The sequence below is a fragment of the Antechinus flavipes genome, chromosome 3 (assembly GCF_016432865.1).
Source record: "Antechinus flavipes isolate AdamAnt ecotype Samford, QLD, Australia chromosome 3, AdamAnt_v2, whole genome shotgun sequence".
Taxonomy (NCBI): Eukaryota; Metazoa; Chordata; class Mammalia; order Dasyuromorphia; family Dasyuridae; genus Antechinus; species Antechinus flavipes.
The window spans coordinates 422,769,247-422,913,425 of record NC_067400.1 but is presented as its reverse complement, the minus strand read 5'-3'; the positions used below and the strand labels follow the sequence as shown (position 1 = coordinate 422,913,425).

Genomic DNA, 144,179 nt, shown 5'->3' with positions numbered 1-144,179 from the left:
CTGATGATATGCTTTGGTGAGTAATACAGGATATTAACACAAGTGTGTGTTACATAGTAGATGCTTAATAAATGGTTGCTGGATAGCAACCAACAACAAACAAAAAATTTGAATGACTCTGGTTCAGTTGTCCAGTTGGGTCATATTTTAATGGAGCATTTAGCCTACTAAGTCCTTCTATCCTTCACTATCTCTTGAAGTATATTCATATTCGTGTTCATTGACTGGTTCTTGACTATTCAGAGAAAAAGTTAATGTCCTGTACTATTTCCTATGCACCACCCTCTCCAATCAATAACAATATTATAATGTCTAAGTTTTGAAATGGATATTTCAAAATTTTCCAAATAATTAATCTGAGAATCTCCTCAAAGTTTCCAAAATGACATCTGACTTGTTTGCAGATATCATCTTAGCAGTTAATATTTAAAATACTCATAATTTGGTTAGTGTAAAAACATCAAGAAAGATGTTATAATTCCATGAGAATAATAATTTACATTCACAAAATATCATTCAACTGGAATTTCAGTTAACTTTTTCTTCCTGTATAATCTCTGAGCAAATGTGATGAAATCTAAGAATATTTTGTCTTTTGATCAACTTTTCCTGCTGTACTTTTCAATGCTTTGAATAAAATTTTTACATATCACAACCACTAATTTCCCTTTTACAAATCATTGGTGATAGTAGATGACATTTTATATATTTCATTAGAGTTTTTATATATACCACTTCATCCAATCCTCATAATAGCTTCTTTTACAATTGGAAACTCAAGTGGCCACATGCGAGGCACTTTACAAATATTATCTGATTTGATCCTTATAGTAACCCTGGGAATTAGATAACATTATGTTTCTCATTTTACAGCTGAGGCAACTGAGACATACAGAGGTTGTTACTTTCCCAGGATTACAAAGCACATAAGTGTCTGAGATCAGATTTGAATTCATATTCCTGACTTCAGGCCCTTTTTTCTAGCGACTATGTCACTCCTTTCCTCAATTTTTCCATCTCTAATTAAAGCATTAGTTGTACTAATATAGCATGTTCTCTTTCTTTCCTTGCTTCCTTCTTTTAAAAGTCTCACCAATAACTAGTTTTTTCCCTTTTCTAGAAGCAACTTGTGACCTGAGGCTATATAAAAGTCATTCTGAAAGACCAAAGATGCTCATTTGGAGTAACATTTGGAGATATTTTAAAGAAATGACTGCCTTTTCCTAGTGTGGTCATTTAAAAGGGAGAGTTTTGAACATTGCCTTCCATAAAATTGTAGTTTCAAGTTTCCCAGGCCCTTTCCCCTAAATCTTAAAAATCAAAATATGAAGTATCAGATTCTATTAAATCTAATTCATTAAAACTTTTTTCTTAAAAAAAAAAACGAGAAGCTTTATTTTTAAAAGAACTAGAAACTATAGTGAAACTATTAGGTTTATATCAGTTATCAGTCTAAATACAATCAAAAACTAATCTAACAACAAACAAAAAATTTGAATGACTCTGGTTCAGTTGTCCAGTTGGGTCATATTTTAATGGAGCATTTAGCCTACTAAGAACTTCTATCCTTCACTATCTCTTGAAGTATATTCATATTCGTGTTCATTGACTGGTTCTTGACTATTCAGAGAAAAAGTTAATGTCCTGTACTATTTCCTATGCACCACCCTCTCCAATCAATAACAATATTATAATGTCTAAGTTAGCTTTAATTTATAACATTTATTAAATTTCAGGACTTAAGCAAAGAAAACAAGATGACACAGTGAATGGAGCACTGGACCTTTAATCAGGAAAAACTGAGTTCAAATCTAGCCTCAGGTATTCATTTGATATATATCTTGGCTAGTCATTTAACTTCTGTCTGCCTCAGTTTCTTATTTGTAAATTAAGGATAATCATAGCATAGTTGTTGTGAAAATAAAATGAGGTCATATTTTAGAGCCCTTTGCAAAGTTTAAAGCACTATATAAATGCTAATAATTATTATTATGATATAATAGATGTAATGCTAATAATAAATATGACAATGACATTATTATTATTACATTAAGATAGCCTACTTGTAAGTTTCATATAGCAACTTGTAGTAACTGTTAAGCTTTTCAAATCCTACAAAGCACATGGGAAAAGTGCTTTAAATAAAATTTTATAGCCTCTTGCAATTTTTTTTTTCATATGTATACTTGTCTTTCCATCACAGACTTACCTGGTCATTTCTTTGGAGTATTTTTTGGTTGATTCAAATCAGGGTCTGCATCTCCAGAGTATTCATAGCAACACATTTTCCTCATCGAGTTGTTCTTGGAGTAATTGGTGGTAAATATGATCACTTTTCTTAATTCTTGTCATTTGAAAGTCTTAGCCTCATTTTTTGGCTATATGTTATCAGATTTTTGCTGGGACTAAAAGGGGAATATTTGGAATTTATGTTTCTTTCTTTAAACTACTGTTGCTGATCATGTGTAATATGATATCATAGAATATGAAGAAGTAAGAAATACATTTTTGATTTTCTAATTTAAACACTTGTACAAACTATCGCTTTAACTTAGGTTTTTAATGTTTGGACTTAGGGTAGAATTAAATATGGCTACCTGAACGCAGTCCCTATCATTCAGGGATGGAGTCATCTGTGCACACTCATCCATGTGTGGATGGGTTTCATTGAGCAGGTGCCCATTATTTCAGAAACTGCAGTTTGTCATGTAGCTCCAAAGAGTTAAAGATAACATTCTGTGCTCTTCAAATCCTCAGTAATTTAATGACATATGTTATTTGAGATAAAATTTATCTTTGCTGTGGAATACTAGAAAGGACAACCTTGGAGTCAGGAATATTTGGAATCAAATCCTGCCTCTGATACATGTTATGGGCAAGTAACTTACCTTTTTGCATTCTATGAAACACTCTAAGATTGTAAGTAACAGATAAGGGATCAGTCTGTATCAAGAGAAGCAGAATGGCATAGAAGATTGTATGCTAGACTGAGGGCCAGAGAAACCCGGCTTTGAATTCCGCCTCACTTCCTCTCTGAAAAGTGTCCTTTACTTGCCAGAAAGACCTGTGTAAAACCTGCCCTCTTACACTTGCAAAAGCATGTATCTATGTAATCATATATAAATCAATTAATCTATCACAGCTTTGATTTACCCATCTGTAAAACAGAGATAATATATAATAACAGCATCTATCTCATAGATTGTTGTAAGACTCCAATGAGATAATAATACATGAAGTGCTCTGTAAATCTTGCAGGGGTCCTCAAACTTTTTAAATAAGGGGCCAGTTCACTGTCCCTCAGACTGCTGGAGGGCCGGACTATAGTAAAAACAAAAACTTTGTTTTGTGGGCCTTTAAATAAAGAAACTTCATAGCCCTGGGTGAGGGGGATAATCGTCTTCAGCTGCTGCATCTGGCCTGCGGCCGTAGTTTGAGGACCCCTGCTAAAGCATTAGATAAACATCAGCATCTAAATTGTTCCATGAACAGAGCACTGGACTTGGAACCCGAAAGACTCATCTTCCTTAGTTCAAATCCAGCCTTAGAGATTTACTAGCTATGTGTCCCTAGACAAGTTACCTAACCCTGTTTCCCCCAATTTCTTCACCTGTAAAAGGAAATGGAGAAAGAAATAGTAAACCACTCTCTACCAAAAAAATTACTCTCTGAACATCCAAATGTGGTCAAAGAGTCAGACACATCTCAGCACTTATTAATATCATCATCATTGGAGAATTTTTATACTTAAAGTTTTCTAAAGTGATGAAAGCATAGATATAGACCCCCCCAAAATTATTTGTCAGTACAAATTAAGTGCTCTGCTTACAGTGAGAGGCTTGTTGGCTTTGAGGGAATAAAAAATCTGGGTTAATATTGATGGTTAGAGTTCCAGAAAGGCAAACATATTGTTGGGCTTAGAAATTGTGATGGCTATTATTTAGGAAATAGGTTTGGGAATAATTAGGAGACATTCTCAAAGGCCATAAATCATAGACTAATAAACTATTATAACTGGAAGGGACCTGAGAAATCAACTGGTTTAACCTCTTCACTTTTGCAGATTGAAAAAACATGCATAGAATGATGAACTGTAGGAAAAACTACTTCTTTCTTAAAAGCAACCATGGAATGAACTGCATGTTAGGAAGGGACTTTAGTGAGCATCTAGTCCAAGCCCTTCATTGTGCAGATATGGGAATTGGGACTCCAAGAGGTTGAGTAATTTTCCCAGGGTCAAAGAACTAATAAATGGCAGAGCTTGTACTTAACCCTACTCGTCCAATACAATTTTATTCAAAAAGCATTTATTAGTGCCTACTATGCACAAGACATTTTGCTGGTCATTTAGTCATTTAAGTCATGTGACTCATAACCCCCTTTGGGTTTTTCTTGGCAAAGATGCTGGGGTAATTTGCCACTTCCTTCTCCAGTTCATTTTACAGATGATGAAACTAAGGAAAAACAGTTAAGTGACTTGCCCAGGATCACACAGCAATTACATATCTGAGGCAATATTTGGATTCATGAACATAAATGTCTTCCTCATTCCAGGCCTTTATCTAATGCACCATCTAGCTATCCCACTGCACTAGGTGATGAAGAATCCAAAAGCAAAAAAATGAAAAATTGTCTCTCTCTTCAGGAGGGTTTAGATTTTACTATAAGAATACAGTACACTTTTTGGTTAAGTTTAGTAATTGTTCCACAAGGACATACCATTTTTCCAAAAACATTATTTCTGGTTAAGTTTTTGGATCCCCGGTACTTAATAGAGTGCCAGGCACATGGTAGGTGCTTAATAGATATTTTTGACTAAGAAGAAAGTAAACTCATTTAAAATTCTGTGTTTGATTTGTAGATATGCTTGTTGTGGCAGTAGCATTTGAACATACAACTAGAATCCAAACAGCAAGTTTGGGAACATATATCAAGACCAATATTTTTCTGTTTCTTTTTGCCCTTGGCTTTTCCCTTTTCCTTAAACTTCTTGATATTGATCTCCTGTGGTCTGTCCCCAAAGCCAAGAAATAGTGTGCCAATCCAGACTGGATCCATATTGATACAACTCCATTTGCTGGCCTGGTGAGAAACCTGGGGTTTCTCTTTGGATTGGGTTTTGCAATCAATTTCGAAATGTTCTTTCTGAGCTGTAGAGGGAAGGACAGTTACAAGCTGAATTTCAAATTGCTTTGCATGATGACTTCAATAACCCTCCTGCAGCTATACAACTATGTTAAGATCCCAACACATGCTGAATATTTGTTTTACGTCTTATCTTTCTGTAAAAGTGCATCCATTCCGTTGGCTGTGGTTGCTGTGATTCCTTACTGCATATATGTGTTAATGAGGCCAAGGGGAAAGAAGATTAATTAGATATATTGGGATAAGGGGGAAGAGTTATGTGCCCTTCACACAGAAGTCTCTTGACCTTCCTATAGAATCACAATTATAAACTTGAATGATCAGCTGTCTAGTTTTATTTTACAGATGAGGAAATTGAGAACTAAGGAGGTTAAGTGACTTTTCAGGATCATCCAGCTATTCAGAGGCAAAGCCAGAATCTAAAGCCAATTCTAACTCCTAGTCTGGGGATGTACTCATATATCTACTCATAATTCCATGTTTTGTTGTCTTTTGTTCTTTCAAAATGGAGGGAACTACTTTCCTTTGAAGACATTTTGATAGTAGTTAAATCAGTTACATCTTAAATGAACTTAAACTGTTGAATTCTGATTGATCCATACATTGACATTATTCTGAGTAGGTTACCCACTCTTATATGTTTATATAAAACAGTGACAGATATGCAAACATTTTTGGGGAAAGGAAAAGCATGAGGGGTAGATGTCATAGTCTTTATCTCTTCTCAATAGTACATGTCATAATTCTGCAGAGTACTAGGCATCTTTATAATAAATATGAAATCAACTTACTTTTTGGAAGTGTTGCTTTCCAAAAGGCTTCTTTCCAAAGGTTTTTGAAGTATTTTATCATAGAGTTATTGACTACAAGACCTTGGAAATTAGATAGGAATTCAATATTTTTATCTCATTCTAACAAAAGACAGGTGAATTATATTCTTCAAGGTTTCACCTCAGTTCAATGGAACCAAAAATAATTCTAGCTGAGGCTACATTAATCTTTATTCCGCACTATGATCAAAATCTACATTAATCTTTATTCTGCACTATGATCAAAATCTAAATACTATGAAACTGATCATTAACAATTTTGTATGCTTTCCTAAGAATTTCCAATTTTTTTTTTAATCAATACTTATGAACCTTGAGATGATTAACTCTTTTGTCTCCATCCAACTCATCCTGCTCTCAGGACAATTGTTCAGAGTTAGCTCTGATGTATAAAAATGCCACATTCTGCTCATTTTAATGACCTAATTAATGAATTATTTAAAATGATGACAAATTAATCATGAACATTTTTGATGGTAACATATCAAATAGATGTTGTGTCAGTTGAGAACAACATCACTACAGAATGGTGAAGATGACCAATTAAGGTTATTACTGATTCTCCTGCAAGTATATTTCAAATGCCAATGCCTTTCAAGGATCTATGTAATAGATTTACTTTTCAAAGACAGCAAAACCTAGGTGATTAACAACCAAAGCAAGAAGGGATTGTAGATGTCTAATTAAAAGGATACTTAGAAAATGACAGAGAGAGAGAGAGTGAATTCTAGCCTACTCATTTGCTTTTATTTTTCAAATGAGGAAAGTAAGACCCGAGAAAATTAACTTGCTCAAAGTCACACAGTAATAAGTGGAAGAGACAGGATCTTTTTTTTTTGTTTAATGTTTATGTACTTTTAGATATATACATCTCTCTCTCTCTTTTTTAAAATAACTTTTTATTGACAGAACCCATGCCAAGATAATTTTTTACAACACTATCCCTTGCATTCACTTCTGTTTTGATTTTTCCCCTCCCTCCCTCCACCCCCTCCCCCAAATGGCAAGCAGTCCTATACATGTTAAATAGGTTACAGTATATCCTAGATACAATATATGTGTGCAGAACTGAACAGTTCTCTTGTTGAACAGGGAGAATTGGATTCAGAAGGTATAAATAACCTGGGAAGAAAAACAAAAATGCAAGCAGTTTACACTCATTTCCCAGTGTTCTTTCTTTGGGTGTAGTTGCTTCTGTCTATCCTTGATCAATTGAAACTGAATTAGATCTCTTTATCGAAGAGATCCAGGAAGAGACAGGATCCTAACACAGATCATCTAACTTTAAATTCAGCATAATTCCCTTTGTACTATATAGTTTTTGTTTTGAGGTCATTTTTCATAAAAAAAAAAGTCTGAGAATTGCAATTCCCATTGTGACAGCTAGTTAGTTTGCTAGCTCTATCTATCCTAATCCTGTGTATATGTGAAGTCATTTTCAAAGATGGAAAGACATTTGTCTTATTGCACCACCTTTGGCAACGAATCCTGTAAAGGTCATTTAACATTCAGGACTGTGCCTGAGCAAAGGAAGCGTGGGTAGATAATAGTACTTTTTTTCAGTATTTAATTTGTAGCCTGAAGAGTTTCTAAATGAGGTCAGTGATGAACTGAGTCTCCAGCTTCTTCAGAAGAGGTGCTGATTTTTGCATTTGCAACCACAGGATCATAATCAGTCCTGTTCACTTATAAGTTTCTCCACCTATAAGTTCTCTCACTTTAAATGTTGTTTTTCAGACTAAATAGTATTAAAAGGGCTTAAATTGATAGCTTACTTTCTACATCAAGTTATAGAATCACGGGGTCACACAAGCTCACTGATCTAGACCAGAAAGGCACTTCAGAATCCATCTTGTTCAATCTTCTCATTTAATAGCTCAGGAAAGTGAAGACACTTACTTGTACAAAGTTATACAGGTAATAAGTGTCAGAGATGGGAGATCCTCTGTCTCCAGAGTTAATATTCTTCCTTTACATAATGCTGCTGTCTATTCAGTCTTTAACAGCTCCAACCCCTAGCCACAGTTTTAGTCCCCCAAATGGTTGTCACTGTTTGATACAGTTGGCACTGTCTGGAGTGACCCAGATGATAACAAGCTTTCTCTGCTACTGAAACTGCCTAAGCATCTGAGAAACTGCTCTTTACACTCTTGGAGAAAACTTCTGTTTTCAAGGATAATGGGAAAGACTCAGCTCATTCCAATTTAGCTGTCAGAGGTAAGCTGAATTTAGCTGACTTGCCTTACCTCTAACTTAAATATAAATATTCAAAATTTATCTCTGTACAGATGAAGAATATTAAAATGATGAGCCTTCAGGAGAAGATAACCTAGGCAAGTTACTTGAGATTCTGTCCAATTAATTATAAATCTTTAAAATAAACACAAAGAAAGGTGCTAATCTAAAGCAAGGAGAATGAAGACTCTTCTTTTTGAGGGGTAGGTTGCTTCAGAAGAATTAAAAGGTGTTAAACAGGAGCCTTTTTGATACATCAAAACACAAAAGTAATGACATTTATAAGCTGTCCAATGAAGCACTGCATTATTGGAGTTCTTGTGCCTTAAATTACAAAAGTTAATTTTTATGAAATCACAGCAACTGGATCTTCAATGTTTCTAAGTGACACGACCCAGGTTTTGTTCTGAGGGGTCTTGATATATGAATTAAAATGGATGATGATAACAATATTTAGTAGTTTGAAATACAAGTATGTCCTCAGATTTCTGAACAAATGAAATTATATATGTAAAATTTGCAAACCTCAAAATAATATATAAACATGATAATGATAATGTCATACAATTCCTTAAAAGAAATTCAAAGTATATTGATGTAATACTCCCTCATCTCCTTGTCCTTTTCATTTGAGCTAGATTGGAGGTAGCATCTTACTTTTCACAGATGAAGAGTCTAAGCAAAACTTACCCCAAGTGAGTGAACCGCATAGGACCTGAGTCGCCCTAGCTGAGTTCTTTTTTTTTTTTTTTTTTTTTTCCAGACCTTGAAGTGCCATTTTTCTAGATGAATTATCTGAGACTATCTTGGTGCTGAAAATGATAGTTACTTTTGACAAAGTACATCCTACCCAGAAGAGATGTTTAAGTTGTTGAGGGATACTTACACATGTCATTTACTTATGTGGTAGCTGTCATTAGTGGTTTCTTGTGCTAGAAGTATGAGACTGATTGCAGAAAATTGCTAACTGAAAGTGTATAAAATCATCAGCAGCTTCAAGAAGGACCTGTCAGACTCAAAAACATCATAAGATCAAATTTTAAGAACTGAAAGTCCCCAAGTTTCTGCTCTGTCACATAAAATTGCAGTTTATGTCAGCTTAGGGAAAGGGTTGGTCAAAAATGGGGACTAATTACTATACTTGTCTTTGCTACATATGATGGCGATCCCAGCTGTGACTTCTGGTAATGCAGAAGAGACTGTTCTAAAAGGGCAGAGACAATTACCTTCTATTCTGAAGGGGGAATTTTCTGAACTTTTTACTGAAACAGCACTGTTTGGGTCTTTCATATAGGATATCTGAGATGGAAGGGCATTTTTCTTTGGCTCAAAATGTGTCATCTTTTTCCCCATCAAAAACTTGAATAAGATTTTCTGAAACACACTATTGAAAAGAGAATAAAGCATGAATGGCAGAGTCACTCTGCTTCAAGACATAACTAAAAGCTTTGGGGCTGTTTGTGAAGATGCAAAGATGTCCAGAAAATGGGCTTGCCAAAGGGAGCATCAATTTTGGCTGTACAATCTATCCATTTATATTGTTGGCTGACAGAAAAGAGGAAGTGAATTACTTGCTACGAATATTCTGTCACCATCTCTACATAGAAAGTAGAGAGTGAATCAAACAAAATAACTGAGATAGATAACTATGGCTATCCATGATGGAAATGCAAACATTTGCATCTTAAACCTTCTGGTTCATACTTGTGGCTGTTTGTGTACAGAGAATCAACATTTTCCCAAATCCAAACTTACATAGTCTCATATTGCCTACAAAATCATACTATAATCCTAGTAACTTACAGATTTTAAAGCAGGTTGACCTTTAAAGAAACCTCATTTTCCTCTCCATACATATAGCTCTCTTTTATACTTGCCCCTTCAGCACTTCTCCAATAGGGACAACCTATACTTTGATCTTTCTCTCCATCCACAATTCTGTTACTCTGCCTTCTAACAAATCAAGAAATACTGGCAGAATGAACGCTATTTTCATGTTCTAATCATTTTGTAATTTTATTTAATTTCTACTAAGCTTTCCTTTGTGAAAGAAAGGTTACTGTATTATCATAGTCCAAATTCATTAGGACCTTTGGTAATCAATTTACCCTAGCCAAGAAGATCTGTCCAAATTAAATTACATTTTCAAAGCAGCTTTATTATTTTCTTATATCTCCTACAATTCAAAGTATGACGACAAAATTAAACATTGTCTGGTAGATAACCTTAGATAAGAGATTTTAAATAGAAATATTGGTGTACAATTTATATAAGAATTGTATGTAAATAATGTTTTTTGAAAACATTTGTTTGTAAATAAATCATTTTATTAACTATTTTAATACCCTCATCCCACTCTCAATCTTTTTCAGCTATCATAGCTTAAACTAGGTCAAGGAACTGAATCTTTGATTCAAACTCAGGAAATCTATATTTAGTGGACACTGACAGATAGAATAACTTTAACAGATAGAAACAACTGAGCTTAGCACTTCGTAAGAATAATTGGAAAAAGTATGAAACTGTATCCTTTCTCCAAATCTCCTCTTAAACCTGGGTCTTCTCCTTTTCCCAGAAAAGATTCTTGAACTTACAGAGTTTCCCTTTATCATCTGAATTTATTTTTAAAAGATGATTTTAGAACAAATTCATGATACTTGCCTTGGACTCCTTTTGTTCAGCTTGTTCTCATTAAATTCATTAGTTAGCTTTTATAACTATGTATCTGGACTGCTTATTTTTAGACAAAAGTAAGCTTTAGCCCAAACCTTGTCTTGTTCCAGATACCATAAATTCCAAATCAGTAAATTCAAATTTAATGACACAATATTGCATGCCATTTGATGTGCTCTGCCTTATTAGTAGGGTTTCTGAGGATGCTACAATATTGGCTTCCACACAAATTATCCAGTGTTAATGCCACAGAAAGAATCAACAACCTCAGGGAACATGAATTCATATATAAATTTATAGATAAAGCTAATGCTTAAAACTACATGAAGACTTTTGAGACATGCTATATAATGAGTTAGTTATAATAGGAAACCCATGGCTCAGAGCCCAGAAAGAAGTCAGAGCTAGTCCCAAGAGAACCAGGTAGAGAATTAATTTTACAAATTAGTTTGGGCTTGGAATCAGGAAGACTCATCTTAATGAGTGTAAATCTTGCCTCATATACTTAATAGTTTCGTGACACTGGGTAAGTCACTTAACCTTCTTTGCCTCAGTTTCCTCATTTGTAAAATGAATTGTAGAAGTGGTAAACACCACCAGTATTTTAAAAAATACAGTATATTTATTATTTTTCTCCCAGATACAGAAAAATTTTAGCTTTTGTTTTTACAATATTTTGAGTTTCAAATTTTTCTTTCTCCCTCCTTCCCTTCTCTCCTCTGTCCCAAAGAAGGTAGGGCAGTTTGATCTAGTTTATATATGTGCTATCATGTAAAACATATTTCCATATAGTCACAGTTATGAAAGAAAAAATCAAAAGGGGAAAAAACACAGGAAAAAATAAAGTAAATGAAAAAAATATACTGTGATCTGCATTCAGTCTATTAGTTTTTTATCTAGGTATGGACAGAATTTTTCATAATTCCCTCAGAGTTGTCTTGGAGCATTGTATTGCTGAGAATAATTATTTCATTTACAGCTAATCATCTTATAATATTGCTATTATTTTGTACATAGTACAATTCACTTTGCATCAGGTCATGGTTTTTCCAGGTTTTCTGAGAGCATCCTGATCATCATTTCTTATTTTAAACTTTTCAATAGTATTTTATTTTTCCAATTACGTGTAAAAATAGTTTTTGACATTTGTTTTTGTAAGATTCTGAGTTCCAATTTTTTTTCTCCTTTCCTTTCTTACCTTTAACCTCCCCCAAATAGCAAGCGATCTGATAGAGGTTATACATTGTACAATTATTTAAACCATATTTCCATATTAGTCATGTTGTAAAAGAAAAATCAGAAAAGGTAAAAACCATGAGAGAAAAAAACAAACAAAAAAGAGTGAAAATAGTATGCTTTAAACCATATTCAGTCTTCATAATTCTCCCTCTGGATGCAGATGATATTTTCTATCCCAAGTCTATTGGAATTGTTTTGGATCATTGCATTACTGCAACTCATCATTTCATATAGCACAATAGTATACTATTGCAATTACATGTAACAATTTATTCAATCATTCCCCAACTAATGGATATCCCCTCAATTTCTGATTCTTTGCCCCCAATAAAAGTGCTGCTATAAATATTTTTTGTACATATAGGTCCTTTTTCTCTTTATTTTTTATCTCTTCTGAGATAAAGGTTTTATCGCCCTTTGGCCATAGTTCTGGAATCAGTTGAGTTCACCAATAATGCATCAATGTCTCATTTTCCCTACAACTCCTCCAACTTTTCTCACTTTCCCTTTCTGTTCTTTTATCCAATCCAATGGGTAGGATAGTATCTCAGAATTTTTTCATTTTGCATTTCTCCAAATCATTATTGAGTTAGAGTAATTTTTTTTTCTATATGGCTAAAGGTAGCTATGATTATTTCTTCTGAAAACGGTTCTTACCTTTTGATCACTTATCAACTGAAAATGGCTCTTTTGCAAATTTGACTCAAGTTCTCTAAAAGTTTGAGAAATGAAAGCTTTATCAGAGAAACTTGCTTCAAATTTTTTCATAATTACCCTTGCTGTCTTTCCCCTGTTTATTCTTCACTCTCTCCTTTCACCCTGTCCCTCTTAAAAAAGTTTTGCTTCTGACTAACCCCTCCCCCTATCAGTCTTCCCTTCCACCAAACACCCCCATCCCATTTTTCTCCTACTATTCAGTAGGATAACATAGATTTCTATAACCAACTGAGCCACATCAGTATTTTTGCCAGGAAAACCCCAAATGGGGTCATGGACAAAGCCAAAACAAAAGGTTACTTAGATCTAGTGAGGCAAAGCAGCCCAAGATACATAGAGTTGTTCAAATAGGATTTGAACCCAGCTCTCATTCATTCAGTCATTAAGCATTTATTAAGTTCCAAGTATATATCAGGCACTGAACTAAGTGCTGAGGATTTAAACAGAAGCCAAAGATATTCTCAGATAATATACAGTCTTGTGGGAAACGCAACATGCAAACAACTGAATATGGACAAGGTATATAAAAAAGAATTGAAGGTGATCGATTGAGGAAAGGCTCTTACTGCTATACTATAGTTTCTTATTGCATCCATCTACCCTTGTCATTATTGTTCCCCAGTTAAATTCTCCTTTCTTCTAAAAGCTTCTGTTCTGCATGATTTTTGTAGAAGCCCCCTTAGCTTGCTCTAAGAAGAGATAATATATGGTACTGGGGAGAAATGTAGATAAATGCTCACTGAAATAGTTTCAGGTAAAATAGAAAGTTGTAAGATAGAGGCTTCTAATTTATTTTTGTGCAATGCATCTCTTTGGCAGTTTAATGAAGTCTATGGGACCCCTTCCCACAATAATATTTTAAGTATGTAAAATAAAATACAAAGGACTACTAGGAAAGCAATTTTTATTGAAATAATCTAAATTTTCTTTTAACTTCAAAGATGTGGTTAAGAACCCTTATTTTAGGGCTTCATGTTTTTTGCTTTCACACCTAGGTCCTAGTTAATAAACCATTTAGGAATGACTCTTGCAAGTCTTATTTCCTTCACTGTTTTTTTTTCCTATACTTTAAAAGCTGAAAGAATACAATTTAGAGTTTGGGGTTATTTTTAAAGTTGTTAGTTATTATTACTATTCCCCATGCAAGACCATATATATTTTAAAAAGAATATTCCATTATTGCCTTAATAAATTATTTGGGACTTACGGGAGCTCCCACAGAGTCTACAACTGCTTATAAACCTTATGCACTGATTTTTTAAACATATTGCAACAATTTGTATTTGTTCTTTATCTAAGGAAAAATTGGTACATGGAGATGTTAGGGTTTTCTTGAGACATTCCAGTTCCAAATAAATTGCCAAAAAAAAAAAAAAAAAAAAAAAAAAGGCAACAAAAACTCTACCATATATCATCCTATGACATATAATGTCCTTGTGGTCTTTATCACATTTATAGTTTTTTTTTTTTTTTATCTTTACTGTTTAGCTAATCCTAGACACCTTTTCTCAGGAAATTAGGCTTAAATGATTATTTTGGGGGAGAGGAACTGGGAGGGGGGGACTCAGAAGCTGTTTTGTACAATCTTTTCCTTTTATTGTTGTGCCACAGTTCCCTGTGCTTATCCTGCCTTAGTTTCCCTAAATTGTCCTGCCTCAGTTTCCCTAAATTGTCCTGCCTCAGTTTCCCTGGATTATTCTGCCTGAATCCCCCTGGTTGCAACCTCCCTTCCTGACCATTAGGACTAAGATAATTAGGAGCATAATGGCCACTCTGACATTCCAAAAGCGTCATAAAACTCCAGATGTCCTATCTCAGATACCTAATTGGTATCCTCTACCTTTAAATTCCAAACTTCCTGGCTCTAGTTGGACACCTCTTTTACTCCCAATTTGTAAGAATTTATGGTCCTATCCCCAACCTGTCAGAAGCAGATTAATGGTTGGGTCTATTTCTTGGAAATTTTCGTTCTCAGTGTTCTGACTCCACCCCTGCTTTTGTCTACCCTGATCGCTTAAAGCCTTGTATATAAAAATGATTAGAATCTCCTTCCTTGCTGATGCTTAAGCTGCTGCTGAAGATGTTGCTGCAGAATGCTTTGAGACATCAGCCTTGGGACCAAAATGGATCCTTTAACCCTAGACAATCTCTCCCTCTCAAAAATCCAAATAAAATATTAAAAACTCTCTAATCTCTACCTTGCCACAGTTTCTCTGGCATTATATTATGAGTAAAATAGGAAGTTGAGGCCCCATGAGATTAAGTGACTGGACCAATTTATCTGGGTCCACTGTAGAGATGCTTTGAAGTAATATATATAAAATCAATTCCTCTGAATACGGAGCTTGGGCTCTTTCTACTAGACCACAGAATCTATCCTTGTACTGTGTATAACTTCTCAGTTCTTCCTATTGTTGTGCCACAATTCTTTTTTATTGTCCTTCCTCAATTTCCCTGAATTGTTCTGCCTTAGTTCCTAAGTGTTCTGGTCAATATTGCAGCAGCACCCCTCCCTCTTAATTATCAGAATATTTGATAAGGATAAAAGATCTTATGTTTTAGAATATCAAGAAATACCAAGCTATCAGAATATCAGATACTGTTTTATCAGATGTCTCTCCCCATCTCCAAGGTGCCTCCCCCCATTATGTTCCCCTCATCTTTGGTGGCTCAACCCACCTGTCAGAGTCCCATTCCCACTTCAGCACCCTGACTCGGCCCCTGCCTCGATCTAACCCCTGAGTCTGAGCCATGTGTATATAGGTCATTGAGAATTCATATTGTTCGCTGGATTCTTCAAGACGATAGTGTCATTCAGGATCCATTTGGTCCCAGTTACTAAAGAGGAAAAAGAAAAACCTTGTCTATTTTAGGAATGGCAGAAAATGTTTTTCCTTGAGAAGCAGCCTGCTAGTAGGATTAAAGGGAAAGAACAGTAAAATTCAAACTTAGCCTGGGGTGGACAATAAATCTCTAGAGATAAGAAAGATGCTAATTGCTATCAGAAGAACACTCAGGCAGAAGGAAAAAAAAAAAAAAAAAAAAACTTGTTTTAAAAAAAGCTGTATTTAGTTTGGTTCAGAGTTTGTTACTGATATTATAACATTATAAGTTTTAAATCCAGCTCTGCTAGACACATGGGCTTTATGGAATCATTTAGTTATTCAGTGTATTGTGAATCTTAAAAGTTTTGAAGGAAAGGAAAATGCAGATCATTTATGAAGGATTGATTTGTTGGAGCAATTAAAGGTGTGCATGATTTTAGGAAGTAAGAGAAAGTATTAGGAAGATATTTGGGAATGGAAAGAAGAGGTAGGGGAGGGAGAAACTGGAGAGGATCCTTCTACAAAGATGAAAATTAAACCACCCCCACCTCCACCCCCACCACTGCTTTCTGCTACTTTAGCAATGGAGCTTGTTTAAGGCATGTAGTTGAGGGAAAGAGAAGAGTTAGGTAGGAAAAGAAAGAGGAAAGTTTTTAATGGAGGGATTTCTGTGTGGGGTACATCGAGTGGGACACAGGAGGGAATCTTTTGTCCAGTGCAGTCTAGCTCATCTTCCCTCCCCCCTGCCCCTTTGGAGGTGAAGTGGGGGGAAAGGTGGCCACATGGAATTTCCTCCCCCCCCCCCCCCCCCAACTAAGTGTGTTCCAGTCACTTTCTTGCAGAGGCTTACAAGACAAGCCCACTTTTAAGTTAATTGACTGAATATTTGTTTCTTCGATACATAAAGATTTCCTTGATTAAGGAATATGATCATAAATGTGATCTATAATTTGGTAGGATTATTTCTAAAAGTTTAATTGATAATTTAAGAATCTTTCAGATTCTTTTATGTGGAATTGGATATTCTATATAAGTTTTACTTGACTGTATTGATTGTATCCTGAGATTATGACCATCATTTAAAGGGCTTCTGAAAATAATAGTTTTTTTTCTTTGTCCTTTTGAAAATTTTGCTGTTATAGACAATATACAATTTGAGATATTTGTGTATTGGGTATTTTAAAAGCAAACTGATTTGTATGTATAATGTTCACTTATGAAACATCTACTTAAATATGAAAGATAACTTGTGAACTTACTGAGACAAATTCTTATTGTTATGGTTATGGTAAATATCTGAAACTTTGGTTAATGAGATTTGTTATTGGAAGTAAAATTTCTTGGGCTTATAGTTAATGCTGTTTGGGAGTTTTAAAGCTCCACCCTCTGACAGTTAGTAGGACAATTAACTGGAAAAATGAATTATAGCTATTTTATCCTGTATATGCTGAAAGTTGAGTTTTAACTGTTTATGTTATGGTGTGTCCCTGCATTTTTTTCCTCCTGTGACTGATGTCTATGATCAGAGCCCTGGTCAATAGAAACTGCTAATGCAATTCAATTATGTCATACCTTACTATTTCCAATCTGTTTATATGTCATACCTTGTTGTTTCCAATCTGGTTGTATGTAATCATTATATCCTAAATACTTGGGCTAAATAAGTATTTAGCCTGATCATCTATCTCTCACTGGATATTGTGTGTATGATATTCAAGTGGTTTTTTAAAAAGATTTCTAACTAATGACAGGACAATTAGCACAGTGACCTAACTGCTATAGCTGACAGCCATTTGCCTGTCCTGTTAAGCAAACTCATCTCTTCACATAGGAAGCTGCTGGCTCTTCACATTTTACAGCAGTCTGGTGAACCAAGTCTTTCTATTTCAGATTGTTCTAACCTTTATTTGTTAGATTTGTGTTTTTTTGTTGTTCTAGATCTTGATAAAATTATAGATTATTGAATCACTTCTGGGACATGGACCCATGAAGCTTTGCTATCAGGCAGTATGGCCACATCCATCCCCATCCCTGGACTGAGCATCTCCACCCATCCTCAGCATGAAGCAGTTTTTGAGAGATCATTGTCCCTGCTTCTAGTGTACTTTGGACTGATATGGGGAATTTGGGAACCCTGACTGGGTCATCTGTTACTGTGTGTTTAAGATTTGGTATGGAAATTGTTAAAACTGTGTAACTATTGCTGCTATGTTTGAAGAATTTTTAGGAAAGTTATTGTACTGGTCTGTTGTGTATAAAAATTTTGATCATTCTTGGGACTTATATGTGGAATGATTATTTGATAATTCCTTTCTGTGAGAGAAAAAAAAAAGGGAAGAAGAGATAGGAAATTGGGGAAACTGAGTGCATTTTTCTCAAAATACCTGAAAGAATGGGAATCCTATTCACTTTGCCTTAGGCACTTCTGCGCCACCCCCTATCTCATTAGTTCAGATTGAGTTGGAAATCATTTAAACAGAACTTTTCGTTTTTTACTCCTTGCTTAAATTTACTGAACTATGATTTGCTGGTTATGCTTTAACTTTGAAATCCCTTATTCTGCTGGAATTGCCCTGGCAGACTCAGTTTGGGAGATTATTTTTTAGAAACAATCAGAAATCAGACACCTGTCTTGGGACTGGCAGTCTCTCTGATCTCTTTCTCTACTCCTGTTACCCCAGTTCCTTAATTAGTATTTCCGCATTCTCAAAGGACCTTGTAGTTTGGTATCAGGCCCCTAATAGTTAGAGGTAGCCTGCCTTGGTCTAACTGTGCATAATCTGCTCAGAAATCTGGATCCAAATAGCAGCTCCTGTTCTATCGAGAGGGGACAGGTGGAGCTACTCCAGGCCCCACTTTTTCCCCCCTTTGGAATCCCTGACAGACTTGGGGTGCCCGCTTAGGATGGGCAGCAGGACTGTCTAGACCACTGCTACTCTCTATATAAGCAGAGGCTGAGTTAAAAGCACACATGACAACAGACCTAACTCACAGTGAACTGTTCATCTCAAACTGGATTCTCTGCCTGAGATGTCCCAATTGCAAAGGACCTGACATGGTAGCAACAGGGAGCTTTTGTGTTGCTGATTAACTCTGGGGTTATCAGAGAGAGACTTGTCCTTGCCATAAGTCCTTGCATTTTTCTAGTTTTATTTTGGTTTATTTGCTTTACATAAAGTTGGTCAAAATTATGGTTCTAAGACCTATCTAGAGAAGGTAATTCAATGATTTGAATATTCAGAAGAGAGAGAGCCACAGTTCTCTTTTATTGTCCTGACTCAGTTTCCTTAATTATCCTGACTCAGTTTCCCTAATTGTTCTGCTTCAGTTTATAATTGTTCTGCTTAGTCCTGCAAAACAACCCCTCCTTCTTAATCAGAATATTTGATAAAGATAAAAGATCTACATTTTAGAATATCAGAATGCCTCTCCCCATCCCAAGTTATCAGAATATCAGATACTGCTCTCAGCATCCTGACTCCACCCCTGCCTCCGGCTACCCTCTGTATCTGAGCCATGTGTATATATGTCATTGAAAACTCACATTGTTTACAGGATACTTGGAGACAATAGTCTCATTCAGCCTTGGGACCAAACCATGGATCCATTTGGTCCCAGTAAATCTCTCCCTTTCAAATAAAATATTAAATACTCTCTAATCTCTATCTTGCCTCAGTTTCTCCAGCATTATACTATGTATTTCTTCTTCTATTCTGTCTCAGTAACTCAGGTCATGCTCTTTTAGAGCTCAGTCAATTAAAATCATAAAACTAAAGTAAGCACAGAAACATATAGTATTCTATTAAAGGGAACATACCTTTAAGGGAGCTATGGGTGATATTCATGAAAGCCCACAAGATGGATTAAAATTGCAAATGATATCTTATTAGTTATATTCACATTGTGTGGTCTTTGAGCAGAAGAAGAACAAGAAGGAGGAGGAGGAGAAAAAGGAGGAGGAAGAGGATTAGGAGGAGGAGGAGCAGGAGGAGGAGGAAGAGGAGGAGAAGGAAGAGGAGGAAGAAGATGAGGAGAAGAAAGAGAAGGAGGAGGAAGAGGAGGAGGAAAAAGAGGAGGAGGAGGAAGAGGAGGGAGAAAGAAGAGGGAGAGAAGGAAGAGGAGGAGGAGGAAGAGGAGGAGAAGGAGGAAAAGAAAAAAAGGAGAAGTTTATTTTTCCAAAAATATGAAGATCATATCTGGAGGTCAGGGAATCATCAAGTAGATAAAACTAAAATATTGTATCATTCCCTTTATCCCCTTATTTCAGGGATTTTATTAATAATGACTAAATAGGTCCTCACTTCTGCAAATCTGGCCCATGATCAAATTCTTATTTCAATATTACCACACTTAGCTTGTAAAAATTTCACATTTAAATGAATATTTTGGTTTTCGACTTCCATGATATTTCATAAAAGAGACTTTGGCGTCCTTTTCATTTTGAGCATCTATCCTTTTCATTTTGTGCCCAACAAATCTTTATTATCAGTCAACAAGGTAGCATTGATTTGTTTTTTTAACCCTATTACCTTTCCAAGTAATTGTATGCTTATATTATAGAGCTTTGGAAATGCCTTCCTTTTGGTATCTAGTTATTCTGGCTTGTCTGTCTATGCCTGAGAAATGAGCTGCTGCTGAATTTTGGTGTCTCCTTCAGAAAGGAGGAAGCTGTTAACTGCAAATCCACCAGCTGGATAGACTTTTCATTCCTTTTCAAATTTTTTTCATTTATTGTCCATTTATTGTTCTGGGTCTGATTTATTGGGTTGAACCCTACATTTGGGGTGCTACAGGCCCATTGTATGTATCCTTTGATTACCCCTTATGGAGATTAGGAGCCAACAACTTTCTAATGAATATATTACTATGCTATGCTGGCCAGTGCTAATTAGAGGATGATCATGTGCATTGCCTTATTTACATTTCATTCATTTAGATTAATTGGACATTTAATTGAGGACAATGTGAAAGAAATTTGAATTGTATTTAGAGGAGGTTTAAGGTACTGTCATGCATATTCACATAGTAGGTGCTGGTGAAAGCATTCATTAGATAATTTTCAATATTTGGTAAATTAGGAAAAATGAGTGTGAGCACAGTTTATTTTGTAGTATGCATGTATTTTAATTTCTAAGTATACTTAGAAATATTGACCAAGTTTATAATTTATCATCTCTCCCAGCTCTCTCATCACTCTTGTAACTATATGGAATGTAGGTGAGTTCTGCATTTCCAGGAAATATTGTCTAATACTTCAAGGAGTGCTCGAACCAGTTCAAATCAGTTTAAGTTTAAAAGTGTGTGCTATGTCTACTTCCCTACCCCAACCCCAAGAGAATCAATTATTAAACATTTATCAGAATATCCCTAAATATAGCTAAGAGAAAATTAGAAACATAGGCCAGGTGATAATTTTTTTGAGGATTTTCTGATAGGCAGAGTCTATAATGGGAAAATTCAGGTTCACACAACATCTAAGCGAAAAAGGAATATCAGAGGGTATCTAATCCAACCTAAACCTAACCAAAAACGCATTCTACAACATACTTCTCAAGTGGTCATCCATACACTCTTTCCTTGAAGAACTCAAATCAGGGAGCCCACTACTTGCTTGAGGCAATTCATCCTATTTTCATATAGCTATAATTCCTATAAAACTTTTCCCTAAATCAAATATAAATTTTCCTCTTTGCAACTTCACTCATTGTTCTTAATTCTGCCCTGCAGGGCCAAATAGAACTAATCTATTTCCTCTTCACCTCACATTCCAAACACTTGAAATTATTGTGTCTTTCCTCAGCTAAACCCCTCAAGTGTTAACCAATACCTGTATGATCACAATTATGGTTGCTCTCCTTTGAATATTCTACAATTTTTCAAATACTAGTAGAATTAATATTTAATTTTTTAAAATTTTCTCTTGTCTTGCTTCTTATGTCTTATTCTTATTAATACTTTAACCCCTTTGCTCATATGTCTCTAGCTTAAATCATTTTCTTGTTTCTCTTTTTTGGGGAGTAAGTTGGCTAGGGTAAGGTTGTAAAAGTATACATTATAATATGATTTTTTTCATATGATATCATAATATATTATATTTATATATTCATATATCTATTACCATTTTGTACAAATGTTAGTTTAATGAGTCTCTAAATCCTTGGCAAACCAATGAAAAATTTAATGAAAAGATTCTTAATTTATGTATTTTATTCCTTTACTATAGTGAAAGAAAGCATAGGAAATTATGAGATGATTTGGTAATACTTTTAATTTTATATGCATATGTGTCCAACCAAAGTCAAAGCAGGATTATTTTATTTTCCATATTTTCATGCTTTTATTAAAAATGCCCATGTATCATGTGAATACTGTATTAAATATATTTTTTAAAAATAAGATGTAAAGTTTAACTTCTCTTATTTTCCTGCAAACAATTGTGCTTTTAACTTCTGGACAACTGGAATGCAAATGCTAATATAATTTTGCTATTTAGATACATTTTTTCAGATGAACTGAATGATAGTTGACATTGAAGGATAGCAGATTAGTGGGAATTTCTGTATATCTTAGGGCTGCTTTTGAAGGAATAAAGAAAAGGAGCAGGGATAAGATTTAATATGTCAAGGGCAAAAAATGAGCCTGATATATTGGGAGTGAAGATGAGTGGGAGAAACCATTGTCTAAATATGAGAAAGGAATTTCCTCCTATATTCTTTGCATCCTGAGAAGCACTTTGGTATGGCAAATTGAGCACTAGGCTTGGCAACAGAAAGATCTGGGTTTAATACTTTTTTCAGGCATTTACCTGCTGTGTGATACTGCTCAAATCACTTTGGGTTTTTGGGTCTCAGTTCCCACCCCCAGTTTTGTAAAATGTAGATAATAATTTTGATAGCTATTACAAAGTTGTTATAGGAGTTAAATAAGATAATGTATCTAAAATGCTAAGTAGATGTGAGCTATTATTATCTTGATATAATTTGCTGCCCTTTCATAGAGGGCCATTTAGTGTTGAAAAGGGCAAAGGTATAGAAAAAACTTTGAAACAACTGATATAAAATATAAGATACTGCCACTCTAATAGATGAATATTTTGATGCCTTAAAGTAGAAAAAAACTTAAGTAAAAATTACTAAAATATGTGTTTGAAAATTTGTTTTCAAATGGGATTTGAACAGTTTAGTCTTGAAAATAAGTTATGCCATAAATATAAAGACAGATCATCTCATAAAAGACGAAGGAAGACTTCATTTGTATGTCAACATTTTGATAGCTTAGAGAGGCCAGAGAAACAATTTTTTAAAATGAAAAACTTGCTATGAACAGACAGTTTCAAGGGCAGAAAATGACAACGGATTATGTTGAGAACTTAGATTTACATGGCATTATGGTCCTTTAGTTCTCTTTGCATAATATATTTTTAAGACTAAACATAATGAAAAATCATCAAGTATATGGAGATTCAAGGATATTTTCTTTTTTATAAAAAAAAAGAAAGAAAGTTGATTTTTGGGGAAAATTTGTAAATTGCTATTTTTAAAGTAAAAGATGAGTCATTGACAAGCAGGAAACTAATTTAAACCATTGAAAGATAATGGAAGTATAATCTGAGACTGTCAAGATTGAGGAAACAGCAGGAGGATAAAAAAAAAAATCCCACTAGCTTTTGCCACACAGACTACTAGCAGCAATGGTCAGTTGACAGTTTTGAACTATATGATTCCTGATTGACTGAAGAAAAATTTAATCTAATTAGACAAAAGGATCAGTCCTAAATATTGCTCTTCGGGGTCACCAAGAACTTAAGAAACTTTTTAGTGGTGCCAGTTCTTTGCTGACCTCTTCTGGTTTGAGAAGAAATAGCCAAAGTAGGAAAGACAGGTACTGCTGCTGATATTTTAAGAGCTGACTTATTTAAGAAATTTTTTAAGAACTGAGGAGCCTCATTTGTCTTTAGAATCAACTTGAGCTGTTTGTTATAAGTTCCATTTTGATTTAACAACATAACAATCTGGAGCAGACTGGCCAGGTTGCTCTACAGCACCCACAGACAGCAAGTTTGATTAACTTTGCAGTGCTCTGAGTTAAAGGGTATTGCAATTCAAATTAAGAAGTAGCATTTTCTTTCTTTTTAAAATTTATTTATTTATTTATTTTAAATACATATTGATTTATGAATCATGTTGGGAGAGAAAAATTAGAACAAAAGGGGGAAAAAACATGGGAGAGGAAAAAAAAACAGAAAAAAATAAATGAAGATAGCATGTATTAAATTACTTTCAATCTCCATAGTTCTTTTTCTGGATGCAGATGGCATTTTCTATCCAAAATCTGTTGGGATTGTCAGTGGTTCAGTGATCCACTGAGGAGAAATGTCTTTCATAGTTAATCATTGCACACTCTTGCTGTATTATGTACAATGTATTCCTGGTTCTGCTTGTTTTGCTTAATATCAGTTCCTGTAAATGTTTTCAGTCTTTCTAAAATCAGTTTGTTCATCATTTTTTATAGAACAATAATATTCCATTACCTTCATAAAGCACACCTTGGTCAGTCATTCCCCAACTGATGGCCATCTGCTCATTTTCCAATTCTTTGACGCACAAAGAACTGCTACAAACATTTTTGCATATGGGGGTCCTTCTCCCTCCTTTACGATTTACTTGGTATGCAGACCCAGTAGTGGCACTGCTGGGTCAAAGGGTATGAACAGTTTGATAATCCTTTGGGCATACTTCAAAATTGCTCTCCAGAATAATTGGATCATTTCACAACTCCACCAACAATGTATTAGTATCCCAGTTTTCCCACATCCCCTCTAATATTTGTCATTATCTTTTCCTGACATCTTAGCCAATCTGAGAGGTATGAGGTGCTACATAAGAATTGTTTTAATTTGCATTTACCTAATCAATAGTGATGTAGAGCATTTTTTCATATGATAATAGATGGTTTCGTGTCATCATCTGAAAATTGTTCATATCCTTTGACCATTTGTCAGTTGGGGAATGACTTGTATTTTTATAAATTTGACACAGTTCTTCATATATTTTAGAAATGAGGCCTTTATCAGAAACACTAGCTGTAAAATTTTTTCCCAGCTTTGTACTCCCCTTTTAATCTTGTTTCTGTTGATTTTGTTTGTGCAAAATCTTTTTAATTTAATGTAAAAAAGTTGTCCATTTTGCCTTTCATAATATTTTCTAGTTCTTCTTTGGTCAGAAATTCTTCCCTTGTCCAAAAATCTGTTAGGTAAATGATCCCTTGATCTACTAATTTGCTTATGGTATCATCCTTTATGCCCAAACCATGTATCTATTTTGACCTTATTTTGGTATGGAGTAGAAGTGGCATTTTTTAAAAGTAAGACTTCTTCTAAATTGAACATGCTTATAATTGCTAAATATATTTCATGCACAAAAGAGAAGAATTTGCCCTACTCCAAGGAAAGTACCAGCAGACAAGTAGCTAGTGGAAAAGAGGTTTCATGGTAAACAGTTGTTCCCAAATAGAACAGTCCATTGCTATAGGCTGCCCTGGACACATCTTTCTCTTCCTTCATGTGCTTCCCTGCCAGATTCTTTTTAATTGTATATCCACTCTTCTCCAAAAATACTGAGTGTACTGCTGAGAAAGAATGAACAATGTTTATGTGTACATTGTGCCGTATTATTCATGGGTTGGCTTTAATATATGAATATCTATGATATTATTAACTTTTTTGCCTAAGTAAATCATTTTATTTAGGTGCTAAAGTTTCATTATTGTGAATGACTAGCTTGTATAAATAGAAATACATTGGTGGATGCTTAATTGCTAAATGAGAAATAAGGGGGAGTGTATTTCCCATCAACTGGGAACTTTGAGAGAATTTGAGTATAATTCTATTCTTTGTGGACCTAGATCTCCAGTATGAGAGCAGAACAGAAAGACTAAGCCAATCCAAAAAGTTTCTAAATGTCCACATTCCCTCATGAGATTCCTACATGGGGATATAGAACATGTACCCATAGTCCTTTGTATTTTGGGTATTTATGCAGTATTTTCCCCACTCATTTACATTGACATGGGAAAAGAGATTCAAAAGCCTATTTACCAATCCAATCATGGTAACTCATCTATTCTAGAAAAAACACATATAACTTGGGAACAAGGTATAGCAACCTGCTAAAATGCTATCATCAAGGTCAGATGGAAGGCAGGAGGCAAGATCTGACCTTAAAATTGATTAGCCATAAACAGGAGAAAGAACTATCTCTAAGCCAGCCTCTCTCTAAGGCAAATAAGATGTATTTTTTTCCTAACAAATCCAGCCAAAGACTCCTTCCCACATTGATTCCATTCCAAATTAGAGAATATTTAGTTTAAATCAATAAAATAATTTTTTTCTTTTATGAAAGGTCACTTTCTCCTTATTGAACCTAAAATACTTTTTATCCCTCACTTTTATGATTTAATAAAATTATTCTCTAAATACTTGATACCACAGAAAACAGTGATATTGTTAGTTAAACGAAGATAACCCTTTAAATATAAATCGATCAGGAAGACAATATGAATGAAATTGATGATAAAGCATGCATCTATTTTTATATATGATAAAAGTCATCATTATCCCAAGTTCAATTGCCTTTCTTAAAAAAAAAAAAAAAAGGTAAAAGACTGAGTCAAGAGAGGTTAATCAAATCACCTTCCTTCAATAGAGAATACTTTGGAAATAATGCAAGATCTTTTTTTTTAAGGGATGACTTGAACATATTCACTTAATGCTGTTATGAGGCTCTTTTGACACAGGACCCAGTAACATTTTCTCAAGGCACAGGAAATACTCAAATGTTTGACTCAATCCTAAGACCTCCTTACATAGAGCAGAATCTTCCTGGGGTATTGCTTTTTTTGGGATTATACCATCGTGGGGGAAGGAATGTGGGATTCTGGAATGTCTTTGTTTTGCTAGTAGTGGTTAGACATGATTAAACCACAAGGATATGGAAAACAGAACTGATTAGAGGAAAGAATTTTAACTTGAGTAGTCTTCCAACAAAGCAGGAAGATGCAAAATTCCCTTAAAAGAGCTGGGGGATTGAGTCAGTCACCTAATGGACTTTTATTGAACTCCTATTATGTGTCAGGCTCAGTACTGAGGAATATGAAAAGAGAGAAAAGACAATTTAGAATCCAATGTGGAGACAAGCAAACAAGTATTGACAAACAAATGATATATGGGGAAAATAAGAAACATCTTGTAAAAGGAAGGAGCTAGAATTAAGAGGGGTTGGGAAAAGCTTCTTGTAGAAGATGGGATTTCAATTGTGATTTAAAGGAAGCCAGGGAAGCTAGTAGGCAGAGATGAGGAAGGAGAGCATTCCAAGCATGGAAACATTTAGAGAAAATCCCTGTAGCCAAGAGATAGAGGGGTCTTGTTTGAGGACCAGTAAGGAGGTGAGTGTCTCTGTATGGAAGAGTATTTGGTGGGAAGTAAAGTGTGAGAAGACTGAAAAGGAATTTGTCTTGGGGGTGCGGACTAAATTATGAAGGATTTTGAATTTGATTTGATTTTACAGGCAATTTGGGGTAGGATTAGGGTGGGTGATGACACTGTGGTTTAGGAAAATCACTTTTGTCACTGAATGGAGGATGAATCTAAGTGTGAGGTGATAAGAGTTAATATTATCTAAGGATCAAGAGGAAAATCTACAAATTCTTCTGTAGCACAAATTTGTGAAGTGGCTAGATTTCATTTTACATTGATCTGAGTTAGAAAATCTGCCAAATGACTGGCAATAGAACAATAAGTTAGTTACCCCCTGAAGTTCCATGCCATTGTAATGCCAGCTAGTTTATAATTACCTCCCCAGAGGCTAATTTGTACTCAAGTCTTGATAGTTGGTATACTTCCTAAAATGTCCCACTAATATACTCCTAAGGAGTAATTTGCATATTATAGGATGATATTTAGATTATACTTACATCACATAAATTTTTCTTTGAGATTTTGTAAGATCCACTAGAAGCAACTAAATCTAGTATACTTAATGTGTAATAATTTTAGCAACTCTGACAATGGTTATTATAACGTGTCTTATGACTTCTAGTCCCTAAGTGACTTAAAATGTTGTATTTACTATGAGTTCTCTTTAGATTGCAACTGAACAAGCAGCACTGAAAGTGAAACTATACTGTGACTGAGGAAACATTTTGACATTTTATAATCACTCAAATAATGGGGACTTGGGACCTATCTAATCCATCTGAGCTTGCATGTCCTAGCAGCCTAATATGAGAGAAGACTTTTTGACTTCCCTTGTCTCTTAGTGAATGATAGTATGTAATAGTCAATTATGGAACATTATAATCTCAAATGAAGTAAAATTCCTAGTAAATGTCTTACTTAAGACATTTTGAATTAGCAGGCTATGGCATGTTACCAATAGTGGATATGAATACATGAAATGTCTTAAAATACATTGTCAAGAACATATGACTATAAAAAGAGATGGTTTAGTTATGTAACTAGAAAAACAAAAGATAGAGACCCTAAGTTGGATAATAGTATTAAAGTAATTACAAGGAAATGTTCAGTACATTGGAATATACTCTATAGAAGATTTGAAAAAACAAATGGACAATCATCATACAGAATAAAAAGGCTAAGAAAGCTTGTGATTCAGTTCAATCTGATATGCATTTATTAAGTGCCCACTACGTGCTAGTGACTATGCTAGGCTTTGAGCATACAAAGACTAAAACAAGACATTTCCAGCTCTCAAGGGACATTTTGTCTACTCACTAGAAGCAGATGAAATCACAGAATCCAATGCAATTTTATCTCCTGGGGTGAAGGCTGAAGGTAATGTGTGGACTAGACTAATGGATTTTTCTTTCCTCTCTTTCTACCTTCCTTTCTTCCTCCCTCCCTCATTCCCTTCCTTTCTTTTTCTTTTTTCATGAATCTGCATTTTTTAATGAGTCATCTAAGATTGAGATTGAACAGAAAAAAGATAAGTATCTCAGGTCCAGTTTTAAGTACAAAAGCATCTCAGGTAGGTGAAGGGCTGTTGCCCACCTGGACAGCCTTCCAGAATCTGAACCAAGACATATTGACTTCACTTTCTACTCCAGTGATGATGTCTCAGTTTCTTGGAATTGGAATGTCAGTTAATCCTGGCACTCCTTTCCTGCTCCTTTTCCTCCTGCCCTCCTTCCCCATTCCCAGTCCAAACTTCATAGTACTTGCGGAGTATCAAATGCATAGAACCAAAAGCACCAGGTATACTATTGTCTTACCCTTGCAGAGAATGAGAGAAATTGTTTAATTATGAGAAAGCATTGAGCCTAATGGAATTAGTTAGTTACTATTATTCCTAAGGCATCTTTCACAGGACCTGTCCAGCTGTGTTTTAAAGGAACTCTATGGATGCTATATAGTGTCTCTTCATTTGAATCCTGTGTTGAGTTCACTTCTATATTCTCACAGGACTAGCTTCTTTTCTTTTTTATCATATATTGAGCTAAAGCACAATCTTCTATACAATTATCTTTTTAAAATTTTATTAAGCACCTACCATGTGTAAAGCCTTGGAGATATAAAAGTAGATATGATATAGCATCTACTCTCAATGAGCTAACAATTTAATAGAAGAAAAGATATCTGCACCAGAAATTGGGAAACAAGGATAAACATAAATGGAAAAGGGAGGTCTAGGAAAAGTACTATAAGAAATCTGGGGAGATAAAGAGAAAACTTTGTGGAGTTGGTAGAATCTGAATGGGGTTATGAGGGAAAGGAAGGAGATGGGGAGAGTGGGAGGTTGAAGTCTTGTATAGATAGAAGAGTGAAAGATATATGGAGGGCAGAAACTGGTCACTAGAGGTCTTTCAAATAACATTAGGCTAGGTCCTAAACATACTGTTGCATTCCAAAACTTTATTTGGAATTTAGAGGCTTGGCATTTGGAACACATTTCACTAAAGAAAAAATACTATAAATAATCTATGCCCACTCACTGAAGTCTATTTAGCCCATATGTCAATGAACTTTAAAACCAAGAACATGACCATGAGTTTGGCATTTGAAAGCAAGAGGCCAGTACAAGGACATAGGGGGTTTCCTTTTCCTTTTTAAATCATAAGAACTCCAGAAGACATTTTGAAATAGATGAGATTTCTTTTTCTTTTGATAACTCTACTTCATTTTTTTTTGCATCTCTTCTTCCATACAGTGTTCCTATACTCAAATTTGCCTGTCCAAATAGCCTACCCAAACCTGTTCTCTCCCCACCCCATTCTAAGAGCTCTATTATTCATAATTACTTAATTTATTTTCCTCTCAACCATAGCAGCAAATGTAGAGCCTGAAGAGACTTAATAAACCATTGAGTCCTACCGCATCCATCATTTTACAAATGAGAAAAGTGAGGTTTTAGGAACTTAGGTGACTTGCCCAAGATCACATAGATAATGAGCATGAATCAAGATTTGAACCCATGTTTCTAATTCTAGAGATAATAGTCTTTCCTTTGGACCATGCAGTTAGTGCTTCAATTTTCTCAAAGAAAGTAATCTTGTTTAGGTGTGGATGGGAAAGTACTCTGAATTTCAGCACATCAGTCCAAGTCTGATGGACTCCTGAATCTCCTAAGGATAACTACATCTTTGGTAAAGGAGACTTGGACAAACTGCTGATTAGTAGAATTTCATGTAATGTCATGTAGAAAAGGGAAAATATTCTGGCAGTGTGGAGGACACCAATTTTGGTCAGTCACCACATAGGCAGGCTGACCTTACACAGTAAGCTGACTCTGCTATAATTTTTCTAGGTTATTCCTACTTTTCACAGTTTCTTCCTTCCCTCCATTTCTTAAACCACAGATTCTCTAAAGGCATAAACTTTTTCAAATATCTTTCTATGTAGTGATAACAAAGCCTCCACTGAGGGTACACAGTTAGAGGTTGAGAAGCAATCATTCAGATAAATGCTATTTCTACACTTTAAATCTATAGGTTGGAGCCTTCATGATTGGAATATGTGTGTGTACATATGTGTGTATATACACATGCATACATATGTATGCATATATTTGCTATAACTTTTTTTTTCTTCATACCATTACAAGAGGTTTGATTGAAGGAGCTGGGAATATCTAGTTTTGAGAAGAGAAGAATGATTCCTTTTGTGTATGGGTTGGAACAGAAAGCCATTAAAATCTCTTCCAACTCTCAGATTTTGTGATTCATTGATCTTTGTACTTTCTTTTCAACAAACTTGTATGATAGTTGTTGAGAAACAACCTATATATCAGATGTACAAAGTTCTTGAAGAAAATCAACTAATGGGTGCTCCTGTGGTGACTAGTTTGTAATATACTCCTTTTTGGGCCATCAGTTCACTGTGAGTTCCTTTTTCTATCACCACACCTTGTGACACAACAGCTATGATATCTGAATTCTGAATGGTGGACAGGCGGTGGGCAATGACAATACATGTCCGTCCCTCTCTGGCTTTATCCAAGGCTGCTTGCACTGTCTGTGAACAAAAGAACAAAAGTTCAAGTGGAGGATCATGCACCATATGCCTTTTTGTAATCAGTATGTGACTCAATATCACAAAAGTTTGACTTTTTGTGAGTGCATTGTTATCAGCATCATCACTGGCATTTATATATATTATTTAAGTACAGTGGATAGAGTGATAGACTTAGAATCAGGAAAACTTCAGTTTAAATCTTTCCTCAGACACTTAGTAATTGTGTAACTCTGGGCAAGTCACTTAAACTCTCTGTTTTGCCTCAGTGTCCTCACCTATAAAAATGGGAATAATAATAATAGCACTTACTTCCCAGGGTTGTTGTGAAGATCCAAATTAATGTGGGAAACAGATATTGGTTATACTTCATTTAATGCTCACTACATACATATGTATGTTTATATAGCTTTATTGAATATGCATGTGTCTTTATATATATACATATGTATATATATCACTTTCTTTGCATTTTTATAAGTCAGGGTTCCCCTTTTCTGACATTACCTTGTGTTCAAAAAATAAAATGCAGAAAACAGATAGATTTGGAATGCAGATGGAAATAAATGGATATTTTTAGACATGGCCAAGAAGGACTTTGTTTTCTTGATTTTGCATATTTGTTACAAGGATTTTGTTTTCTTTATCAACAGTTGGAGTGGGGATGAGGGAAATAGAAGAAAGGGAGAGCACACAGATATCCATTAATTTAAAAATGTAATTTGAAAAAAAAACTTGTTCACTTCCTGACATTTCCTCACAGTAATAAATTTAAAATACTATATAGATTTTCAAACATTGCTAACACAAAAAATTTTTTAGTCAGACAATGTACATCTATATTAAGGAATTTTGGTGTGTTTTTTAATATGTTGAATGAGAGAGATAATGAATAGGCAGATTAATTTTTTAAAAAAGACTTGTTACCTAAAAAAAAAAAAAAAGAACCTAAAATAAAAAAGTTAAAATTATAGAAATTTTGGTTTATAATACTCATAGCCTTTGAAAATCTCCATTTTGGGTTCCTGAAAGAATTTTATAAATAATGGGAAAAATAATATTATTGCTACAAACATTCTCCACTGTTTCCTACAAAATCTAAAAGCAAAGACCTAGACCTAATAAAAATAAGACTGCTCATATGCCTTTAGAAATACATACCTTTTCACTTTCTGTATCTAAGGCAGAAGTTGCCTCATCTAATAACAATATCTTAGGATCTCGAAGGATAGCACGAGCTATAGCAATACGTTGCTTTTGACCTCGAGAGAGCTGGGAACCTTGAGCTCCAACATTAGTTTCATATTTCTGGGGAAAAAAAGTAAATGAAACAATAAGTTACCTCTGTTGCCATGCTCTATAGGTCCCTAGTTGACAATGGCTTCACCACATGGCATGGCCTTGTATACAATTGACATTTATTATGTCTCCATTTGTATATGTTGTCATCCCTATTAGTATGTAGGCCACATGCCAATCCCAACGTGGACTTTCAATTTTGTCTTTTTATCCCCATTGCTAAGTCCAATAGCTGGCACAAAGTAAGCAATTTATAAATACTTGATAATGATTGATTGATTGGCGATTCAGGTCATCTCTTACTTACAAGTCATTTAATCCCAAAACTTCATTTTATAATTTTTAATTATATTTTTAAATTTAATTTTCAGAGAAGTTTACTGATTTGATTAAGTTCACCAAAGTGTTGTTCAGTTGTTTCAGTCATGTTCGACTCTGTGACCTCGTTTTAGAGTTTTCTTGTCAAAAATACCAGTGTTTTGCCATTTCCTTCTCCAGCTCATTTTACAAATGAGGAAATGGAGGCAGAGTTAAGTGACTTGCCTAGGATCACACAACTTGTACATGTCTGTGGCCAGATTTGAATTCAGAAACATGCATCTAGGCTCATTTCTCTATCCACTGTGCTACCTACCTCCCCTAAGCAGATGGAGTCAATTTTCTATTTCACTAAGAAGAGCTATGACTCCTGAGCTCTTTCAGCTCCCTTTCTCTATTCTTCATAACTACTTAGCATGGTCACGCAGTTTCTCTTTCCAATAGTTTAGAAGAATATTTCTATTTCTTATTAATTCTACTACCCATGCCCTTGCTTGCCTTAATTCCTCCTATCTCTTTTAAGACCTTACTTAAGTAGTTATTCTCTTTTTCTGCCTTTCTTTCCATTTTTCTCTCTCTGTATTTCTGCATGTTTGTCTGTTTCTGTTTCTGTCTCTTCCTCTGCTTGTCTTTCTCTGTCTTTCTATCTCTGCCTATCTCTCTGTCTCTCTTTGTTTCTATCTATCTCATTGCCCCTGTCTTTCTCTGTCTCTTTTCCTGTCTCCATCTCTCTCTCTCTCTCTCTGTCTCTCTCTTTCTCTCTGTCATTACCTCTTTCTCTCTATCTCTGTCTGTCTCTTTGTCTCTGTCTCCATCTCTATGTTTCTCCCTCTCTACTGGTTCATTCCCAAATGCCTACAACATGTGCATGTCTTTAAAATCCCAATGTAACCCCCTTGGACCATTACTGAAACTTGAGGCTGTCATGGACCAGATTCAATAGTCTGGAGGTTTTTCAATGATGAATAATATCTTTGACTCATGTTTGACTCTATCCAAAGAGGTTCTTCCGGTAACATGAATTTTATTTGTTTTGTCCCCACCTATGAATTCTTCTGGGAATATCAGAATTTCACTCATGTCTAAAAGACCCTCAATTCCTATATGAGTACTCAGGCTAACAAAACATCAAATACAGAATATTTTATTTAACACAGTAGATTACTCCTCATTCCTAAGAACATAGACTATCAGGATTAGGATAATTCTCTTCCCCTTTCTGACTTAGTTTATGCCTTCCCCAAGTATATATATAGTGCTCTAGACTTGTTATATATTCTCTCATCTATATCTAGTACTGCCATTTTCAATTCTACCCTTCATTTTGACCTTCTGCTCCCACCACTGAAGTGAAATTGTTTTTTCAAAGGTCATAAATGACCCCCTAGTTACCAAGCCAATGGCTCCACTGTTCTTCACCAATTTCCAGGTTCCAACATTATTGATCACTTTTTTCTATTGAATTCAGAAGCATATTCTCCTCTTGGTTATTTCCTACTTCTATGACTGCTCATTATCTGTTTCCTTCTTTGGTTTCCCATTATTTTTTCATCCCCTTAATGTGACTATTTCTCTAAGGTCTATCCTTGATTGTCCTCTGCTTTCTTTCTACATCCTCCTTTCCTTTCTTGGCTTCAACCACCAACTTCCAAATCTGGACACTCAGGCTCGACTTCCTTCTCAGCTCCAGACCCAATCTCATTTGATCTTCACAGCAACTCTGTAAAACATGGCCATTTTATCCTCACTTTATAAATAAGGAAAATCCAATCTCAGAGAGATTAAGTAGTTTGCCCACAAAATTATTGAGTTTTAGAAGTGACATTTGAAGCTGTTTCTCTCCTGACTCTAAGGCCAGGATGCTTTCCACTACACCACACTATCACCTGTCCCACAGCACCTTAAACTCAAGATGTTCCTATCGGAGCTCATTCTATCCCTCCTGATGTTATATTTCTTTAGTCAATCAGTGCCTAATATTCATAATATTTGGGTTATCTTAAACTCTCTTCTTCAACTCTCATACACAACTACTGTGACCAATGCTGTTGATTTCATATCCATCACATTTTATATTCATTTTCTTCTCGCTATTTCACTGCCACTGCCCTGATACAAGTCTTTACCATAATCCATTCCAGCCCTCCATATAGCTTATTCATACATAGTTACAAGTTGCTTCCCCTATCAGATTGGATGTTCTTCAAGGAGAAACTGATTTTTATTTCTCTGAATCTCCAGCAGTTAGCACAATGTCTGATATAATAGGTGTATAGTAAAATGTTTATTGACTTACTGACTATTCTAGTTCATTTTTCATTATACTACCAAAATCACTTTTTAAAATACTTATATCTTGATCCTGAATGTTTCCTTATCATTCACCAAATGAAAGTCAAACTTCTCTACATTCAGGGCCTACAATCTTATGACACCACTTTTTTCTGACATATTACTTCTCCATATACCTTTTATTTATTTATTAGAGCTATAATTTCATTGGAATACAGAACTTAAAGGAGAATATGCCCTCTGGCATGAAGATCTGGGTTAACTCTAGGAGAACTGCCTGTTCTCAGAGATCTCAGAGGATGTCTCAGACATCAGTTGATATCATAACATGTAAGCAAGTTGAATTTAGTGAGGCAGAATTATACAAGGTCACCAGCCTCACTTTCCCCCCCAGATCCATTTGGGTCTTGTGACAAACTACAGATCAGGATGACTGGAGATGGTCCCGGACATAGTGGGGACCTTTTTTAAATCAAGGACTCTAACAGGTCTCAATTTGACTGGGGCAATGCCCAATCAGTGATTAGGGCTAGGTAAGATATGAGATGGAGAATATCCTCAGTTACCTATTAAAAAAACAACAAAAACCTCAAAAAATAAAAAGCCAAAATCAAACCAATCTGAAAGTTGCACTAAGAAATAAGATTATCAGTGTTATGTTTTAGAGATTAAAACTTCTACTTAGGTCTTCCTAACTGCAAGGGTGGCTTTCCAGACACTATCATATTTCCTTCCATGGATCCTATGCTCCAGCCAGATTGAAATGATTTCCCCTGGGCTGCCACATCTCAGTGATTATTCTCAGGCTGTTTCCTGTGCCTATAATATATTTCCTCTGCCAGTTCAAGCCCTTTCTATTCAGAAAATATACTTTAAATGTCCCCTCTTCTAGAAAAACTTCCTCAATCTCTCCTCTCTTCAGAATGCATGGAACAAATTTGTTTTATAATATACATATCATGCAGAACTGTTTTTCCTTGACCATAACTATTTTATCTCTTCTAGTGCCTAACACATCAGTCTGAACATAGTAGATACTTAATAAGCATTATCCATTGATTTTATGCTATTATCCCTACAAGTCTGTAATTTATAGTAAAAGTAGCAGTATTTGCCTTTCACATCAGGATACAGCAATGAATAATTATCATGTTGTTTGAGGAATAGACCAAATCTCTGCAGAGGCATAGAATCAAAACTATGTGAGCTATTTAGCCAAAAACCTTAGAGCAATAAGCAAACAATAAGCAAACATGCCAAAAAAAAAAAAAACACTTTTCCCTTCCAACTCCACCCAGAACAGCACTGTTGCTTTTCCAAATGAGAAAAATTAAGCAACTTCTATACCTAGGAGATTCAAAAGAAAGAGAGATGCAAAAGTTAAAGGGGATGTATGCGTCTCTGGAATGAGTTCAATGTCTTCATCTTTATTCTGTCTGCATCTGTGATCCCAAAAGAAATATCTGAAATAAACTCTTGGTGATAGAGAGATACAGAATTAAAGTAGATATGAGTTAGTCTTTGCCATTAGGAAAGCTAGTCTACAACACAACAGATGCAGGTTATACCTGTCCCCAAATAAATAGGACCCAAATGAAGTATTATCTTGCCTGCCAAATTCTATAGTTCTTTTCTCAAGTGTACTTAATGAGTCTTCCTTCAAAACATAACGGAATGTTGATATAACACATTTATTTTTCTTTAAAGGAGTGATAAACTCTTGTGTAGAGTACAAGAAAATTAATTTTTATATACAATCATGGGTTTCCCTTCCCAGTCATCACCAGACTGCTTTTGATCTCTACTTCCCCTTTTCGTAAAAAAATTATTCTGGAAATTCTAAGAATGATTTTTGGGTACATACCTCTGGAAGTGACATGACAAATTCATGTAGCTGAGCTTTCTTTGCTGCATTAATGACATTCTCCATTGGAACATCCTTAGTGTTATCTCCATATCTGATGTTGTCAGCAATGCTGCAGGCAAATAATATAGGCTCCTGAGATACAATTCCAATTTTAGATCGAAGGAACTGGACATTAACACGTTTGCTATCGTGTCCATCTATTATCTGTTAATAAAAGGGATAATACAATTCATCATAGTTTAGAATTCTAGCAAGCAGAATTATAATACATTTCTTTTTGTAGAGCAAGGATGGGGAAACTTTTTTTGCCAAGGGCCTTTTGGATAGTAATAATATCATTCACAGGCCATGCAAAATTATTAAGTTATAGAATTCCAGCAGAGGGAGACTTTTTTCAGCTCATCATTATCTGTAGTTTCCTTAGCAAATGATTTCATGGGCCTTATATGGCAAATGTTCCCCACTCCGTTTTTGAAGAAGGGCAAAACCAGCATTTCATAGCTCTAACAAGGCTTTGTTTTGGTTGGAATCTGACAAAACTAAAGATCTCCAAGGGGCTCAGATTTAATCAGATTTATTCTTTTTTTGGGATTCTATGATTTTCTTAATATGGACACTCTCTCCATCAAGGCAAAATACAAACCTTCTAAATCTTAATCAGTGATCTTCATTTGTTACTATAACCACAAAAATAAATCAGCTGGGGGTCAACCTTCTGGTAAGGAACTGACTATCTAAGTCTTGGTTCTTGGATGGCAAATATATTGACTATCCTGGTCTAACACTTAAAGATTTTCTGCTTGAAAGCTAGGACTTATGTTCTATTATCCCATCCCCTGGAACCTAGAATTACCTCTGTGTCAAGATGAGGCATCGGAGTAGGAATTTAATAGGGGTTTTCATGTAAAGAAAAGAGCTGGATATTAGGAGACATGGTACAAGGAAAAGAGCACTGTCTCTGGAGGCAGAAGATTTGGGTTCAAATCCCATCACACTCCCTGTGTGAACTTGCTTAAGTCGCTTAACTTCAAGTCTCAGCTTTCTCATATATAAAGTAAAAAGTGGAAACTAGATGACCTCCAAAGTTTCATGTACTTCTAAATATATAATCTTGGGCAAACCATTAAAATAGACCAAGTATGAAGACTACAAAGAAATGCTGAGATGAAAGAAACATGAAATGGGATGAACAAAGAATTCTCATGGAGAGAAAAAATGATTTGGAGAAACTGGAAAAAAATGCTATGATATTTTATACATTGAAATTAATTGGGAAAAAATAAATAAATAAATAAGAAATTAATTGGGGCAAAAATGCATTTATGTTTGATGTTTTCCTAATAAAATATAATATTCCACAGATCCATATTGATCAGTGAATACCATTGTTAGTCTTCGAGAATCTTGGTGTAATGGAAAGGGCATTAACTTTAGAGTCAGAAGAGGTGAGTTGCCTCTTACTTGCCCTTGAGAATGTTACTATGGAACTTTTCTGGACTTCAATATCTTCATCAATAAAATGGTAGCACTAGATAAGCTGACCTATGAGGTCTCTTTCAGATCCAAACCTATGATTATTTCCTACTTGGGGAAAAGCATTTATCTTGAATTGATAAACCTGAGACTAGGATATTGCTTATTTGGGACTGAAACTCTCATTCTCTGACCTCAAATGTTGAGGAAACACTTGTAACAGAAAATACTGCTTGACACAAGACTACTTTGATAGCTAGACTGCACAGGAGAAAGAGTGCTACTGGGCTTAGCATTAGGAAGATTTGAATTCAAGTCCAGTCTCAGAAATCTACTCGTTGTGCGATCAGGGACAAATCACTTAACCTCTGCTTTCTTAACTATGAAATGGGGATAATAATGGCACCTATCCATTCCAGGATTGTCATGAGGTTCATATGAGAACATGTTGTAAAGGACTTAGTGCAGTGTCTGCCACATAGTCATTTAATGGATTTTTATTTCCTTCCTCTCTCTTTCCCTTCCCTCTTTTTTTCTCTCTCCTCTCCCTCCCTCTTTTTTTCCTTCTTTCCTTTCTTCCTTCCTTCCTTCTTCTCTTCCTTTCTTCTTTCCTTCTTTTTTCATTCCTTCATTCTCACTCTATCCAACAGTACTAAATTTACTCTCAACTCAACAGCTTTAACCAGCTCAATTAACTATTTCCTCCTATCTTGCCAACTGGCCCCTGCTCCAATTTCCCTTCATTGCCATCCAGGTTAAGCTTCACTTTCTGCTTTATTTCAAGGCAAGCCTCAGCTTCTCTTAAATACATTGAGCTCCAAGCTTGATAGTGGTGGTAGGAAGTGTATGTATACATACATATATATATATATCAATGAACATTGCTCTGAGAGAAAAACTCCAGAATGCCACACAGCAAGAGGATATAGAAAGATTCTGGTTTACCACCAGAGTGATTCTTTGATCAAGAACAAGGCAAGGTTAATAAATGAGATGAGCTCACTTGGTATGTGGTTGCGAACAGGGGTGGGGAGGAAAAAACTAGACATTTGGTAGCTTCCTGCTTTAACTAATTATTTTTACTACTTTCAATGTCCCTAAAGTAGGAAAAGTGCTACTGAAATGTAAATCTAACATTTTAAAACTGTCCAATTTTTAAAAATCATTCTTTTAAATTTCTGTACCATAGAATTTTAGTTCCCTAAAACAGAATTCTGATTTCCTTGCCCTTGTTATGCCTGAACATATACAATGCAATCTTCTAGTTATTATGGAGAGATACAAAAGATCTGGTGAATATGGTGCTAGTCTTCAAGGACTTTATATTTGTCTTGATCAATATGTTTTATGTATCTGACATTTTTGAAAGTCTTATTCTATTCCTTTGAAGAAAAACATTGATTTCATTATAATCTGCTTTCTAAATATCCTTTTCAGTAGTTACATTCAAAACAGATTAAATATCTTTAAATCAAAATTTGCTAGCAGAAAGTTATGGCAAATATTATGTAATCATTAAGCATTCACTGAAAATAATTGAGTCTGTTCCTCTAGTATCTTATTCTTCTTGATCTCACATTCTGGTCTTCCTTAGTCTACATGTATCCATTAGCTTGCTTCTTCTTAATCTTTGTTTGCTTTGCTTTATTTGGGAATGCATTGTTCAGTTTCCATTGCATCTCTCACCATTATTTTATCCATCTCCACTCTTGATTTCTTTTCTCCTCCTTTCCCAGTCTCTCCTTCTTGCACTGTTCCCTGCTTCCCCCTTTCATTCTTCCTTCCCTTCTCTTTTTCTCATTTATTTTTTCATCTCTCCCTCTATCCTCTTCCCTACCTGTCTCCCCTTTTCTCTTTTTTTTCTCTCTCTTTTTTTCTCCTTTCCCCTCTCTCTTTCTTCTTTTCCCTCCTATCCTTCTTTTCTTTACATCCCTTACTGCTTGTGTTCTCTCCCCCCTGTCTGTCTCTCTGTTTCTGTTTCTGTCTCTTTATCTCTCTGTCTGTCTGTTTGTTTGTCTCTCTCTCTTCCATTCCCACTTCACTATCCCAATTCCCTAACAGGATTTTTATCTCTCTGACACTGGCCATAGAGACCAAAAATGAGCTTTTTCAACAACTTGGGGAAGCCTTTTAAAAAAACATCAAGGAAGTCAAAATAACAAGATAAATTCTTCATTTGAGCATTTGTTCCAGCACCTACAGTATTTATTCCATTTAGAAAGCAAGTCACTTGAACAGAAATCATCTACCCTTTTCTTACATTCTACTTTGTATTGGCTTTAACCAGCTCAATTCACTATTTCCTCCTATCTTGCCAACTGGCTCTTGCTCAGATTTCCCTTCATTGCCATCCAGGTTAAGCTTCACTTTCTGCTTCATTTCAAGGCAAGCCTCAGCTTCTCTTAAATACATTGAGCTCCAAGCTTGCAGTGTGACCTGCTGTCGTTGCATGATACAGTAGTCAGCAGGCTATCTGCAGGAAGGATTTATGGGAGCGAAGTCAGGTCAACCAGCAAATGACTGGAAAATGAAAAACATTCACAGGGTTAAGTGTCCAAAGCCAAGAGCCAAGGAGTGTCTCTAGCCAACTGGAACCTTGGAAGAAATTTTTGAAAGATTGGAGGTAGTCTGCAGGATGGCAGTAAGATCTCTTGGACTGCTTACCACTTTTCCATTAGTAGGGTCATAGAACCTTTCCAGCAGCTGAACACAGGTACTTTTGCCACAGCCACTACTTCCAACAAGTGCGAGGGTCTGCCCAGGTTTAACAGACACTGAGAAGCCATTCAAAATTTGTATATTCGGTCGGGATGGATATGTAAACTTACAATCAATAAAATCAACACTCCCTTTGAAGTTGTCCTATGGATGGAAGAAATAAAGAATTACTTATGTTCATATCAGAGCCTAGAATCTTGAAAAAGTATATTAATCCTTTCTTAAGACACCTTTACCATCATGATGACAGAGTACACTACTTAGAAATGGGAACTGAATTTATTCAGTCTTTTGCAATCAAAGGCAAGTTCCATCTAATATTTCTCCACTAAGTAGAAAAATACTCCACCAATATACACATACATACATACGTACATATACTCCATGAAAAAATATAAGGATTTAAAATCACTTTGGGGATTATCAGAAAATTAATATTTGGGAAAAAATGCTAGATTTGGATTTCCCAGTAAAGAGAAATCTATCTATCTATGGTATCTGTCTCATCAGAGACAGGAGAATTGGGGGAGCTAGATGGTGCAGTGTATAGAGTACCAGCCTTGGAGTCAGGAGAACCTGAGTTCAGATCTAGTCTTAGACATTTAACACTTCCTAGCTGGTATGTGACTCTGGGCAAGTCATTTAATCCCAATTAAATATCTGGAAAGATATTTAATCTCTCTGGACCTCAGGTTTTTTTTATGTAAGAACGTTAGACGACATGGATCCTAGGATCCCTTCCCAATCTAAATCCATGATTCTGGTTTTTTTGGGTGGGGAGGCAAGGAGAGAGACAATTGCAGTTAAATGACTTGCCAGGGTCACATAATTAGTATCTATAAAGCTAAATTTGAATTTAGGTCTTTTTGACTCCAAGTCTAGCACTTAATTCTAGCTTCCTAGCTTCCTCCCATATGATAATGAACAGATACTAAAGTCTCAAAACAAACAAAAAAACCTCAGCTGTTTTTGGTTGTTGTTGTTGTTTTAATAAGGGTTTTTTGAAAATAAGAATTGAAAGAAGATTGAAATGCTGATCCATCTACCTATGTGTATATATAGTCATCAGAGATAGGAGAATTGGGGCAGCTAGATGGTGCAGTGTATAGAGTACCAGCCTTGGAGTCAGGAGAACCTGAGTTCAGATCTAGTCTTAGACATTTAACACTTCCTAGCTGGTATGTGACTCTGGGCAAGTCATTTAATCCCAATTACCTCAGTTTCCAAAAAAGAGACAGGAAAATCCTAGAAAATATGAGAATAGTAGATACTTTATTCATGGTGCAACCTACCTACCCCTAGAGTCCTATTTTTAATTCGTTATTTTTTTAGTTTATATATGTACATTCTTTTTTTTTTTTTTCTTTTTTGCTGAGGCAATTGGAGTTAAGTGATTTACCCAGGTCACACAACCTAGGAAGTGTTAAGTGTCTGAGGCCAGATTTGTGATGTTTGACCCATGATTTCCTTAGTAGAAGAAAGTTCTTGGTGAGAAACTTCTTCTGTCAATTTAGGCTGATTATCTGCAAGTTTTAGAGAGTTGTTCTGAGGACTAAGCAATTAAATAACTTGCCAAGAGTTTCTCAGACATTATGTGCCTTCAGCACAAGGTAAGACTTGAACATAGCTCTTCTTGGTTCCAAGGCCTGCATTCTAACTATAATGGTATCATAATTCAATATTGTTAGATGACAAATATATTTCAGGATTCCTTACCAGAACAACCAGAAACATGGCATCTACTCTCAATTGTTTTTAGATTAAATATATTTGATATTTATATTAAATTAATTACTAAACTATTAATAAATATATTAATAAAATAAACACAAAATGTTTTAAATTATATTAAATTAATACTTGATGGTTGTTAATTTTCAATTGTGTCTGATTTTTTGTGACACCATTTGGGGTTTTCTTGGCAGAGATACTAGAATGGTTTGCTATTTTCTTCTTCAGCTCATTTTACAGGTGAGGAAACTTGCCCAGGGTCACACATATAATGTCTAAGGCCAGATTTGAACTTACAAAGATGAATGTTCCTGATTTGGGGCATCTGTGGGCTAACTTATATATATAAAACATTGCATAGATTTAAAACAGCATGTATCACATTCTAATCCAAATATGATATTTAGCTATGAAAGGAAGTTCTAATTCTTCTGCTAGGCATAAATTCAATGATGAGAAATTCACTTGAATGGATACAAATTTACAAAATGTATGGATTTTACAAACTGAGCTAGACTGCCAAGTTGGAGTGAATGACCAAGCCGAGTGTTAACTGTCTACACTCCTGTTTTCATTCTTACCCACTTTTCGCCTGCATGGCTGTATACGTTGATTTTGGGGCGATAGTCCAAGAGTTGGAAAAAACGTGCTGCGGCTATTTTAGCCTTAGCATAATTTGGAGTGTAAGAAGAAGCTTTTCCAAGAGCAGTTCCACTGGTCACCACTGCAGAGATCACTCTATAGGCATCCAAACAGGAAAATTAATTTATTTCAGAAAACATTTAAAAAAAATTTTAATAGCTTTTTATTTACAAGTTATATGCATGGGTAATTTTACAGCATTGACAATTGCTGACCTTTTGTTACAATTTTTCCCCTTTTTCCCCCCACCCCCTCCCCTAGATGGCAGGATGACCAATACATGTTAAATATATTAAAGTATAAATTAAATACAAAATAAGTATACATGTCCAAACCGTTATTTTGCTGTACAAAAAGAGTCAGACTCTGAAATATTGTACAATTAGCCTGTGAAGGAAATCTAAAAATGCAGGCGGGCAAAAATATAGGGATTGGGAATTCAGTGTAATGGTTCTTAATCATCTCCCAGAGTTCTTTCACTGGGTGTAGCTGGTTCAGTTCATTACTGCTTTATTGGAACTGATTTAGTTCATCTCATTGCTAAAGATGGCCAGGCCCATCAGAACTGATCATCATACAGTATTGTTGTTGAAGTATATAATGATCTCTTGGTCCTGCTTATTTCACTCAGTATCAGTTCATCTCTCCAGGCCTTTCTAAAATCATCCTGTTGGTCATTTCTTACCGAACAATAATATTCCATAATATTCCTATACCATAATTTATTCAGCCATTCTTCAATTGATGGGCATCCTTTCATTTTCCAGCTTCTAGCCACTACAAACAGGGCTGCCACAAACATTTTGGCACATACAGGTCCCTTTTTTTTCTTTAGTATCTCTTTGGGACGTGAGCCCAGTAGAAACACTGCTGGAACAAAGGGTATGCACAGTTTGATAACTTTTGGGGCATAGTTCCCAATTGCTCTCCAGAATGGCTGGATGTGTTCACAATTCCACCAACAATGTATCAGTGTCCCTGTTTTCCCACATCCCCTCCAACATTCCGCATTATCTTTCCCTGTCATTCTAGTCAGTCTGACAGGTGCATTTCTCTGATTAATAATGAGCATCTTTCATATGGCTAGAAATAGTTTCAATTTCTTTGTCTGAGAATTGTCTGTTTATAACCTTTGACCATTTATCAATTGGAATGGCTTGATTTCTTATAAATTTGAGTCAATTCTCTATGTATTTTAGAAATGAGGCCTTTATCAGAACCTTTGACTGTAAAAATGTTTTCCCGTTTATTGCTTCCCTTCTAATCTTGTCTGCATTGATTTTGTTTGTACAACAACTTTAGAAAGCATTTAAGAAGCCTCCATGACACAACAGATACTAACTATACTGTATACTCACACTTACATACTCTAGAATAAAGCTTTTTAAACTATAGGTCATAACCCCATATACAGTTGTGGAATTTAATGTTGGGATCACACAAAAAAAAATTGGCAACAATAAATGGTTTCTGAAAACAACAAAAAATTAATTTATAATGAAACATAATTAATCTGAGGTGCTTCTGGCACCACTTGCCCATGTTACATCATGTGACTTCACTGAAACCTTGTTCTGAACAAACAACATGTGGACTTTGCACTGCACATACATAAATAGTGCTAGAAACACCATGGCTCAGATTAGAGACAAGGTCATGTAAAAATTTCTCTGGCAAAAAGGGGTTGCAAGTGTGAAAATTTTAAGAAGTCCTACTTAGAATACAGGTTTTTAGAGTTTTTTGTGTATATTGATAGACTTTGAAATTCTGGTAAAGACTATGGACTCTTCCTTGGAATAATATTTTCAAGTGCAATAGTATAAAACATGACATTACCAAGAAAACCAATTATATTGAAAGATAATTAATAAAAATTCATGGATCCTATGGTATCTATCCATGGACACCTCCCCCCCCCACCCCCAAGAACTCCTGATATAGAACTCTAATGGCTCCATGTTCTGATCACTGTGGACAAGCCCTCTAACAAGAGTCAGTGTCTGCCCATCTCTTGAGATGCTTATTCATAACCTCACAGAAATTGACCAGAGGATACCCAAATAAAAATGATCCATTTCTTATTCCTAAGGAACTTTCAATCAAAATCTATTAAGCACCTACTATGTGCCAGGTTCTGCACTAATTGTCACCTGGGAATACAAGAAAAAAAATTAAGGATCTTATAATTTAGCCAGGAGAGTATAGCCACCGAGCATCCATAGAAATGGCATATAATCTACCAAATGCATCAGGACCTGTGCTAATCATTTGATATTGCCTGTGTTTTGGTCCATATCACTTAAATATAGCTAGGGTGTTTTTTCTCCTAAGATGCTCTTCCCCCATTCTATCATAAATAACTGTAATGAAAAACTAAGACCCACAAGGACATTGTGATATAGGTATTTGTCTTAGCGCTCAAACAATCTGGCATGGCTTCATTAGCAGAAATGGTACAGCAACAATGGCTGCTCTAAAATTCAATTTTGCAAATACACAGAAAGCATTTCTAAGGAGGAAGGAAATTAGTAAGAAGAAGGAGTTTCATAGATGTAAAACCGGAAGCAGCTTCAGAAACAATGCCTTTATATTATAAATGCTGAAACTGAGACTGAGGGAAGCTAAGTAATTTGTTCATAAACACAAATGCAGGAAATATTAGACACAGAATTTGAAGCAGATCCTTTGATTTGAGATCAAACCAGATGGAATGTACAGAAAAACCTGTCTGACTCAGGTAATAATCTATTAAGATGCTCATTCCCATTGATAACATTTTAACTCATTCTCTTTTACCTCTTTCTTGATACTGTCTGAAATCAGTCTTAAGCTTTGCAATGTTTAGTCCTTTTTCAGTTGTATCTGGCTCTTCATGACTTTATTTGGGTTTTTCTTGGCAAAGATACTTGAATGGTTTGCCATTTCCTTCTCCAGCTCATTATACAGAAGAGGAAACTGAGGTAAACAGGGTTAAGTGACTTGCTCAGGGTCACATAGCTAGTAAGTATTTGCGGCTGGATTTGAACTCATGATGATGTATCATCTTGATTCCAGGCCCAAAACTCTATTTACTGTGTCACTTAAGTGACACAGTGACAGGCCTAACTCTTGAAAAACTAAATGTCAAAATTTTACATTTCCAACAGTCACAGGTAGGCTTTATTAACAAGGCAAACATCATTCCTCCTTGCCCATTATTGTTGTCTCTAACTGATACTAATTAGTTAGAAACTCTCTCCTCTTGGCAAATAAACAGAGAATCAAAGTTTGCTCTTCATTGGAACAACTTGTTAAACACAATTTTGGGATGACCTGAGTTCATTGGACTAATCTTCAGTAAAATGGAGAATTGTCCCCTTCAAAGAGATAGTATACAAATCATTACCTAAAGACATAGCTGAAATGAAGTCCTTCATGAGGAACCAGATATCCACCATATCTGTAAGAGGCTGAATTGGCTATAAATACTATGCCCTGTGAAAAGCCAAAGCATAATCCAAAGATATTTGCCTTTCGGATGGCTGTACTAAATAGCTTTTCCAATGCCTTCTCATATGCTTCAATAAAATGGATTTCCTTCCCCATCCCAGCAACTGTGCGGATATTACTGAGAGCTTCATTAGAAATCTGAAGAATTAAAAAAAAAGAGAGAGAAAATGAGAAAAAGAAAAGAAATGACTGCTCTGCTCCTAACACAGTAATGGCACATTCACACAGGCAGTTATATAACCTCTCCTTTTGCAAACCAAAAGTGGATTATAACAAGGCAGAAATCAAAAGGGCAATCTTCTTAACAGAGTATGAATATGGATACTATGGCTCCTGATGTTTATTATAGTGACTATATTCTCAAAGAAAGACTGGCCTAACTAGCCGTAGAAATCAAAATAATTGTTTATTCAATCATGTAAGACTCCTCATGACAGTTTGGCTCATGGGATTTTCTTGGCAAAGATATTGGAGTCATTTGCTTTTTCCTTGTCCAGTGGATTAAGGCAACTAGAAATTAATTAACTTGTCCAGGGTCACACAGCTAGTAAAAATCTGATGCTGGATTTGAACTCAGGTCTCCCAGATTCCAGGCTCAGTGTTCTATTGACTAAGCTACCTAATTGTTTTATGTAATAATAAACATAGGCTGAGGTCCTAAAACAAACCAAAAAACTACAGGGTTTTTTTTTTGGAAAATAAGAATTGAAAGAAAACTGAACTTATGTCCCATCTATCTGTGTCCATTTATAGCTATCAGAGACAGCAGAATGCTGAAGTAGGGCATCAAAAAATATGAGAAGGGTTGGTGGGAATTTTTGGGGTGAGTAAGACATTTTGTAGGTCAGAAAGTTTTTTACCTTGTGCATAGCTAACATGCTGCCTGATTGTTTCTTTGTCCAAAGTGCTTTTAAAATTCAGACACCTTCTTTCACCCCAATTACCTGGCCAGTAACTTCTAAGGCATTTTTGTCCAAAGAGGCAAATCCTGTTAACATTCGAGCTTGAATGGCTCCCGATAAAGCTAAGAAGGGAAGGAAGCATGTTATCACTAAACTCAGTTTCCAGCTGAAGATAAATGAAATGATCAGAGCCACACCAACATTGGAGAAGGAATTGACGATCATCCCAATCTGAGTTCCAGTAGCCTGAAAATCAAACAAAACCCAAAGCAATGATCGTTAGGATATATGAAATATACTCATATGTTCAAGATATTCAAAGCATTGTTATCAACATGTATCATCATGGGTATAACTCACTTTAAAAGAAATCCAATAAATGAAATTCAATGTAGTTTTGGTTCTTTAAAATGAATTTCCTTAAAAATTAAACTGCTTTAGTAAATTTAAAATGTAGTCAAATAAGCTTCCAGTAGAAATAGAAACAAAAAGGAAATGAATGTGATTTAACCACCAAGGGATTCAATTAAAGTATAATGAAGAATTTCCTATTAGGGAGGGTTATAAGGCATTGGATGGGCCCCTAAAGGAGGTCATAACATTTCCTTTTCTAGATTTCCTTAGAAGTCTTATCTATCTGGGAGGTGGTTAATCTGTTAAAAACAAGTACATGGATTATATGATCTTTACAACTCCTCTCCATGAGTTTGAATCCTTTGATTTTTGTTAGAAAAATGGCATGAAAACTGACCCATTAAAAAAGATTCTTGGTTGACAGGAAGAGTAGATAACATTTACTTTATTTACCATATCGATAAGAATTTACAACAGTCATATGACATATCCAAGGGTCAGTTGAAACTTTTCTCCCACTTTTTCCAGGGAAATGAACACATATAATAAAAGAAAATATAAATTTGTGGTGGGAGTAAGGATAGGGTGGGGTGGAGATGCTTCCTAAGAAAATGCTAGCTTTGGCATTTGGATTGAGGAGACAAGTCAAATTAAATAGTAATTGGAATCTAGACGTTTAACTTTTTAAAAATGTGCTTTTTCATCCAGCATGTCAGAGTAAGTCCCTTGAGTAAATATGTGTTTTGTCATGCTTAGTAACACCAATTAGAATTGCTTATTGTTTTAGCTCAGTTCTTCTGACCTGGCTTTCACCCTAAAAGCCTGAGAGAGTGGGAAAGGCCTTCTGATTTCACAGAATTCCCCCTCCAAATAGAGGAACATATGATTTTGGAGAATTTGGAGTTTTGTGTATCTAAGAATGACTTCAAAGCGACACCAATCATAGGTAAATTCTCCATTATATACTTCAACAACAATACTATATGATGATTAATTATGATGGGCGTGGCTATCTTCAACAATGAGATGAACCAAATCAATTCCAATAGAGCAGTAATGAACTGAACCAGCTATACCCCAGAAAAAGGACTAGGGAAATGAGTGTGAACCACTACATAGAATTCCCAATCCCCCTATTTTTTGTCCACCTGCATTTTTTATTTCCTTCATAGGTTAATTGTACACTATTTCAAAGTCCAATTCTTTTGTGCAGCAAAATAACTGTATGGACATGTATACATATATTGTATTTAACATAGACTTTAACATATTTAACATTATTGTTCTACCTGCCATCTGAGGGAGGGGGTGGGGGAAGGAGGAGAAAATTTGGAACAAAAGGTTTTGCAACTGTCAATGCTGAAAAATTATCCAAGCATATATCTTGTAAATAAAAAGCTGTAATAAAAAATATTTTAAAAAGAAATTACAAGTTGTGTATAGATTTGTAGTTTCCTATACAATCATTTTTATTGCCCTATTCTATTGTTATAGAAATGCTTGTTTCATTCCATAAATTAAAAATAAAAAAATTTTTAAAAGCATGTCATATAAATTTCAAGAACTTGGAAAAGAGGTTGCAATGTCTGGAAAAAACAAAAACTAAAACAACCCAAAACCACTGGCCATGAGGATCTTTCAAAAGACATGTGATGGTATACATTCATGGGCAATCTTAGAATTGATGGATAATATAACTTTACCACATCCTAGATTTGCAAGTACCTACATCACTGAAAAATGTGCAGATATTTAAACAGAACCAGGTCAGAGTTCCCATTGGAACTCTCCCTCCCTTCCATCATTCTAAGACTTACCCCTTGAACTTGAGATGCATCTGTAGCAAGTCTTGTTGTCAGAGCTCCAGGACTGTTCTTCACATCATCAAACCAACCAATGTCTTGTCCTAACATAGCCTGAAAACCAAGTCTACGTAGCCTTTTGGTGAGCAGCTCTCCAGATTTGGCAAAGGTATAGCTCTAAAGCATATAAAGAAAGTGAATTGACTGATTTTTAAAAGGAGTGAGTGATTAAATTTTTTTTTCAAAATAAATCTTTTTAAAAATTAACTAAAAGTTCATTACCTGTAGAAACTGAGTGAAAAAGGACATAATTCCTAATAGTATGAAGAGGATGCATAGTCCATCAATCTGAGATCTTTGTTCTTCCTCATCCAGAAGAGAGAAAGTCTTTGGGAAAGTAACAGACAGCAAAGAAATGTTTCATAAATAACATGTCCAATGAAATAAATTCATAAATGTTTTAAAATGTACTCTGGATTTAAAGACATTTACTTTTGCTTAAAAACAAAATACTAAAGTAAAAGTAAAGTAAAAAATATATAAATATGCTTAATAAAATTATTTTTTTTACACAGAAAGAAGTATGATCAAGAGTCAACATGGCCTAGTCTAATGACTAGAGTGTTAGACTTAGAAAGACATGATTTCAAATTCTGATTCTGACACTTATTAGCACTATAAACTTGGGTGAGTCCCTTAATTCCTTGGAGGCTCCATTTTTCTCATCTCTAAAATGGAGGGAATGAACTAGATGATCTCCAAGTTCCTTTCTGGCTCGAGGTCAGAAGAAAATCCTGTCAACATTCGAATTTGTATGGCACCTGATAAAAATAAGAAGGGGATTAAGCATGATATCACTGAACTTAATTTTCAGCTGAAGATAAATGAAATGATCAATGCTATGACAATATTGGAGAGGAAATTGATGATCATACCAATCTGAATTCCAGCAATCTGAAAATCAACCACAACCCAAAGCAATTTTTATTTATTATTCATAAATTTTTCAAGATCCATAAATATTTCAATTCTTAACATTCATAAATACTTAAACTATTCTAATAGTACTCAAAATGCAATTAATTTGTAATGTGTGTTTGTCTTTAAATTATAGATACAATAGTTATGTTTTTACTTCCTATCTGGTCCATGTCCTTATAAAAGTATAGCTTTGTAGGCACCATGTATACATTAATCAATGTAATAATTTCTAATAGGAGCAACAAATGTTTATCAATCTTATACTTGTCTATTACTAAGAGTATCAACATTATAGTAAATTTATTTTTTTAAAATATTTACTGGGCTCAACCTATTTCCATTCAGATTATGCTTCCTAAAACACAATTTTAATCACTTCCAATTCAAATCCTCCAAAACTTCTGTGATTCTCATTACCTACCACATAAAAACTAAACTTTTTGGTCTGGTATTCCCATCCCTTCCCAGTTTGTATTAAATTTATCTTTTCAGTTTTATCTTCTACTACTACTCTTCATCTATATCATGTGCCCCAAAGTGGGCTATTCACTATTCCCTAAACATACCTCACAATTTTCTACTTCAATTCTTTTATTTATTTCATTGCCTTTCCCTAGAATGACTTTCACACCTAGCAAAAGTTTAAGTATCTTCAAGATCCAATTTAAATTTTACTTTCTCTCTGAAACATTGTCGGTAATCACACCAACCAGAAGTGAATTGTCCCTGCTATGAGTTTGATGTTGTATTGCTCAAGTATCTCTGATAACATATTCTAATAAATTAGTTATTTGTATGAATGTTTTCTTTTTCCCTTCTTTCTTTGAAGGTAGAAAGCATGTTTTCCCCCTTTACAATATATAACACAGTGATTAGCATGGTGTAGGAACTTGTTGTTTGTCCTTCATCTGGAAGACCAAATGACATCAGGATGCCATAACTTACAAGTGAATTGGATTGAAATGAGGGAGGGTTGTGCAAAGTCCTCAACCTCATTCTCTTTTCCAGAGCCATTTGCATCTAGTGGCAAGATATAGATCAGGAAAATTTGGAGTTAGTCCTGGATGCAGTGGGAGAACTTGACCTTTTTCAATAAAAGTCCTTCCTGGGTCTCAATTTGACTGAGGCAATGTCTATTCAGTTGATTAAGGCTAGATAAGACATGAGGCAAAGAATGACCTCTTTTACCTAGTGGGAAAAAGGAAGGAAGGAAGGAAGGAAAAAAGGAAGGAAGGAAGGAAGGAAGGAAGGAAGGAAGGAAGGAAGGAAGGAAGGAAGGAAGGAAGGAAGGAAGGAAGGAAGGAAGGAAGGAAGGAAGGAAGGAAGGAAGGGAAGGAAGGAAAGGAAGGAAAGGAAAGGAGGAAGGAAGGAAGGAAAGAAAAAAGGAAGGAGGGAGAAAGAGAGGAAGGGAAGGAAGGAGGGAAGGAGGGAGGAACATTGTCCAACTGGAAATGGCCAGTGATTTGTAGAGACTTAAATATGTATGGAATAAATGAATATTGTTTATGTAAAATTGGGCATTTTATTCCAAAATCAAATGTTACTCTTCACAGTGCTGTCTAGGAAGAAAACAGCACCATGAGAAATAGTGTCTAACCTCTGAACCAAACTCAAATCCATAAGTTTTCTCATCCTTCTACATTGCCTGCCACAGTGCTTAACTCTTTCCTTTTGGTGTATCCCTCAGAGTTTGCCTTCTGATTTATGTCTTCTTTCCTTCTCTGTTCCTAAAATCATGAATTTAAAGTATAGTTAATTGGCAGATGTAGTTGAATATGACCTAAAAACCAGCTCCACCTGGCACACCTGCTTCATCCCTTTTCCCCATCCCTGACTTTGGGCTTCTGATTGATAGCAAACAATGCCAGACCAAACCACCATACTTATAACTCTCATCCAAACCCACAATGTTGCTACTTTACCAGTCTATTTAAGCCATGTCTCCTTGGGTAGCTCTGGGAATAGTAATCAATCAATACTTTCCTTTCTGGCAAGGAAGATTCACTCAATTGCCCTATGATTCCATTTACCATTTCTGTGACTTCCCAGACCAAAATACTCTTACTAGGCCTATCACTGTCCATTATATGTTATCTTTTCCCTTAAAATATAAACTCCTTGTGGCAGATGTCTTACTTTTTTCATCAGACTCCCCAGTACTTAACAAAATCTTTGCCACATAGTAGATATTTAACTTTTTTTCTCCCTTTCATTCTCAATGGGAAGTTTATAGTTCATGGCACAGGCTAAATCCTACCAACTTCTATCAAACATGCAGATTCATTCATCTTGGATTCCACTATTTTCCAATAAATAATGGAGTTTGTTAGCGAGTTAAATGAGCTAAGCTTCAGAAGGGAATGATTTTAATGATGGATGTGAATTCAAATATTTTATGGAGTAGAAAAAACTAAAACTTTACTGTTACAAAAAACATCCAAAAAACTGCCATCTGCTTTTTACAAAGATACTCTGGTATTCAATGAAACAGTTTCTGTATATGGAAAAATCCCTTTGACTTTGTTGACATAAAGGTAACTTTGAATGAATGAAAAGTTTGAATTATAGGCTTAAAAAAATATAGTTTCATTATTGAATAAGTATTGCCAATAAAACTAGACTAGCAAAATGTTACTCAATAGTGGCCCAGTATGATCACTTTAAATACAGATTTAAATTATGGCAACTAGCAAAACTCTAGATTCAAATTTTATCTCAGGCACTTAATAACTTAAAACACTGCTGTAATCACTTAACCTCTTTGTGTTTTAGGCCATGTTTTAAGATATGTTCTTAATTATAAATATGTTGCAATCTACTTTAGCCAATGAGATCATAGATTCTTGAAGTAATTCAATTAACTAGCTTAGCAATCATTCTATGATAGATTTTCAGTACCTGAAAGCATTTTATTTCCTTAAATAATTTAAACCTCTAAAAATTTATTACAGTGTTAAAATAACTTAGCAAGCCATTTGCTTTAATAAAATGTCCTCTCTCTAATTCCTCAATGTTTCCCAAGGATCTGTCTTACCTCCTTTTTTTCCTCTATTCTTTCTCACTCTATGCAGTTGCTTTACAAAAACAGATATGTCTAGCTTTGATTGCTTTTCTAAATCCAGGCTTGCATCTCCAGCTACCTATCAAAATCTCTACCAGCATATTCCATTATCACTTCAAATACCCACATCCAAAATCACGTTCTATTTTCTTTCTTCATAAACACATTTCTCCTGACTTCACTATTTTCATCTATGGCATTGTTCATTCAATTTCCCATGTTCATAATTTTGCTGTTGTCTTTGTCTAAACTCTTTCCCTCAACTCGTTTCTAACTAGTTACCAACTCTTTCCAAGTCAATACCTTCCCCAACCACTGGTCTTTTCTAGTCTCATTGTCATTGTTCTAGTATAGATTTCATCCCTATCTGCCAAATCTATATTAAAGCATATTTAACATGTATCAGACTATCTGCCATCTAGGGGAGGGGGTGGAGGGAAGGAGAGAAAAATTTGGAACAGAAAGTTTTGCAAGGGTCAATTTTGAAAAATTACCCATGCATCTGTTTTGTAAATAAAAAGTTTTAATTTTAAAAAATCTATGTTAAAGAAACATTTCAACAGGTTTTTCCAGCTCTGCTTTTCATTTCAAATCTACTACACAGTGAAGTGGTCAGCAGCAATAAGAAATGATTCTATCATTAGCTATGAGAGAAAAGATTATTCTACGGGACTACAAAGTAGTGGCTGGGATATATCCAAGGCCGTTGGTAAGTGGAAATGATGGGATAAGCCTGGCACATCGTTGCTAATACTACTACTCATCTTGTAGTATTTTAGAATTTGCAAAGCATCTTTACATACACTGTGTAATTTGGCTTTTATAACATCCAAGTGTCATTATTGTCTCCATTTTACAGATGAGAAGACGGAGGCTCTGAGAAGTTTTAATAACTTGCTCAAGGCAATAGCTAATAAATATGTCTGAGGCAGGATTTGAACTTTGCTCACTCTGATGGTAAGTCCAGTACTCTGTGAGCTTTGAAGAGTCAGTATGGAAAGATGAAGGACAATGTATGAATGGTGTTTCTCGGGCCAAGAAGAAGGAGCATGGGAACAGGACCCGGTGATTATCACAGTAGGATCTTGTATCAAGTTTGGTCAAACATGTTAAGTGGGAGCAGCCTGCCTGGCTCCTGACACTTTGTGAAGCCTGTCCCTCCTGATTAGGGATCCTGGGAGGAAGGGAGTATCAATGGTGAATTGTCAGAGAGAGTATAAGTGCTCATTTAGTTTCAGTGCTGATTCCCCACTCAGTAACTCAGGTGTTTATGGCCCTTGCTACATTGACTGAGACTTGAATGATTCAATTTGGAGCTCAGTGTGTTCAGAGGACCCAGAGCAGAGGACCCAGATTGTCCTTAACATATTCGGAATAATAATTAATAAGAACAATAATTTTTCTCTTGCCTAGATTGGGTCACATCAGACTATTGCTCCACAAATCTTCTGTCATTTTCTGTGGTGCATTTGTTAAATTCGAACATTGCCTGACATTCAAGAACCTCATCAATCTCATACCAGCTGCCCTCTTCACATTCTATGTTCCTATCAAACCTGATGGCATTCTATCTTTCTCCTAATAACTAACATTTATGCAGCACTTTGAGATTCCAATATACTTAACATTTTATGCATGTGCTACGGTTATCCCCACTCTATAGATGAGGAAACTGAGGCAGATAAAGATTAAATGACTGACTCAGGATCTCACCACTTATGTCTTCATGAGTACAGCACTCTGGTCACTTATAATGTATCACAGTGTCCCTTAGCTGCCTCCTGCCCAGGGACTCCCCACTAGCATATCTTCTTCACCGTGTGTCTGCTACTTCCCACTCCCTCCAAATAATTCCTACCAACTTTTTAAAGACAGATCTTAAGTCACACAGCCCTTGAAGCCAACAAGAGTTCAAACTTACTTCTGACAATAAAATGCTGTGTGAGCTTGGACAGGCCAATATATATCTTTCTATGCTCTAGGAATTTTTTTAAAACAAAGAAATTGCAGAGAAGGGCCCAGCCTGCATAAGTATAAAAAGATTTCTCTATGCTAGTGAAATCAGAAATGAGAGGTCTTTAAAACCCAACTCAGATGACATCATCTTCATAAAACCTTCCTCTTTAAAGCTCACTTCATTTTTGTCAAGTCAACAAGCATTTATTAAGTATCTACATTTTGTTTTGCAACTCTTTAGTTATCTTATTATATATACATACACAAGCTTTTTATTTTATCAAATAAACACAAACATAAACTTTGCAAAAGCATGTGTTCCAGCTTTTTCTCCCTCCCTTCCCCCTACCTATTCCCATAAACAGCAAGCAATCCAATGTAGGTTAATTATGTGCAATTCTTCTAAACAAATTTTCACGTTCATCATGCTACACAAGAAAGATCATATCAAAAGATGAAAGAAAAATCATGAGAAAAAAGCAAACAAATAATAACAAAAACAAAGTGACAATACAATGTTTTGATCCATATTCAATCTCCATAATTCTCTCTCTCAGCCCAGGGTCACACAGCTAGGAAATGTTAAGTGTCTATAGTCAGATTTGAACTCAGGTCCTCCTGACTTCAGGGCTGGTGCTCTATCTACTGCTTTCCTATGGATGCAGATTCTTATTGTATATTTTGTTCTTTTACTAAACTATAAGCTCCCTGAAGCCAGGATCTATATCTTAGTTATATTACTATGGAGATATAAGGACATTTAAATCATGTACAAGCAACCTCTCAACATGATCCCTGACCAAACAATCACAAATTCCAAATTAATGGAGTCTAAGTGAAATGTTTTACTTTTGTTACTGATTAATAGAATAAGATAGAATTTGGTATTCGTAAGGTCCCCCTCCTTTCTTCTTGTGATGAATATATATGAGACAATTTCAGATCATATCATAATAGCTTTCTCCCATTCTGATGTAACATAAACCCATCGTTCAGTGAGAAAGAGCTTCACAGGGGGAAGAACAAATATGTTTTGGTTGGATCTTAAGAAATCCTTTTTTAGTCACCTTGTGTGCCAGTGTTATCTAAATATTGATACCACTTTAATCTGAGTTATGATCCAACTGGATTTTGCAATGAAAATTGCAAATACTCTCATAAAATTCATGCTGACTGTCCACTGTGTGAAAATGTCTTCAAGTCCAAGAAAACATCTTTTTATGAAAACAAATGCAGACAACGCCCATCACTAATAGTTTTGCCCTTGTTATCATCCTTGTCACCTCAAGGCAGTTGTCAGGACTCTCTCCAGCTCACCCAGTTTTTGATTGCTGGGCCCCTGGGCAGGCATTTCTACTACAAAATTGTCACTTAGCTGGGGATGTGAAACTGAAGATGCAACATCTGCTTTTCGGGAACTTTGGCCAATTTCCTAACCAGCCAAATGAGATCCAGGGAAAGAGAGTCAGTCACTTGACAAAGGCTGCTTCACACCGAGCTAAGGCTTTATCTGGATAAGGAACCCAGCTCTGAACAGCTCCCAAGGCTTGGCTGGGTTCTCAGGCCACACACTGCAGTATCAATGCACCAAACTTGTGTCCTGCATACATTAGATAAGTAGGATGCAAGTAGCTCACTTAAAATTGGCTATCTGGATGGGAAAATTAAACCTCGAGTATGAAAACAACATGCAGTTCTTGAAATGCACATGCTAATTAGCCCTGTTAGGGACATCCTGAAACAATCATCTTTAGCAAAGAGGGAAGACAATAAAGGTTGCTGGAGCCCCAGATTCTTGGCTGGTGCAGCCTCACTGGACCATTACCAATGAAGAGATGTTGTGTTCTTTCTTTCTATCAGCTGGCTGCCTGCCCTGCTCCTGCGGCACTAAAGGAAAACTGCCACAATTTCAGACTGCGTCAAAAGCTGCACTTTCTACTCTGTTCTATCGGATTGTTAGTCCAAAATCTAAGAATAGGTGACTTTGCCACCACCAGAAGGCAGTGTATGCAAGTAGCAATGTCTGAAAGCTGATTCTTCCTCTGTAAAATGAGCTGGAGAAGCAAGTGACAAACCACTCCAGCATCTTTGCTAGGAAAACCATGAATGGGATCACAAGTCAGAAATGACTAAAAGGATACTACTGCAACCACAAAAGTCCACTCCCCTCCTTGTATGGATGAAAAAAAAATTGAGGCTCAGAGAGAGATGAAGTGGTTTGCCCAAGAGTTGTAATTAGGGAATGCCAGAACTGGGACTAGAACTCCCAGTCCAGTTGTAGGTTAGTGAAAAAAGCACTGGATTTGGATTAGATAATCCGGTTCCTTCCTGTATAAATTATTCCCTTTATTATCATCATTATGCCTTAATTAAGGCATTTTACTCCTTTTGGATTTCTGTTTATTCATCTGTAAAATGAGAGGCTTGGACTACATGAACTTGAAGTTTCCTTCCAGTGCTAATATTTTGTGATTCATCTTTTTTTATCAGCTAATCCAAACTATCAAAAGTTGGGTTTTGGTATAATGCAAAGAATACTGGAAGTGAAGCAAAAAACATGAAATGAAGTCTAAGCTCTAAAATGTCTTATTTATGGAGAAACAAACAAGAATAACTCATCAAACTTCAAATGAGAAAGCTGTGGGTTCTAATCCTACATGCAGTGTTTACTGTGGGCAAGTCACAACTTCTCAGAGCCTCAGTTTCCTCATGTAGAAAGGAGATATAATAAGACTTGTACTGATGTCATAGTATTGCTGTGATTCTCAGATGAGCTAATTTATGTGTCATAGGAACATACTTGACATTAATAATTCCATTCTGAATTTATAATGAGAATACATTTTTCAAGCCCATAAGTAGTAAACACCTATGTATACAGATGTGGAAAAAATGATTTTCAAAACAAAAAATGCTATATTAATTTCAATTTTATTACTGTATTGTATGATTGGATAACAATGTCTCTGACTAAATTTTCTCATCAGTAAAATGGGGATAATGTTGTTGTACAATTATGTCTGGCTCCTCATGACCCCATTTGGGGTTTTCTTGGCAAAGATACTAGAATGGTTTTTCCTTTTCCAGCTAATCAAAGATGAGTAACCTGAGACAAACAGGGTTAAGTGACTTGCCCAGGGTCATACAGATAGTAAGTGTCTGAAACCAAATATGAACTCAGGTATTCCTGACTCCAGAGTCTGGTGTTTCACTGTACCACTTAGCTGTCCATAAAATGAGAAGAATAACATATACTAACTAGATTTGTTACAAGAAAAGTATTTTTTAAATTCTAAAACAATCATATCAATGTGGGCTATTTTCATTATTTTGAACCCTGATTTCTCTTTTAGAAAATAAACTGAGAAGAATAAAGACTCAGACAAATATCATATTTCACCTGCAGCTGATTCTACATCAGATATCCTTTACTCAAAAAAACCCCCACAATTTTTATTGATAACTGAATTTCAATACTGTTTCCTTTGTAATACTATATACTTTATTTTATACATTTAAAAATCTTCTGAGAAGGAACCCATGGGCTTCACCAGACTGCCAAAAAGGTCTATGACATAAAAAATGTGAAGAGCTCCCAAGATATCATTGTCCAATGAAGACTGATTTTCAGAGTCTCTACAAAGATTCTAAAGAGAATCAGTCAATTATAGTCCCTATACCAGGGCTTTTAAATTTTTTACAACTCACAATCTCTTTTCACTTGAGAATTTTTTTAGGTGACTCGAGTATATAAGTATATAAAATAGGCATATAACTCAACATTTAATGATAATAAATCATAAAGAAATTTATTTTTAAACACTTCTTTGGTATGTATATGTATGTGTATATATATACATATATACATACATATATATATATATATAGTTTTACCATTTATTAAAGATGAAAGCAAATTTGTATACTAATGAGATGGATGTACTTGTTTAATTATACATAAAGAATTAAATCTTAGTGGAATATCTGATATCTTTTGCTGTTGCCAAATTTTTCAAAACCTCCACAGTCACTTCTGTTACCTACAGTTTAAGAAGCTTTGCCCTGTACCATTCTTCTTAAGATATAAGAGAGTTTTTAGAAAGGACTCATTTTAGAAAGATATTTAACAAAAAGTACCATGGAGCTTAAACCTTTAGTTGACCAGAGAATCATATTAAAGCCTATCCTTCCCCAAGGATTCCAATTATGCTTTTTTGCTTTTTTTGACTAATGTAATGGGAATACTAAATTCTTTAATAGATGAGGGTATATGTCTTTCTTCCTTCTCCCCATCAAAGAAATAAAAGATAGGATTTACATGTACACAAATATTTATAGAAGCTCTTCTTGAGGTAGTCAAAACTTGCAAGGTAAGAACATATTCTCCTTTTGGGGAATGGAAATGGCTAAACAAATTGTGTGGCATATGAATATGCCATAAGACAAGTTGGACAATTTCAGAAGAAATTGGGGAGGCCTGTATGAACTAAAACAAATATGAATATGCCATAAGACAAGTTGGACAATTTCAGAAGAAATTGGGGAGGCCTGTATGAACTAAAACAAAGCAAAGTGAGCAGAAGTAGTAGAAAAATTTTACAGTGATAAGAGCATTATAGAGAAAAACTTTGCAAGACTATAAAGATTCTGATCAACACAATAATAACCATGAGGCCAAATCTGTCACCTTCCTTCTGCCAGGTGATAATCTTGAAATGGAAAGTTATCTTTTTTTGAAGTGTATAATGAGGGAAACTTATAGCTATATATCAAGAGACTTGTTTTTTCTCACTTTTAAAAAAAAATTTGTTTACTGGGATAAGGGAGTGTTTTGGGAGGGACAGACACAGATTAATAAAACTTTTAAACATATTAATAAAAATCAAGGATGACAGCTTAATAACTGCATAGAGTATGCAAACATTCAATATAACCTATTTATTATTTTACTTTTTTTGGCTATATTGCACTTACTTCATTGATAATTCTAGCAGGGCAAGAATAAAAGTTTTATGGAAGAAAAAATGGAAACTGGCTAAATGAAAATTTTAAATTATTTTTGTGTTTCATTTATCTAGGATCTCTCTGTTCTAGTCCTCATTATTACTCTTCCCCGGCATACATTCAGGTTAGACCTGAGTGTTCACTGTAGGCACAAAACTTATTCAAAATTTGAATACCAAGTTATATTTTGCACTTTTACCATTCTACAAGGAAGGAAATTGCCTCCATTGGATGCTAATGACATTGCACTCTCTAGTCTACCTTTTCTGTTTTCTGGTCTGATTGCTTTGCAGACAAATTGTCTTTTGCCACTATTTAAATTGCTTTTCAGATATCTTTTATACATATCTTTTGATTGTATGAATATAATGCAAGCTCAAATGAGAGGGCTTGACTTTGCCTTTATATTTTCTCAGTGAGGAAGAATATTCTCCTTATTGAGGAAAAAAAGTACAGTTCACAACCAATAAAGAAGAGGAAAGCACAGCTAACAATTTTCTGAGACTATTTTTTACCGTAGAGAAAGAGTACTTCTAATGATATAGAAACAAAAAGACTGTAGGACAATATAAAAATACACAATCTCTTACCCCAATAATCTGACTGAATAAAAGAGCATAGAGGGGATTGACTGCACCATTCAGAGCTGCTCCAAAAGAACCTGCCAGCATGTAAGGCCATTCTGGAGTGTTGTACTTCAAAATCCTCATAACTGGTGCAGGTTCAAGTTTTTCTTCAAAAGCATCATCCTTAAGGGGACAAAAGATTGTCATTATTAAATCAGGTGGGCACTTGCTCACAACTTATGCTATACATACTTAAAAGTTATTGTTATCTAAGACTTTTAACAAACAAAATGATTACTAAGTTTAATACTGATTTTTAAAATATTTTAATATTTTTAAAAAAATATTTTGCATTTCTATATATTTATTTAAAAACATTATCCAAAGAAAGGGTCCATAAGCTTCACTGCAAAAAAGTCCCATGGTATACATTCCTTTCTCTTATCATAAGAAAGAACAGTTAAATTCACAACTAGATATTAGCAAGAATCAATGTAAATTCTTTTGCATAATGTCCTTTTTATCACCTAAAAATGGTGTATTCAAGTTTTAATCTACTAAATATATGAGTTGGTGAGTTTGTCATGCAACAAGAATTAAAGGAAAGAGATGAACAGATAATATAAATTAGTAACCTCAAGATTGTAAAAGAAACAGAGAAAGGTATCTAGTATGTTGGGTGGTTCTTTTATAGAGGACTTCCAGAAAGAGATGAAAAATAAAATCTAATGACATCATAAGGCAGATTGTCCTTATGACTGTCACTGTTGGAGGGAGTACTGAAGATATCACATTTATCAAAGTATCATATCCTATTCCCCTCCCTCTTTTAATGCAAGTACAATTAAAAAGAAAATTAACTTAAAGCATGAACTAAAGGAGGAGGAAAAACAAGGGACTGGATAATAACTTTTAGAACAGTATAGCCCCCTGATATTAGAAATTTTATCGAATTTCATGTATAATACACAAGAGCAATGAAAAAAATGAAGTGATATATAGAGCAAATTTTGAGGACTGCTACAAAGGGATTCTCGTACCCTGAAATAACAGTAAGGGGGAGGGAGGGAAAGTCACTCATAGATTGGGATAAAAATTTCATCATAATCAGAGTTTCTTATTATTATCATAGTATCCTTATCATATTATCATCATAGTAATCATGTCTGATTAAATCTAAGAATTTGTTCTTTACTTACATTTTTAAAGAACAGGTAAAAGTGAAATTCTTTTCCTATTCTCTTTGCTAAGTTCTATAGACTAGATATAGGTTCTTCCTACACTGTTATTTGTTCCAACCCACAAAAATTTCCTGCTTTATCTGTGCTCTTGCACAGGAGCTGCTGTATGCTTGGTAAAGAGACTTCCAATTACAGCAGTTATTGCAGAGTTTCTACTATTTCCTTTTGTGATCCACACTGATCTATAAGGATCATAATATGTCTAGAGTGATTCCTTGGTCCTCAGCTCCCATCATCAACACTCCTTTTCTTGTAAACAAATCTGCATGACAATCATTAATCCAATATATTTTCTCTATGTATTATTAATTGAGTTCTGTCCATGGAAAGTCTTACACTCTATGAGTCCTTTTCACAGATTTTTCAGAAAGCCACTATTTTTGACAATTCCAAAGGCTCAGCAAAGTAATACCTGATTGTTCCAAAAACATTTCTGTAAATTTTTAACATTTATTACATTCTTTGATAGTATCTATCAATCTTCTTTCTCCTTTTGAAAGGAAAAATATCAAACCTTCAATAAGTATTTTTTTCCCTTTGTTTTCATTTTTGATTTGGACACTTTTCAGGTTTGTTAGTTTGAACTATTTTATAGTTCTATTTTATATGTTCAGACTGGGGCTGCAAAAGTGTTAATTGCATTAAATGTGCTCTTCCCATTGAACTTTGAGTTTAGGATGCTAATTAGTCTCTTGACAGGTACAATATCAGATTTTTCCTTGATAGTTCTATGCATGCTGTGTATTGCCACATTAAGGCATACATAAGGATTGCCTGTATACATTAGTTCAATTTGATCTCATTTCAAATTTAAAGTCTTTAGCCTTTAAATTTAGTCTCAGTCTCCAAAATGTCTTTCCTTGGCATTCATTAAAATTTTTACATTTATCAAGTCCAAATAACATTTTGATATTGTTAAAAGATTTCATGAGAGAGAAGTACTTAATATGTATGTTTTTATATTTTTCTTATGGATCTATATAACTTATTCATGCACATCAAGTTATTAGTAAAAATGTTTTAGTATTAGTCTCATTATAAACTTTGAAGCCATTCTCAATTCTATTTGGGAGCAAAAATATCTCTCTGTAAGATGTCATATTTATCTCAATTGTTCTTGACATCATTATTTTGGTGACACATAAATATAGAAAAATTATTCCATGTGGACATTATATGCTCTAAATTTCTCTTTATAATGGGCCTATGATATATGTGTATACATATATAAAATATTTGTGATAATCAGTAAAAGCAATATAAATGTTATTGCAGTTTTGAATGGATTTATCAGTTAATTATCTAATTAAAAATAAATTGTTTTTTAAGTACTTAGGACATTTTAGGACATCCTTTTTGTTCTTCACCCAATATATGCTGTTTTTCTTTCAAAGATTTATAGGCTTATCAGTAACTTAGTCTGTGAAATGCTGTGAATTATATATTTTGTATATATATGTATATCTCTACACACACACATGCATATATATATATATACACACACACACACACACACACACACATATAATTGGTCAGTGATGTTTTTTCATATGACCATCTAGGCTCTCTCTCCTTATCTCCCATTAACCATATCATCTAAAAGAACCAGTAAAGGAAAATTCATCCAACTGGGAACAGGGAGAAAAATCCAAAGGACAAATATGAACAAACATAAACACAGATGGATACAGCAAGATAGTCACCAAAATGAAGAAACAATTTCAGGTAGTATGATCTCTATGTGGTAGAGAGAATGCCAGCTATAGACTCTAGAAAAGCATAACCCTCAGAGCCTAACAGAGAGCTACACATAAGAAAAATTTAACGAGCACTCTACAAAGGAAGAAAACAACTCTCATTTCCTTGCAAGGCATCTTCTTGACACATATTTGTGCCTCAATATCTTTATACTTTAAGTTTGAACCCACTCTTCCTAGGGATTTTGTTCATGTAGGAGAAAAGTATACCTCAGCTTTGAGCAGTATGTTTCATAACAATTAAAAAAAAAACAACTATATCTACTTAGTAAAAGTCTCTTGCTAAAATTTAATTGAAGTTATTAACTGATCATCTATAGGAATCACAGTGGTGGAGGCTCATGAAAGACTTGGCCTCTTAGGGTTAGTTACCCTGAGAACATTGAGAGTCATAACAACCACTCATTTAGAAGGGAACTTAGCCTACCAAGTTCTGAAGAAATTAATAAAAATGGCTCCAGAAAGGTTCTCTTTCTTTCAAATATTATGAGAGAATGTGTTCTCCCATATGCATACATAAGAATTCATGATAGCAGGATTCTTTGAGACGATAGTCTTGTTCAGCTCTGGGACCAAACTATGGATCCATTTGGTCCCAGTATATCTCTCCATTAAATAAATTATTAAATACTCTCTAATCTCTATCTTGCTCAGTTTCTCTGGCATTACATTTTGGAGGCTCCCCAGTGAGATGTTAAAAAATGAACAGGATTAGAGATAAGATACTTTCCAGTCTCTGCTTTGAGCCTCAGGGTGGCTGTGGATCTGAATTCTTGGCCTGGAGAGGCTGGGCCCCCCTGGATTTTTTTTCCAGAGCCTCCAGGAAAGAGAACAGTTTCCAGCCACAATAGCCTGATGATAGATACCCCCATTTCTGCCACAGGAGAATTTGTTTTTGTTTCTAGATTTGGTCAAATTACAGATATATTGACTTGCTTCTGGGACCTAGATCAAGCTTTGAGTGTCAGCCCGCCACACCACACCCATCCCCCTCCCTGGGCTGAGCAGCTCCACCCATCTTCAGCAGGAAGCAGTTTTTTGAGAAAACCATCGTCCCTGCTCCTGATGTAATTTGGACTGATATAGGGGTGTGGGAAAGTGGTTGAATTGTTAGAATTTTAACTGTATTACTGTGTGTTTAAGACTTGGGATGGAAATTGTTAAACTTGTGTAACTATTGCTGTTATGTTTGAGGGATTTTTAGTCTGTTATGTATATGTATATGATTTATATATGGGATGGTTATTTGATAATTCCTTTCCATGAGAAAAAAAGGGAGGAAGAAATAGGAAATTGGGAAAACTAGAGTATTTTCTTAGGTACTTCTGCCCCACCCCCTATCTTACAGTTCAGATTTAATTGGAAGTCCTTTAAACAGTTCTTTTCATTTTTCTACTGCTTAAATTTACTGGACTATGATTTGCTGATTATGCTTTAACTTTGAAATCCCTTATTCAGCTGGAATTGCCCTGCCAGACTCAGTTTTGGGGATTATTTTTTTAGAAACAACCAGAAATCGAATACCTGTCTTGGGACTAGCAGTCTCTCTGACCTGTTTCTCCACTCCTGTTATCCCAGGTCCTTAATTAGTATTTCAGCATACTTAAAAGGACCTTGTAGTTTGATATAGGGCCTCTAAAAGTTTGGGGTTTGCCTGCCTTGGTCTAACTGTGCATAATCTGCTCAGAAATCTGATCCTTTCTGCAGCCCTGTCTGTTCCTCTGGGCAGGGACAGATGGAGCTACTCCAAGCCTCACCCTTCTCCCCTGGAGCAGGTTGCTCCTCTGAATGGGCAGCACAACTGTCATGAGCCCTGCTGCTCTGTAAGCAGAGGACGAGTCATGCACAAAGGACCACAGAACTAACTCCCAGTGAACTGTCCATATGCTCCCCAACTGCAGAGGACCTAACATGATTGTAATAAGGAGCTTTGTGTATTACTGATTAACTCTGGGGTCATCAAGGAGACTTGCCTTTGCCATAAGTCCTTGCATTGTTCTAGCTTTATTTTGATTTTTATTTGGTCTATTTACTTCATATAGGGTTAGTCAAAATTATGGAGCTAAGACTTTCTAGAGGAAGGTAATTCAAAGATTTGAATAGTTAGAAGAGAGAAAGTGTGGAATGTTATGCCACAATTCCATTTTAATGTCCTGACTCAGTTTCCCTAATTGTCCTATTTAGTTAGTCTGTTCAGGTTATAACCATTCCCCCTTAATGTTTGATAGGATAAAGGTCTTCTATCTTAGACCTTAGGCTATACTTATTCCCTCTTAATGTTTGAAGGGATAAAGGTCTTTATCCATTTTAGACATCATTAGAATATCAGGAGCTTCTCCAGTACCTCCCATTATGTCATCCTAGGTGCCTCCCCCCATTAGGTCATCCCCATCCCGGTACCTCCCCCATTATGTCATTGTTCTTGTTAACCTATAAAAGAATCTTGTATCTGACATTCAATGCTAGATTCTTTGAGATGATAGTCTTGGTCAGCCTTGGGACCAAACCATGGATCCATTTGGTCCCAGTAAACCTCTCCATTAAATAAATTATTAAATACTCTCAAAAAAAAAAAAAAGAATTCATGATAACAATAACAAATGCCAGCTTTTCTGAATTAGTCTGGTTTATTGTAGTTGACCAGTTACTAGTTGGATTTATGCTTTCAAATCCTAAAGAAGCTCTTCAAAATTTTAAGTATTTTCATTTCCTCTACACTGCAATTTGAGATGTTGATATTATTTTTGTTGCTTGTTTTATTATTAGATAGAATTTCTAGAGATTTGTAAAGATTTTTAATGAGCTGAGATTCTTCAACTTTCTCTCTGGTTTTTTTAACAGTAACTCAGTTTCAGCTCTTATTCATATAACCTGGATTTAAGAAATAAGTAATTGCCCTAATTTGTCTTTAATGCATTTCTGTGATTCATGATTTTTTAACAAAAATAAATAAACGTTTTTTAACAGATAAGACATTTCATTTTTTTCATCAGAATACCAGAGAATAGGGGCAGCTAGGTAGTACAGTGGATAAAACATTGGACTTAGAAACAGAAAGATCCATCTTCCTGAGTTTATATTTGGCCTCAGGTACTTACTTGGGTGTGTGACCCTGGGCAAGTCACTTTAACTCTATTTGCCTCAATTTCCTCATCTGTAACATGAGTTGGAGAAGGAAATGGCTAACTGCTCTAGCATCTTTGCCAAAAAAAATCCCCAAATGGAGTTATAACTGAAACACCTGAATAACTAGAGAATAATAAAAGTATTCATATCTTCAGTCCATTTTATGTGCACTTATAGTTTGCCTGCTTTAATCCAAGCATTTTCAATAGGCAGGATATTAATATTTTTGATTTGTTCTTATTGGTTTTGTCTTCTTATGGTATTGGAACACAACAGAGTACATCAAAACACAGTGATTCTGCTTGCTGAACAGTTTCAAGCAGAATCAGCTTGTAGTATTATCCCTGATTCTCACCTCACCTTATGGTATGGGCTATTCCTTTGACTTTTAGTAAAAGTTGTATCATATTGATTGGGATTCAGAGTCCAATTTCAGGCTTCACAATTACTGTAGATATCACCATTATACACTATTCTCACTGGCATTTGTCCTTTTTTGCTATCTGTTTTCTCCCTCTAGTCCTTCTCCTCTAATTATAACATAGAACTGAAGCATTTTTAATATTGTTATACACACTTAACAATTTCTATTCCTTGTTCCAATTTAAGAATATAGATGAATGGAATGTCTTAAATTTCTTTTTAAAAAATCTAAAATAACTAAATTCAGTTTATTTTTCCCAATAAGACTTTTCCCTCCTTTAGAACCAGATGCCCAGGAAAAAAGGGGGATCTATTCCTATAGTTTACAATCATTTAGTCTTGAATATATTTTTTTTCCAAAATAAATTCTCATTTTATTTTGTAGAGCTAGATATTTCTAAATCAAATAGATAAGGATTTCATTTGCCATGGACAAATATGTGATTGGTGTTATTCTTCTTAACCTCCCTATTAGTGTCAAAAGGTTACCATTATCTTCCCAGTCATATAGGCTCACAACCCATGTAAAATCCAATTAGTTGCCAAGTCCTCTCCTTTCTACCTTCACAACATTTCTCATAAACATCTTTTCTTCACTGATACTGTTACCACCTCATGCCTGGATTGTTCTAATAATCTGTTAGTTGGTTTCCCTGCCTCAAGTCTCTCTCTACCACATTCCATTTCATTCTTTCTAAAGTACAAGTCTGAATGAGGGTCTTGGCTATACCTTGAGGCTCTACAGTAAAATCCATAGACTTCAAATATAAAGGATTTTCTCTCTCTCTTTTTTAAAATTAACCAATTGCTTAAAAAAACTAATTGAAAAAAAACATTAAAAAGGCAAAAATTGGAAATGAATTTTCTTTAAAATTTGATTCGACTTTGATTGGAATTGATATCTTTTTCCTCTCAATAATTCTTTGAATGAAATTTAACAAAATGTAGTTATTCAGTGATTGTCAAGAAGAGTGTCATAATGATCAAAAAAGAATCTAAGACTGAAGGAAATATAATATCTAGAATGAGTAATATCATATGAGTCTCACAAACTTTTTCCTCTTACTATGACTCATCCTTTTTCTTATAAGAAAAGTGAGATCTATCATCATATTCAAACTTCTCTAGAAGCTGAATAATCCTCTATTTGTAAAATGACTACATCAAGATAAAAGACTTTGATGCTCCTTCCTGCTCCATCTTTTGTTTGTAAACCACACTGTAATTTACTCCGTACTTCATAATGGATTACAAATGTTCGCAGTTACTCAAGGCAAATTCTAAATTCCTGTAACAAAGATGGAATCTGAGATTTTGTTAAAAGAAAAAATGCTAAATGAACATTTACATTATGTAACCCAAAGTCCTGAATTCTGTTGGTACTTAAAATTAGAATAATTTATTGATTCTTTTCTAATTTATCCTTATAAAATATTATAGAAACTATTTGTTCTCATCTTACAAAAAGTAAGCAAGCTTAAGCAATGTCCATAAAGTACAAGACATATTTGTGCAGATGTTTAGATTCTTTTCTTATATTTTTAGTTTTTATACCATTAACTTTTGTTCTTTATCATTTGCTTTAAATTTCCCCAAAAACCTGTGTGTTTTATAGAAAGAAAGAGCTCCGTGAAGCAGAATCAAAGTTGCAAAGCAAAATAAGGTCTTACAAGCCACAGCATCCCATCTTTTATTTCATAGATTAGGAAATAGAGGCCCAGAGAGATTAAATTATTTGCCCGAGACACAGAGCTAGCAAGAATTTGAACTCAGGTCTTCCTGAATCCAAATTCAGTTCCTTTTCCACTATTTTCTGTAAAAGACTTTAATTCAGATCCCATCCATTTTAGAATGTGTATTCATTTCAATAGGGTTTAGGTTCAAGTTCATCTTTGTTTTAGCAAAGCCTTTCTTCATTATTATTTGAATTTTGTGGGAAAGTAGTGCAAATGTTTGTAAATTGATTTTAGAGAGATATTTTAAACCATAAGAGAAGAATATGTTTTCTGTCATTCTCAAATATTTTAGAAACACAATTACAGATCAGTAATTAATTTACCAATTAATTAATAATCCTTATTGATTCATTAAAGTCCACTACAAACCTCTATTATAAAAAGCTTTGTCCATTTAGTTTTCAATGCCATTAAATATTTGAAAACAGAAAAAAATTCTTACATATTAGTACTTGAGCATAACTTTCCCCAATTAGTATGAGCTAGAGCAATTTATTGTAGAAACACTAAGTAAAACCACTGCTTTACGTTTAAATGACATCTGAATGATGTGAGTTATGCTTATCCTTAATTTTCTCCATATTTATGTCTGACCTTGTCTTCTTCATAAGCAGATGCTATATTGTCTAAAGCAGGTAATGGAGGCTGCTGCATCAGGTTAGAAATCTGAGACTTGGAACGTTGTCGTAGGGAAGCTCTAAAAACAGAAAGATGAAAGACTTAAGTGTTCTGGACAGGTTAGAACAAGCTCCTTGTTTTACTCAGGTTTATATCACAAGCACGAATTGAAAAAAAAAAAATTAGTCAACAAAAATTTAATCCAGCATTAGTAACAAAGAGCTTCCTGGCAAGATTTGTGATAGAGCTGGCCATTTAGGAGTCACCCCAGGATACAGGCATTCATTTGAGCATTCACAGAAGAGAAGTGACCTGATTGCTGAAAGATGTATCTTGGAATAACAAAGGATTAATCTGGGAGGAATTCTGGAATGCTAATCTCTATTTATTTATTTTTTTAAGTTGGGGGCCAGACAATTCCAATAGACTTGTGATGGAAAGTGCTATCAGCATTCAGAGAGAGAACTATGGAAACTGAATGTGGATCAAAGCATAGTATTTTCAACTTTGTTATTGTTGTTGTTTGTTTGATTTTTTTCTTTCTCATATTTTTTTCCCTTTTTGATCTGATTTTTCTTGTGCAACATTGATGAATATGGAAATATGTTTAGAATTACATATGTTTAACTTATTATCAGATTGCTTGCTATCTTAGGGAAGAGACTGGCAGGCAGAGAGAGAGAAAAAATTTTGAAACTCAAGGTTTTGCAAAGGTGAATATTGAAAATAATCTTTGTATGTATTTGGAAAATACATTAATTACTGGAAAATGGGGATAACAATACATGATCCACTTATTCCACATGATTATTATGAGAGAAGTGCTTGATGAACCTGGAAGTAGGGTGGTTTTTAAAAATTGTTAATAGTATTGTCATTCACTATATGCTGGTGCTTTAATCTGCTTTCGGGGCTCAGAAGACAGTCTCACCATCTTCTGATCTGATAGGTTTATAAATAGCATGCAAACAGCTAGTAGGAAACTTGAATACTCACACTCAATTACTAGGAGACATGGTCTCAATTTTATCCATAAGATTATAGATTCAGAGCTGGAAGAGACCTTAGAGGTCATTTATTTCAACCTCTTCATTTTATTGATTAGAAAAATGAAATCCAGGAGGTATATGTGAATAACCCATGGTCAAGATTTAGAGGAGAGCCAGGTTTCAAACTCATGTTCTTACTTCTTATATTCCACTAACTATGATGCCTTCATATAGATTTTGAGAAATGAAAACTTATATATTAGCTCAGCTCAGGAAATCAGCTTTTTTTCTTTTTCTAGAACTGAAGACTGAACAGGAGTGGGGCTAGGAGCTTGGAGCAAGTATTGTGTTATACTCAAGAAGACAACCGAAGACAGTGTTTTCTTTTCTTTTTTTAAATGCATTTAATTTATTCATTTGCTTGTTTACTTAAAAATCTTATCCATGTAAGGGTAAGCAGACTCCAAGAACTTTTAAATATACCTATCATTTGTCGATCCTACAAGAATAAATACAGAAGTAGATAAAATTAATTGTGTGTGAAGTTCCATCTATTGATTAATTATCAGTCATTCTAGATATTTCTTTGCATATGATTCCCCTCTTGTCTCATAACAAAAGGATATGGTCCAACCAGATTGCATCACCTGATTTCCTCTGTATAAACATGCTCATGGGTGTGGTGCAGGGTAGTATCCAGGGCAACATTGTTCAGGTTCTATTTACCAAACACTACGGATCATTCTGTGTCCTGAGTATTTTAGTGAAATTAAAGCAAACATCTTTTCTTTTAATACATGTTTACTCATCTATAGGATCAGTCCAAAACTACTTGGGATCAAAGAGGGGACAAAAGTTGGTCAAGCCCACAGATATTCTTCCCTGTTTGTCTGTTATGTCTTCCCTATTCTTAGATTCCAAGTCCCTTCTTTATATTAGATAACATAGATAGAGTCCTTTTCTCCAGAATGAAGAAGTAACATACAAGACAAATAAGTTTCTTTTCTTTCTTTCTTTTTTTTTTTTTTTTTTGTGCTGAGGCAATTGGGGTTGCCCAGGATCACACAGCTAGGCAGTGTCAAGTGTATGATGCCTGATTTGAACTCAGGTCCTTCTGACTTAAGAGCTGATGCTCTATCCACTGCACCACCTAGCTGCCCCAACAAGTAAATTTCAATCTGGGGAAGGTACAAGATATATCAGTGAGTAGTAGTGGTAGCAGTGTGATATTAGACAGAGAAAAACCAATTAAGAGAGTGTTACAGTGGCGCAGGTAAGAGGTCCAAGAGCCTGAAACAAGGATAAAATAAGAAAAGAGAGGATGATCATAGAAGTGGTGGTCGAAGATAGAACTGGCAATGTCCTTCTCTTTAGAAGTTTGTAATAGCTCCTAACTTGTCTCATGCCAGATGTAATTGTGAGCTTTGATATCCATGAGTGCCTGATTTATTTATAGAACCCTAATTTCAAGTGACATGATGATATGGCAGAATTCACGTACCTAACATCATACTAGGGAGGGACTGAAATAGTACAGTCTAATCTGTTAGCACAAAATCTTTCATAAAGGCAGGGTAATACAATGGAAAGAGAATTGGCTCGAATCAGTTTCAAATCCTCCCTTTGACAAGACTCATGTGACTTTAGGAAAGTCCTTTAGCTTCCTTAAAAGCTTCAATCTCTTCATTTACAAAATGAAAAGTTTTAACTGGACAACCTTTCATATATTTTTCAGCTGTCAATTTAGGTCTTCTCACTCATTTCAATTAATCTTTTCTACCAAAGAGTAAAAATTCCTCCCCCAATTATACAGCTCTCTGTAGGTACCTCTTTATGGTCATCAACAAGGTTGTTGTTTTAGAACTCATTAAATGAAAAAAAAAAGCATATTATGGAATGTGATTAATACAAATGGTAAACATTAAGCATCCAGCTTGGAATGTTTATTGTAACTTCCATCTAAAAAATTCAGACCAGTACTTATAAGTTTATTTTAAAATCCCACTCAGTTTTAAAAGGAATATTTTTATTGGAATCTCTTAAAACTTTTTCATTAAGCAATTAACAATTGGAATGAGACTTTTTAAAAAACGAGCATTTTCTCAGGGTAGACTTTAATTAAATGTCCTAGAAATAATGCAGACAATGGGAGGGACATGCTCTGGTATTTCATTAACTGTGCTATTAGACTCCAATTTTAGCTCAAAATAAAATCTTTAGCGATAGTACATTGATAACAAATACAGCCTGACTGAATTGTTTATATCCATATTCTTATTATTACATGAGCAATTTAATTTAAAGTTCTAATTTAAGGTTTAAGATTAGAGTTTGTCATTTTCCCAGTGAAAACACAGACTATATCATTAGGGTGAACAGCAGTATTTTTTAACCGAGAAAATAATGAATTTCTCAACAGATCTTTAGAAAACCTATCTTGACTACCATCCATTGCTCATTTAATTCAGTAAAAAGAGTGTAGTATGTCTGATGTGTTACTCTGGCAACAGATTTTTTAAAAATTACTTGTATCTGTCAGTTAGAGCTTGGTGTTAATAAGGAAAAATTCATGGGTTTGCTTTTCAAGGTAAAATTATGTAACAATTGGTTTGGGGAAGCAAAAAACTAAGGACAATTATTTTTCCACTTATCAGCTTTCTAGACTTCAACAAACAACTCTTTTATCAGTTATGACACTCCTCCCCTGTCCCTCACATAATCAAGAGTACGTCATCTCTTGCCTCTTAGAGTAATCATCTTCCTTTAAACTCAGCTCCAGTGATACCTCTTACAAGGCACCTTTCCTAATCCTCTCAGGTATTAGTCCTCTCTTTCATATCCCCAAAGTGTAAATTATTTTGTATTTACTTATCAGCATATATGCTATTTCCTGCCACTCTCCTTTCTCCATCTCCATAGAAGCACCTTAAGAACAGAAATTGTTTCTTTTCATCCTGGAAGCCTAGCACAAAGCCTGATAAATGTACTATAGGTGTTGGAAGAACACTTTTTGAATTGCAGTCAGAAAAACCTTCCATTAGCTTGAGAAAGAAGCCAAAATAGATAGAATGCATTTATTTGCTGAATATTGATAGATATGTGCTGTGACACTTGGGATCCTCCTTACAATTCTATACATTGATATATGGTACTAAAAAATATACTAGTGAAGAATACAGCTTTAAAAGAACATGGAGACATTTTGAAAATTTTAGACTTACCGTAAACTATCCTGATAACTCCCCCTTTGGAAGGTTTGCCTTCTTTCCAGTGTGGTCTCTTCAGGCACATCATCTCCTATACAAGATAGCATGGATAACCTCTTAGCATATGGTGAAAATAGAACAGATGATAAGGAGGACCATTTATTTTGATGTCAAAAGTGGCAACTGCAATATATACATTTGTTCTAGGTAGAGAATATTTATTATCACCATTGGGAAAAATAAGTTTTGTCACTCATATACTATACCACTGAACTAAAAATGCCAAATTCTTGGTATCCAGCCAATGAGATTTCAGTGTATTATCATCTCTTTAGGAAGACAAAGCCATAATAAAAAGCATACAAAACTTGAGGAGGACTTCTTAAGAGTGACTGGCAATATTAAACAAAGCCAATTCTGAACAAGAATGTCAAGTAGATGAAACTAACTGGACACATAGCTGACTCTACAAAGCACAGTGTGAAGGGAGAAATTAGTATTTATTTGGTTAAAAAACAAACTTTTAAGAGAGAAGGAAGGAAATGTTTATTTATTAAACACTTTCTGTGTTTTAGGTACTGTGTTAAGCACTTTTCAAATATTATCTCATTTGATCTTTATAATAATCAGAAAGGTAGATGCTATTATTATCTATCATAGTTAAAGAAACTGAGGCAGACAGGGGTGAAATGTCTTGCCAAGAGTCACAAAACTAGTAAATATCTGAATCCAAATTTGAATTTAGGTCTTAATAATTCCAGATACCATATTCTATCTACTGTGCCACTTAACTGCTTTAGGTTAAACACACACACACACACACATACACACACACACACACACACACACACACACACACACACACACCTTGGAGATCTTACAGCTTGGCTAATCAGTCAATACCAAAACTAAATAATTTTGAGATCTTCACTTCCATGTATATAGTAAGTGCATAGATATGCTGAGAGACATCCTCCTCCCATTTACAATCCTGTTTCACAAGAATAAGGAAAAAAGAATACTTGCCTTTTATTGTCTTTTCATTTAAATTTTGGTCTCCTTGACTTTGCAAAGTCACCAGAGTGAAATAAACACCTTTCCTATTCAGCAGCTCTTCATGGGTACCCCTCTCTACAGCCTTTCCAAGTTCAAATCCAATGATAGTATCTGCTGTTCGGACAGTAGACAGACGATGGGCTACTGTGATTGTGGTACGTCCACATTGAGCCTTTGAGAAAGGATGGACATCACATTTTTTCTTTATTAAGAAATTAAATATTACTTTTTTAATGACCAAAAATTAATTTTCTCTTCCTCCTATCCTGTCACCAAATGAAGATAATAAAAAATATCTTTATGAAAAATATGTACAATGATCAAAAACTAATTTTTTACATTGTCCATGTCCAAACATATGTCTCATTTGTACCCTGAATCCATCATCTCTGTCAAGAGGTGTGTAACATGGTTCATAGCTGGTCTTTATGTTGATCAGAGTTGTACAATATTTTAATGATAGAAAACTGAATAAAGATCAGGGAATATTGAGTTCAAATCTCTTCTTATTTCACAAGAACACTTTAATAAATTAGGAGTTTGCTATGTAAGAATATTAAGAAATAACTATACATGGACTAATTTGGGTCATCCCATTTTCTGATAGTCATAGCATGATACTCCCCAGTGATCTAGAACTGAAAATGAAGAAAAAAAAAAAAGGAAAAAATTTTCAAATACTTTAAATCCTCTAGGTTTTTGGCAACATTTCAATTTTATAAATGTTCAGTTGCTAAATTCTATAAGAGTGAGATTTTCAATATATCATTAGCTTGTTCAGGTCAAAAGAAAACAAATACTTTTCAATGCAGGCCATTGGACTAGATGTTTCTGTAACATGCAGCTGAAGACCGCTGAAGAATTTATGTTCTAGCTCTGATGACTAAAAGTAGTTTTGACTAAAAGTCAAAAGTTACTTTTAGAGTAGTAGTCTCTAATCTTTTTTTGATAGCATATCTTTATTAGTAAGAACATTTAATGAATCCCAATATGTAAAAGGTGTCCCAATTTTGGGATACTATATATACATATTTGCATATGTGTGTGTGTGTGTGTGTGTGTGTGTGTGTGTGTGTGTGTAATTATAAAATGCTATATATGCATTACTAGACAATTACATATACAAAATAGAAATAAAAAAACAAAATAAACAACATATATAAAATAATTTATTTTATTTTACTGTGCAAAAATCAGAGACTATAAACTTTAAATCCCCTTAATCCAGTATAGAAGTTTACAAGTAAGATCACCACAATCAACCCCTGTGTGTTATAATTTCCATTCTTTCTTCAGGGATTTTGAATATAATAGTGACATGTGATCATCTGGCATTTAGAGGGAGTGAGGGGATCAGTTCCAATGCATATATTAAACATATAATATTAATTAGTAAGATTAATTTCTTTTTAAAAGAAAAAATAAATACAAGTTCTAATTTCCCCCATGCCATCTCTTAGTGGCATGAGCCCAGACTTGATAAACCAGTTTTATAGACTACTAGATTGAACATTTTTTAAAATTTCAGTTCAACACTTTGATTATTTTAGCAGTAAGTAATGACATATAATTCTGAGCAATGCACTCCTCAAACTAAAGGTAAATTAAACCATTAGTTTGAGATTATCCTCTTTCATCTCATTTTCTGCTACTTTATTATATTAGGAAGTGAAATAAAACCTCTCAGCTGCCTACAGATATGTTTGTAGCCCAACTATCATATCACAAGCTTGTTGGGGGCAGTAATTCTATACAGTTATCCCTTCCACATCAAAACTTTCCCCATTGCAGTTTCCATATATCGTGGGCTGGTAAAAGAAATTAAATGAGAATTTTGGGGGTTTTGCAAAAGCCAAAGACAATGCACAAAGGCACACAGAGTTTCTGGCCGAATACTTAACCCAATTTTTACAATAAAGTATTGTAAACATTTAATAAAAGAAAAAGAAAAAAAAATTCAAACTTTTTCTCTGGTATGAAGGGAAGGCCAAAAACTTTTACATGGTTTCCAAATTGTGGGGGCATCATAAAATATGGAAGGTATAACTGTAGTACAATGCCTTGAACAAAGAGCACTTAGTAAATGCTTATTAAATTGAACTGCCTGTGTACGAAGGCAGTTTCCTATAAGACTCGTGACATCTAAGCCTAAATCATCCCTTCAGTATTTACTACCTGTATAGTCATCTGAATCCCAGTTTCTACACTAATAAAATGAGAATAATAATAGCAGTAACATCTATTTTAAAGGGTTTTTGTGAGGATCACAAATGATGATATATGTAAAATGTTAGTCAAAATGTCAGCATTTATTAAATTCAGCAAAAGAAATAAAGGAAATAAGATATTCTTCTCTATCTTTCTCTACTATTATTTCTTCCAGCCCTGGTTCTTGTGAGTTTTGCCAGAAGCATATGTTCTCCTCAACTGGACTCTCAATGATCACTTCCTCATCTGAGACTGACAGGGGAAGATAAAATCAGAAGAGGGAGCTGTCCCTGTGGTTTCCCAAGCTTTGGGCTCCCAAGCTTTAACTTGCAGAATAGGATCTCAATCCAGCCTCTCCTGTGCTGACCTGGGGAACCCTGGAGAGAAAGGTTTTCTCTTCCAATAATCCAAAAACAGAGAAAACCATTATATTACAAATACACACACACACAAACACACTTACTAAATATCAACACAAATCTCAGAATACAAAAGTTTTCCCAAAGCTTCTTTACATACTGTAAATGAACAGAGCGTTTCAACAGACCTTATCAAGAGCTGCCTGAACTATAGCTTCACTCTCATTGTCCAGGGCAGAGGTGGCCATATCTAAAAGCAGGATCCTAGGGTTCCGGATCAATGCTCGGGCAATAGCAATCCTTTGTTTCTGGCCTCCACTCATCTGGCCTCCACCTTCACCAACAAGGGTATCAAATTTCTAAGCCAAAAAAAGATAATTAAAATGAGAGGTGTGCTTTGGTACTAGACAACAGCTCAGTAGATTCATTCATTACTGATACGTCCTCTCAGACTTTATGTTTCCCAGCTCTAACTTCCCTGGGGGGGGAAAATTGCCTCTTTTCAGAAAAAAAGAAGTTATGATCTAATCAATATTTGGGGATGTGTATGAGGTAAAAAATTGATTCAAGTTTTTATTCTGAAGCTTGCCAGGCTATATAAACATCCTTCACTTATACCAATATCAAATAAAACTGCAGTGAAAGGAAGAATTGATTAGTATCCTGAAAAATCACCTCAGAAGAGTGATACAAATCAAATACTAGTATTTTCTCTCTAAGTAGAGAACTTGGTAAAAACAATTTTCATAATTGTCTTTATACCATGAAAGAAAAAGTGATCAATCACATCATTTTTCATTGTGATAAAATTAATTATAATCTGTAATTTGTAATATATAGTAATATATGATACATAATTATATAATAATAAAGTCAGAGAGAAGTTTCATAACATAGGAATAAAATGATTTAAAATTGAAGAAAAGAAAGTTTTTCAGGGCATATTGGAGAATGCATTCAATTTGTGGCCTATAAGACCTGAGTTCTAAGCCTGGCCTTGATACTAATTAAGTGTGTGATTTTTGGCAAGTCATTTAGGAGTGACTTTTAGGAACTTGAATTTTCTTGTCTTTAAAATGAAATACACACACACACACACACATGTATATGTGTGTGTAATGAATATGTAAATATAAAATGAAATGATAAATTAATTCTTAATAAATAATAATCTTTACTAAATTAAATAAATAAATTATGTATTACATAATATAGGGTATATTTACCCTCTATTAGCACATAGAGGGTAGATGAAATGAAGGATCTGGAGTCAGGAAGGCCTGTGTTCAAAATCTACCCTCAGATACTTACTAGTAGTGAGGCATAGATAAGTCTTTTAGCCTTTATTTGCTTCAGTTTTCCCATCTGTAAATTAGGAATAATAAGCATCTGCCTCCAGGGATTCTTGTGAACATCAAATGAAATGATATTTATAAAATGCTCTGAAAGCATTAAAGTGCTAGCTATTATTTTAATTTGCTTAGAAAATACTTGTTGACTTGAAGTGAATGAATTAGCATTTAGTGAGTATGTAACCTGTGTCTGCTTATATTCACTAAACACTACAAATGCCTAGTGCATTAGCCAGATTTTAATACAAAGGAATGAAAATATGCAGTACCAGAAATGGACTTGAAATTTTTTTACTGTTCATTACATTTTCTCTACATAAGTATACAAAAAGTTAAAGTCATAGCAACTGCTCTGTGAGTTAAGATATCAGTGACAGAAAAAATAAATCAATAACATTATTTTAAATGTAATCATTCTTTCTAAAAAAAAAAAAAAAAAGGCAGTTATAGTACCTGGTTGACCATAATGACCAGAGCTATAATTAGTGATTGCCCAAGACAAGTAGCCCAAATCAGGCCTGAGTCAAGGAGCATAAAATCCCTCATATCAATTATTTAAGACAAAATCAATTGATTGGATGAACCTTCATGACTTTGCTCTTTGGGGTGGAGACAAGGCCCCTAGGGAACTACAAATCCTCTACCAGAGCAGAGGAGAGCAGGTAGGGAAAAAGTTGGAAAGGAGCAGAGATGTGGTGAAGCTATGATAGTTCCTATTTTAGCCAATTATTTTGAATAGGTACTTAGCTCATTGTTTTACTAAAGGACTACAAATTCTATCAGCACCCCAAAAATTTTTGAGATGAAGGTCTGGTTGCCCCATCTTTATTACAGCTCAACAAATGAACTACCAAGAGAGTGTTAGTCATTAAAGCAAATATACCAGCTATTTTCAAATAATCAGTGTCACTTTCGAGAATCTCCATTTTGTTAAGTTACTAAAGTCAGAAACATGTTTCATGGAATAGAAATAAAATCAGTTAAGTTGGAGAAAAGAAAGCTTTTCAGGGTATGTTGGAAAATGCATTCAACTTGTGACCTATAAGACCTGAGTTCTAAGACTGGCCTTGATACTAATTAGGTATGTGACTTTTGGTAATTCACTTTACCTCGAGAACCCAAATTTTCTTGCCTTTAAAATGAAAGTTGAGGGCCTTCTCAATGGGAGTGTGGGGGAGGAAGGGAAAGAATCTGGAACTCAAAATTTTAATTATTTATTACTCTATTATTAATTATATTATTATTTATCCAATTAATCAATTAGATGAAAATGAAAGTTGGATTGAATAACCTTTAAATCCTCTTAGTATTTTAAAAATCTATTTATTCATTAAATAAATATTTATTAAATAACTAATATATGCAAGGCACTTGGAAAACAAAGGCATAAATAAAAGTCATTGCCTTCAAGGAGCTTACATTCTACTAGGTGAATTTATGATTTTAAAAATATTCTTGACTCTTTCAAAATTTATATTGGAATCATAACACAGTACTGACAAATACTTTCTCAGATAAATAGAGAGAACTATGAATGTAACCTATGTGGGTTTGAAGGATCACCATTAAAGCAATGAAGAAGATTAAAGTTTTGGGTTTTTTTACTTGCAGTTCCTACACACTCAGTACTTCATCTTCCAATTCCACATCTTTTCGTTGGCCTGACTCTCATGCCTGTAATATTCTCCATCCTTGCCTCAGCCTTCTGCTTCCCTAATTTCTTTCAAATCTTTGCTCAATTCTCATTATTTTATAAGAGAATTTGTCCAGTCCCCCTTGATATTAGTGCCTTCTCTCTGTATCTATACCATATATGTATAGTTTTTTGAATATTATCTATGAGCTTCTTGAGGGCATGGACAGTTTTTGCCTTTCTTTGTATCCTAGGATTTAGCACAGTTCTTAGAACATCATAAATGCTTAATAAATGCCTATTGATTTGACTTGTTGATTTTCATTAACAATTTTATTTCATGTTATTACTTATTCCTTAGTGTTTTTGGTAATTTATCCTAAGATGTAGATGGGTATTCAAGGCTGAAATGGAAAGAAAAATTCTAGCTATTCATTAATTTTAGATGAAGTACATGTGAGACAGAGAGTACCAGTGGCAAATTCATGATAAAGTTGTAGATGTTGGCTTCTTTGGCAGCTTTGATGATATCTTCCATGGTTGCATCTTCTCTGCCATAACGAATGTTCTCTGCAATTGTGGTGGAGAACAGTACTGGTTCTTGTTCAACAATCCCAATATGGGATCGGAGCCATTGAATATTAAGGGAGCGAATATCATGTCCATCTAGGGTCACCTGCAGAATATAAAAACAGTCACTATTAAGATCTCCTTCAGTGATGTGTATCTGAACACTTTATCACAGCCTGTCAGGAACAAAGGGACTCGAAGATTTCTGATGAAAACATTTTCTAAATTATAAAGGACTTTTCAATTGTCTATGTTGATACACAGAATAAAACCTCTTGGTAGGTAGTGAATTCTTTCTCACTGGAGGTCTTCAAGGGGAGGCTATATGACCACAGTTGAGTACATTGTAGAGAGAATTCAAACATCAAGCAGCGATTAAATTAGATGACCTTTAAATTCCCTTATAATCAACTTATTCTCAGATTCAATATAATGAGTTTGTCACTAAAATAATTTAACTTCACCTTTAATCTAATGAAATAAATACTTGCCAAGTACAGAATAGTTTGTTTCAAAACATGGACAGTATTTTCACCATCTATTTCAATGTATTTATTCTAGTATTGGATACATTTCTTTGTGTTTGTTTTTTTCCATCAGAGCAAAATAATCTAACCTTGCTCTGGCAGAACAAGCAAAATGATTGTGAATCATGACAATCACTAAAAAATTCCAAGATTTAAAAAGAATTAAAAATAAATATCATAGAGAGGGCAATGCAGAAGGGCACATTGGGTGTAAACCAGTAATGACATTTTTAAAAAATAAGGAACTTTGAAGAGCTAGAGTAAAGTGTATCAACAGGAAAATGTCCAAATAAAATAAATTGTCCTAGTCACATTGTGTTGAGTAACAAAGAGATAGCCCAAGTGCTCCACTAGTATTTTTATAATATCAAGGGATTGTGAAGAAAGCCTCTAACACTTTAGATAATACACTGTGTTGAACTTATGGGAAGACAGAGGAGACAGGACAGGGACAGGAATGACTGAGTTGAGATCTTCTTAGGAAGGAATATTCACATTGGTGACAACATAGATACACTTGAAGAACAAAGGATTTTGATTACCTATTATCCTTAAACTTAAACTCCTATTGTTGTTCATTCTTTATTTGATGTCATTACTTGTATGTGAATCAGAGTTGCGCAAGATCATCTGTGTCATTTTTTTTCTCAGAGTCATGGACAAAAGTTAAGACAACTGGTGATGGCTCAGTACAAAATGGATGACCTTTGAGTCTTGGATGTCTGAGTTCTAAGTGCCTCTACAGCTTCAAATGTCATCATCATGGCTATTGGAACAAATTATTCTCATTCACCGAATCTACCAAGGAAAGTCTTAACATCTTGGGGGAGACATCTCCCTAATTCATCTATGGGTTTGAGAACTTTCAATTACGCTCAAACTGGTTTATCCATCAGCTGAGATGGTATTTCTGGGGTAGGGTCACTATGGACACCACAGTTTCTTGAAGCCACAAGTAAGATTTGGATGATAGAGGGACATCAAAGGTGGATGAGTAGCCCTGAAAAGGAGTTGGCAAGTCTCACATCATCTGCTGTCTTCTTGTCTTCTCAAAGTATTAGAAGCCTTCTTCAATTTTTCTTGATATTTTCAAAATATCAGTAGAGAACTGGGGTTCTCTCTGTTATTCATTGCCATTGCTATGTGGCCAGAACAACTTGATTTATAGTTTTATATTTTCCTGTTGACAGGCTTACTCTAGTTCTTCAAAGTTCCTTATTTTTTATATGTTGCTACTGGTTCACACTCAATGCCCATGGATGGCGTTGATAAGTAGTCAAAATGCAAATGTCAAAAGTCACCATCTTTACAAATAAGAATCACCACACTGGGACATGAATTCCATGGTAAATTTTACTTTTTGACAGTACATAGAAAGACACTTTGATATTGTAAACCAATGTAATTTTAAAATGGGGCAGCAATCTGTAGAAATAGTGCCCACTTTATGTCCTGTAAACTATGGGTGCTATTCAGATAAGAGAAATAAGAGCCATGAAAAGTGTTTGAGAGAGACATCATGTCCGTGAAAAATGAGAAGTCACTTTTGTTGCTGATTTCTTTTCTATTTGTCAAAATAATGCAGTTCGCCAGAGTATGACAGCACAAGGAATTTCACAGAAACCATCAATAATATGTGTTCCAATGTGTTTGTCACTGAAAATCAAGCAGACTACGTCTGCCAACATGACTTTCTGCTTCCAGCTAGGCTTTTGTCCAGTTAGGCTGGAGAATGTCCAGAGCAGGGTCTCGAATTTGTGCCAAATGAGGATCATTTGAATGGACTGGAGAAAGTAAGGCTGGAGCAAAGAAACCTGAGAAACAGACATGATAGTTATCCTCCAGACTTTTGAAAGGCAGGAATAGGAAGAAAGATTAGGTTTCATTTGCTTAGCCCCAGACTACCAAATTAGAAGTAATGAGTAGAAGTTGACAAAGTGGCCAACTTAAGCTTGATATAAAGAGAACTAATGGCCATTATTATAATTCTCCAAAAATGGAATGGGCTGCCTCTGGAAATGTGGTTTCCCCCTCTTAAGAGATCTACAAGCAGATTCTCAGTTGACAGTTGTAAATAGGATTCTTGTTCAGGTGTAATCTGGATTAAATGTCCACTGAGAGTCTATTTAACTATGAAAATCTATGGTTTTGTAATTCTGTGATATACTTAAAGCTAAATTTGGTATATTGTATAAACTTTGGTGGAAAATACTTATTATTAATAATTAAAAATCATCCCCAATCTGTAACTGAAACTTTCTTTTAAAATCTATATACATTTTTGTTGTTCAGTCATATCTGACTCTTTGTAACCCTATTTTAGAATTTTCTTAGCAAAGATACTAGGAAGATTTATCATTTTCTTCTCCAGCTTATTTTATAAATGAAACTGAAGCAAAAAAGGAGAAGTGATTTGCTCAATGTCACACAGCAAGGAAGTGTTTGTTGAATTCAGGCCTAATACCTGGCCTGGTACTCTATCGACTATACTTCCTAGTTGTCCTATATAAAATTACTCATAGGCATTTTGGGGCTCCCTGGACCTGTGGTTTATTTCATTGATGTTAGGATGATGTTGAGAATCTGTCCTCTAGCAATGAAGATCACTAACTGTTTTGCATTTTATAACCTTAGAGATTTGCATGGGTTACTGCAAAGTTAAAGACTTGCCTGGTATAACATAACCAGTGGAAAAACTTGCATCCAGTTCTTTCTTAGTGAAAAGCCAGTTCTCTATCTGCGATTTTGTGCTGTGTCTAATTCTGAGCAGTTTAAGTTTTAATGTTCCTGTCTAATACATTTTGAGCATCTGTAACTTAGCAAAGCTGTAACTTATGCAAAAACAAATAAAAGAGGCTGACAACAAAATGTCAAAAGAAGCTCAGGTTCAGAATGAAGTGGTAAAACTTTTGGGCCTTGTTTACATGGATAACAGTTTGGGTTACTTTGATTGAACTAATCATCAAATAAATTTGTCCAAATACAATCCAAACACTTATTCAAACAGGTTGTTCCTATTCAGAAAGTGTAGTCAAAATGCTTGAATCAGGAGTGAGTGTAGACACAGTTCCAGTGTAGACTATAACTAAAGCATTCAAATTTTGATATACACAGAAGGAATTCCCTGAATAAACTCACCATGCCTTCACTGGGATCATAGAATCTCTGAATCAGTTGTATTGCTGTGCTTTTCCCAGCTCCACTGGATCCTACAAAAGCTGTTGTCTCTCCAGATTTTATTACCATGCTAAGGTTATCTAAAATCTGAAGAAAAAAATAAAACATAGATCAACTTTACAACAAATATCACACAAAGAGATAGGATAAACAAATGGATGACTTAGTCAACTTATTCACTCTTGCATCTATATATGCACATGTACATACACACATATACATGTACCTACACATACACATACACATGCACATTTATTGACATTGAATTGTGCCAGTATTCACATTTGAATTTAATCTAATTGCTTATTTAACTAATAGCAGTCATTAGTACATAAAAATATTAGTTTAGGTCAATGGAGTATTATGCTATTATTGTTGATACCTGTAATTAATTTTTTAAAAAACAAATTATGTTTTACAAAGCTTCAAAAGGTGTCAGAGATTTTTTAAGTAAACAAAACATTAAGAAGACAAATTGTCTTAGAAAAACAATCTCCCAATTTGCAGGTTGTCAGCATATATTAGGGAATTTGTATATTTATGTTTTAAAATTAGATTTTGGTTAGTGTCTACATTAAAGTACAATCATAATTACATTTATGTTAAGCCAATCATTCAAATTTAGGAGAGAAAGTTAAACAAAAAAATATTTTTGATGATAGTCTTCAGTAAGTGAAAATGTTTTAAAATATGGTTAAATTTTATCAATATTTCTTTTCATACCAGATAAATAATCCTACCTAATATATACGTATGTATGTATATGTACACATATACACATATATGTGTATAAATGTAAATATATACTCATATTTTAATAGTTTCAGTCAAAGAAGAAGATCTTGTTTAATGATATAAGTAATAAGTCTTGGGAAAAGAAGTCTACACAGAAATATAATGATTGAATTCTCATTCCAAAGCATTCATTGACAAACGACAATGAAGTTGCTCTTTCATCACAAGTACCTAAAATTTAATCATTATTTAATTATATGTACTTACATTTACACACAAGATTAAAACAAATCTTTTGGATTTTCATGTGATCAATTCTGAGAATATCATGTAAATTGCACACTCTGATGGCAGCTGTGTATATTTTTATATGGCCTATACAATCTAAGATCATGTCTATATTTGTAGCTATATCTATTATGATAACTTTCTTTTTTATGTTCCTTGACCCATAGCCCAATACTTTGTATATAGTAGGTGCTAAATGTATGCATGCATACCAGGCCATGTCAATAAAGGAGAATTCAACATAGAGCAAAAAGGAGAAATACAGTTAGAATTTCTCTAGTAATAAAGGACAAAGTTTAGCTAGTACGGCTTGAAAGGATCTTGATTTCTTTGAAGAGTAATTGTCTTGAAGCCTTTAATGTGTAAGATTAGGGAAACTCTCATTAAAGGGTGCTGGACCATCCCTAAATCTGTTTTATGGCAGCATAGTAACTCAGTAAAACTTGCCCATTACTGGAAAACGCATGACCTGGAAGTCCTTGTGAATCTGCCCTACCAATAAAAAATTAGAGGCAGCAGATATATCTTTTTGCCATCTCACACACCCAATCTAATGGCACTTTTCTGGAATCCCAGGGAGCTGAGAGATGAAACTTTTCTTTCTGAACACTGTGTATCTCATTTGGTCACATGCCAATAGAATGACATGACCTGCGTGACTAGTTTCAGCAACATCCTCATGGGCTTGACTAAGGCACGTGCACAAAATGGAGAACACAGAAGAATGTGGTAATGAGTAATCAGAGGGAGTAATTACACAATCCTTAAGATCATTTCCAGAAAGTTGCCAATAAATCATCTCACTCCCAGACTTCAAGGGAATCAGCCTTATTATGGGACCTTAGAAATTATTAATCAAATAAGAAGAATGTCATATGTTAATAAACAATATTTGTCATCAGAGGATAATTACCTTGACCTCAGGCCTTGAAGGATAATGAAAGGTCACATTGTGGAATTGAATTTCACCTTTCAGTCTATCCAGCTTGTAACCATCTTCTGATAAACAATCAATAATTGGTTTCTGAAGCAGAATAGACAAGGTTAAATGATCAAAAAGTAGGAGCTTTAGGGTTTATCCTAACTTTCCCCAACTGACTTTGTATGTACCATTTGAAAAAAAAAAATCTCCTGTCCAGTGATCCTTCAAATCCCCTCAATTATCTTGGGATCTGAGTTTATTTCTACTTTTGCCTTGGGCAGAATATGACCTAAAGAAAGTCTACTTGGAGGGCCCTATCCACCAAAGAAGGATCTTTACCGGGTTCCTTCCTCTAGAAGCACACAGTCTAGATAACCTATCAACTACTTTCATTTTAATTTCTTGATATTTCCTGACATAGTGCAGCAGAAAACTACTGGAGTCAATATGTATATATCGAAGCATAGTTTATTTACTTTATTTTTCTTTGTTTTCTTTTCTTTTGTAACACAGCTAATCTGAAAATATGTTTTGCATGACTTCACACATATAATGGGTATCATATTATTTGTCTTTTCGATGGATGGAGGAGAGACTGGAGAAATGGAAAGAATTTGGAATTGAAAAAAACTTAAATGAATGTTAAAAATAAAATTAATATTTTTTAAAAGAAAGAAAAATATTGGAGTTCTTTTTCTGAAATGAATTGAACTCCATTGTCCTTAACTCAGTATTGGTGAGGATCAGTAGAGAAGAGTCTCTGGTTTCATTCAATCTTGCTTCACCATGAAGATGGCAATATAAGATGGCATAGTGGACAAAATGATGGTTTTAATGTCAGGAAGATCTAAGTTTGAATTCTGCCTTAGACATTAACTCTATGACCCTGACTGAGCAAATCATTTGTGAGTCACAAATAAGATAATATATTCTCCTTGTCACCTGATTGCTACTCTATCGCTTATAAACATACTGATATCTCCCTATTCATAAAAAATCCCAACAACCTCAAAATGCCTCACTTGATTAGCTATTGTCTCATATCTATTACCTCTTTTGTGATGGTGCTCCTTGAAAAGGTCATCCTTTTTGTACCTCCACTATCTCTCCTCTCACTCACTTCTTCTTAACTCTTTGAAGTCTGGCTTCCAACCTCAGCATTAAATTAAAAATTCTTCTGTCAAAGTTACCAAAGATTTCTTAATTGCTAAGCATTTATGGTTTTATTATTTTATATAATTTATACCATATGACACTTTCTTAATTCTCACCATTATGATCTCCCTGCAGTCTTTGATACTGTTGATCATCTACTTTACTTTGATATTCTGATCTCATTCTGACATGTCTGATCATTTCCTAATCTTTGCTGTATTTTCACTCAGGTTGCTTCTACTAACAGTAGGTATCTTCAAAGGCATTGTCCTAGGTGTACATCTGTGCTTCCTAAACTTCATTTCACTTAGTGATCTCATCAACTCCCAGAAATTTAATTATCATTTCTATACAGATGATTCCTGGATCTACTTATTCACCCCTACCCTACTTCCTGATTTCCAGTCTCAGTCTCCAGCTGCCTATTGGCCATATCAACTTGGATGTGTCATAGACGTCTTAAATTCAGTGTCTTAAACTGTACAAGATTTGAGGGCTATAAAGAGAAAGGGAAATGATTTCTGCCTTTCTCTGTCTCCTGATTTCCTTTAAGTCCAGCTAAAAATCTCATTTCTGTAAGAAGCATTTCCCAATTTCCCTAAATGTCAGCGTTTTCTTTCTGTTGATTATTTCCAATTTATCCAGAATATATATGTCATTATCTCATTTGTATATAATTATTTGCATGTGATCTTTTCGATTATACTGTAAATTCTTTGAAAACAGAAATCCTTTTTGTTGTTTTACTTATTTAATTATTTTATTTGTATGCCCAGAATTTAGCACAATGTCTGGAACATAGGAGATATTTGATAAATGTTTGTTGACTTACTGACACTAGCTATATTGACATGGGTAAGTCACATAGCCTCTCCTGGCCTCAGTTTCTCTACTTGTAAAAAGGAGATGATAGCATCTTTCAGGATCAAATGAGATAAAATATAAAGCACTTTGCCAACATTAAGAGGGCTATATGAACATTAGTTGTTATTGTATTAGTTTCAAAATTATAAGATAGTTAATACATACCCGGTCTATTGTCTCAAAGATATTGGCAGCTGCAGCACGCCCTGTGGCAAAAACTTCCAGACAAGGTGATGCCTGACCAAGGTTTAAAGCTCCTACCAAGACTCCAAAGAAAACCTGATATGTGAAAGATATATTACAATAATTATTCATCAATTTATATATATTAGACCTTCTATAGGTTTGAAAAATCTTTAAGATTATCCAAATGATTACTAAAGATTATAAGATTGATGGTAATATTCCACCCTGGCAGTCTGAAAAATGTATGCTAAGATCTAGGAAATTATAAGAGCATATTCTATTTTTCCTCCAAAATTTCACAAGTATCATTCATACTGTTTTTGCAAAGTAGGTCTCATAAGGTTGTCTTTGTCAGAGATCATATGGGACTAATAAGGCAGGGACTAGATAGATACATCACTCTCTAGAATGTTGGAGTGCTAATTTGGCTAACAACATGAATGATTTTTAAAATATGATGCTTGAGAAAGATTTGGTCTTTAATCCATATTTGTTATTACTGCTACAAAAGCAGTTTATAAGAAGAGGAATAAAATCAATTTTATTCAATTCAACATTAATTCTAATAATCTAGCATCATCTCTAGAGATATCAACCCTCCTCCCCCCAAAAGTTACTAAGGTTTAGAATCTATTTTATAATACAATGGTTATTTATTTTTTCCTTTTAAAAACTATTGATGTGTTTTGTTTTTGCATTGCAAAAATTTTTTATAATTTCCATTTCATTAATATAGGGGTCTCATCTGAAAATTCATGTAATATTCCACATCTATGGCAGCTTCTCCATTTAATTTTTTTTAATTAATAAAAATCTATTTCTTTCCCTCCTATCCCCCACTCCACTAAAAAAAAAAGAAAAAGAAGTTATTTGTAACATATATTCATCATACAATAAAACAATTCTCTCATGTGCTATATGTAAATGCATGTGTGTTTACATATGTATATATGTATATATACAATACATCTACATGTTTGTGTGTATGTATATATATACACATGTATGTATGTATATATATATATACACATATATATATGTAAGTATATGCCTCATTTTCTGTCAAAAAGTGATTAACATAGTTAATTATTGGACCTCTGGAATCATTGCTAATCATTGCATTGATCATAGCTCTTATACTTTTTTCATATATATATTTCCACAGCTATCATGCTGCACAAGAAAAATCAGATCAAAATGGGAAAAATTAGAAAGAAAACAAAAATCAAGAAAGAAACAAAAAAAAAGGTGAAAAAAGTATATTGCAATGCACATTCAATCCCCACAGTCCTCTTTCTGGGAGTAAATGCTCTCTCATCTTGTCTATTGGAATTTGCTTAAATCACCTCAATGTTATAAAGAGCCACATCCATCAGAATTGATCATCACATGATTTTGTCGTTGCTGTGTATAATGTTCTCTTGATTCTACTTCTTCATTTAGCATCATTTCATGTAAGTCTCTCAGGCCTTTCTGAAATCATCCTGCTGATCATTTCTTATAGAACAATAACATTCCATAACATTCATATACCATAATTTATTTAGCCATCCCTTAAATGATAGGCATGTACTGAATTTACAGATTTTTGCTACTACCAAAAAAGGCTGCTAAAAAAATTTTGGCACATGCAGGTCCTTTTCCCTTTTTTATGATCTCTTTGGGACAAAGTCCCAGTAGAGATGTTGCTGAATCAAAGGGTATGCACAGTTTGATAGCTCTTTGGGCATAGTTCTAACTTGCTCTTCAGAATAGTTGGATCAATTCACAAGTCCATCCATAATGTATTAGTGTCCCAGTTTTCTCACATCCCCTCCAATATTCATCATCATCTTATCCTGTCATCTTAGTCAATCTGAGAAATATGTAGTGGTATCTCATAGCTGTCTTAATCTGCATTTCTATGACCAATCGTGATTTAGAGAATTTTTTTATATGACTAGAAATGGTTTTACTTTCTTCATCTGAAAATTATTTGTTCATATTCTTTGACCATTTATCAATTGAAGAATGGCTTGAATTCTCATAAATTTGAGTCAATTCTCTATATTTTAGAAATGCGGTCTTTATCAGGACCCTTGGATATAAAGTTTTTCCCCCAATTTTCTGCTTTCTTTCTAATCTTGTCTGCATTAGTTTTGTTTGTACAAAATTTTTTTAAATTTACTATAATCAAAATTTTCCATTTTACATTTCATCATCTAGGTCTTCTTTGCCATAAAGGAATTTCTTCTTCATAGATCTGAGAGGTAGACTATCCTTTGCTCTTCTGATTTGTTTATACTATCACTCTTTATGTCTAAAACATGAACCCATTTTGACCTTATTTTGGTATAGGGTATTAGGTGTCAGTCATTGCCTAGTTTCTGCCTTACTGTTTTCCAATTTTCCTAGCAATTTTTTTTCACATACTAAATTCTTATCCCATAAGTGGGGGGTCTTTGGGTTTATCAAAGTTCTTATACTTTTAAAAATTATTTATCTTTACAGTGTTGTTGTTACTGAATTCATTGTTTGCTCATTTTATTCATCAGTTTATAAAAGTCTTCAAAACTATATTTTATAGCATATAGTGTCCTACCTGTCCTTAAAACTTTTCTTGGCACCTATTTGTATGAGTATTTCCCTGTCTCTGAAATATTCACTTGCATATTTCTTATAGTACAATAGTATTCCATCACATTCATATACTGCAAATTATTTGGCTATTTCTCAAATGATCGCCATCCCTTTGATTTCCAGTTTTTGCCACCACAAAAAAAAAAAAAAGTATTTTTTGTTTACATACAACCTTTTTTTCCTTTATTTTTTTTTCTCTTTTGGGTAGAGGGCTAGCAGTAGCATTTCAATTTATTAAGGGCTTTCTGTATACAATGACACTAAAATAAGCACTAGGATATAAGAAAAAGCACCACAGTTTCTATCCTTAGGGAATTTGTACACCATTGGGAGAAATTATATATACACAAAGAATGTGCAATGTGCTTTTAAATACATTATCTTATTTAATTCTCACAAAACTCTCATTAACCTAAGTGCCATCATCAGATAACCAAAATAGATTCTCATAGAAATGTTTCATCTTTGGTCATGAATTGAATATTAGAAACTAGATTTAAACCTTGGCCTGCCTGACCCAAAAATCTGTGCTATTTCACCAAAAAAGCATGGTACAAACTAGATTATATTGGGGAAAAGACACTACTTTTGGAAATTTTTAATAATCTAAGAGCACTTACATTTGGAAAGTTCTTTATCCATGGATTCTTGTTGAACCTGATGGACCCTTTCTCAGAATACTGTTTTTAAATTCACAAATTAAATATTTAGAAAACCACAGAATTACAAAGAAAATCTATTATGTTGAAATATATTAAAATTGATGTGGGGGCAGAGCCAAGATGGCAGAGAGGACACACGTCTTTATCTGAGCTCTCTTTGATGTCCCTCAGATCAACACCAAATTAAGCCTCTGAACTGGTTTTGGAGTGACAGAACCCATAAATATTTGGAGTATTAACAAATTTCCAGCAGAAGATATTTTGAAAGAACTGAAGAAAAGGTCTTTTTCAATCAGAATGGAGGAAAGAACTGAGCACAAGCATAATTCAGGCAGTATGGGCCCATATGAGGGGAGGAATCTATAGCAGTGTTGATTACACTCTCCTGGTTGTAAACCAGGAGATCAGCAGATTAACTGTAAGACATTTAACACAAATGCAAAAGGCAAATAGTGAGCCCCTGAACCCAGAATAAGCAGGATGTGGCCATGCCCACCTAACACTAGAAGTTAACCAGCACTGACCCAGCACAGCCACTGTCACCTGTAGAGGAAACTCAGACAATCTCCCCTTTGCCCTACCTCAACCTTGTAAAAAAAAATGAATAAGAAAGCAAGAACTCTGACCATAGAGAGTTTTTATGAAGAGAGAGGAGAACAGATTTCAAACCCTGAGCACACTAAAAGCAGATCATCTCCAGATAAAGCCTAAAAGATGATATATGAGTTGGTTCCCATCTCACAAGACTCTCTTGGAAAAATTATAAAAGGATTTTATAAGAGAGTTAGAAGAAAAATGAGGAAAGAAAATGAGAAATTTGCAAGAGAGTTTGGAAAAGGAAACAGAAATTATCTGAAGAGAACTCCTTAAAAATAGATTTAGTGAAATGGAAAAAGTAAATAATTCCTTACAAAATAGATTTGACAAAATGGAAAAAGAAAAAAAAAACTCCTTGAAAAACAGAATTTGTGAAATGGGGAAAAAAATCCATTGAACAAAACAACTCATTTAAAAATTAAATTGGCTAAATACAAAAGGAGCTAAAAAAGGTAACTGAAGAAAATAAACCATTAAAAATTAGAACTAAACAAATGGAAATTAATGAGTCACTGCGACATCAAGAATCAGTTAAATAAAACCAAAAAAATGAAAAAAAAATAGAAGAAAATGTAAAATACCTCATTCGAAAAACAGCTCACCAAGAAAATAGGTCTAGTAGAGATAATCTAAAGATTATTGCACTTCCTGAAAACCATGTTGCAAAAAAGAGCCAAAACATCATTTTTAAGAAAATCATCAAGGAAAAGTGCCCTGATATCCTAGAACCAGAAGGTAAAATAGCTATTGAAACAATTCATCTATATCCTCCTGAAAGAGAACCCAAAATGTAAACTTCAAGGAATATCATAGCTAAATTTCAGACAGATCAAGGAAAAAATATTTCAAGCAGTCAAAAAGAAACAATTCAAATATTAAGAAGCCACAATCAGGATTATACAGGACCTAGCAGCTTCCATCTTAAAGGATTGAAGGAACTAGAATCTGATACTCTGAAAGGCAAAGGAAGTTGAATTGCAGCCAAGAATCAATTATCCAGCAAAATTGAGTGTTATCTTTCAGAGAAGAAGATGGACATTCAATGATACATTTCATTTATTTCTGATGAAAAGATTAGAGCTGAACAAAAAATTTGATCTCCAAATACAAAACTCAAGAGAAGACTAAAAAGATAAAAAGGAAAGAATTCTTGAGAACTATATCACTGTTATGGCTATACTTTAGAGAGTGCTGGTATAATTTGATTTTATTGTGATAATGTAATTATCACAATAGAGGTAGAAAGATTATTGTACTGGAAAAAGAAGAAAATGGAGATAAAATGAGGGAAATTACATTTCATGAAGAGGCAAAGACCTATTATATTTGAGGGAATGAAATTGTGTGAATCTTATTCTCATATGTGGCTCAAAGAGAGAATATGAGACAGATTTGACTTCACAAAGAAACTTGTCCCACCCCATAGTGAAGTGGGAGGGAAAAGGGGAAAGGAAATAGAGAGGCTAATAATAGTGAATACAGAAATAGGAGGGGAAAGGTATAAGAAACGGGGAGAGACTGTAAAGGGGGAGGGCTGTTGGAGGGAGGTAGTGGTCAGAAGCAAAATATTGGGAGGGAAAGGGGGAAAAGAAAGAGAGAAGCATTACTTGGGGTAAATAAGATGATAGAAAATACAGAATTAGTCATTTTAATTGTAAATGTGAATGGGATAAACTCTCCCATAAAACAGAAGTGGATAGTAGATTGGATTAAAAGCCAGAATTCTAAAATATGTTGTTTACAAGAAACACATTTAAAGCAAATTGATACATACTGAATAAAGGTAAAAGACTGGAGCATAATTTATTATGCTTCAGGTGAAGTTAAAAAAAAAAAAAAACCAGGGTAGCCATCCTGATCAGATCAAGCAAAAGCAAAAATTGATCTAATTTAAAAAAATAAAGAAGTAAACAATATCTTGCTAAAGGGGACCATAAATAATGAAGTAATATCAATACTAAACATATATGCACTAAATGGTAGAGCATCCAAATTCCTAGAGAAGAAGTTGAGAACTGCAAGAAGAAATAGACAGCAAAACTAGGGGATCTCAAGCTTGCTCTCTCAGAACTAGATATGTTGAATCACAAAATAAATAAGAAAGAAGTTAAGGAGATAAATAGAATTTTAGAAAAGTTAGGTATGATAGATCTTTGGAGAAAATTGAATAGAGACAGAAAGGAGTAAATTTTTTTTCTTGGCAGTTCATGGAACCTATACAAAAACTGACTATATATAAGGGCATGAAAACCTGAAAATCAAATGCAGAAAGGCAGAGATAGTAAATGCATCTTTTTCAGATCATGATGCAATAAGAATCACATGTAATAAAGAGCCAGGGGAAAATAGATAAAAAATTAATTGGAAACTAAACAATCTGATCCTAATTGGATCCTAAATAATCTAATGAGTGGGTAAAACAACAAATCATAGACACAATCGATAATTTCATCCAAGAGAATGACAATAATGAGAAAACACCAAAATATGTGGGATGTGGCCAAAGAAATTCTTAGAGAAGTTTTTATCCCTAGATGCTTACTTGCATAAAATAAAGAAAGAAAAGATCTATGAATTGGGCATGTAACTAAAAAAAGCTAGAAAAAGAACAAATTAACCCTCCCCCAAGTAAATACCAAGGGAAGATAATAAATGTGAAAGTAAAAAAAAAAACTATTGGACTAATAAATAAAACTAAGAGTTAGTTTTATGGGAAAAAAAAAAAAATAGATAAACCTTTACTTAATTTGATCAGAAAAAGGAAAAAAGAAAATCAAATTGTTAGTCTCAAAAATGAAAAGGATGAACTTTCCACCAATGTAGAGGAAATTGGAGCAATGATTCTGCCCAATTGTATTCCAATAAATATGATAATCTAAGTGAAATGGATATATATTTACAAAAACATATATTGCCCAGATTAACAGAGGAAACAAATTACTTAAATAATCTCATTTTAGAAAAAGAAATTGAACAAGCTATTAATCAACTCCCTAAGATAAAATCTCCAGAACCAAGAGATTTATTTGTGAACTCTACCAAACATTTAAAGAACAGTTAATTCCAATATCATGCAAACTCTTTGGAAAAATAGAGAAAGAAGGAATCCTACTAAATTCTTTTTATGACACAGACATGGTGCTGATACCTAAACCAGACAGGGTCAAAACAGAGAAATAAAATTATAGATCAATTTCCCTAATGAATATTGATGCAAAACTCTTAAATAAAATATTAGCAAAGAGATTACAGCAAATTATCCTCAGGATAATACACCATGATCAAAGAGGATTTATATCAGGAATGCAGCATACTTGATTATATCAATAACCAAACTAACAAAAATCATATGATTATCTCAATAGATGCAAAAAAAGTACTTGACAAAATTCATCATCCATTATTATTAAAAACACTAGAGAGAGTATAAGAATAAATGGAGTTTTCCTTAAAATGATCAATAGCATCTATTTAAAACCATCAGAAAGGACCATATGTAATGGGGACAAACTAGAACCATCCCAATAAGATCAGGAGTGAAACAAGGTTATCCACTATCACCATTACTATTCAATATTTTATTAGAAATGTTAGCTTTGGCAAGGAGAAATAAAAGAGATTAAGGGAATTAGAATAAGTAATGAGGAAACCAAATTATCTCTCTTTGTAGATAATATGATGCTATACTTAGAGAATTCTAGACAATCAACTAAAAAACTACTAGAAACAATTCATAACTGTAGCAAAGTTGCAGCACATAAATCATTAGCATTTTTATATATTACTAACAAAGTCCAGCAGCAAGAGATACAAAAAAAAAAATTCCTTTTAAAATTACTATAGATAATATAAAAAATATTTGGAAGTCTACCTGCCAAGGCAAAATCGAGAACTATATGAATACAATTACAAAACACTTTACACATAAATAAAGTCAGATCTAATCTCTTGGGAAACTGTCAAATGCACATGGATAGGCAGAGCTAATATAATAAAAATGACAATACTATCTAAATCAATGTACTTAATCAGTGCCATACCAATCAAACTCCCAAGAAATTACTTCACAGTTAGAAAAAATAATAACAAAATTCATCTGGAAGAACAAAAGATCAAGAATTTCAAGAGAATTAATGAAACAAAATGCAAATGATTGTGGCCTAACTGTACCACACCTAAAACTATATTATAAAGCAGCAGTCATGAAAACCATTTGGTACTGACTAAGAAAGAGAATTATTAATTATTAATAATTTGATTAGCTCAAAGGATAACATAGTTAATGAATGGGGCAGCTAGGTAGCACAATGGATAGAGCACCAACCCTGAAGTCAGGAGAACCTGAGTTCAAATCTGGTTTCAGACACAATACCATCCTTGCTGTGTGATCCTAGATAAGTCACTTAACCCAGTTGCCTCAGCAAAAAAAAAAAAAAAAAAAAAATAGTCAATGACTACAGTAATCTAGTGTTTGACAAATCCCCAAACCCCAGCTTTTGGGATAAGAACTCACTATTTGACAAAAACTACTGTGAAAATTGGAAATTAGTATGGCAGAAACTAGGCATTGATCCACACCTAACACCTTATACCAAGATAAGATTGAAACAGGTTCATGATTTAGACATAAAAAGTGATATTATGAGCAAATTAAAAAAAAACAAAAACAAAGAATAATTTACCTCTGAGATTGATAGAAAAGGAAGGAATCTGTGGCCAAAGAATTGGAGTACATTATTGAATACAAAATGGATAATTTTGATTATATTAAGTTAATAAGTTTTTGTACAAACAAAACCAGTACAGATAAAAATTAGAAGGGACAAAATAAACTGTGGGAAAATTTTTTACATTCAAGGGTTCTGATAAAAGCCTCATTCCTAAAATATATAGAGAATTGACTCAAATTTATAAGAATTCAAACCACTCTCAAATTGATAAATGGTCAAAGGATATGAACTAAGAAATTTTCAGATGAAGAAATTAAAACCAAAAAAAAAAAAAAGAAAAGAAAAGAAAAATCATTTCTAGTCATGTGAAAAGGTGCTCTAAATCATTATTGATCAAAGAAATGCAAATTAAGACAACTCTAAGGTACTACTACACACCTCTCAGCTTGGCTAAAATGACAAGAAAATATAGTGATGAATGTTGGAGTGGATGTGGGAAAAATAAGACACTAATACATTGTTGGTGAGGTTGTGAACTGATTCAACCATTCTGGAGAGCAATTTGGAGTGATACACAAAGGGCTATCAAACTGTGCATACCCTTTGATCCAGCAGTGTTTCTACTGGGCTTGTATCCTAAAGAGATCACAAAGGAGGGAAAGGGACACATACATGCCAAAATGTTTGTGGCAGCCCTTTTTGTAGGGACAAGAAACTGGAAACTGTGTGGATATCTATCACTTGGTGAATGGCTAAACAAATTATGGTATAAGAATATTATGGAATATTATTGCTCTAAAAGAAATGACCAGCAGAATGATTTCAGAGGGACCTGGAGAGACACATATGAACTGATGGTAAATGAAATGAGCAGAACCAGGAGATCACTGTACACAGCAAAATTATATGATGATCAGTTCTGATGGACATGGCTCTTGTCAACAATGAGATGATTCAGTCCAGTTCCAAGGGTTTTGTGATGAAGAAAGCCATCTGCACACACACAGAGGACAGTGGGAATTGAATGTGAACCACAACATAGTATTTTCACTGTTTTTATTGTTGTTTGCTTACATTTTGTTTTCTCTCTTTTTTTTTTCTTTTTGATCTGATTTTTCTGCTGCAGCATATTTGTGGAAATATGTATAGAGGAATTGCACATGTTTAACACATATTAGATCTTTTGCCTACTAGGGTAGGGGGTAGAGGAAGGAAGAGAAAAAATTAGAACATAGAATTTTGTAGGAGTGAATGTCAAAAATTATGTATATATTTTGAAAATAAAAAGCTTTAATTTAAAAAAAATTAAAATCAAACAGATTTTTTTTTAAGTTCACTGATCCCAAATTAAGATATTCTGTTATAAGGGTTTTTGAATAAGAGAGTCACATGATGACATTTGTAGGTTAACAATATTGAAGGTAGAAGATGGATTGAGAGGAACAAGAATAGAGACAAAGACAAATTAGGAGGTCATTATAGTAATAATCCAGATGAGAAATGATGATAGAGTCATAAACTATACTAATGTCAATATGAATGGAATAGAAAGAAAGAATATAAGAGATAATTTTGGGGGAAAACCTCCAAAATTAACCTAGTACTTGACATATAGTTGGTGCTTAATAAATGCTTTTTTAATCCATTGAAGGTTGGGCAAGTAATTAGATGGGGAGTTGGCAGAGAAAAGCATCAAAATGATTCCAAGATTTAAGGGTAACAAGAACACTAGTAGATCCCTCAAAAGAAATAGGGAATTAAGAAAGTAGCAAAGGCTGTTGCAAGTTATGATGAACTCAACTTTGGCCTTGTTGAGTTTGAGGTGTCAGTATACAGAGAGGTGTTCAGCAAGAAATTGAATATGGAAAGCCATATAGCTTCTTACATAATAGTGATCATTGAACCTGCAAGAACAAATGAAATCACCAAGGGAAATATGATAGAGAAGAGAGAAGTGGGATGAAAGACTTGAACAACAGTCTCAGAAATGGGAAGAAGATGATGAACCATGGAAGGAGACTAAGAAAGAACAATCAGAGAGGCAAGAGAACCAGGAAGCCAAGGAAAGAGAAATTATCCAGGAATAAGTAATGTATAATCTGAAAGTTTCAGAGAATTCTAAGATAATTACTGAAGAAAAAACTGTAGATTTGTCAATTAAGAGTTTTAGTGACTTCTGAGGGAGAATTTCAATAGTTAGAAGTCAGATTTCCAGGGTCTGAGGTATGACTAGGTGGAGTTGTAGGAGAAGTCATTATAAATTACCATTTCTGAAAGATCAAGAGTGAAGAAGAGAGATATATGATGACAGCTTGAGGTGGTGGCACATTCAAGGCAAGTTGCCTTTTTTTTTTTTTTTTTTTTTTAAGATAAGAGGGACTGCAACATGTATCAACCAGATTAAAGAAACTATCTAGACATGGCAAAGTGGCTAATCTATAACTTCAATTCTTACTCAGGCTTTGTCAGCCCCTTTTTCATTCAAGGATACCTAAGCTACATAGTCAGGTATTACTAGTGGGTACAATGACATTAGAAACTCAAGTATTCTGGTGATTTATGTTTGCACAAATGATATATCCAGAAGGAACATAACAAGCATTTTTAAATATGTAGACATGGCAGGGAGAAGAAAGAGGAAATAACAGAAGACCTTGTGTGGGAAATTGTGAGGCAGGTCCCATCTTTACTTTTGGTTGAAGGTCAGAGAATTAGTTGGGAAAGGAATTTATATAAAGTAAGCAGTTGACTAGAAAAATGTTATCTGAGAATAGTCCTGGGATTTGTTTTTAATTGTCCTTTAAAAGTAGTTTTTTTAATGTCTTTTAATATCTTGGCAATGTTTTAAAAAAAACATTATCAATGTCCTCAAGATTCTATAAAATTGATTATATGATTTTTATTAGAGTGATACAAGAAGGGAAGCTATGAATGAGATTCAAGCTATATTGATAAAGGGAATTTCCATATCAGGCTTATTTGAGTATATTGGATATATGGTTACTAAAAGTCAGTATGGCTTCTTACCAAGAATAATTCTATAAAAATTAATAATTTTTTTCCTTTTTTAATAAAGTAATTAGACTGGTAGATCCAGAATATATATAATATAAAGATATATACTTAGATTTCAAATTATATGACAGTCTTTTTAAAATAAAGAGAGACATGACCTAGATTGTTTTACTTTTAAATGAATTTAGAACTGACTTAATGACATACTCCAGAGAGCCATAGTTGATTAATGACAATTTGGAGAGAAATCTCTAATGGAGTGACACAAATGTCTTTGGTTGTGTATAAGTTCAATGTTTCCATCAGTGAGATCTTCTCATCAGTGAAACGACATAGATGACATCCTTACTAGTTTATATATGATATGAGTATTAGAGAAAGAGCTAACATATTGCACAAAAGAGTCTAGTGTGAGGAAGCTCTCAGTACTCTAGGATGATGATGTGGTTTGAATTAGAGAGAAATATTAAGTTCTACACTTAAAATCGAATTTACAAATATAGAATCAGGAAATCATGGCTAAACAACATTTTCTATGGGGAAAGGTAGAGGTATAAATGGGTTGGGGTTCTTTGAGACTAGATATTCTCATCTTGTTGAGGCTAGAAATGCAGTGATTACACACAAGTCCAATCTTTCTAATGGTCAATTCCCAGATCTTTGATCAGTTCCATTTCTGGCCTGGAAGAGTTTGACCTTTCTTAGAAGCACTCTTGCTCATTCTCTGAAGCCTGCTAAATTTATCCCTGACTTATCTAGTCAAGCCTCGCCCTATTGTAGCTTGGAAGAACTCAAATAGTCCAGTAACTTCCACTTCCTTAGCTCCAGATATTACAGGTGTGTGGATTAACTACCATATAATTCTTAAAAATGCTTCCCAGCTGTTGCAGTCTATACCAAAGGAATGTGAGGTTATTTCAAGGATTGATGTGAGGCTAAGGAAAGGACCATGGGGCACTGGGAAAATCAGAGCTGAAGGTAATACTGTAATGAGGACTTTGATCAGCCTCCTCAAAGCAGCAGGAGGACACGGAGCTCCTAAGAAACAGGTAAGAGGAGATTTCAGGAAGAGAAGAGCAAAGAGGGAGATAAGACCTAGCCAAAGATAAATTTCACTTTGCAAGCTATTTTGAGCAGATTACCCTTCCTCCAGAGACCAAGGTAGCTTTTATTTTCCAAACCCTCTATCTCTTCTCTCCTTACCTACTAGCAACTCAATTTCACCAGTTAGAGAGTCATTAAGTTAAGAAGTCAACATCTCTGAGACACTTAAAGAAAGCTAAGGAATACAAAGCTTGGAATCTATCTAATTTAAAACAAAGAAATAGTAGTTGGATAAGAAAAGAAATGGGATCTTCAGCTAAAAGAAAAAGAAAGGAGAGTTTATGGTCTTCGAACCCAATAAATAATTGTATTTGATCTAGTGAAAGAAGGAACTGGCCCACTTAGAGTTACTTCAGAGGGTCTGGAAAGGATCTTCATCGGTATTAGAGAAGCTTCCTATTTCATTCAGTTGCCTTTTCCTTTACTCCAGCAGCCCCATAACATTTGATGATGTAAAAGAAACAGTCATAGCATTGTAAAAAGAGCATTCAATTCAGAATCACAGGGCCTGGATTTCCAAGTACTAGTTATGTACCATTGGTTAAGTGACCATACTTCTTCAATTTCAATGTCCTCATTAGTAAATGAAGAATGTTGAATGAGATGACAACAAACGTCTTCCAACTCTAAATCTATGATCCTCTGATAATGATTGTGAATGTTATAAAGCTTTAGTAATAGATAAATTTGGCCATCATCATCATGTAGGGACTTAAGGTTTAGCAAACTTTATCTCATTTGATCTTCACATACCTTAAAGTAGTAACAGAGGTGCTATGAATAACAGCTAAATAAAGATTAAGTGACTTGGCCAGGGTCACACAGTTAACAAGTATATGAGGCAAAATTTGCACTTAGGTCTTCCTGTTTATTCTATTTACTACAAGATAACATTGCTTATCACATGTTATATTTATCTTCTTTTCCCTCTGTCCAAAATAGCACCACAAGATTTAAAAGGTAGTAGCAACAGGAAGGCAGAAAAAGCTAAGATTAAGGGGATAAAAATTAGCAATTAGAACATCAGGCACAAAAGGAGCAGGTCAACATGGGAGAGATTTCCTGTAGAAAATAGCATTTGTGCCACAAATATCTACCATGTGTTTTATCTTTAGACAGAATACCGAATGGGGGTCAATTGTAGAAGGAACTACTTATATTGTTTAAGAATCAGTGGATAAATGGTTCATTAATATGCTCTTCAAGTAGAGAAGCTAATGACCTCATAGGTCTATTATGCATTCATTTCATTACTGCAAAAATATATATCAGAAACTTTGGATTCAGATATACAATGAAACTAGTTAAAATTCTGTTCACTTTTCTGAGACAATGTGAGTATAGCAAAACAATAAATCCTACACTTCTGTTTCCAACTAATCTATTTCTGGTGCAGGGCATTTTATTTATTTATTTATTTTTGCTAAGAGTCTATGCATGCTGAGTATTTGGAGGGAAGAGTGGCATTTTATTTGATTGGACTCTATGAATTCTTTAACAAAGAAGTGTAGTTAGGTACAAATTAGTGCAAATAGTGAATCTCCTGACTAGATTGCCTTTATTAAAATTCACACTATTTGAATATAATTATGGGAAATAGACTTATTGGTCCCAGAACAATGGAAATATACAGTGCAAATTTGTATAGTACAATAACATTGGGAGATTCATTATTTACAATGATCAGTAACCAACTGTACTATCTCTCCTTACTTTTTTGGACAAATTTGCTGATTTTCTTACTTTAGAAAGGCAAACTTCAAATGTATTCTGAAATGCAGTAGCTATGGAGCTTCCTATATAAGGTCAACATGGCCAATAATATATATTTACATTACCTGCTCAGTTGAGGATATTATTGGCTTGATACTTAATAAGCTATTATGTTGCACAATTATGCCTATTAGTATATGCTATAATATAGCTCAACTATATGAGCCAGCTAATTTTCAGCTGAAGACATGGCTGGTTTTTCATTTTCATGGCATATTATCTTCTGGGCTGCACTCAAACAACCATTGTTTTATAGCTATAAAAATTCTGGCTAATTGCAAATCATTAAACTTTTGATCCAGTCAATTCAAGATCATTTCCCATAAAATGCAGAGCCATATCTTGGTTATGCAGATGGACAAAATTAAACACTATCAAATAACTAATGCTTTCCTTGCTCAGAAAGTAAGGGAGTAAACAGTAGACTTTCCTGAGAAATCAGTCCAAAATGAAATGAAATGTCACTGGACTAAAGTGACCTGTAGAAGTACCTGTAGAAGAGTTCCTGGTGAATATTCACCTTCATCCAGGACAAGTTTTGAGCCATACCAGAAGGCTAATGAATAACTCATGAAAATGATGCACCACATGTATCCAGTAAATAATCCCATTATCATCCCTTTTCGAATGCCCCAGCGCTGGGCAAACACAAGATTTTTCTCATACCTGTGAGGAGAGAACAAAAAAAAAAAAAAAAGGCACATGCTTCACAATTATTGGGAATATATGGTGGGAAATTATTTCCTATCCCAATGTCATAGGATATATCCCCTCCAGCTCACTATAGTCACAATATCATGGTGTTTCTGGATTGTGATCTATAATTTTAATCATCTACTTGAGACACTCTGTTGCTATGTTTCCACATGTTATTGTTTTTAATAACTTGAGAATTAAAAAAAAAAAAACAACCATAAAGCTATAGAGCTTAAGTTCCTAGAGTCTTCTACTTTGGATAACATACCACCTTACTTCTCAGTCAAATCTACTTTACTTAACATTCAAAGCATAGTCTATAACTGATAATATTTTTCAGTGTACCTTTATGTACTTTTTTAAAACCCCCAAAGGGATCTTATTTTAGGTACTTGACTTATTTGCAAGGCAATATGGCATAAAAAATAATATGGCTTCCATTTGCTATTAACAATAAAGCAATTGACAGCTATTAAGGACAAGGTAAATTCAGAGGAATATAGGTACTTCAGGTAAGGCCTAGACTATATGACCTTGCAAGGACCTTGAAAATCTAATATTCAACAGTTCTACAATTATTGATTATGGCAGACTCCTGATGATGTGCAGTTCACTATCTTAAAATGTTAAGACTATAGCCTTAGATTGGAAAATATCTTAAAGATTAGCCAATATAACCTTTATAGATGAAAAAATTGAACCCCTGGGTAGTTAAGTGATTTGCCCTTGGTCAAAGAGGCTTTGAATCATGTCTGTTGCCTAAAATTTTTGTAGTGTTTCCACCATAGTATATTACCTATGAGAAAAGGCATGGAACTTCTGCAGTTCTTACACAACCTATTTTCTTGTTAAGTTGATACATTCACAATAGTGGAATAAACTAAATGATATAATCACACTGCATTCTGTGAGAGAAAGAAGAAAAGTTTTAAATAAATAAAAAGTGGCAATTTTATGAAGTTATGACTTTTCTTTTGACTGTTGGATAAGTGATTGGAAGGATTGGAGAAGAAGAAGAAGAAGAAGAAGAAGAAGAAGAAGAAGAAGAAGAAGAAGAAGAAGAAGAAGAAGAAGAAGAAGAAGAAGAAAAGAAGAAGAAGAAGAAGAAGAAGAAGAAGAAGAAGAAGAAGAAGAAGAAGAAGAAGAAGAAGTAGTGGTGGAGGAAGAAGAAGAAGAAGAAGAAGTGGAAGAAGAAGAAGAAGTGGTGGAGGAAGAAGAAGAAGAAGTGGAAGAAGAAGAAGAAGTGGTGGAGGAAGAAGAAGAAGTGGAAGAAGAAGAAGAAGAAGAAGAAGAAGAAGAAGAAGAAGAAGAAGAAGAAGGGAAGAAGAGGAAGTGGAAGAAGAAGAGGAAGAAGAAGAAGTGGAAGAAGAAGAAAAGGAGGAGGAGGAGGAGAAAGGAGAAGAAAAAGAAGAAGGGGAAGAAGAAGAAGAAAAGGAGGAGGAGGAGAAAGGGGAAGAAGAAGAAGAAGAAGAAGAAGAAGAAGAAGAAGAAGAGGAGAAGAAGAAGAAGAAGAAGAAGAGGAGAAGAAGAAGAAGAAGAGGAGGAGGAGGAGGAGGAGGAGGAGGAGGAGGAGGAGGAGGAGGAGGAGGAGGAAGAAGACGACGACTAAGAATTAATTTTTGAGTTACAATCTTCAGTATACTTATACTGAATTTTGCTTGAAAAAATTAAGACCATTTCAAAAGCTCAAAATGCTAATGGCATCCCATCCTAGTATAAAATGTAGTTAACATCTAAGAACAAGTTATTTTCTTTAAAAGCAACAAACTGAGAATTAATATTAAATGGCACATTTATCTAATATGGATAGCCACCAGAATCTAAGGACTTAGTAAATCAGAATCTATATCTTTTAAAATATTATATATATATACATACATATATATAAATTTTTAAAAAGGAACAAATTATTTAAAGTCAACTGACTTTATGATGTTTAAACTAGATATTCTAAATCAATCAATTCAGGATTGAGGAAAAGCAAACGTTCTATTTTTTTTTAAGGTAAAAAACAAATCTATATAGAGCAATGAACTTGCTATCAACTCCTAGAAAAATTTTACAACATATTGTATGAATGGCTGGACCCCAAAATAATTATTAATAGTTCAATAAGAACTTGAAATGAAGTCTCCTATGGAGGATTCTTCGAATCTCTTCATGGACCTTGTCCACTATTTGGAAGAAGGTAAAGATGGAATGTTTATCAATTTTATAGGTGACACAAAATTTCAGGATAGATGACTCTCAGGAGGACATAGTAAGAATTCAACATATCTTGATAAACTAGAAGAGATATGTCAAACATGAAGCCTGTGGACATCTTGAAGCCCACAGTCCAATTACTGCTACAAACCAGTTTTCTGTGAGTATGGTACCACTGGGCAAGATTTAAAAAAATTCAATAGAGATGAAATTTAAGTCTTACATTTGGGTTCAAAAATCAATTTTAGAAGTGTCAGATAGGGAACTTGTGGTTAGAAAGTAGTTCATCTGAAAAGAAAGATCTAGGGATTTTAATGGATTTCAAGCTCAATATGAGTAAACAATGAGAAATGACAGCTTTGGAAAGCTAATTCAACCTTAGGAAGTAATAGTTCTGGTATATTCTTTCCTGGTCAGACCACATATGGAATAAAGAATTATATTCTGGATGCCATAATTTAGGAAGAACTTTGATTAACTTTGTTGATAAAATGTTCAGAAGATTGTGACAGGCCTGAAGATATCATTATATGAGAAATGGTTGGAAGAAATTGGTATGTTTAAGTTAGAGAAGAGAAAACAGAGGAAAATGATAGCTATATTCAAGTATTTGAAAATCTGCCTTATATAAAATACTTTGTGTTGCTTAAAGAGTAGCATCAGGACCAGTTGTTAGAAGTTGTGAAGAGGCAGATTGATAAGGAAAAGCTTCCTAATAATTAGAGCTCTCCAAAATAGAAAATGCTATCCTGGGAAGTAATGGTTCCTCAAGTCAATAAGCATTTATTAAGCATTTACTATGTGTTAGACACAGTGCTAAGTGCTAGTAATACCAATACCTGCAGAGAGAAAGATAATGCCTGCACTTACAGAACTTGCAAGGAAACTGAAAACAGGAAAATGAAAGGAGAAGGCGTAAGGGAAAATGTAGAGGAAAAGTCCAGGAGGAGAGTCAGAATTGTTACCTGAAGATTTTTTTTTATCAAAAATAAATTTGAAGCCCTTTTCAACCCTGAGATTCTATAAATTTTTAACTTATTTAGGTTAACAAATATGTATTAAGTGCCTACTCTCAAATGCAAGGTACCACAACTAGATATTGGTTAGGATAAAAAAAAAAAGTCAATCAGTTGAACACAAACAATTTTCAGAGGAAAACAAAAAAAAATATGTTTGATGAATACAAAGACTCAAGTTCCTGGAAGAAGGACTCATTGATAAAAACGTGTAGGAAAACTGGTCAACAGTCTAGTCAAAATTAGGGTTAGATCAACACCCCACAATATATATAGTTTTTAAAAAAAGCTTCAAATGGGTATATGACTAAGATATAGAAGTTCACATCAGAAACAAATTGAGAGGGAAGGAACAAATTATTTTTTTGGATTTATAATTAGCAGAAGAGTTTGTAACTAAAAAATGTGGGATCACACAAGTTTAAATGGATCGTTTTGATTATATGATTATTACAAACCTACAATAGCAAAAAAATAGAAGTAAAATAGGTAACTGGGGGGAAATTTTTGCATTGACAAATGCAAACATCTTATTGATATTATATATCTTATTTGATAAATATCTTATTTCCAAGATATGTAAGGAACTGATCCAAATTCATAAGATCAAAAATCATCAATATAATATGAAAGATTTTGAAAAGATGGGAACAGTCAGTTTTCAAAGAAAAAAATGCAACCCATTAGCAAACATATGGGAGGAAATGCTCTAAGTAATTAACAATTAGAGAAATACAATTTAAAGAAACTTTGAAGTTCTCTCTCACATATACTAGACTAACAAAAAATGACAAAAGAGGAAAATGACAAATGGTAGAGGGGTTGTGGGAAAACATGCAAGAAAGGTAGAGCTGTGAATTGGTCTAGAATAAGCAATTTGGACCTATGTCCATAAAATTACTAAAATGAACATATATACCCCTTGACCCAGCTATACCCCCAAAGAAAATGTAAAAAGAGGGAAAAGGTCTATATGTACAAAAATATTTATAATGGTTTTTATTGTAGTCCCCAAATTGCAAACTAAGAATATCCACTTATTGGTGAACAATAAAACAAAATTGAAATGTAATGTAATATTATTATGCAATAAGAAATGATAAAATGAACAATTTTAGAGGAATCTGGGAAGACCCATATGAACTGAAACAGAATAAAGACAGTGGGACTAGGAAAACAATTTATGAGTGAAAACAACATAATAGAAAAAAAAAACTTCAAAAAACTTTAGAACTCTTATCAATACAAGATAAACCTGGAATCCAAAATAATGAAAATGAAACATAGAACATTTCTAAAATGTAGAAAGAGATAGATATATATTTAGGCATGATTATTGTGGGAATTAATGTGGGGGGGGGTCAGAAAAAGGCTTTAGGAATGAGGTTTTAGGGACCAGAAAGGAACCTTGAGTGGGAAAAAAAAAGATTCTAGAAGATGGAAATTTGGAAGGAGCAAATTTCAAACAAAGAATATCTTGTGGAAGCCCAAAATGAAATGAGATGGAAGACCAACTTCCTGATGCTGAGCCAAACAAGCAGAAACAGGAATATATTGTACACAATGACAGCAAAATTATGCAATGATCAACTATGAAAAAACTAGGATTTTCTCAGAGATTCAGTTATCTAAGGCAATCCCAATAAATTTTGAATAGAAAATGCCATCTGCATTCAGAGAGAAAATTGTGGAGACTGAATATGAACCAATACACGCTATGCTCCTTTTTTTTTTTTCTTTTTCTTCTGTTTTTTCTTCCTCTAATGATTTTTCTCTTTTGTTCTGATTTTTCTCTCCCAACATGATTCATAAAGAAATATATATTTTAAAAATCAATGTACATGTATAACCAGAAAAAAGACAATTTTTTAAAAAAAGAATATTGAGTTCCAGGGAAAAGCAGCTATTTATGATTCTAATTGTCTGGAACATAGAATGGATGAGAAGGCACAATTTAAAATAACATTGAAAACATAGAAAAGAGCCAATTTATGGAAGGCATTCTTTGTTGTGAGTTTTCTCATCTTCTGTTGAATCCTTTGAGAAAATTATCATCACTGTGCTAGTTTCAAAGTCGAGATGGTTAAATTAAAATAACAGAGACAGTACCAGAGATTGCTAAAAATAAAAACATAGTAAGAATACAAAAGAACTAACCTTTCTACCTCTTTCTTTTCACCACCAAAAGCAGCCACTGTTCTAATTGAGGAAAGAACTTCATCAGCCACAGATCCAGCTTTGGCATATGCCTTCAATTCTCTGCCAGTGAGTTTGGCCACACTCTGAAAGCATAAGCAAGAAAGAGAAATCAGAGACAGTATAATAAAGTCAGCTAATTTGTCACTGTGGTGCTTCCTCTTACTAAATAAATCATTTTTCTGCATGGTAAAGCAGCTAAATGATACAGAGGATAGAGAGCATCCTTCTTGAAATCAGGGAGAACTACTTTCATATCCTGCCTCCTACAGTTATTATAGAACAATAGGATAAGTCTTCCACCTTTATCTCTAGCAAAAAGATGATTACTCACTGAAGGTATGGATAATGATTAGTCTTTTTTTTTTTTTAGCAATAAAGTATTATTTAATTAATGTATATACACCAGATTATCACATGAATCCAAGAGACAAACAAAAAGCTAAGTACCCCTCATCTCATCTTTTAATTATTCATTATGAGGCAGCTTCATGGTAGAGCACATATAGTACTAGACCTCGAAGTCAAGAAAATGAGTTCAAGTCTAGGCTCAGATAGTTACAACTGTGTAACTCTGAGCAAGTCACTTAACCTTTGTCTGATCAGGGCTGAGTTCATCTTGGGTAATTCATCTTGGGGCTTCTGTAAAATAATGTAATGTAAAATAAAATAATGACAGCTACCTCACAGGGTTGTTGAGTATCAAATGAGATAATATTTGTGAAATACTTAATATAATACCTGAAGCACTTAATAAATGTTTATTACCTCCCTCATGCTATTGGAAAATTTGTGTGTTAGATAGAGCTTGCCAACTAGTTATAATTGAGGATTTAGTTATGGAATTTGTGAAATGATCTGTGAATCTTTTTTCAGTTTCTATGTGAAATTTATTCCTAATCTAGAGCAGAATACAGTATATATTTGATCACACATTTTCTGTGTGCTTGAGTTCAGTAGTTATCCAATTTGTCATTTCTTCTAGTATGGATTTATTTTAGTAGGAATTTTAAAAATTAATAAAGAATGTTCATTGCCATTAAGTTCAAATTTTTACTCCTGAACACCTATGATTCCTTCTCCCAGAACACCTATAATAACCAAGATTGCAGTATTCCACAAACATCTGTAAAATGGGGCTAGTGATGTGCTTATGTTACCTGTTTCAGAGGTGTAAACTTTAATAATGCTTTAATGAGTTATCAGCTTCATCATAATTGTTGTTTGTTAAATATTATTGTGCCATACTTTGCACCAGACAGATAGAAGCCCCAAGATGAATTAGTGCACTTCCTAATGGTAATAGATTACATTGATTATTTGTTGGACAGGCAACCAAAAGATATTTGGAAATATCTTTTTCCTGCTAATTACTTATCTCTGTCAATGCTTCCTACATCTTATCAGTGATTTAAAACACTATAACTGACAACTAATAGGAATAATACTTGATGGTATTCTGGGAAAAGCAAACCCTGTTCAGACTTTCAACCACATGACTGGTCAATTTCTTTCTGAATTTGAATGAATCTTACCAGGCCAATGATTGTTGCTCCTATTCCAAGGAGAGGACTGACCGAAATCATCACTAAGGTCAGTTTCCAGCCTTGGTAAAATCCTAACAGGAATCCACAAACACAAGTGGTCATGCGCTGGATAAAGACGGCAACCTGATCAGCAATGGCATCGTTGATTTTATTAATATCACTGCAAACAAGAAAGGCTGTGATTTCAAAAAACTGGTTATGTCCATAAAATGTCATTTCCAGTTAATGATTTTCTTTCCACCATATATTAATCTAGCACTTTAGTTTCTTCTTCCATAAAATGGGGGAGAATGGTTTGATTGAGATGCCTTCTAAGCTTCTTTTCAGCTCTATATGTATGATTCTATGATCCTACTCAACCACAGGTAGTAAGACCTATATGTTGAAGGACTTCTTAAGAAGTTTTCAATCCATCCCAATATTTCCACATAAGATTTTCTCTGATCTGTCAATCACAGATTGATTTGCATTTCTATAAGGATTTACAAAAGAGCCATTTGAACTTTATGGCCCAGTTCTTCCTTTTAACTAACACAAATTCTGTTATAGGGAATATGTAATATAACTGGCCATCAACCATTTCATGTTCTTGAAAATTCTCATGACATTTACATCTACAAAGGTAAATATTGTAAGACTTAAAAGTTCAGTTCCATTAGCCAAACTTTCCATATTATAATCTCATTCAGAAATTGATAGAGCCTGCCAACTGCAGACCTGAATTTGAGATTTTCCTTTGCAATTGCTTCTTTTCCAGACTGCTTTTAAGTTCCTAGAATGATCTTCTGTGTAGGTGAACTAGTAAGTTTCCATTTTATCTTACTGGTGCATCCTACTCTTCCTCAGTTTTTTCTTCTTGTTCCTGAGACTTAAGTAGTCTAAGTCCCTTTCTCATAGCATCAATTTTCTAATATTTTGATTATCACCAGAGGCTATAATAAGTGTTCCCTTTGTGATAATATGATTATTATAGTTGACAATGTATAGGGCATTAAAATATCACTTTTAGAAAGCATCATTTTGAAGACTAAACATTTAGAAAAATCATAATAGAAATAATTTCAATGTATCATTTACTCTAGAAACATATATGAGTATAAATAGACTATTTCAAAGGTCTTTGTATAGGTTTAAGCTTTAGTGGGCTTCACATATTAAATATATATTGTGTTATGTATATATGCTGTTCCAAAAATATTTCCATATTTATATATCTGTATGTTCCAAATGTATGTATATACATATGTATGCATATAACAGGTGTGTGTAGTAATATCTTCTTCTTTAGTAAATACTTAGGTTATGATATAAAAATGACATTTATATTTTGATACGTTGTTATGATGCTTATCTACTTACTCTGAGATTCTGGTATTCAGTTCTCCCACTGAATTGCAATCAAACCAGCCTATTTCCATTCTCATTACTTTCCTAAAGTAAATTTGTCTCATTTTCTGTATCTGATGAGCTGCAGCAATTACCCAAAGACATATCTGGGAAAAAATAATATAGGATTTTAGAACAGTAATATTAAAATTCTGTTCCAACAAATTTCACTTTATCATCCTAATAAGAAACCACTTTCAAGGGGAAAGGATCTACATGTACAAAAATGTTTGTAGCAGCCCTTATTGTAGTGGCAAGAAACTGGAAACTGAGTGGATGCTCATCATTTAGGAATGGCTGAATAAGTAATGATATATGAATGTAATAGAATATTGCTGTTCTATAAGAAATGATCAGCAGGATTATTTCAGAAATGCTTGGACAGATTTACATAAATTGATGCTAAGTGAAATGAGTACAACCAAGACAACATTGTACACAGCAATAATAAGATTATGTGATGATCAACTGTGATGGACTTGGTTCTTTTCAACAATGAAGTGATTCAGGATAATTCCAATAGAGTTGTAATAGAGTCATCTGCATCCAGAAAGGGTATTATGGGGATTGAATATAGATTTACAACATAGCATTTTCAACTTTTTTGTTGTTTATCTGATTTTTCTTGTATGGCATGATAAATGTGGAAATATATTTAGAAAAAATGCACATGTTTAACCTATAAAGGATTACTTCGTGTCTAGGGGAAGGAGGGGAAAGGAAGGAAGGGGGAAAAATTTGGAGCCCAAGGTTTTGCAAGGGTAAACATTGAAAACTATATTTGCATGTATTTTGAAAATAAAAAGCTATTATCAAAAGGAAAAAAAAGAAACTACTATAAAAAATAGCATTGGAAGAGATAGAAAAGGGAGAATTGGCCAGATTTTGTATTTTAGACTAGGGCTTAAACTTTTTTCACTTGTGAATTCTTTTTGCCTAAGAAATTTTTATATGACCCAAGGTAAATAGGTATATAAAATAGGTATATAAATCAAACATTTACTGATAATAAATTATTATTTTGTGATACTCAATTCAACTATGAGACCCTAGATGCCATTGCCACAGTGGCTAGGCTTTAGAATGAGTGCCTGATTCTGAACCTAGCTGCTTAGTTTTCATCAGAGCTATCTCTAGGGTATTGTATTTTTGTTTGTTTGTTTCTTTTTGGTGGGTATGGGAAGGGGGTGTTTTAGGATATATAATCCCAAAGGGCCATTAATATCTTGTATATTCCCTTCATTTAACAGATAAGGAAACTAATACTGAGAGAAAATAAGTGCCCAAGGTCATTGAAGTAATTAATAGAACTAGCATTCAAATTTAAACCTTCTTGTCCTAAAGGGATTAGCCATAATTCCCTAGCACCCTATATCATTTGTATATGTCTTTTTTATGTATGTACACAGAAGCTCCCCATCCATCTTACCAAATAGGTTGCTGACTAGCATTAAATGAAGTTTGGGTCAAACCAGGCAAAAATCATATGAACAAAGAATGAGAGAAGAGTGGGAGAGTTTTTCTTTTCTCCACAGCAAAGCAGGGCCTATTATTACCTCCCACAAAGCTATAAAGACAAAAACAAGTTGATTCATTCTGACAAAAATAACTTTATCTTTGGAAGTCTACAGTCAGTAGTAAATTTAATGTTTTCCCACAAAAGAGCTGCCAAAAGATGTTTTGCAAAATAGGCCAACTAGACACTAGGTATCTGAATATAGAGGGTCTATGGATGGATTTCAGTGGGGCTGAGAACCTGGAGAGGAAAGTTAGTCTTTATTTAGATGAAATTGGTTTCCTTGATGCTCCTATATATCTTATTTTGTGCATTTAAAAGCATTATAGGCTTCATCAGACTGTCAAGAGAGTCCATTTTAAGGACCCCTGAAGGTCACAGTTATAAGAGATTTTAAATCCTTCAAATTTCAAGGAATAGAAAAATGATTTTGTTAGAAAACAGAGAAAAAAAGTTGCATTTTAATGTGTTACTCTGACATAATCTTTTCTGTACAAAGAGAATGGCAAAAGTCAGATCATGACTTTGGAGTGACTGTCCAACATTGAGCAAACAAGTCATCCCTTCTCCCACTGAACTGCAGTCAGATTTTGAGTGAAATGTGACAGTAATCTACCACCATCAAAACTTCACTGGTATGTTGCAGAGAGGCATGGTGGTATAGTCTATGAAGCCCTAGATCTGAAAGCTGCCTCTGATGCTTCCTACCTGTATAATCCTTACCTCCCCAAACCTATTTCCTCATATGTAAAATAGGAGAGGTAAAACAAATGGCCTCTAGATTCCTTCTAGCTCTAGTTCTATGATCCTGGATGATGGGGGAGAAAACAAAGTATTGAATTCCTACTTCTCCAAATCACAATGAGAGGAGGCATAATGGATGGAGTTCTGGCTTGGAATTAAGAAGTCCTGAGTTCAAATCCAAATTCAGGTACTCTCTATTTTGTATGATCTTGAGCAGGTTACTTAACCTAGCTTCAATAAATTCATCTGTAAAATGGGGATAATAATAGTACCTATATTATCATACAATGTTGTTGTGAGGATCAAAAAAAGTCATATTTGCAAAGAATTTTGGAAACCTTAAAGCACCATATACATATTAGTTATTATTTTGATAATAATTATTCCCAAATGAGGTCCAAAAATTAGTATTATAATGCAATGTCCTTGAGAAACTAGTTAAGAATAAAAATAACTGAACAAATTCATGTGTCACATAAAGAACATTTCCTACATGGTCTAAAAGAACATCTCAATCTTTTCTCAATGTGATCAGATTGGAAAAGGAACAAATTAACAAATTTAACCATAAAAGGGGGGCGAAAGGTATTTTTCTTGATTCCCACACCAAAGGCACTCAATTCAGCTCAGTTCAGTAAACAGTTGTCCAATAATAACTTGTATTCTTACAACACTTGACCATTTATAAAGTAAATATTATCTCATTTAATCATCCATAATAATCCCATAAAAGCCATCACTATCTCTATCCTCCTACATAGAGATTAGGTAATTAAGCTTCACAAAAGCTGTCACTTTTGACCAAGTTCTTAAAGCTGGTAAGTTGCAGACATGACTAGAAGCAAGGACTTTTGGGTCCTAATTCATTGTTCTTTCCTTCACATCAGTGTTTACCAACCTAGTAGATCAGTAAAAAGTCTGAATTCTCTCTGATGAACTACTTCAATCCCAATATTAGCTACCAGTACATCAAGAGGAAGCAACAGAGAACTTGGGAAGAGAAGGAAAGAAAGAACAGAATGAATAGAAGGGTAAAGCACTAAGAAGGAAGGAAAATCAAAAGGAGTCATTAGCTTTAAAAAAAAAAAAGTTCGCAAATGTTAAAAGGAAAGAATTTTTGGTAGTATAAGTTTTATAGATTGTTTGACATTTTTTTCACAAAATAATTAGCAACTGGGAAGAATTGCATCATATACTGTTATACCCCTGGTCAACAATTTGGCATGGAAGGTTCATCTGGGAAGAGTGAAGAAGAGGAGGACAGAGCAGCAGTGGAGGAAATAAGCATAGTCATTACAAATTCACTCCATATTTTTAGCTTGTTCCTATCTGAATTAACCAATCAACATGCATTTATTATGTGCAGGGCACTGTACTAGTACAAAGAATGAAACAAATTTTACTTTCTATGAATTTATATTTGAAAGGAGTCAATCTTATATATACATATAAATATAATAAAATTAAATATAAGGTCGTTTGGGAAGGAATTACTAACAGTTGAGGAGATCAAGAGAAGCTTCATACTTCAGTATGTATTGTTTGAACTGAATACTGAAAGAATAGAGGAGAGGAGGGAATATATTCTAAACATGGGGACAACCAGGAAAAGGGAAGGAAGGAGGGAAGTGGAATGTACCTTTGTGAGATACAGAGGAGAGAGAGAGAGAGAGAGAGAGAGAGAGAGAGAGAGAGAGAGAGAGAGAGAGAGAGAGAGAGAGAGAGAAAATGTTAGTTTAGATGGATTAAAAATTCCAGGAGAGAGAGAAAGAGAAAGAGAGAAAATGTTAGTTTAGATGGATTAAAAATTCCAGGAATTTTTTGGTTGGTTTTTTCTTGTTGCTTTTAGGATAGGAATGTCTCTCCATTTCTTTCTGAGAAAACTTGTTTTTGTGTTTAGATTGACTACTGAATTCAAAAAACTTCTTTACTATGAATGGTTAATATTTTTCAAGTTTAATTTTTACTATATAAAATATATAGAAGATGATACTGACTTGGAGGTATCCCAGGAGGAAAATCAAAAGACCAGCTCCAGCATAGTAACTGGCAAATACGATCATCTCATTTTCAATATCCAACAACCTTCAAAAAAGGAAATATTTAAAAGGTCAGAAGTGCTAAGTATCAAGCTTTCTGAGTTGAATTTTATTAATGGGCATATATGCTAATCAAATTTATTATCACTCAATCAACAATTATGTTAAATACCTACTGTATGCCAGGTTTGGGGGTAGTTGGGGGTACAAATACAAAGAAGGAAACAACACTCTCAACCAACTTTTGTTCTAATGGAAGAAATAACAAGTACATTTATAATTATATACAGCCCAAATGCAAAATGAATAAATCCAAAATACCTACAAAGTAAATACAAGAAAGTAGGGAAGGTAGGGTGCTCACACTGAGTGGAGGGGAACCAGGAAAAGCTTCATACTGAAAGTGTTTGAGCAAGTATTAAAGAAAGGACTCTATAGGACAAAGATAAGGAGCAAGTCCATTTCAGAGAGGGCAGATAGGATGCCAGCCCTGGAGTCAGAAAGTCTCGTCTTCCTGAGTTCAGATCTGGTCGTTTGCCTTAATTTCTTCATCTGTAAAATGAACTGGAGAAAAAAATGGCAAGCCACTCCAGTATCTTTGCCCAAAAAAATGTTAAATGCGGTCACAAAGAGTTGTTGACTATGACTGAAACAACTGAACAATAACAAAACTTTGCAGAGATAGTGAGAATAGTCAATACTCAATTCATTGGAAGGAAGATGGTTTTTTTTTGTATGATGAAAAAAAAGAGGATAATTTGCCTGGATCACAGAATAGGGGAATGAAAGAAATATCTAGTTATAAATATAAAGGTAGATCAGAACTTGTTTTCAAAGGATTTAAAGAATTCATGGGCAAAACTTAAATTATTTAAAAATCAGCTTTATCTCTGTGGCATTACAACTGAATCACTGAATGACTTCAAAAGACTCAGTAATAATCACTCAGCAAACACAGATGCCTTCATGCTACAAATTAAGAAGCTGGACACATAAAGGAGGGAAAATGGTGTGAATGACATCTAGTCTATCGTCATATGCTATCTTCTTGTCAAGATGAGGCCAGCAGTCCCTGGACACCAATCCAGTATTCTGGCCTCTCCACTCATGCTCAGCATATAATAATAATTATATATATAGAGAGAGAAAAAGTTTGAAAATCCCAATAGACTGTCTCCAGAGACTCTTGGGTAGAATAATGTGAGCTGTAATTCAGGAGGTTTAATGTCATCTCCTCCAGGAATCTAAACCAATTTTATAGCTCTTCCATTTCAGGGTGATGTTGTAAAAAATGTTCCTGTCACTTTCCCATGGGGAAAAATGTGTTTCATTAGCTTTGTCTTTATGCTGGGTACACACCATGTAGTTCCATTCTCCAGGATTATACTTAGTGCTACTGCCAAAGGCATTTATAGTAAATAGCATGGAAGGCAGTTAGGCATGTTACCAATGTAATTACCAGCACTGTGAAATAAGAGGAGATAAAACATTTAGGAATTACTTTCAGGTGGCAAAGAATTAGAAAACAAACCCACTGCCCTCATGACAGCCCCATTTTTCAGGGACTGGACAGAATGACAATAGACTCGCAACTCTAGGACAAGAAAAATACCCTTTTAGAGTTACTGAACTTTACTACTAGAAGATACCTTAGTGATCATCTATTCTAATAATGCTTTATAAATGAGGAAACTGAGGCACAAAGAGATGAAGTGATTTTCTCAAAGTCACAAGAAATTAGTGGAAGAGCAGAGACTAGAAATCAGTACTTCCAACTTCTTGTTCAGGACTCTTTTCATTAAACTATAATTATTTTTTCTTATTATTTTCCCTAAACTTCTGCATCCTATATTCCTGCCTTCTTCTGAAAGTTCCCTTTTTTAAGGCCAAATTCTAAATAGATTTATCTTGCCTTCCCTTGCATCCTAATAGCTATTGTCCATATCATCATTTGACAATTAATGACAAATTCCCCTGTGAATATTATTCATTGTCTCTGTAAACAAAATAAAATAAGACATGAGACCTCCTCCCAGAAAGTCATGGAAAGTTGGGTTCTGTTGAAGCATTGTTTATATACACAAAGTAATAAGGTAAAATGAGCCAGGCAGAGGGTCAGAGGGATTTATACTGCCAGAGCTCCAGTGCTAGCTTGGATCATTCTCATCTAGCTGATTTGCATCACATGGCACAATGGAAAGAGTGCAATATCTGGGCTCAGAAGATCGGGTTCAAATGCCAACTCTGCCATTTACTGCCTAACATTTCACTGTTCGGGCCACACATGTCCTTATCTGTGACATGAGATTGGAAGAGATTAGTATTAAGTTCCTTGCTAGTTTTAAATCTATGATCTTATGATTTAATCAGTCTAGATATACTATAATGAAGTTTCATGATGTCAATAATAGTATTTGTGCATGATCCTATCGTAATGATGCTATTGCAAAGTGCTGTTAACTAGAGTCGTGTAACCCAAGGTTTGCCCATATGACCCTATTGTATCTCTTTTATTGTGCCTTTGAATTATTATTGAAATATTTTGTTGCCAATTAACTTTTCATTAATTTATTGTTAATTAATTTTGTGTTGTCTCCCCACCTACATTAAAAGTTCATTGAGGGCAAAGACCATGATTTTGCTTCTTGTTCAGAATGCCTGATAGCTGAGTATGGTTTGAAGTCCTATTTCTGACAATCTTAGCTGTGTGAGTAATTGACTAGTAAAAGTTAAAATGCAAATTGCACAGGGCTCAGCCAGAAATTATTCTTGAACAGTTCCACACCAGTGTCTGGCTTAGGCATCAATGCTACTTTGGAAGTCTGTACTAGACACTGTAAAGTTTGCCTCTGCTGCAGATGATGGGGATGGCGGTGCTGACTGTTGGGTTCACATACAGGAAGCAAAAGTAGACATTAATCTGTAGGCTATATCTGTTTAGCCCCTTTAGTTGGTTATGAGAATAGATCATCAACAGTAACTGCAATTTGTGAGGACAAAAGAGAATACTAAATTAAAAGGGATGTTTCTACCTTTAATTGCCAAACTCCAAAACCACACTAAAGTTGGTATATTCATCAATCTGTTCTAAATCCTCAAAATTATATTCTGCCTATGAGATATGAGGGAAATGAGAGTAAAGAGTGGCCTATGTGCTACCCATATTTTTCCAGGTTATGTGAAATAAAATGTTCTAGGATGAGAAAAAAAGGCACCAAATATTGTACCCCAATTCTTCAAGGACATGTAATTTCATCATTTCATATAATCTCTCCATCAAAATAGATTATGTCATTACCTACAAAACATTTTAATAGAAAATTTTGCCTTAATACATCCTACAGAGATGCTCAATAAATACTCTTACTAAAGAAATATACAATTTATACAATTGTCTAGGGAAGCTGATTATAAAAAATGTACTTATCTAATTCATCAACAGAAATAAGATTATCATCTTACAATAAAAAAAATTTCCCAGAAGATAAACATTGACTACTGACATAGTAGGAAAGACACATTTCAATTATAATTTCTTAACATTCAAATGTCTTTGGTTATAGAGGCAATAATTTGAATTGTTCCCAACACAAAAGTGTGAATTATGGTATCAATTCTTACTACCTAAGTATGTTTCTATGCCCTCCAAATAGGAATAACTAATCATTGTCCTTAAAGAGAAAACAAAGATGAATTTTATATATTTAAAATACATTTGATGAACTAGTAATCCACTAGGATTCAATCCTGTTACAGTTATAAAACTCTAGCAAATATTTTCTAAAGTATGAACCTATCAACTTTTTGACCAAGCTTTTGTGTTCCTGAAACCTATAGAATGTAATATAGACACGCCTAGAAGTTTGTCTTGGTTAGGTTAATTTCATAGCAAGGAATTTTAGAAAGATGATCCCATCTCTATTCATCTATCAGATAAAACCACTACATTTATTTAAAAGCACTTCCCCATAAGTGATTATATGATTATGATGGAATTTCCAGGTTTTTCTGAGAGCAGATGCTCTCAGAAAAACCTGGAAATTCCCCCACAAGTTCAAGCAAAGTTAATTAGCAATTTGTCCAAAGAAAAATCTGACTATCTGAATACAGACTGAGGCATCCTTTTTTTTTTTTTTTGCTGAGGCAATTAAGGTTATGTGACTTGCCCAGAGTCACACAGTTAGGAAGGGTTAAGTGTCTGAGACCAGATTTGAACTCAGGTCCTCCTGACTTCAGAGCTCTATCACTGCATCACCTAGCTGCCCCAGCATACTTAAATTTTTTTTTTCTTGAGGGTTTTTTTTGTGTGTGTTTTTGCAAAGAGATCTAGGTCTTCTTTCACAATTTGCCTTTTATAGAAATGTTTTGCATAACTTCATTTATGCCTTCTCAGTTTGGGGAAGGAGGTGAAAAAAAGGGAGAGGATCTGGAACTCAAAGTTTTAAAAACAAATGTAAAAAATTGTTTTACACTTATCTGGGGAAAATAATAACATTAGAACACACACACAAAATAAAATAAAATGAAAATAAATAAAAGCAGCTTCCCAAACAACTGTTTGGGAAACTATATGACCCCACTATCAGTTAGATTTATTTATAGCTATTGAATATCTCTGTAGAATATATTTAAGATTCTGTGTTTGATATTCAATAGACAAAGACATAAATTTCAATATTTTTGTTATCTGATACATTTCCTCAGTTAAAACATAGGCTCTCCAAGGGCTGGAAGCCCCCATCAAGGGGGCTTCTTGATGCTAGTTATTATCTCAATTGTATCCACTACTCTTAGAGAACTCATTTCTTGTATCAGACACTCAGGATTGGGCTGCTTTTGGCAAAGTGCTCTTCTGTAGAGTTCACAGATCTGAAATAACTTCCGTCTTGAAGCTACTTAAAATTACTTAAGCCTGTGTAAGTTGGTTCTATAATTCAGTCCTAGGCTTTCTTTAGACATGGTTATTTTTCCTGTGTTCCTAAGACTGCATATAGATCACTCAGAGAAACATGTTTCATTGTAGGCAAGGCAGGTATTATATCAGCATAAAGAAGAACACAGAGATGTTCAAGGAAAAAGCTTCTCCTTTTGCAATTGTTTGTGTCCCTGGCTTACTGAGAATCTATCCGACCTGTATAACTTTGGGAAGTGGATCATATTAGTGCTTATGACACAAACTGAACATTCCTTGATGGCAGAAACTTTACTACTCTTCATTTGGTGAATTCTCTAAAGAAGAAGATCTCTAAGATCTTCCTCAATGCACAGAACTCTACTATCTGGGCCAATGCCTGTCTACCAAGATAGAAGCATTTATTTTTTAAAGAATCACTTAAAAATTTTTTCATAAAAGCTACATCTAAAAATCGATGTACTATTTATATAAAACTGTATTTTCTGATTTTATTTAATGCTTTCTCTTTCTTTCAATTGAATTACCTCTCAGTATTTAAACAATTCAAAATGAGAAAATGTAGAAATATGTGTGACTCTTGCTTCTTTGCAAAAAAAAAAAGAAGAAGAAGAAGAAGGGGAAGAAGGAGGAAGAGGAGGAGGAGAGGAGAAGGAGAAGAAGAAGGAGAAGGAAAAGGAGAAGGAGAAGAAGAAGAGGAGGAGGAGGAGGAGGAGGAGGAGGAGGAGAGGAGGAGGAGGAGGAGGAGGAGGAGGAGGAGGAGGAGGAGAAGGAGAAGGAGAAGGAGAAGGAGGAGGAGGAGGAAGAGGAGAGGAGGAGAAGGAGAAGAGAAGGAGAAGAAGAAGGAGAAGAAGAAGGAGAAGGAGAAGGAGAAGGAGAAGGAGAAGGAGAAGGAGAAGGAGAAGGAGAAGGAGAAGGAGAAGGAGAAGGAGAAGGAGGAAGAGGAAGAGAAAGAGAATAAAGAGGAGGAGGAGAAGAGGAAGAGGAGGAGGAGGAGGAAGAGGAGGAGGAGGAGGAGGAGGAGGAGGAGGAGGAGGAGGAGGAGGAAGAGAATCCAATCAGTAAGTTTTAGGCTGGAAACTCCCTTTAATAGGGTAGAAATCTTGGAAATTTAGAGAAATAGAGAGGAATTTGTTCCTATAATTACATAACAGTGCCACCCATAACCTCACATATCCATTTATGTCCTACTGAAATATTTATTTACTATTGACAGAAGCTGATATTGATTTTCTTAATATGACTATTCACTATACTTTATTATTCTCTTTACAAGGCTATAGTTGTCTGAGCTGAGAATTTCTATGTTAACAGAGAGAGAAAAAGATTACTTCCACCAGCATATTAATACTCTATATAAAAGAAAAGCCTTTTCTTTTTCTTTATTCTTTATGTACCACAGCCTATAACTGAACTTTGCTTTCTAGTTTAAGAGTAAACAAATATCTAATAACAGAAATTCAGAGTATATTAAGAATTTCACAGTTCACATATGGCAAGAATTGGGAGAATTCATCATTTATTATGACTAGCTAATGACCTGAGAATGACAGGAATTCCATGATGCCATATGTCTAAATGACACTAGAAAACAAGTCATGTTTAAAATCATGAAAACCCCTAGAGCTAATAGATCTCTGAAAGTTAGAAGTTTTTACCCCGGATGTAATCTAGAACTTGACCTAAGAATAATGATAGCATAGGGTGCTATTGTACACTCCAAAGAACTAAGTAGCTGAGAATTGGCTTCCAGGAGTAAGTCATGCTCTCTCATGACCAAACCTAACAAGTCATAGCTCTATTTCCAATACTACTGTTCAAGGAAACTTATTATCAGAAGCAACAAAAAGGCCTTTTCCTATAATGCAATGTTATGTATTCTGACAACAGACTATAATATAGGGAAGCTTAACTGGATTGTTGAGTTTCTGATACTTTACTATTAACTAATGATTAGAAATAGGTGAAAAGTACACATTCTTCTGGGAAGGGTTTTTCATAGTCAAAATATGCTACACCCTTTTTTCCTCTTTAAGTAGACATTGAGTATGAGTGCAAACAAGACTATCTTAACTATGAAATAGTAGGAATTTTAGGTCTACACTGCAAAGTCCACTTCCTTGCATTGAGTCAGCAATATATCTATTATACATTCCATGGTTACAATTAAGCTTATGTTGGCCACTTCACAAGAAGAGAAAGAAAGAGTATCACAATAAGTTACAATTAAACCTATGTTGGCCACTTCACAAGAGAAGAAAGAAAGAGTATCATAATAAGTAACTAGAGGATAGAATAAGAACCTATGGATGGAAGTTGTATAAAGAGATAGGTTTTAGCTCAATGTAATAAAACTTCCTAACTGATCTATCCTAAAAGAAATATTTAGTTCACCATATCTAAAGGTATTCAGAGGATTGATGGCCAAGTGTTGGGAAAAGTTATAGAGAAGGGATTTCTGGTTAGGTGTGGGTGTAGATGGTTTTTGAGATCTTCTCAACTTTTAGAGTACATGATTTCTGCAATAAGAACAGACTTTTATACACCACTAGACTCTTCAAAGCCATTGCTTTCTCCTACATGATTACAATAGTCTCCTATAGGGTAGAGCCAGCTATTCAAATTCTAAGTCATTTAACACCCTTATGTCGTTCAGTTGTTTTCAGATATGTCTGATTTTGCGACCCCATTTGGAATTATCTTACAAAAATACAGGATTCGTTTGCCATTTTCTTCTCCAGCTCATTTTGCAGATGAGGAAATAGAGGCAAACAGGATTAAGGGACTTGCCCAGAGTCAAATAGCTGATAAGTATCTAAGGCTGGATTTGAACCCAAGAAGACAAATCTTTCTGATTCCAGGTCTGACCCTCTGTTCACTGTGCCACCTAGCTATCTAAAATCCTTGCGACTCCCTCACATTAAAAGAAAAGCCCTCAACCAAATGGATCACCAGCCTCAGAATCCACATGATATGGTAAGGATTTTGTTGGGAAACATAAAACGTATATACTAGAAGCAGAATATCCAATTAAATCAAATTAAATTAGCCTAGAGACAGAACAAAGCTATTTATAGTATCTTGCATGAGCTGAGAGTCAACCAAGTTGTTAAATCTTGAGAGCTGTCAGGTAAAATGAGTAATTTCCAATCTAATTTCCCCTGAAATGGGAAGGTCAGGTGAAGATAGTGGTCCCCTTAGGCCAAAATATCTTGTAGCAATTTGAATAATTGACATTTCTGCTTACCATGTGTCAGATACATAGTCTCCAGAGCTGCCCAAAAAGTCCCTTTCCCAAATTCTGAAATTAAATGTAAAAATTGAACAAAAGGGAAAAAGAATAAATTGAGACAACTCACCCACAACGGGTCCCATTAGTCTCATTGTGGTTGAGGGAGCTGTTGGCCCACACTATGGTATTGTTCACACATATCTTGCCGGGGATGCTAAGCTCTTGTAATTCAATGTCATACTCAATAAAAATGTCTGCCATCAAGCCAAAAATAAGTAACATTCCTGGTTGGGCCATTCCATGTATAAATGCACAGAAACTTCCTCCAAACATCAGCCAGTTGTCCCTTGATGAAGAAAATCGAAACTTGAAAAGAAAAAACCCCCAAAGTTAAGAATATGCAAAATATATATATACTATAACATATTGAAAGTAGCATATATACAAATATGTAACATGACATACATACTTGCATATATTTAAATGCATATGTGTTAATGTGCATCTATACAAAATATTCAAATCTATATTCTAGGAGGTGAGATTAAATTATGATTTTTATAACAGTCATATTCAATATCAAATTTTCTAAGGAAATCATTTCAAACAAGTTATCTAATTTTGTTCAATTGAATCTGCTTACCAATTTCAGAAACTTATTTAAGTTTTTCTTTATTTAAGTTATAATCACTCATTCAACAAATAATCATCATCAAATATTCTCAACATTTCAAGGCTTACAAAAAATCTTTGCTCATAACAATCCTTTAAGAGAAGTGACAAGCCCAAGATCACCTAACTAAGAAGTGTTTGAGGTAAAAGTGGAACTTAAGTCTCTAACCTCAAGGTCAGTTCTCATTCCATGAGATTCTTAACATTGAGTCCAGGAACTTGAATTTAAAAAAAATATATATTTTGATGACTATATTTCAATATAATGTAAGGCATTTGTAATCTGGTTTATTTTATTGTATGCATTTAAAACTACTCTTCTAAGAAGAGGAGTGGAAGCTTCACCAGAATGCCCAAAGGTCAGTTTTTATGACAGAAAAAACTAGAGAATTCTGACACTACCCTATTGCCTCTTTCATAATTATTAAAAGGGCCTGTTCATTTCTATCTTTAAGTCAACTCAAATGCCTCCACAAGACTTCTTAACCTCCTCAGCTTTCTTAGAATAGAAACTCTTGGTAGGTAAGGACTGTCTTTTTTAAACTCACTGTTCCATCTAGCACACAATGGGCAATTAGTTCATAAATGTGTATTGCTGTTGTCACTATGTAGTATGCATTATGTTAGACATTGGAGGATTGGCAAGACCTGGTGAGGAAAGCCCCTCAGAATGCATGAGTTAGTCCAGCCTCTAGCTCTTAATAGCTTAGGTGCTTGGGCAAGCTGCTGAATATTTTAAGTTTCTCACCAGTTGACCCCTAGCTTATAGGGGTGTGAGGAAAGTCCTTTGAAAATTGTAGAGCATCTTGCATTTATGTTTTTCCTCCCAGGTTATTTATACCTTCTGAATTCAATTCTCCCTGTGCAACAAGAAAACTGTTTGGTTCTGCACACATATACTGTATCTAGGATATACTGCAACCCATTCAACATGTAAAGGACTCTTGCCATCTGGGGGAAGGGGTGGAGGGAGGGAGGGGAAAAATTGGAACAGAAATGAATGCAAGGGATAATGCTGTAAAAAATTACCCTGGCATGCGTTCTATCAATAAAAAATTATTTAAAAAAAAAAAAAAGAAAGAAAATTGTAGAGCATCACAGGTATGTCAGTCATGACCAATTCATGATCATGTTAGGAGTTCCAGATCTAATTTTCTAAGATTACATGGTTCTATTTGGGCATTTGAATATTTCACTAACTCTGAAATCCCTTCCCATTCCTAATGCCCTAACCTATATAGATACTGATTTGTACTTTGACCTGGAAAAAAAAAATCTATATCTTTTGATACAGCTAGATAAGCACACAGATTTGCAAAAGATTTACAATCACATGAGGAACATTTCTTCCCTAGAAAAACATTTTTCCAATGTATAAAAAAGTATATTTGTACATGTTTGTACAAGACAAATTGTACATTTTCCAATATATAAAAAAGAAAAATGGTCCCTGAATTTTATTATTTAGCAAATTTTCCCAAAATGTCAGAATTATCAATTATTACTTTATACTTTCTTCTGTCCTTTCTTATGCCAGACCTGTTTATCTAAACTTTACAGGAGAGATCTATGATTTCATTTATGGCAACTTAGCCCTAAGTAAAGAGATGGAGGAGATCTGAAATCTCATTTTGATTCTGACTTAATAGAAAAATAGGGATCAAGTTACTTGCCCATACTCTCACAAATCAGAGTCATGATTTGAATCTAGGTTTCCTGGTTTAGAATTTTTTCCAGCCTTTCAGGATACCTTTGGACCAAACTCTAATAATCAAGGACCTTAAATTGAGTCCTTCTTCATTTCAGAAACTTAAATCAATTGGCGCCTTTTGTTTTGTTTTGTTTTAATTAAAGAGGTGGGGAAATCAATATTTGGATTTGTTGTGCTGACAAGAATGGGCAAGTTTTAAGCCTATCTTCAAAGCAGCTAACTTTTGATATTGATGGCTGGCGGGGGGAGGGGAGGAATGGAAAAACTTGAAATGGAGAGACTTGGGGATCTAGACTACCAAGGAGACATTTCAGTAGTCTTTATGACAAGGAGTATTCATTGATATTAGGACATGCTTTTCTTGATAGAATGAAAAATGGGGCCATAGTGGGTTATTTTTTTCCCAGTCATTAAGTCCTGAGCAATATATTGCTTAGAATAAGTTATTTTAATAGCAATATGTATGAACTTACTATTTAGTATATGATCATAGATGTAAAAAGTTCTGATCTGACTTTTACAAATGTAAAACTTCCTTAAAGGTCTTCTACAGTCTAGTTACACAATCAGTATTGTAAATCAGCCACTGTGTGGGCCCCACCCAGTTATAATTGCATACTATACACATTTTTATTACCAATTGAAAGAAGCTGACTTGAATGCGTTCATTTTTCTTCTTATCTTGTGACCTGAAAAAAATGAAATACATAATTAAGGCCATCTTTTCTATGACAAAGAAGAATTCTCATATATACATGATTATATGTGTCTGAGGCCCTCTTGCAGAAGGTACCTCCAGGAACCTAGCAAACCAGGCATCCCAAATACAAGTTTGGGTGGGGAAATATTCAATTTTTTTTTAACATGAGTGACTTTTCTCCTGCCTATCCTTCTTCTTCTCAGGTTACCTGCTTCAGACAGTAAAGCATACCAACCTATCTTTGGTTTTCCAAAAAGTGTTAAGTGCTACTGATATGAAAAAAAAAATGCTGATGCTCCCTTCCTTTTATACTGATAGGATTCCTATTTCTCATCTTTCTTCGAAGATTATGTTTAGGCACCTAATATATGTCACTTGAAGTGCAATTTGAATTTACTTTTAAATTTTTTTTCTAATATCCTAAGCATCATAGAATTACTTGTCACATAATTAATTTACCCAAATAAGACCAGATGTAGGAAGAATTCATGTTTAGTATTAGGGAAAGAAATACAGAAGGCATTATGGAGGCTGGAAGAAGATGAGGATCAAGAAAAACATTGGATTATGAAAAAATTTAAAAGCTATACAAAATAAGTTTTCATAATAGTGCTCAGACCTTCTGAACATTCAAAGCACTGTTTGATTGGTTGGGGTAAAGAGATATAAAGCATTGGGAAACTTTGCCCCTAGCACTATCCTGAAATAGGAATGGGTAAGAACTTCAATTTCATTCAGTGTTGGGTTTTTTTTTTTTTTCATGACTCCACAGGACGTTTTCTGTCTGTGATCCTGGAGTAAGTGTCTGGAGCCAGATCTAAACTCAAGAAAATGAGTCTTCCTAAATCCAGGAATAGCACTTTGTCCATTGTGCCACCTAGCTGCCAAGAACTTCAAAGTCTCTCTCAAAAGTGAACCTAAGGTTTCTCCCTCCAACCTTTTCATGAAAAATATTTTAAGTTTTCATTAATTTAGTGGTTATTTAAACAAAAAGAAATGAAATATCACATATTCACACTGTCAATATGCTAATTTAAAATCACAAATTTGAGGGAGGGTTTATCTTTTTGAAGAAATCTTGACTTACAAAAAGCTAACAAGGACCTCAGAGGTCACCTTGTCCAAGTATTCCATTTGTCTTAAGGGGATTAAGGCTCAAAATTCTCCCCTTGCCTTGAGAAAAATGATTGTGGTTAGACTGGAGAACTGAGAAAGCAGAAAAATGTTATTATAGCATGAAAGCATGATGAAGACAACTATTAAGAAGTAAATCAGTATAAAAAGAGCATCAGTGAAGTATATCTGTAATCTGGGGTAATGAAAGTCAGCCAAGGAGCAGGAGTGACTCAAGACCTCCTACCAAAGTACTTGTCTCTCTTCAATCTTTTATGAGAGCTTTTATTCCATGAGTTTAACAGTCGAGTGTTCAACTCTTATGTCAGCCAATAATTTTTATAGTAGGTAAATTGAATCTAAATTGAAAATAACATATTAAAAAATAAACAGACTTGCACACACACACTTAATCAGGAGAGGGACATGCAGGTTTGCTAAACACTGGAAAGGGTCATCAGATCAATAAGGATAAGTCCAGACTCCCTGACAACCTCTCATGGCTTTATGTCTCAATAGTTGTCAATTGTGCGGTGTGTGCACATAGAGAGAGGCAAGAAAAAAGTCAAAGACGGAAATTGCTCCTTCTGTAGTCTATTGTGAGTGGCACATTCTGCTTCATTGACTAGTGCTCTCTGTCAGAGCTTTAATACAATTGCTTTGCCTTACCTGGCTGGAGGTAGGAGAGGGACAAGGGAGAGCAAAGGACACTCAAAGGTTTCCTGTTTCTGCTCCCCAAACCCCAAGTCCTTCAGAGCTGAACGGGTGCAGGCTTGATATTCCATGATTAAACCAGGGCAGACCAGGGATTATCAGCTATTTGCCCCCATGACACTGCAGTGTAATCACTCCCATATCTTTGCTAAGAAGACCTCAAATGGGATCAGGAAGAGTTAGACATGACTGAAAATGACTGAACAACAACTCTTAAGATCTGCCCAATCAAATAGTTGTATTCTATATTCCTTCTCTGTCCCACACAAGGTAATAGATCCTAAAAATCAAGGAATACAATTTGGCTCAGAAGAAAGTTATCTGGAAATATATGAATCTTTCAGATATAATTTCATTTGTGCCAAACGACAGTTTTTCAAAGCATTTTAATGTGCCCTCTTTGTAATAACTATGTGATTTAGGCAGGGTAGGAAAATGAGACTCAAAGTGATTAAGTACCTGACAATGTTACATAATCTAAGTGGCAGGACCAGAACTGAATGTGGAATGGTGGCCACCATGCAGAGGCCCTCATCATCTAGACCCTTAATTAGTCTATCTTCTTCAAACCTTTCCTCTTTCTGATTCTTCCTCCACAGGGCTGCCAAAGTGGCATTCTTAAAACATAGAACTTACTGTTTCACTATCCTGCTCAAGAAGCTGAACTGCTCCCTATTGCCTCTAGGATAAAATATAAAACCCTCTGTTTGTCATTTAATTCCTTTCTTAATCTGACTCTAGCCTCCTGTTCCCAATAAATTATATATCATTTTTTCTTCACACACTCTACTTTCTGGTCAAATCAGCTTCATTGCTATCTTCACATATCCCATCTTCCTATTTCTAGGTTATCCCTTTACCAGTATTGATGAACAACCTCTCTTGCTTTAGAAGTTCATATCACTCATCAATCACCCAGTTCAGATTTCTGATCTCTAGAGCATTCCCCCTCCTTCCTCAAAATGTTCAGCATTTGATTCACTCTTTTTCTCCAACTGAATACTTCCCTCTTTACCCCCATATAGCTTTAAGATATAGATTACTGTATCCTCAGAGAGTATGAACTCTCAGATCAAAAGCCTTTTAAACTCTTGTGACCTCCATCCTCCATAATTTTTCAAGCTCTGTGATCAAAATCCCTGAAATTTTTCTCTAACTACAATTTCCTATTTTTCTATCTTTTCTTCTACCTTAGCCCTTTGTTTTTTAATTTCAATTACATGTAAAAAAAATTTTAACATTCTTTTTTTTTTAAATTTGAGTCCCATATTTTCGGCTTTCTCTCCCCTTCCCACTATTGAGAAGGCAAACAATTTGACATAGATTTTGCATGTACAAAAACGAACAAAACAGCAAAATCATCAACAACAACAAAAAAAAACCAAGGAAACTACAGTTTTTTTAAAGAATATTTTGATCTGCATTCACACTTCATCAGTTCTTTTTCTGACTGTAGATAGCATTTTTCATAATGAATCTTTGAGAATTGTCCTAGATCATTGTATTGCTGAGAATGTCTAAGTCATTCACAGTTAATTGTCATATAATAGTGCTGTTGTGCTCCTGGTTCTGCTCACCTCACTTTGCACCAGTTCATGTAAATCTTTCCAGGTTTTTCCAAAATCATCATGCTTTTCATTTTTTATATCACAATAATAGTTCATCATTATCATATACCACAATTTGTTCAGCATTGTCACATTTTTGGTCATCATTTCCAATTCTCATTTTATAATTCTCTGCCACCATAAAAAAAAAAGAGCTTTTATAAATATTTTTATACATTTAGGTATACCAAATACTGAGGTCCTTTCTCAAAGTAAACTGTCAGGCATTCCAATTCTGCTACACAGAGCACATTCTGGGCTGGCCACATTGTTCAAAGGCCAAATGTATACTTACCAAAAAGACAATTTTAAGGAGAACTCACACAGGGCAAGTACTCACAAGATGGTCAAAAAAAAGTGATATAAGGACACTTTCAAGGTCTCTCTTAAGAACTTTAGAATTGATTGTATGACATGAGAGACACTGTCATAGGACCACCCAGCATGGCGTGCCCTCATCAGAGAAGGTGCTGTGCTCTATGAGTAAAGCAAAACTGAATTAGCTCAAAAGAAACACAAGATACACAAAAAACCCATCACAAATGTTCATAGGGACTATATATGTCTGACCTGTAGCAGAGCATTCTGAGCTTGTATTGATTTGATCAGCCACAGTCATACACACTATAACTCAACTTTAGTATAGTGATATCATTTTGGTCCCCGACAAGAATATAATTGTATATATAGGCTCTATTCTTAATTATGTCGCTTGGAATATGTCATTTATCTCTATGGGCTTTGGTTTTCTCTTCTTTTTTCTTTTTAAAAATCTCTTTTAAATATAGATACAGAACTAGTAATGCTCTGCTGGGTCAAAATAAAAGCACAGTTTTATAGGGGTATAGTTCCAGGTTGCTCTCAATTGGGGAATAACTTAATAAGCTGTGATATTTGAATGTAATGGAACACTCTTATTCTATTTTAAAATGATTAAAAAAGAAAACCTGGAAAGACCAACATGAACTTATATTGAGTGAAGTGAAACAGGACAAGGAGAACATTGTACACAGTAATAGCAAAATTGTGTGATGATCAACTATGATAAACTTTGCTTTTTTCAGCCATGCCATGAGCCAAGATATTTCCAAGGGACTGATGAAATGCTGACTATATCCAGAAAAAAGGATTATAGAATCTGAATGCAGATCAAAACATACTATTTTCACTTTTTTGGTTTTTTTCCCTTTCTCATGGATTTTTCCTGTTTTTCTCTGCCTTCTTTCACAACATGACTAATATGAAAATATGTTTAACATAATTGTATGTGTCTAAGCTGTATCAGGTTGCTTGCTGGGAAAGGAGGGAAAAGAGAGAGAGAGAGAAATTCAGAGCTCAAAATCTTACAAAGATGAATGTTGAATACATGTAATTGGGGGGGGGGGGGGGGGAGAATATCATTAAGTTGTAAAAAATTGCTCTCCAAAACGGTTGGATCAGGTCCCAATAAAGCAATAATGCACTAGTGTTCCAGTTTTCCCACATCCCCTCCAATATTTATCATTTTCTTTTCTGTCATTTTAGAAAATCTGATAAGGTATAAGGTGGTATGATCATAAGACACTTTGCTACAGTGGGCACAAATGCTTATTATACCCAAACTATGATGAATATGGAAAGACAGGGTCCTTCTTGGCAAAGAAATTCTAAAGAAACTTGTCAATGTTTTCAGTGTGGAAAAGTTGGACATCTAAGAGCCCAGTGTAGAAATGGAGATACAATGAGAAGACAGGGTAAGAGAAAACCCAAAACCCCATGTCCAAAATGTAACTGAGGCTTTCACTGGGCCTCTAAATGTATATTGACCCAGAGGAAGGAGAGGCAGGGCCCAGCTCCAAAGTATCAATCAAAAGACAGGTGGGGCATGATAGCAGCTGAGGTTACACCCAGAGAGACTTTAGAAATTCAGGACTCTGATGTCATCAACCAACAGAAAAGCAATCAGGATTACAGTTGGGGAGAATACAGGCCTTTTAAGACAACAAGACAATATCCAATGCAAACGACTCCAATGTAATTACCAGATGATGAGGAGAAATCCCAAAAGTGGTAAATAGAAGGGAATTAGATAGGTTAACTGCGTGGGGAAGAGGGTCTGCTTATATTTCCACAGATGGAGAATCAGATGGCTGACAATGAGACTGTTAAAAGAACTTTAAAATCTTCAGATGAACTCTGTCCGAGAGCCTCTGTCTGTTTCTTATATATGAGAGAGAGGAATTGTGGGATACCAGAGAGAGGGATTATGGGTTTCTTCCCAGAGTGCTCTCTGGCCCTAAGAGCTTCAAGGGAGGTGTGAATTCAGATATCTCATACTAAACCCTGAAATCTCCCAAATGTATGAACTCCAATGAGTAAAGGTGTGGACACAAGCATTGTATCAATTAGTTCTACTTAGTACCTTGTTTCAGGTTCTGGCCCAAAACATCTCTTTGTAAGATCAGATCAGTGATATTGAACCATGCTAAATTAGATAATTATTGTCTCTATCAACTCTAATGACTTAACAGTTTGTAAAGATTCCAACACCCCATAGTTGTTTTAATTTGCATTTTCCTAATTAATAGCATTTAGAGTATTTTTTCATATGACTATATATAGTTTTGAGTTCTTATCAACTGGGAAGTTACAATCTGAATAGATGCAGAGAAGATAAATGGTGGTGGTGGTGGTAGTGAATAATCCAGGATGGAGTTTAACAAATAATAACAGGCAAAAGGACAAGAGGGCAAATGATTTAAGCATAATTAATAGTATATAACTATATTCATCATTTCTAGAATTAAGACTGAGAAGAGGAAAGGTAGATTGGAGCAAGGTTGACATACTTGGAAAACAGGAAGCAATGGAAGGACTGAAAATCATAAGCAGAATAAATAAGTTTAGAAGGAGATGAGGCATACCAAGATAAGGTCAAAAAGGATACATGATTTAAACATAAAGGGTGATAGCATAGGCAAATTAGGGCAGCATGGAAGCATTTACCTTTTAGATTTATGGATAAGAGAAGAATTTATAACCAAACAACAGATTTTATTATAGAATACAAAATGGACCTCCCCTCCTACTTTACTAAAAAGCCATTCACAGGATTGCAGACTTAAAAATAGGATCTTAAAAGTTCTCTAATTTGACCTTTAATTTTGTGAAGAGAAAAGTGAAGCCCATAGAAGTTAAATGACATATTCCAAGTGACATAATTAAAAACAGAGCCTGAATTTTGAACTATATATTCTGTGATCTCCATGAGAGCAAAGATTGTCTTTTAACTATCTTTGTATACCCATTGCTTAGCATAGTATCAAATCATATCATTCCATTAAGCACGTTGTCTCTCTCAAAAGTTCCTCCTTCTCTCCTACTACATACCTCAAAACACTTAACCTCTCCTCTTTTTTACTCTTTGAGAAAGAAGCAGTCATAGTTCCTATGAGAACAACCTACCCATTTGCCCTTGAAAATCTCTTCCCATCCTTTCCAGGAGTTTTTTCTCTCAGTCATCTCTTTTCTTTTATCTCTTTATCATCCGTCTCTCCTCATTATGCTCTTCTCCACCACTCACATAATCAGTGAGTTCTCTTCGTCTTAAAAAAAAAAAAAAAAAAAAAAAAAAACCTTTGCTAGACTTCATCATTCTCTACTCCCTCTTCCTAGGCAGTCTCTCCCTCTTGGCTTTGTGTGACACTTCCCATAGTCTAACTATTCCTTTTCAGTTTCTTTTGCTGCTTCCTAATCCTCATTCTGCTCATTAAACATGAACATGCCGCTAAATTCTGTCCTGGCCTTCTTCATTTTACAATCTTCTTCTTCAAAAACCTCATTAGCTTCTATAGATTCAAGATGTCTGTATCCAAATGGTTTTCAAATCTATTTCCAAACCTAATTTCAAGTTTCTAATTGTCAGCTATATTTCTCTACCTGGATATCATTTCAGGCAACTCAAATTCAATATAGCCAAAACAAGAATTGTTCTATGTTTTGCCAAAGCTTTCCCTCCTTCAAACTTCCCATTCCTGTCAAGGTCACCACTATCTTTCCCTAGTTTGATATCTTGAATTATATTTAGTTCCTATTTCTCTTCCCCTGTATCCATTCAGTCACAAAGTCCTTTTGATCTTCCACAACAACTTATCTCCACTCACTTTGCCTCTTTGTCAGTTCAGACCCTCAAAAACTAACTGATTTCTCTGATTCAAATCTCTCTCATGCTACAGGATAGCTATCACAGTTGATATTCCTAAAACATAGATCTGGCATGACACTCCTGTAGTCAAAAAATCTTAAATGACTCCCTATGACCGCTCAAATAATATATATAACTACTCAGTCCAACATCACACATTTTTCAGCCCCACTCTAACTGTCCTATTAGCTATTCACAACACACAACATCTCAATTTCCACCTCCTTGCCTTTGCATTTTATGTTTATAATACCCTCCTGCCTCACCCCTACCTTTTTATCCCTTAATTTCTTTCAAAGTATAGCTCAGGGATAACCCCTTATATGAGGCCTTTCCTCAGTTTTTAGTATTCTCTTCCTCAAGATATGATTTTCTATACATAATTTTTTTTTATTTAGACTGTTATACATTGTATATACTATTACCATCACCACTATTACTCCCCCAAACAAATGATTTTTGCCTTTATCTTTAACACCTGACATAGTGTCTTACATACAGTAGGTGCCTAATACATGCTTGATGAATTAAATTACATGTAAAAATAATATCTGCATGGACTCTGGAAGCAAACATAAATGCTTGGCTTAAACTAGGCAGAGATAGAGATAGAGAACAAAAAATGTAGCTTAAGAATACCAGAAAGTAGAATCTATACTAGAAATGGTTCTATTTTTTCTATTCTAGTCCATTTTTAAGCATTTAATGCTTGAACCAACCATTGTAGTATAGAAATTAGAATAAGAAATTACATTAGAAATGTAGCATCATTATTGACAATATTAACTTACCTTGCTTTCTTATTATTGTTATCTGTCAAGGCAAAAATCAAGCAAAAAAATGTTAATATTTAGTGGCAAATTACATGCAAAATCACTAACAGTTTTATTTTTTAGTGTTATACGATAATGTTTCAAGGGATATGGTCAAAATGACTAGGGTTTTGTGTCATTTTATCTGTCTATTGTGTGTATGAGGGTAGAGGGTACATACTTTTTTCTTTAGTTTTTCTTCAGAAGAAATTCTTCTGAAACATTTTATTTTTAAATAAAAATGAGCTAATTTCTATTAAAGAATAAAATTGTCATCCAATCACAAAGACGTTGGTAGATTTGGCAGTTAACCAATCAGAGAAAAGAGTGCTACTGAGATGAATGCTAGTAAAAAATATAGTATTATAAGCTCAGTTATACCTGAAATAAAAAGTTTGATTAATTAAAATTAGCATTCATTAATACATTCATTTTTAGTTTTCCTTTAGAAATGTATGTATAGATTTTTGAGGGTCTAGTCAGTATTTGAACTTACATCCACATTTGCCACTGGAGAATGTGATTAGAGGTCAAAAACTGCTTTACACTCAAGGGAAAAGAGTTGATACTGTGGTGGTCTTCCAAGTTGAAGATAAAGGGATAGGATATGATAGGTAGTGAGATACCTAAGATTCAATGATTTCATGTTATCTTTCTCTTCTGGCTCAAGTTTTAATATAGTTAATAGTCAATTAATATTTATTAATTCCCTACTATGAGTCAGGCATTGTGCTACGTAAGTAATAAGTGGAAAATTGGAATTTGGACCTAGTTCTTCTACTTTCAAATCTAGCTTCCTTTCTGCTAACTACAATACCAGATTAATCTCTAAACATCATGACATTTCTTTTTTTTTTTAATTTAATTTTTATTTAATAATTACTTTATATTGACACTCGTTTCTGTTCCGATTTTTTTTTCCCTCCCTCCCTCCCTCCACCCCCTCCCCTAGATGGCAAGCAGTCCTTTATATGTTGGATATGTTGCAGTATATCCTAGATACAATATACATCATGACATTTCAGTGGTAGATACTAACATATATCCAGGGAGTCTGGAGTCATTGAGTGTGCTTTTGTTGTTGCTTTTGCAGATTAGGGATGGTTTCTCTAGGGCTGGTTCTTCTGGTTAAATTCTTCCAAGGACCTCCCTGTTTACCTCCATTCTCACCCCAATCCTTTCCTTATACAATTGTAAATCCAAAATTGTGGGAAAAGAAGCAAAGAAAGGAAATTCTAGCACTCTGTTAATGTCCCAAACTCCTGAGCAGGTGCTGATATCATCAATCAATCATATAATGTCCAGATCGTGGATTGATTCCAAGTAGGTCACCTACTAGGCAAGTAAGTGACATAAGAGATAGAATGCTACAATTGGAGTCAGGAAAACCTGAATTCAGGTCTTAGCTCAGAAGTTTTCTAGTTCTATGATTAAAGGTGTCATATAACTTCTTTCAGACTGAGTATTCTTATGTGGAAAATAAAGATAATAATAACAACACTTATCTCACATGGATGTTGAAAAGATTAAATTAAATAATAATATTATTTACATAGCACTTTGAGGTTTGCAAAACATTTTACAAATATGATTTTATTTTATTCTTCTAATAGCTCTGTGAGATATGTGCTACTATTATCCTTATGTTATTTATGAGGAAACTGAAAAAAGTGACTTGGTCAGGATCACACAATTAGAAAGTATCTGAGGTTGAATTTGAACTCAAATCTTCCCAAAACTTTACACATGTAAAGTAATTTGTAAAACTCAAAGTGCTATATAATTTCCAATTATTATTATTATTAGCATTTACCATGTGGGAAAATGTGACAAATAGCCCTATTCTATAAAGAAAAGAATTCCTTACATATAAACTGATGGAAGATGAAAATCCAATTATTTAATCAGATTTATTGAACATTTGCTGTATCCAAGGCATCATACTTCATGCAAAGGAAATGAGGTCCTTGTGGTGATTAGACTTTGTAAAAGCATGTTTCTTGGAAACTTAATAACTTTGCCCACTTTTGCCTCTTTTTATAAAAAAAAAAATAATGGCAAAGTCCTTGTTTCCCTCAACTGAAAAGTTGCCTCCCTCCCTTTGGCTAAAAAAAGTAGTAAAACATATGTTTTCAGATATGCCCACAGTGATGACTTATTGTCTTAGTTGTATCCCTTTGCTTTGCTTATTTTCTATTGATAGTAGGGGGAAAACATTGGAAAGTAACAGTACTGTTGCTCATTAATGTTAAATCATTGATAATTATTTTTTTTTAAAGAAAAGAGCTCTTACCGGATTCATATGATTCAAAGGCATAATTCTCCTCTCCAAATTTTCTAACACTGCGTAGAACGACTGAATCAGACATGATAATTTTTATCTCCACTAAATGACCCTGTAAAACAGAAAAGAATCGTTAAAACTCTTGTGTCTTCTAGTAATAAATCAAATTAGTTGAAGTAAAAGAAAAACTCACCCCCAGAATCAAACTTTACTAATTATTCTGAGTCAAAACTGAATTAATGGCTTTGGAGGGCTCTTCAAATTATAAAGTGTTTATGATTAATTATAAGATACATAAAGAAATCTTGAAATCATTTAAAATGTTTTCTACTTTATTTTAAAGAGATACTGGTGAATATGAGAATGTTGTGAAAAGAAAGAATCTGATAGTTTTTTAAGTCAATTTAATTTTTTTAAATGTTTTAAAGAAACTAGATTAACAATTTCAGATATTTGATTTTAGGAAAAACAGAAATCCCATATGAACATATCAGAATCTTCTGTCTAAATTCTGAAAGTCAGGAGTCAAAGGGTTTTTTTTTTATATTTTGAAGTCTTCTTAACAAATTATGGTAATAAAGATTCATATTTAATAAAAGGAGATGCTACTTCTGGAAGAAAGAGCACACTAACCCATTGGTTAAAAACTCGAATAGAAATGTATTACAGGAATATTGACTTAGAATTAATTTAGACAAGTGAACATTGTAACAGTTACCAATAACATTTTAACCTGGTTCTGATCTCACTCTCAACCTCCTGTTTTGTAGATGAGAAAAGTAAGGATCAGACATTGAGTAATTCACCACAGGCTGTGGCGTATTATACAGGAAAAAAATGAATGATCATTTAAGTGTATGTCCCCTTTTGTACTTAGCAAATTCAGAGTTCATAAGGGGAAAATAGAGAGGCTGAGAAATGTGAGTATGAGGTTCTTTCAGGTATAAATGAAGCATAAGCACTTCTTTGGAAACAGACTTTGAGTTAATAAATTGCATATGAAAAGACATTTACTCTCAAGGCATAGAAAGCCCTAATATATTTTTTTTCTATCTACTCACTTAAAAGATTAACAGTATCAGGGAAATTTAGTCAGGGGTTATATCCCATTTAATTGATATTTCTATTTCTGACATTAATATTTTACTTGAAGTTACTGTCTATATAATGACCAAAAACCTGACAATTTTTTTTTTTTTACTTTGAGGGGAAGGGGTAATTAAATTCGTTTAAAAGGTCATCTATATGATGAGGAAAAAATTACCATTTGACAAATAAATTTGGTAAATAATTCTATAAATTTATATAGTTAATAATTTTAAACATTTTATTTTTAGGTGGCATAATAGAGTACCATCCCTGGGGATGACTTTTAATAAACTACCTATTCATAATTCCTTGCTTATAACACTGAGTCCCATGATGAACTCTACTACCCTTTGGAGAATTCTCAACTTTTAACTTTTCAGACATTTGCAACCCCATATTATCACCCAAAATTAAGTTATTAAATAAATTATTTTATTTGAAGAATTAAAATTATGTTATTAAAAATTGGGACTTCTGTTTTGAGGAGAAATATGACATCCTTAAAAGAAATGCATCTTCCCAAAAGCAATCCAGCTCTCTTGATGCCTTCTGCTTAGCTCTGGATCTAATTCATTGTCTGTTTGCAGAATAAATAACTTTTCTGATGGACAAGTTGTATCTGATGCCCATCCAACTGACAATAATCAGATCTTAACCATCACTAGCACTGTTGGGAAAGATAAAAAGGAGTAATTATCTCATACAAATAAAGCATGATAGGAAAAACTGATTAAAAAAAAAAAAGAAGCAAGTGAGGGTGGAGGACTGGTAGTCCAGGAAGCTTACTTTAATGAGGGAACAACATATAAATCTAGAAAAGCATGTTATGAGGTCACATTTTATGTAAATTCTATTCCTCCAAGGTGGAAGTTTACCTGAGTGAAGTACAAAAACCTCCAGGCCTACAGAATCAACAAACAACAGGTCCTCTGATCAGGTACTTTGGGAGGCAGCCTTAACCTTAGGAACTTTCACTTCAAAGACAGTGTGGGGGTGGAAGGCTGAATAGAAGTTTGAAGAACCTTCCACTGTTAAGGGATGCCAGATATAACTGTACTAAGAGGGTCCTGAGCTGTGGCTTTGGGGAAGAAGGTGCTGGTACATATCTGGTGAGTGCAATAGCAGATGGATAGAGCCCCTGCTAGCTATAGGCACTTGTAGGAGAGCAGATTATTTGGTTTTGGTTCCATGGAGGAAAGGACAGTTGAAGTTTGTAGCCATGGAAGGGATCCAAGAAGCAAAAATGTTTGTAGGACATCATAGCTGGGGACCCTGGGTTAGAGGTAGAAAATAATATCCAAAGTTGGGCCCCAAGACAGAGCTTAGAAAATACCAGTAAGAAGGATCTAAGGCCTGTGGCATGATTCCCCAAACTCAGAACTAGAATTTGATTATTTAAAAAAGCTGCTAAAATAAAGTAAAATAAAAATAAAAATGAGTAAGTAAAGAAGAAAGAACATAGCTAGCTACCATGGAAATAGAGAATAGGTTCCTATTCAGAGGAAGATAGTGAACCTAAAAACAAAACAAAACAAGCAAAAAAAAATTCCTTTTTCAATGAGAAACATCAAATGATCAAAAGCCCCAAAAGAGTTCTTCAAAGAACTTAAAAGGACTTTAAAACTTAAAAGAACTTTTAAAATTAATTAAGAAAGATCAAAGAAAATTAGGGAGTGGGGGTAATAAGAGTGATCCAAGAAAAGTATAAAAAGAAAGTCAAACAAGAAAAAAAAATTTAAAAACTTAAGGAAATAAAATTATTCCTTGAAAACTAGAATTTGAAATGGGGAAGGCTAATGATGCTATAAGACACCAAAAAATAATAAAAATCAAATCAAAAAAAATGAAAAAAAAAAAGAAGAGAATGTGAAACATCTCATAAAAAAAAAAAACTAATTAGGAGAATAGAGCAAGGAGAGACAATACAAGAATTAGGTGGACTACCTTAAAGTTACAATCAAAAAAGAATCAACATAATATTGATGTGATGAATAGACCTCAACAAAAAGCCATGTCCCTATTAGCAACCCAGTGTCTAAGTGGGTACCAGGAAGGAATACTGACAGAATTGTCTTATCCCTAAGTGGACCTTTGTGGAATTTCTTGCACTGACAGGATTATCTTGTACAAATATAGGCTACATTGAACTGAAACTAACTTGAACAGTTATTGTATGCAATCAGAAGCCAATCTATAGATGTCAAAATCCAAGGTTATTTTGTATAAACATTTCTTCATTTCTAGTTGACTTTCTGAGACAAGCAATTAGCATTGTTAGCATATCTTGATTTGAGTCTTTTCTATGAAAGTTCCTGACTTTCCCCTTGTAAACTGCAAATTCTGCTAAGGAACTTAGCCCACTTGCTTAGCATTATAATAATCTTTTGTCCCTTGATTCAAAGATGGCCTGAGCCTATGAATTTTTTCTGGATGACTCCTCACCTTCATGACTTATTGTACCCTACCAATATGTTACAAGAAATTATTAAGGAAAATTGCCTTAAAGATCTAGAACAAGGAGGTAAAACAGAAATGGGGGCGAGGGAGAGAGAAGGCATGGGGAATTCAACAATCACCACCTGAAAGAGATTTCAGGAAGAAAACTTACAGGAATATCATACAAGGTTCAAAATTCTCAGGTTGAGGAGAAAATATTGCAAACAAGTAAAAAAAAAAAAAAAAAGAAGGCAATGTAAATATCACAGAGCTATAACCAGGATTACACAAAACCTAAGAGCTTCTACACTGAAGGATTGTATGTCTTCGAATACTATATTTCATAGAGCAAAAGAGCTTGGATTATGATCCAGGGTATCTTACTCAGCAAAGCTAAATATAATCTTGAATGGGGAAAATATGGGTTTTTTTAAAAAATGGATATTTAATGTAGTATTGTTGCTTGGTTTTCTTGAGGTCTCTGGGGCAGTTTTCTTTTCAGTAGAGTAATCAACATGAGAACAGTTAGGTGTTAAAGTCCAAATCCTTTATTATCTCCTTCACAGTCTAGTTTCCTTGACTGGGGCCTGGGCCAGCTTTCTGGAGAGCCTTTCAGACCGGCCTTGCTCTCAGTAGGGAAAGTACAGGAGGCCAGCCATCAGGAGCCTGACCAAAGATGGAATGAATCTGTCTCTCCTTGGCTCCTAGAGCAGTCTGCTTGTCTTTGAGAACCATCTGCTTTTCTTTTCTGGTTCTGACTCTGGCTGAGGCTCCCAGCTTATATGCTTTCTTATAATTACATTAAAATAGATGTGAATCTTGTAGAACTATATTAAGTACTAAGAACATGTACTGATCTAGAGAACTATTAATCACCATGCTAAACTAGATAACCACTGTTATCAATTCCACTGACTTAACACCTTGTAAGAATCCTTGTTTCAGAGTTCTGGCCCATAACAATTTAATGAATTGAAACACTCTCTTGGATTTGTGACAAAAAGAGCAGAACTTAAGGGAAAATTCAGCATACAAGATCCAAGAGCACATAAGGTAAACATTAAAGACCGATTATTTAAGGTCAGACTGGTTAGTTCTACTTATATGTGAAAATGTCATCAGTACTCTTATGGCTATCATCATTATTTTGTTAGTTTGA

The 144,179-nt window shown here is 34.4% G+C and overlaps 2 protein-coding genes across 3 annotated transcripts in view; one reads left to right on the top strand and one right to left on the bottom strand.

Annotated features, from left to right (window-relative positions):
- G6PC2 (glucose-6-phosphatase catalytic subunit 2) overlaps positions 1-5,376 on the top strand; it is an 11,175-nt gene extending 5,799 nt beyond the window's left edge. The window contains 2 exon segments of the mRNA XM_051991253.1: positions 2,204-2,319; positions 4,862-5,376. Of these exon segments, the coding sequence (XP_051847213.1) occupies positions 2,204-2,319; positions 4,862-5,376 (631 nt within the window).
- Positions 5,377-28,330: 22,954 nt separating this feature from the next.
- On the bottom strand, positions 28,331-139,591 carry ABCB11 (ATP binding cassette subfamily B member 11). 2 transcript variants are annotated; one of them, XM_051986219.1, is made up of 27 exons: positions 139,505-139,591; positions 137,191-137,212; positions 128,720-128,771; positions 125,827-126,065; positions 117,514-117,601; positions 113,230-113,363; positions 111,859-112,030; positions 110,285-110,409; positions 104,702-104,876; positions 89,750-89,863; positions 87,557-87,667; positions 85,582-85,707; positions 81,819-82,022; positions 78,550-78,720; positions 75,765-75,966; positions 74,754-74,829; positions 70,520-70,622; positions 61,667-61,825; positions 50,357-50,461; positions 50,090-50,251; positions 47,961-48,164; positions 46,913-47,154; positions 43,467-43,623; positions 41,101-41,298; positions 36,961-37,167; positions 32,349-32,495; positions 28,331-31,190 (listed from the first exon to the last, which is right to left on the bottom strand). In XM_051986219.1, exons 1-27 carry the CDS (start codon positions 139,578-139,580, stop codon positions 30,990-30,992), a joined length of 3,972 nt encoding a protein of 1,323 aa, XP_051842179.1. In that variant the 5' UTR covers positions 139,581-139,591; the 3' UTR covers positions 28,331-30,989. The 2 variants fall into 2 exon arrangements, with proteins under 2 accessions (XP_051842179.1, XP_051842180.1); XM_051986220.1 differs by having other exon boundaries at positions 74,754-74,815; positions 75,775-75,966.
- Between the last annotated feature and the right edge of the window lie 4,588 nt (positions 139,592-144,179).

What these genes read in the sequence shown, in the direction of transcription:
- ABCB11 (XM_051986219.1), bottom strand. Translation starts at nt 139,580, where the DNA reads ATGTCTGATTCAGTCGTTCTACGCAGTGTTAGAAAATTTGGAGAGGAG. An exon ending in CACCAGGAACTCTTCTACAG is followed by an intron (nt 89,864 to 104,701) that starts GTACTTCTACAG and finishes TTCACATATCAG; the next exon opens with GTTTTCTTTGGAGTCTTGGT. An exon ending in CCTTAGAAGTTACTGGCCAG is followed by an intron (nt 47,155 to 47,960) that starts GTAATTGGGGTG and finishes TTAATTCTTCAG; the next exon opens with ATTTCTAATGAAGCTCTCAG.